At 43.1% G+C, this 103216-nt stretch overlaps 3 protein-coding genes across 4 annotated transcripts; 1 reads left to right on the top strand and 2 right to left on the bottom strand.

Moving 5' to 3' along the window:
* Positions 1–492: 492 nt before the first annotated feature.
* LOC124018177 (small conductance calcium-activated potassium channel protein 3-like) lies at positions 493–14626 on the bottom strand (the record flags this gene model as incomplete). Its single annotated transcript, XM_046333441.1, has 6 exons — positions 14405–14626; positions 13127–13972; positions 12525–12620; positions 11940–12221; positions 11068–11189; positions 493–634 (listed from the first exon to the last, which is right to left on the bottom strand). Coding segments are annotated over exons 2-6 (1488 nt in total), but the record flags the coding sequence as incomplete, so codon positions are not given.
* Positions 14627–19095: 4469 nt separating this feature from the next.
* Positions 19096–36703, top strand: LOC124018176 (neuronal acetylcholine receptor subunit alpha-7-like). Of its 2 annotated transcripts, none has more exons than XM_046333439.1 (10): positions 19096–19450; positions 21682–21821; positions 22035–22100; positions 22749–22858; positions 22974–23053; positions 27513–27680; positions 27808–28002; positions 29725–29811; positions 30155–30264; positions 34258–36703. In XM_046333439.1, exons 1-10 carry the CDS (start codon positions 19291–19293, stop codon positions 34963–34965), a joined length of 1824 nt encoding a protein of 607 aa, XP_046189395.1. In that variant the 5' UTR covers positions 19096–19290; the 3' UTR covers positions 34966–36703. The 2 variants fall into 2 exon arrangements, with proteins under 2 accessions (XP_046189395.1, XP_046189396.1); XM_046333440.1 differs by having other exon boundaries at positions 19097–19450; positions 22035–22079; positions 34258–36702.
* A 10465-nt stretch (positions 36704–47168) lies between these two features.
* On the bottom strand, positions 47169–84917 carry LOC124018175 (sorting nexin-27-like). Its single transcript, XM_046333437.1, has 13 exons — positions 84531–84917; positions 76546–76777; positions 71090–71282; positions 70438–70502; positions 70246–70350; positions 59260–59338; positions 58788–58951; positions 56343–56432; positions 52206–52355; positions 51909–52037; positions 50621–50680; positions 49536–49584; positions 47169–48935 (listed from the first exon to the last, which is right to left on the bottom strand). Exons 1-13 carry the CDS (start codon positions 84839–84841, stop codon positions 48868–48870), a joined length of 1695 nt encoding a protein of 564 aa, XP_046189393.1. The 5' UTR covers positions 84842–84917; the 3' UTR covers positions 47169–48867.
* Positions 84918–103216: the final 18299 nt, after the last annotated feature.

Raw genomic sequence — 103216 nt, 5'->3', positions numbered from 1 at the left:
TATGATAATGCCCTTTTAGTGTAGGAGCTATTTGAAAAGACCACCTGAAAATTTAGCCTGTTTTGGTGGGATGGAGTTTTGGCCTACCCAGTGACACCACCAGGAAATGAGTTAATAGACCAATAAGATTTCCAAACCAATAACAGCTATTTTTCAGTTTTCCCCTCCCAACTCAGACCACTGCCAGACAGTCCCTAGCTAAATTCTTGCTTGGGATATTGGTCTTGCTAAGAAGTCTTTTTTGTTAAATTTTCACTATTTTAATTGAGAACAATCACAGTAGGGTACTTAATTGTTAACCAGAAATTATTTGATATTGAGATAAAAATGGCTGCATTGTGTCTTTAAGGAAAAGACAGTATGCTAATGACCACAATTACAATGATTCCCACCACCTTCTCTTTTAAAGATTTCATCAAATTATTCCAAGGCACCGGCAACAAGCCAACTCAGCTGTGCGATTGCCTTTCCTATTTCGCCGAAGCTGCTTACCATGATCCCAGTGAGTAGACAGATGCTGCGGCCACAGTAGGTGTGGGGAACAACATCCCCATAACCAATGGACAAGAAGGTGACCGAGACCATCCACAGGGCCTCCATGTAGTTACTGCTCAGGTCCTTATAGTTGTGGTGTCTAGAGGACAAGGAAGGGTTGATGGTTCAGCTTTTCCTCTGTCTTGTCCACTCTTACCATATTAACATTTAACAAAAAACTAGTTTCTGTCTAGGAGTGTGATATTTGACTGTATTTTTGATATGACTGACTGAACTTATGATGGGCCCATCTGATATTAGTCACAGTACAGGTTGGTCCAAGTCATATACAGTGGGTCAAAAAAGTATTTAGTCAGCCACCAATTGTGCAAGTTCTCCCACTTAAAAAGATGAGGGAGGCCTGTAATTTTCATCATAGGTACACTACAACTATGACAGACAAAATGAAAAAAGAAAAAATCCAGAAAATCACATTGTAGGATTTTTAATGAATTTATTTGCAAATTATGGTGGAAAATAAGTATTTGGTCAATAACAAAAGTTTCTCAATACCTTGTTTTATACCTTTTGTTGGCAATGACAGAGGTCAAACGTTTTCTGTAAGTCTTCACACACTGTTGCTGGTATTTTGGCCCATTCCTCCATGCAGATCTCCTCTAGAGCAGTGATGTTTTGGGGCTGTTGCTGGGCAACACGGACTTTCAACTCCCTCCAAAGATTTTCTATGGGGTTGAGATCTGGAGACTGGCTAGGCCACTCCAGGACCTTGAAATGCTTCTTACGAAGCCACTCTTTCGTTGCCCGGGTGGTGTGTTTGGGATCATTGTCATGCTGAAAGACCCAGCCACGTTTCATCTTCAATGCCCTTGCTGATGGAAGGAGGTTTTCACTCAAAATCTCACGATACATGGCCCCATTCATTCTTTCCTTTACACGGATCAGTCGTCCTGGTCCCTTTGCAGAAAAACAGCCCCAAAGCATGATGTTTCCACACCCATGCTTCACAGTAGGTATGGTGTTCTTTGGATGCAACTCAGCATTCTTTGTCCTCCAAACACAACGAGTTGAGTTTTTACCAAAAAGTAATATTTTGGTTTTATCTGACCATATGACATTCTGCCAATCTTCTTCTGGATCATCCAAATGCTCTCTAGCAAACTTCAGACGGGCATGGACATGTACTGGCTTAAGCAGGGGGACACGTCTGGCACTTCAGGATATGAGTGTTACTGATGGTAGGCTTTGTTACTTTGGTCCCAGCTCTCTGCAGGTCATTTACTAGGTCCCGCCGTGTGGTTCTGGGATTTTTTCTAACCATTCTTGTGATCATTTTGACCCCACGGGGTGAGATCTTGCGTGGAGCCCCAGATCGAGGGAAATTATCAGTGGTCTTGTATGTCTTCCATTTCCTAATAATTGCTCCCACAGTTGATTTATTCAAACCAAGCTGCTTACCTATTGCAGATTCAGTCTTCCCAGCCTGGTGCAGGTCTACAATTTTGTTTCTGGTGTCCTTTGACAGCTCTTTGGTCTTGGCCATAGTGGAGTTTGGAGTGTGACTCTTTGAGGTTGTGGACAGGTGTCTTTTAATACTGATAACAAGTTCAAACAGGTGCCATTAATACAGGTAACGAGTGGAGGACAGAGGAGGCTCTTAAAGAATAAGTTACAGGTCTGTGAGAGCCAGAAATCTTGCTTGTTTGTAGGTGACCAAATATTTATTTTCCACCATAATTTGCAAATAAATTCATTAAAAATCCTACAATGTGATTTTCTGGATTTTTTTTCTCATTTTGTCTGTCATAGTTGAAGTGTACCTATGATGAAAATTACAGGCCTCTCATATTTTTAAGTTGGAGAACTTGCACAATTGGTGGCTGACTAAATACTTTTTTGCCCCACTGTAATCACTAAGGCCGGGATTAAATCGAAGGCACGTCCCAGCACTACAGACAACGTGTCTTTTAAAATGCCATTTCCCCAACGTTTGCAATGGTAAATGTTACGGACGTCGGCTGAAGTATTAATTACCTTTAAAAGGCGCATTATCTGTAGTGTAGTGGGCAACACGCCTTTGAATCAGTGTTAATTTTGGCCCTTTTTAAAAATGTAGTCTAGTTTTAGACAAGGATATATTTGTCAAAATTACTTAAGTCGCATTTTTGTCATTTAAATAATGATTTAGCCTAGTTAATCAAAATGAAAAAAACATTTTAGTCAATTAAATGCCCTTTAATTTTAGTCACATTTTAATACACACATAGGGTATTCAGAAAGTATTCAGACCCCTTGACTTTTTCCATATTTTGTTCAAATGGATTAAAAATATATTCTTAATCAATCTACACACAATACCCCATAATGACAAAGCAAAAACGGGTTTCTAGACTTTTTGTTACATTTATAAAATAAAAAAGATGACATTTTACATTTACATACAGTTTAAACTCAGTTTTTCACAATTCCTGACATTTAATCCTAGTAAAAATTCCCTGTCTTAGGTCAGTTAGGACCACCACTTTATTTGAAGAATGTGAAATGTCAGAATAATAAATATATTTGATTTATTTCATCACATTCCCAGTGGGTCAGAAGTTTATATACACTCAATTAGTATTTGGTAGCATTGCCTTGAAATTGTTTAACTTGGGTCAAACATTTTGGGTAGCCTTCCAAAAGCTTCCCACAATAAGTTGGATGAATATTGGCCCATTCCTCCTGACAGAGCTGTTGTAACTGAGTTAGGTTTGTAGGCCTCTTTGCTCGCACACACTTTTTCAGTTCTGCGCACACATTTTCTATAGGATTGAGGTCTGGGCTTTGTTATGGCCACCCCAATACCTTGACTTTGTTGTCCTTAAGCCATTTTGCCACAACTTTGGAAGTATGCTTGCGGTCAATGTCCATCTGGAAGACCCATTTGCGACCAAGCTGTAACTTCCTGACTGATGTCTTGAGATGTTGCTTCAATATATCCACATAATTGTCCTTCCTCATGTAGCCATCTATTTTGTGAAGTGCACCAGTCCCTCCTGCAGCAAAGCGCCCCCACAACATGATGCTGCCACCCCGTGATTGACGATTGGGATGGTGTTCTTCGGCTTGCAAGCCTCCCCCTTTTTCCTCCAAACATAACGATGGTCATTATGGCCAAACAGTTCTATTTTTGTTTCATCAGACCAGAGGACATTTCTCCAAAAATGTGCAGTTGCAAACTGTGGTCTGGCTTTTTTTATGGAGGTTTTGGAGCGGTGGTTTCTTCCTTGCCGAGCGGCCTTTCAGGTTATGTCGATATAGGACTCGTTTTACTGTAGATATAGATACTTTTGTACCTGTTTCCTCCAGCCTCTTCACAAAGTCCTTTGCTGTCGTTCTGGAATTTAATTGCACTTTTCGCACCAAAGTACATTAATTTCTGAACCAAACTTCTGGAGGTCTACAATTTTTTTCTGAGGTCTTGGCTGATTTCTTTTGACTTCCCCATGATGTCAAGCAAAGAGGCACTGAGTTTGAAGGTACGCCTTGAAATACATCCACAGGTACACCTCCAATTGACTCAAATTATGTCAATTAAACTATCAGAAGCTTCTAAAGCCATGACATCATTTTCTGGAATTTTCCAAGCTGTTTAAAGGCACAGTCAACTTAGGTTATGTAAACTTCTGACACACTGGAATTGTGATACCGTGAATTATAAGTGAAATAATCTGTCTGCAAACAATTGTTGGAAAAATTACTTGTGTCACGCACAAAGTAGATGTCCTAACCGTCTTGCCAAAACTATAGTTTGCTAACAAGATATTTGTGGCGTGGTTGAAAAACGAGTTTTAATGACTCCAACCTAAGTGTATGTAAACTTCCGACTTCAACTGTATGTAATTCAGACCCTTTACTCAGTACTTTGTTGAATTAACTTTGGCAGAAATGACAGCCTCGAGTCTTCTTGGATATGACGCTACAAGCTCTGTGCACCTGTATTTGAGGTGCTTCTATTGTTCTCTGCAGATCCTCTCAAGCTCTGTCCGGTTGGAAGGTGCATAGCTGCACAGCTATTTTCAGGTCTCTCCAGAGATGTTAGATCGGGTTCAAGTCTAGGCTCTGGCTGGGCCACTCAAGGACATTGTCTTGGCTGTGTGCTTAGTGTCGTTGTCCTGTTGGAAGGGGAACCTTCGCCCCAGTCTGAGGTCCTGAGCACTCTGGAGCAGGATTTCATCAAGGATCACTGTACTTTGCTCTGTTCATCTTTCCCTTCGATCCTGACTAGTCTCCCAATCCCTGCCACTGAAAGACATCCCCACAGCATGATGCTGCCACCACCATGCTTCACCGTAGGGATAGTATTGGGCAGGTGATGAGCCGTGACTGGTTGCCTCCAGATGTGACTCTTATTCCATTTTCTCTACATCTAAAGGCACAACCTAGAATCGAGCCAATGTCTTAAGTAGTTGAACATGTTATTATTCCAACCTCGTGAAAGTGACAAACTAACATGTTTTCATTTTTTGTCAAAAACAACTTTATATATACTTTTATAACCTTTGATTTGATGGCCTTTGTGAAATATATTTTCCATAACCACAAATATTGTATTTTCAGCCATTTGAAGTTGGTGTACAAAACCAAAATAAATATTGCACATAGAACAGATCTACTGCTTCTTAGACTTGCTACAATGAGCATGACAGATCTATAACTTACATTTCTATATGAATTTGTTCGGGTTGCCCAAAAAGTTACATATTGCAGCTTTAACTCAAAAAAGGAAGAAAAAAAAGAAAGTTCTTTACCCAGTCAGATATAGTGTAGTGCAAGAGGAATTTAGTCAATAAATAGTTTGCTATCCCTTTCTTTTCTTTCTGTGCCAGCAAATTTATTTATTTATTGGAAATTTATCAGGATGAAATCTCTTGAGATGCACCATCTCGTTTTCAAGAATGTCCAAATCAAAAAACAAACAAACAATAGTTAGTAAGGATGGATCGAAATTTAAGGAATGGTAGCTGGAGGGTCATGCTTTTTCAATTTTGGTCAAGGGGAGGGTTTAGTATTTAATCTAGTCCAGGGGAGGGTCATATCATTTCTTATTCATGAAAATTAGACATTTCTCAGTGTTTTAGAGTGAGTTGCTTATTAGGCTATACCGTGCATTTGGACAGTATTCAGACCCCTTGACTTTTACCAAATTTTGTTACGTTACAGCCTTATTCTAAAATTAATTTGTTTTATTCCCCCACATCAATCTACACACAATATCCCATAATAACAAAGCAAAAACAGGTTTTTAGAAATGGATGGTGGATGGATTATCTTTGGGAAAAGAGAAATGCTTCACAAACAGGGATGTAAAAACAGTTGACTATGGAACATTTCCAGGGTCTTTTATTTCAGCTCATGAAACATGGGACCAACACGTTACATGTTACATTTTTATTTTGGTTCAGTATATACAGTTGTGGCTGAAAGTTTTGAGATGACAAAATATTAATTTCCACAAAGTTTGCTGCTTCAGTGTCTAGATATTTTTGTCAGATGTTACTATGGAATACTGAAGTACAGTGGGGCAAAAAGATATTTAGTCAGCCACCAATTGTGCAAGTTCTCCTACTTAAAAAGATGAGAGAGGTCTGTAATTTTCATCATAGGTACACTTCAACTATGACAGACAAAATGAGAAGAAAAAATCCAGAAAATCACATTGTAGGATTTTTAGTTTATTTATTTGCAAATTATGGTGGAAAATAAGTATTTGGTCACCTACAAACAAGCAAGATTTCTGGCTCTCACAGACCTGTAACTTCTTCTTTAAGAGGCTCCTCTGTCCTCCACCCGTTACCTGTATTTAATGGCACCCGTTTGAACTTGTTATCAGTATAAAAGACACCTGTCCACAACCTCAATCAGTCACACTAAAACTCCACTATGGCCAAGACCAAAGAGCTGTCAAAGGACACCAGAAACAAAATTGTAGACCTGTACCAGGCTGGGAAGACTGAATCTGCAATAGGTAAGCAGCTTGGTTTGAATAAATCAACTGTGGGAGCAATTATTGGAAATGGAAGACATACAAGATCACTGATAATCTCCCTCGATCTGGGGCTCCACGCAAGATCTCACCCCGTGGGGTCAAAATGTTCACAAGAACGGTGAGCAAAAATCCCAGAACCACACGGGGGGACCTAGTGAATGACCTGCAGAGAGCTGGGACCAGAGTAACAAAGCCTACCATCAGTAACACACTACGCAGCCAGGGACTCAAACCCTGCAGTGCCAGACATGTCCCCCTGCTTAAGCCAGCACATGTCCAGGCCCGTCTGAAGTTTGCTAGAGAGCATTTGGATGATCCAGAAGAAGATTGGCAGAATGTCATATGGTCAGATGAAACCAAAATATAACTTTTTGGTAAAAACTAAACTTGTTGTGTTTGGAGGACAAAGAATACTGAGTTGCATCCAAAGAACACCATACCTACTGTGAAGCATGGGGGCGGAAACATCATGCTTTGGAGCTGTTTTTCTGCACTGGGACCAGGACGACTGATCCGTGTAAAGGAAAGAATGAATGGGGCCATGTATCGTGAGATTTTAAGTGAAAACCTCCTTCCATCAGCAAGGGCATTGTAGATGAAATGTGGCTGGGTCTATCAGCATGACAATAATCCCAAACACACCGCCCGGGCAACGAAGGAGTGGCTTCGTAAGAAGCATTTCAAGGTCCTGGAGTGGCCTAGCCAGTCTCCAGATCTCAACCCCATATAAAATCTTTGGAGGGAGTTGAAAGTCTGTGTTGCCCAGTAACAGCCCAAAAACATCACTGCTCTAGAGGAGATCAGCATGGAGGAATGGGCCAAAATACCAGCAACAGTGTGTGAAAACCTTGTGAAGACTTACAGAAAACGTTTGACCTCTGTCATTGCCAAACAAAGGGTATATAACAAAGTATTGAGATAAACTTTTGTTATTAACCAAATACTTATTTTCCACCATAATTCGCAAATAAATTCATTAAAAATCCTACAATGTGATTATCTGGATTTTTTTTCTAATTTTGTCTGTCATAGTTGAAGTGTACCTATGATGAAAATTACAGGCCTCTCTCATCTTTTCAGGTGGGAGAACTTGCACAATTGTTGGCTGACTAAATACTTTTTTGCCCCACTGTATTAAAAAAAATATGAAATATCACATTTACATGAGTTTTCAGACCGTTTACTCAGTACTTTGTTGAAGCACATTTGGCAGCAATTTAGCCTCGAGTCTTCTTGGGTATGATGATACAAGCTTGGCACACCTGTATTTGGGGAGTTTTCCCCATTCTTTTCTGCAGATCTTCTCAAACTTTTCAGCTTGGATGGGGAGCATCGCAGCGCAGCTATTTTCAGGTCTCTCCAGAGATGTTAGATCTAGTTCAATTCTGGGCTCTGGCTGGGCCACTCAGGGACATTCAGAGACTTATTCCCGAAGCCATAACTGCATTGTCTTGGCTGTGTGCTTAGTGTCATAGTCCTGTTGGAATGTGAACCTTCACCCAGGTCTGAATTCCTGAGCGCTCTGGAGCAGGTTTTTAGCAAGAAGCTCTCTGCTTCGTTCATCATTCTCTCGATCCTGACTAGTCTCCCAGTCTCTGAAAAACATCCCCACACGATGATGCTGCCACCACCATGCTTCACCGTAGGGATGGTGCCAGGTTTCCTCCAGACGTGACGCTAGGCATTCAGGCTAGACTTCAATCTTGGTTTCATCAGACCAGAGAATCTTGTTTCTCATGGTTTGAGAGTCCTTTAGGTGCCTTTTGGCAAACTCCAAGAGGGCTGTCATATACCTTTTACTGAGGAGTGGCTTCCGTCTGGCCACTCTACCATAAAGGCCTGATTGGTGGAGTGCTGCAAAGATGGTTGTCCTTCTGGAAGGTTCTCCCATCTTCACAGAGGAACTCTGGATCTCTGTCAGAATGACCATTCGGTTCTTGGTCACCTCCCTGACCAAGGCCCTTCTCCCCCCGATTGCTCAGTTTGGCCCAAGCGGCCAGCTCTAGGAAGAGTGTTAGTGGTTCCAAACTTCATACATTTAAGAATGATGGAGACCACTGTGTTCCTGGGGACCTTCAATGCTGCAGAAATGTTTTGATACCCTTCTCCAGATCTGTGCTTCTGTGTCAGAGCTCTACGGACAATTCCTTCGACGTCATTGCTTGGTTGTTGTTCTGACATGCACTGTCAACTGTGGAACCTTAAATAGACAGGTGTGTGCCTTTTCAAATGATTTCCAATCAATTGAATTTACCACAGGTGGACTCCAATCAAGTTGTAGAAACATCTCAAAGATGGGGCTGCAGGGTAGCCTAGTGGTTAGAGCGTTGGACCTAGTAACTGGAAGGTTGCATGTTCAAAACTCCCGAGCTGACAAGGTAGAAATCTGTCGTTCTGCCCCTGAACATGCAGTTAACCCACTGTTCCTAGGTCGTCATTGAAAATAAGAATTTGTTCTTAACTGACTTGCCTAGTTAAATAAAGGTTAAAAAAAGATCCATGGAAACAGGATGCAGCTGGGCTCAATTTTGAGTCTCAAAGCAAAGGGTTCGAATAGTAAAAAATAAAATTGTGTTTTTTGTGATACATTGGCAAACATTTCTAAAAACCTGTCTTCACTTGGTAATTATGGGATATTATTTGTAGATTGATAAGGACCATTTTTTATTTGATCCATTTTTAGAATAAAGCTTTAACGTAACCATATTTGGCACTATCAAGTAGACCTACAGGTTATTTGTGTGGTCTCAATCAAATGATCAACGAAGTGCATGCTCGGAGAAACACAGAGCAGTTATATTTCTTAGATAGCTGCTGGGATTGTGTAATTTACAACTAGGCTGGCTGCATTACACACTGCAATGGATATTCAAACCCTGCTCTTGCTGATCAAAAACTGTTTTGTGTGCTGCATAACCAATGGCTGTGCTGTGTAGGTATAAGGTGGCAGGTCAGGAGGAGTCAAAGGCTTCTTCAGAAAATAATTAATCGCATGCGTATAAGCCTGTGTTCTGTTCAGTTTCAGAAAGAGAGTGCGAAGATGTAACGAAAGGATAACGCAAACTTCTAGCAACCCTGTGGGTTGCAAGTTTGAATCTCTTCACGAACAACTATAGCATTTTTAGCTAATTAGCTACTTTTCAGATACTTTCAAATACTTAACATGTAAGCTAATCCTTCACCTAACCCTTTTAGTTAGCCCTTCCCCTAAAACTTTAACCTAACTCCTAAATGTAACCCTAACCCCTGAACCCAGCTAACATTAGCCAACTAATGTTAGCCACCTAGCTAGAATTTGTAACATATCATAGTTTTGGAAATGTGTCACATATTGTGCATAAACAAATTCATAACATATTGTACATTTTTCAAATTGGTAACATATAACATGTATTGTAATTCATAACATATCATACGAAATGGATAATGTACATCCACAAATGAATACATAGAATACGAAACGTTACATCTCATACTAAATGGAGTGTCTCGGACTTACGTACAGAATAATACGAAATGCTCTGAGACTAGGTTGGTTAGTGAAGCAAACGCTCTGCGGAGCCGGAGCAGAGCCTGTTTGCCCACGCTCATCAATTGATTTAGGCTGTGTTTGAAGGTCGCGTCCTTCCCACTGCTGAACAGAACTGTGCTGCCAATATTAATTGTGCTTATCACTGAAAAGCTGTCAATCTCCCAAAAATATTGTCTAGTCCATTTAGTAATCAGATTTTAGTCACAGGGATGATTTTGTAAACTGAAAATATATATTTATTTGTTTAGTTATATTTTTTTCTGGGTCTATTTAGTCAGTTATAGTCTCATTAATTGCCACTGAAAAATAGGTTTTTGAATAATATTTTAGTCACTGTTTTTATTGATGAAATTAACACCACTGAATGAATCCCGGGAAAAGTCTATTGCATATTTCACTCCTCCTCAATCTCCTCCTTTCCCTTCTTACAGGCTGACTACATCGCTAGCGTTGCAAAATAAATGTAGAAATCTATGTTATTCAATTATTGCACCCACACTGCCCGCGTGCGTGCCAACGAGTGTCTGCACTGACGCAGATCGAGCTGCAAGTCCTGCCTCTCCCATCCCCTCATTGGTTTATAGAAGCAGGTACCCACGTGCCATCTCCTCATTGGTTATACCCACGTGGGTGACTGAAAGATGAACGAGGTCAGTGGCGAAAAAGCCTGGAAGGAGGAGAGAGAACTAGAAAGGATTCGGTTGACTGTTTTATGTGTGAATTAATTGTCGGAGTAGAGGACCTTATGCATTTCAGGTAAAATAACAACTCAATGTTTATACCCCAGGACAAATTAGCTAGCAAGTGCAAGCTAGCTAGCTAAATTGCCATACATGTTTAATGCTTTTTCAACCGGTCCCCAAATTAATATAATCGGTTCAGAGTTTGTTTTGATATTTTAGTGTCGTGATCATGTTTGGTGTGGTGGGACAAAATACACTTATGCACGTTGGCGCACGTTGGCGCACGTTGGCGCACACGCGCAGCCGGTTCAGGTTCCGTGTTAGTCACTCACCTCTCACAGACATGAAGGCCCCATGCAGCGATGAGCCACAGAGAGACGCTGAAGATCATCAACACAGTGCCAGGGTAGATGGTCATCAGCGCTTTGACCACAAAACGGCTGTTGAAGTGGATCTGGATACAAGTAATAATAATATTCATATCCACAGTAAGAATGGAGAGGTTTGCAAAGCCAAGCGGGAAGTTGAAGGTCATCAGTTTGATCAGTGTTAAAAAAAGCAATAACAAGGGAAGGAATTACAGTGGGAGGATTTGGTAGAGACTCAGGAGAGTGGGAGAGGGAGGCGGGTTGCGGGACAAAGCAGAATGTAGTGTCCCTGTCATAGTAGTGTCCCCAACAAACTCGAGTTGTACAAAAAAAAGTAAAATCATTAAAAAAGCATTGTGGACATACTGCATTACACGGTTGTGTAAACATTTTTGTGCCTACAAAATCTCGACATCAGTAGTAAGTATCTTCTCATTCAAGTGGAATTTGGGATATGGCTTGAAAACGTACAGTATCTCAATCCAAGGATGGATGGTGTAGCTTTACTTCTAATTATCACATATCGAAGAGATTTAAATATTTCTGGTTGTAATTAAATTGCCTTTTTTGTTAGCATGCTCAGCTAGCCAATGCTAAAGCAGACCATTGGATTACATGAAAATGCAACACCTAGCAATGGGGTGAGTAGCTGCTGAAGGGTTGTGGAATCCAATGGGCAGCTTTGGCATCATATCGTGGTACTTACCACTGAACTTCAAGTCAAATCCATTTTGACTAATGTACAAACTGAGTGTGTACAAGTCCATTAAAGCAAGTAACTAAGATTTGAGGGAGAGGTTGCACCACTTGCATGGTGACCAATGTTGACCTCTGACCTTGTTGAGGGCGCCAATGCTGCGCGAGGCCGTGTCTGTGTAAAGTCGGCTGTGCAGCATCAAGGCACGACCCAGGAGGTAGAGTCGCAGGAACATGGGCAGAGCCAGCACAATCTCGAGCTCCGTCTCTGACAGCGTGGGGGACATGGCTTGCCATGACAATGGGAGACCCACCGGGAACGGATGCACCACTGCTACAAACAGCTCCAGGGCGATCAGAGTCACTCGTTCCATTGTCATGGCGATTCGCCAGTCCTCTGCTCCGTTATCGTGGATGTAGAGCTTTCAATGATGAGAGTATGGGTACAAAACCATATCCGAGTTAGAGCATAGACGTAGTACAGTGTCACTGAGAGTGTAGTCAAAGTGTAATAAATTATATAACGAGAGGTACCAGACAAGGTTGCCCTCTGTCACCATCTTCTTTCCAGGTTACCAATAGAACCTCTACTATACTATAGTCTGGCATATAACCAAAATATTGTAGAGTAGAATGACTTAAAATAATCAAAGCCAAGGGATCATAGCTTGTTTAAAATAGAGAGATATGAGCAGTATATTAAGTAGTCAGAAAGGTGAAATTACCTGCACCTCACAGATGTGGTAGGCAATGATCAGGCCCAGCAGGATAAGAGAGGACAGGCTGATAATAGACTTCATAGCCACAGAGTATATGGAGCTCTGTAGGGGAACACATCACTGACTCACTCATCTTAACATACAGTACCCTTCAATTGGGCAAATATGCCTTCTTTTAACATACAGCTGGGATTCAATCATAGTGCATTGTAGCGTGCTTGACATTTAAAAGGTCATTTCAGATTGATACAATCTTCGCGAACATGGGAACATTAAAAGGCATGTTGTCCACAGCGCTCTACAGTACAACGTGCCTCAGACTGCATCTTGGCTACAGTAACCTTCATTCAAATATGCCATCTTCAGCAACAAACACTGAAGACCTTCAAATACATTTAACTCATTATTTCTCATTAATTACCCAGGTGTCCCCCGTATTTCGAAATGTGATCTGTGCCTGGTTGAACATGCCTGGCTTAGTTAACCTACAGAAAAGACCCAAAACTGCAAACCCCTCCCATCTGGCACTCCAGGCACTCAATCAAATGCTCAAAGTATACAGAAAGAAAATGAAACATTGGAACCCAGATCTGTACCCCAAGTCTGACCTTACTGTAGACGCTCCAGGAGAGCTCTGTCTCGGTGACCATGACCACCACTCCAAACATCCCCACAGCGAGCGCACAGTCATTCAGCCTCTGCCTCCTCTCAAACAGTGCCCTTCGCCGGACCAGCCTATGACCGATGCTCTGGTTCTTCTTGTGAGGGCAGCCATGGGGACCATCCTTGGGCTCTGCACCACTGCTCTCCTCACCTCCACGATAGGTGCCCTTGACCTCAGATTTGGTGTGATTCTTGTCAGAGCTGGATGTTTGATTGGAGTCCTTTGGCTGGTAGTCGTTTTTGGTTGTAATGATAATCTCGGGTAGACTCTGGCGGACTTGCATCTCCATTGATGTGGGCTCTAGCCTTTGACCTCCTTCACTGGGTGGCCCACTTTCTGTCTCCCTTAAGTCCATACAAGACATGCGGACTCTGTTGTAGGGTGACTGAGGGGATTTCATGTCCTGCTGGCACCTCTGTGGGCTTGCCTTTTTGGCTTTACTACACCAAATCCGTTCCTTGTGCCCAGAATTCTGTTCATTTCCCGCTGGCTTCTCGCCTCTCTTTTCCTTGCGCACCTCCTTCCCCCTAACCTTTTCCTTATCGTCTCCCCTTCGGGGTGAGGAGTGGGGTGAGGGTGAGACATATTGGCAGCCATTGTAATATTGGAGGGTGGGTGGTGACTGGGTTCCATCGAGCCACACTGAGTGATCTTCCCCTCTTTGACATGAGTGGTTCCTTCTGCACTGGTTGCCAAAAACAGGAGGGAGAGGGACCACTTTTGATTGAAGGAGGGGATGTTGATCCTCCTCATCCTGTATTGTTAAGTTCATAGAGGGAGAGGGCTCCATCTAGGGATTGATACATATTGAAATATTTTATGGGGTTTGGAAAGAGACAAAAGTGAGTTAATGCAGCCAGTCGGAGTGAAAACAGTAAAAATGTATAAGAGGGAAGCATATAAAAACACAAACTCTATTGTAAAAGAAATCTGAGGCAGAGTTGATATGCCTGTGGAATGCTAAGAGATTCACAGAAGACATTCATACCATTCACATGTAAACATGAACACAAATCTTCCTCTGTGATAATGGTTGACTATATATTGACATTTCTCTGTGGGGTTTCCATTGAAGATAATATGATAAGACAATGGAAACCTGTTGGAAAAACTTATCTAGAAACACTAGAATTATCGAAGTTATTGCAGCACCTGGTAATCTTACTGATCAATATTCTTGCCAAATTACTATTAAAACCTAGTTGTTTCCGCTCAGTCTTACCTTCCCACGTATTTCAGTTACTTCCAAATAAGTTTTCAATTCCACCGTTGTTGGATAAGAATGCCCCTGTTCTTTTTAAATTCCTTAAATTGTCCTTTAGTCAATATCCTCAAAGTCAACCCAAAGGAATTGAAGCATCAGTTAAATATATCCTGGATATTACCTCAGAATAATTAGGTGACAAAACTACAAAAATATATTCAGTTTCTCTAGTCTCTCAGAAATAACTTTCTATCAATCCAGCTCCCCTCCCACAGACACAAGTAAAGGTTATGAACTATAATCCATATAGCAGCATATGAACCATATGTCCATGGATATCAATTGTATTATGACTCCTTTATTTAATTATTTTCCACTTAAGTTATGTCTATCATGACATATTAATTTAAACTAGGCTTATGACTGACTAAGATCCACAGTTTCAGTTGTCCCCCGGTTGCAGGGCAAAGTATTTGTCATCTGACAGAATAATTCATAACGTTTGACAGTTCTTTCCCCTGTTTCTTCTTGTGTGTGTATGTGTTGAATAAGGGAAGAATAGTTGACATTTAGTTTTATTGAGTGATAAGAATTACTATTTTATTGGGTTTTATTTTTATTATGGTTTTGGGAGCTCGCTAAGCTGGCAATTTGGATCATTTCCCATTTAATCTAAGAGAGTGCGTGATGGTCCTGTGTATGAATGCAGGGGAGGAGATTATAGAAATATGACAGATTAATCAAATTGGTTTGAGAGTCAGAGATCTGATACTTTCGGGCTAAATGAAATATGTCACCCTTTAGCCTGACAATGTGGAGAGGGAAATGGTTTTGGAATTAAAGTCATAACAATGACATTCACCAACATTTAATTCCATCTATTAATACTTGACAGATGGGGCTCCAGTTAACAGAGGAAGTCAAGGAGGGTTGGAGAGAGGAGGATAAAGACAGGTATTGTAAAATCAAAATACAACACATACTCAAATCGAGACAGTAGCCTACTAGAAGTATGCAATGAGACAGGTGAAAGGCATTCGTCAAAAATAATCTATCAGGAAAAGGCTACTTTGAAAATGCCGCAGATACAGTTGAAGTCAGAAGTTTACATACACCTTAGCCAAATACATTTAAACTCAGTTTTTTTTCACAATTCCTGACATTTAATCCAAGTAAAAATCCCCTGTATTACGTCAGTTAGGATCACCACTTTATTTGAAGAATGTGAAATGTCAGAATAATAGTAGAGAGAATGATTCACTTCAGCTTTTATTTCTTTCATCACATTCCCAGTGGGTCAGAAGTTTACATACACTCAATTAGTATTTGGTAGAATTGCCTTTAAATTGTTTCACTTGGGTCAAACATTTTGGGTAGCCTTCCACGGAGCTTGTGTAGCTGAATCAGGTTTGTAGGCCTTCCTGCTCGCACACGCTTTTTCAGTTCTGCCCACACATTTTCTATACGATTGAGGTCAGGGCTTTGTTATGGCCACTCCAATACCTTGACTTTGTTGTCCTTAAGCCATTTTGCCACAACTTTGAAAGTATGCTTGGGGTCATTGTCCATTTGGAAGACCCATTTGCGACCAAGCTTTAACTTCCTGACTGATGTGTTGAGATGTTGCTTCAATATATCCACATAATTGTCCTCCCTCATGATGCCATATATTTTGTGAAGTGCACCAGTCGCTCCGGCAGCAAAGCACCACCACAGCATGATGCTGCCACCCCTGTGCTTCACGGTTGGGATGGTGTTCTTCGGCTTGCAAGCCTCCCCCTTTTTTCTCCAAACATAACGATGGTCATTATGGCCAAACAGTTCTATTTTTGTTTCATCAGACCAGAGGACATTTCTCCAAAAAGTACGATCTTTGTCCCTATGTGCAAACTGGAGTCTGGCTTTTTTATTGGTGGTTTTGGAGCGGTGGCTTCTTCCTTGCTGAGTGACCTTTCAGGTTATGTCGATATGTCGATATAGGACTCGATTTACTGTGGATATAGATACTTTTGTACCTGTTTCCTCCAGGATCTTCACAAGGTCCTTTGCTGTCGTTTTGGGACTGATTTTGCACTTTTCCGCACCAAAGTACGTTCATCTCCAGGAGACAGAACACATCTCCTTCCTTAGACGTATGACGGCTGCGTGGTCCCATGGTGTTTATACTTGCGTACTATTGTTTGTACAGATGAACGTGGTACCTTCAGGCGTTTGGATATAGCTCCCAAGGATGAACCAGACTTGTGGAGGTTTACAGTTTATTTCTGAGGTGAACTGATTTATTTTTATTTTCCATGATATCAAGCAAAGAGGCACTGAGTTTGAAGGTAGGCCTTGAAATACATCCACAGGTTCACCTCCAATTGATTCAAATGATGTCAATTAGCCTATCAGAAGCTTCTAAAGCCATGACATAATTTTCTGGAATTTTCCAAGCTGTTTAAAGGCACAGTCACCTTAGTGTATGCAAACTTCTGATCCACTGGAATTGTGAAACAGTGAATTAATCTGTCTGTAAAAAATTGTTGGAAAAATGACTTGTGTCATGCACAAAGTAGATGTCCTAACAGACTTGTCAAAACTATAGTTTGTTAAAAAGACATTTGTGGAGTGGTTGAAAAACAAGTTTTAATGACTCCAACCTAAGTGTATGTAAACTTCCGACTACACCTGTATGATTATATACTTGTTATTGATAATACCCTATTAAGTGGGAGTCGTCAGCGTAGTATAATGCCCTAATCCAATCAAGAGAGTAATTAAAAACACACAGCACAATGACTAATTGTGTGCGTCCCCAAACGGCACCCTATTCCCTGTATTGTGCACTATTTTGACCAGAGCCCTATGGGCCCCGGTGAAACGTAGTGCACTACATTGGGGAATTGGGGTGCAATTTGAGACGTAGTCATGGTTCCATTGTGAGAGGCCGGGTAACACTCAGTAATCAATGGGATTAACTATTATTCCCTAGTGAAATCATCGCCAGCAGCATCCACGTAATCTTCATAATGAAAATTATTTTATTTATTCAGCTTCCATATCAATTGTTTTTTTTCATGAGCAATTGTTTTACAAAAGCCACTACTCATTGTTTTCATATTCTTTATCATTCTCTTGATCTTCTCCTCCTCCTCATTACCCTCCTGCTCTCCTCTACCCTCACCTCATTAAAGGTTGGTCAGAAATATTTATCTTTACCCTGAATGTAGTTCTTGTACAAACCACCAGATGTCACCCACACCCTAGTGGCTGACACGCATATTTTTATGAGGCATCATGGTTTTGATGTTGGCACAATACAATAGTAATAGTAATAGGACAGGCACCATATTTGACACCATATTTGAATCAGACTTTAATTAATTCTGTACACATTCTAATGATCGAGGTATGTAGATTCAACATGAATCTTCTTACATAGCCTTTTACAGTTGTGCACCATACAGGTAACTGCTAAAATAAAGGAAATATTTGACAACATCAGGGATACAAGGTATATTGAAAGCAGGTGCTTCCACACAGGTGTGGTTCCTAAGTTAATTAAGCAATTTAAATGTAAACATCCCAAAAATGCCCTGTTGCCCATTATTTTTGGATGCCATGGCTAGAAGAAGAGATCTCAGTAACTTTGAAAGAGGGGTCTCAAAAGAGCATAGGGGGTTTAAAGGGTGTGTGTGTGTCTGTGTGTATGTCTCAGTCATCAGATCTCAACCCAATTGAAACACTTACGGGAGATTCTGGAGGGGTGCCTGAGACAGCGTTTTCCACCACCAAAACACCAAATTATGGTTTTATTTTGTGGAAGAATAGTGTCGTATGGTTTAAGACACTTGTAGAATCTATGCCAAGGTGCATTGAAGCTGTTCTGGTGGCTCGTCATGGCCCAACGCCCTATTATGTTGGTGTTTCCTTTATTTTGGCAGTTACCTGTATATCCTTGTTGTTTCATGCTTGGTGCAGTTTTCTTTACTTAACCGATACCGATGCTTTCCTCACCCCATTCTACGGGCCATTCATCATTGTGTGCACCTATGCGTGAATATGTGACTCTAGGGCACAGGAGAGGCCTGACAACTCCCCATAAGCCATGGATAGCGAAAGGCAGCAGAAGTAATAGGATATTCTATTCTACAGTCCCTATCTTTCTTTCCCCCTCGGTTTCTCTCCTTCCCTGCATCAGCACTACATGAGGACGAGTGAGGAGTGGAGTCCAACTATGCACATTACTGGGCCCCCATGTAGAGCCCAGCACTTTCTCAATTATACAAGTCCATCCCTTCTGCTGATTCAACTCCCCCTGTCCCCCTCATTGACAGAGCTACTTCCACACCACACCACACACAACCCAGCCCAATCACTCACCTATCTATCACCTCGCTCACTCACACAGGCTAGTTCTCCTCTCCATCAGTTTTCTGCTCCAGTAGACTGTGTATATCACTGTGCAGCACAGACAAATCTGGAGATTTGACCCAAGAGGAATGTTTGTACACACACGCGGAACTAATGGAATAGATACAAATATTATGTAATGTTATCAATTAAGATGTTGACACAAATCAATCAGGTCGGACTATTTTTCTCAAAAAGGTCAGTTGAGGCTCCCCCTCTCTTTTTCCACTCTTCCACATCCCTTATTTCCTCTCACGGTTTCCTTCTAGACTCCACCTCCCAGGGAAGCAGAGGGACACAGTAAGGGAGGGAGGATAAGGAGAGAGAGCAACAGAGAAAGAGATAGGGGGGGGCTGGCTTGTGTAGAATCAGTTGTTTCTTTCCTCCACTCATTCACTGCATTTTTCCAGACGGCGTGTGCAAAACTTTGGGCTCCGTACCTCACTGCCTGCCACCCATATCTCCGTCTTTCTCCGATTCAATTATGCATTCCTTCTGATGCTTTGTGGATGCAAATCAGGGATATTCCAGCCTCTGAATCCAACCCTCCTGTCCGTGCCTCTTCTCCTCTTATCCCTGTCTCAGCTGCACTCTTCTCCGATTCCTATCCATTAGAAATGTGGTGCTCTGTGGTTCTGGTTGTCTGTGGATTCTCTGCTTTGGTCCAGGGTAGGTCTGCCTCTCTATCTACTCTCTCTGACCACATTGAAAGATTAGAGTTACAAAGCCAGAGGGAAAGACTATGAAAATATCACTGTAAAGGAGGAGAGGACGAATGAGAAGTGTCGGTGTATTTGTGTGCGAGTTTGTTGTGTTCGGTCAGTGTTTGTGCTCTTGTTTTATGTTTGTCAGCGTGTATATGCCTACCTGTGTGCATAGTTAATACAGTAGTCTACATCTGTTATTCAGAGCCTGATGTGACGTGGTGCTCAATGTAAAATACATGTTTATCGCGGGGACAGACATAAAAAGAAAGAGAACCGGTTTATAAATTGAGAGAGATGGGGATAAATGCTTTACGAGGGAAGGATTTTATGCTGCAATCGTAAATGTAAAAATCTTGATCCCTCACTCTCTCCCCTCTATTTTCTCCAAATCCACTGTTGACAGAAAGTGCAGTATTTATAGGATTGAACCAGATGGGGACAGACAACTGTCAGTGGTGTTCACGGCAATTGAATGGTGTCATTTCAATTGAACACCATTCTAGATCCGGTTCGATCTTGCTCCCTTGTTATGCTGTTATGGACATGTTTCTGTATCAGAGAGAGGTAGATGTGCTGTAAGCAGAGGAAGAGATAGGTTACTAAAGGAAATGAAAGGTATTACTACAGTCTATCAGAGGCTGCTTACCCTGGAATTAGATAAAGAGACAGTGAACTTTCCTCTCAGTGCAAAATTGTAAATCATTTCCAGACCGCAACCTTTTGTCGAGATTCTTGATTACTTTCCCAGTGATACCAGATTCTCCTTTGGCTATTGACACACAGTGGTAAAAGGATAATAGCGTCAGCTAGAAGTACACAGACCACTGAAAGCGCTCTTAACGTCCGTTTGTACACCAAATGGATCTGAAATGACACACAACAGCAACACACATATCGGGAGAACATAACAGCTACGGTTATGGGCCTATGAGGTTAAAAGCTAACAGCAAATACAGCTGCCAAAACCATACACAACAGCTACAAGCTGACAAAAGATGCTAAGTCGACCTCAAAAAAAATTTAATACCCACAGACTTGAGTTAGAAGCATACACAGCAGTAATACATCATACCGCACGTTCTAATGCAGTGCAAGATGTTGGTCCTACAGTATTTGAATGCACAGGAGGCTGCTGAGGGGAGGACGGCTCATAATAATGGCTGGAATGGAGTCAATGGAATCAAACGGATGGAAACCATGTTTGATGTGTTCAATACCATTCCATGAATTCCATTCCCACCATTACGTTCAGCTCGTCCTCCTAATTTGAGTAATAAAACAGAAACGCATCGAAGATATAATCGTCAGTAAAATTCTACATTTCTAAATGAGTCACGCAAACACTTTCTTGAAACAAATCCTTAGCCTGCCTTATTTAATGATTCACACTACATACATTTTTAGTGCTTCAGGGGTTTTTACACAAAACTGCTTTATTCTTCATTAATTAGGTGTGCTTGCTGAAAGCAAAGCACAACTTTAGAAACGGTTCATCCTTATTATTATTCTCCTTCCGCTCCCATAAAAGCTACCAATACCAAAACAACTTTACAACGTGCAGGCTGACTGTCCGCAGTGTGCTTGAAAGAAACTTGTTGATACTACCGATACTTTTCACACCACAACAACATTTGCATGAATCCCAATGCATTTCAATGGCCATGCATTTCAATGGCCACAACGTAAAAGTTTGCATCGTTCATACTTTAAAATGTGCTGACCAGTCTGGAATGGTGTGCTTGTCAACAGCTTTTTGATACCATTTACACTTTTTGAACTATAACTGTTTCAAATGTGCATAAAAGCTCAATAAGCTTGAATGGGAAGTATTTGGATACGCAACCGTTAAAGCTACCAACACCAAAACTACTTTATAGCATGCAGACTGGTCCTGGTACTGTTGCTCGAAAAAAACATTTCGATACTAATGAGACTTTCCCCACTACAACCATATTTGCATAAATCTAAATGCATTTCAGGAGCCATAGACTTGAATGGGAAAAATTCCAGTTCCAGACAGTATTCTTCAACCGTTTAAGCTAGAAATGCCATTCAAACTTTAAAACGTGCAGACCAGTCTGGAATAGGTTACTTGTATACAGCTTTTTGATACCTTCTATTTCTGTCACCTCTCTTCTGAAATCCCCTGCTCTCCTTTTCCTTCCATCTCCCTCTCTCCCGTTCTTCTCTCAGTGTCGGTGCAGGGCCCTCACCAGAGGACCCTGTTGAAGAACCTACTGAAGGACTACAATCGTATGGAGAGGCCGGTGGGCAACGATTCCCACTCCCTCACCGTCTTCTTCTCTATCAGTCTGATGCAGATCATGGATGTGGTAGGGATCAATGTTCAGATTACATTTACGTTATTTTTATCGGTCTGCGCCTTCGTCAATACCTGTGCCCACCTGCCTGTCTGTAAAAGTAAATCATCCACTGCACCTATTTATTTTTTTATTTTTTATACACAATTCTTTGAGTTAAGTCTCTCAATATACACTAGGTCCTCAGAATAAGAATTTACTTAAAAAAAGGTTCATATCTTACAGGATGAGAAGAATCAGGTCGTCACCACTAACATCTGGCTTCGGATGGTAAGCACGGCGCAGCTTCAAGTAAGAGTATACAGCTGTCGAAGTGAGAGTAAATGTATCTCAGGGGACCTTCTGTTATACACTGAGTGAACAAAACATTAAGGACACCTGCTCTTGACATGACACAGACTGACCAGGTGAATCCAGGTGAAATAAGGTGATCCCTTATTGATGTCACTTGTTAAATCAACTTCAATCAGTGTAGATGAAGGTGAGGAGAGGATTTTAAAGATTTGAGACATGGATTGTGTATGTGTGCCATTCAGACGGTGATTGGGCAAGACACAAGATTTAAGTGCCTTGGAACGTGGTATGGTAGTAAGTGCCAGGCATACCGGTTTGTATCAAGAACTGCAACGCTGCTGGGTTTTTCATGATCAACAGTTTCCCATGAATATCAAGTGGTCCACCACCCAAAGGACGTCCAGCCAACTTGACACAATTGTGGGAAGCAATGGAGTTAACATGGGTCAGCAGCCCTGTGGAATGCTTTCGACACCTTGTAGAGTCCATGCCCCAATGAATTGAGGTTGTTCTGAGGGCAAAAGTAGGGGGTGCAACTCAATATTAGGAAGGTGTCCTTAATGTTTTGTACACCCAGTGTATATTCTGTTTCACGTTGAAATCAATTGCCTTGTCCAATATATCCAGTTTGAGTCTGTCTTCCAGAGCTGGTTTGATCATTATCTTCAGTGGAACCAATCTGAATACCCTGGAGTGAAAAACCTTCGGTTCACAACTGACCAGGTGTGGACGCCAGACATCCTCCTCTATAACAGGTAATACACCTATAGCCACATCACGTCGTCATGCATCACATTTACATGCATGCGTTTTCTGCTTTAAACACTACAGTTTAGAGTTCGAACCACCCTTTCCTTTCTCCTTTCTCAGTGCAGACGATGACTTTGACTCTACCTTTAAGACCAATGTGCTGGTTAACTCCAGTGGCTTCGCAGAGTATCTCCCTCCAGGTGAGTCTCTTTTTCTCTTTCCCACTCTGTTTATATATATATATATATATATATATATATACAGTTGAAGTCGGAAGTTTACATACACTTAGGTTGGAGTCATTAAAACTCGTTTTTCAACCACTCCACAAATTTCTTGTTAACAAACTATAGTTTTGGTAAATTGGTTAGGACATCTACTTTGTGCATGACACAAGTAATTTTACCAACCATTGTTTACAGACAGATTCTTTCACTTCTAATTCACTGTATCACAAATTCAGTGGGTCAGAAGTTTACATACACTAAGTTGACTGTGCCTTTAAAAAGCTTGGAAAATTCCAGAAAATTATGTCATGGCTTTAAAAGGTTCTGATTGGCTAATTGACATAATTTGAGTCAATTGGAGGTGTACCTGTGGATGTATTTCAAGGCCTACCTTCAAACTCAGTGCCTCTTTGCTTGAGATCATGGGGAAATCAAAATAAATCACCCAAGACCTCAGAAAGAAAATTGTAGACCTCCACAAGTCTGGTTCATCCTTGGGAGCAATTTCCAAATGCCTAAAGGTACCACATTCATCTGTACAAACAATAGTACGCAAGTATAAACACCATGGGATCATGCAGCCGTCATACCGCTCAGGAAGGACACGCATTCTGTCTCCTAAAGATGAACGTACTTTGGTGCAAAAAGTGCAAATCAATCCCAGAAGAACAGCAAAGGATCTTGTGAAGATGCTGGAGGAAACAGGTGCAAAAGTATCTATATCCACAGTAAAACGAGTCCTATATCGGCATAACCTGAAAGGCCGCTCAGCAAGGAAGAAGTCACTGCTCCAAAACCGCCATAAAGAAACCACTGCACATGGGGACAAAGATGGTACTTTTTGGAGAAATGTCCTCTGGTCTGATGAAACAAAAATAGAACTGTTTGGCCATAATGACCATCGTTGTGTTTGGAGAAAAATGATTCAGCCCCCTTAAGTTAATACTTTGTAGCGCCACCTTTTGCTGCGATTGCAGCTGTAAGTCGCTTGAGGTATGTCTCTATCAGTTTTGCACATCGGGAGACTGAAATTTTTTCCCATTCCTCCTTGCAAAACAGCTCGAGCTCAGTGAGGTTGGATGGAGAGCATTTGTGAACAGCAGTTTTCAGTTCTTTCCACAGATTCTCGATTGGATTCAGGTCTGGACTTTGACTTGGCCATTCTAACACCTGGATATGTTTATTTTTGAACTATTCCATTGTAGATTTTGCTTTATGTTTTGGATCATTGTCTTGTTGGAAGACAAATCTCTGTCCCAGTCTCAGGTCTTTTGTAGACTCCATCAGGTTTTCTTCCAGAATGGTCCTGTATTTGGCTCCATCCATCTTCCCATCAATTTTAACCATCTTCCCTGTCCCTGCTGAAGAAAAGCAGGCCCAAACCATGATGCTGCCACCACCATGTTTGACAGTGGGGATGGTGTGTTCAGGGTGATGCGCTGTGTTGCTTTTACGCCAAACATAATGTTTTGCATTGTTGCCAAAAAGTTCAAATTTGGTTTCATCTAACCAGAGCACCTTCTTCCACATGTTTGGTGTGTCTCCCAGGTGGCTTGTGGCAAACTTTAAACGACACTTTTTATGGATATCTTTAAGAAATGTCTTTCTTCTTGCCACTCTTCCATAAAGGCCAGCTTTGTGCAATATACGACTGATTGTTGTCCTATGGACAGAGTCTCCCACCTCAGCTGTAGATCTCTGCAGTTCATCCAGAGTGATCATGGGCCTCTTGGCTGCATCTCTGATCAGTCTTCTCCTTGTTTGAGCTGAAAGTTTAGAGGGACGGCCAGGTCTTGGTAGATTTGCAGTGGTCTGATACTACCTCCATTTCAATATTATCGCTTGCACAGCGCTCCTTGGGATGTTTAAAGCTTGGGTAATCTTTTTGTATCCAAATCCGGCTTTAAACTTCTTCACAACAGTATCTTGGACCTGCCTGGTGTGTTCCTTGTTCTTCATGATGCTCTCTGCGCTTTTAACGGACCTCAGACTATCACAGTGCAGGTGCATTTATACGGAGACTTGATTACACACAGGTGGATTGTATTTATCATCATTAGTCATTTAGGTCAACATTGGATCATTCAGAGATCCTCACTGAACTTCTGGAGAGAGTTTGCTGCACTGAAAGTAAAGGGGCTGAATAATTTTGCACGCCCAATTTTTCAGTTTTTGATTTGTTAAAAAAGTTTGAAATATCCAATAAATGTCGTTCCACTTCATGATTGTGTCCCACTTGTTGTTGATTCTTCACAAAAAATACAGTTTTATATCTTTATGTTTGAAGACTGAAATGTGGCAAAAGGTCGCAAAGTTCAAGGGGGCCGAATACTTTCGCAAGGCACTGTATATTGGTACGCACCCAGAGAGTGCTAACTAACAACTAGGTTACCTGGGGCGACAGGTAGCCTAATGGTTAGAGCATTGGGCCAGTAACCCAAAGGTTGCTGGATATAATTGCCGAGCTGACAAGGTAAAAATCTGTCATTCTGCCCCTGAACAAGACAGTTAACCCACTGTTCCCCGGTAGGCCGTCATTGTCATTAAGAATTTGTTCTTAACTGACTTGCCTAGTTAAATTACATTTATTAAAAACATAGAAAGACTAAATACTGATCTCTACCCTGGAGATGACATTTTGTGTGATTCCCCCTCCAAAATAAATATTGTATTAGACATTTTATGTTTGTGATGACTACATTTTATAATCAATACTGGATTTAATTTAGTATTGGTTTGATCGTCAACTTCTGGTTGCATTTTCAGAAAATCAGCAAACCCTTTCAAATTGCTTTTCTAACCACCTGGTTGTCCCTTATTTGCATGTCTTGTGTCTCATAATTAATGTTTTTGAGTGCTGTTTGGCTACTATGGCATTGTGGTTTTGTGCTCTACTGGAAAACTCAATAGGGTTGATTTGTCATTTCAGTAATTGCTTCGCTTAAGTTTGCCAGCAATCTAAACTGTGTAGTACTTGGTGTGTCATCTCTGTGTTTCCCCCTGTGTGCATCAATAATGTAGTACTTTGTGTGTGTTTCTGTATAATGAAAATGTTGACTGCAGAGTAAAGATCAGTGTCACTCTCTATATCGCACTATATCTCCGTTCTCCTGAAGTGTACTCATTGGGAGAATATCGCATCCTCTCTCTCCTCACCTAATTTTCAAAACCCATTGGATGAGAAAGCCAGAGGTCCCGCCCATCTGACCTTCTCCTCCAATGGGTTTTGAGAAGGAGGCGAGGAGAGAGGACCCGAGGAGTGTGCAATTGAGATTCTCCCCCTCACTACTTCCCAAAAATCTTAAAGTATTAGATTGGTGGAGAAAGTCTAGCAAGCCAGGACCGTTTCCTAAAGTTGATTCAGCTGCGGGATCGGGGCAACACCAGTACAGAGCTTGCTCAGGAATGTTAGCAGGGAGGTGTGAGTGCATCTGCACGCACAGTGAGGTAAAGTCTTTTGGAGGATGGCCTGGTGTCAAGAAGGGCAGCAAAGAAGCCACTTCTCTCCAGGAAAAACATCAGGGACAGACTTTTCTCTGATGAATCCCCTTTCCGATTGTTTGGGGCATCCGGAAAAAAGCTTGTTCGGAGAAGACAAGGTGAGCGCTACCATCAGTCCTGTGTCATGCCAACAGTAAAGCATCCTGAGACCATTCATGTGTGGGGTTGCTTCTCAGCCAAGGGAGTGGGCTCAATCACAATTTTGCCTAAGAACACAGCCATGAATAAAGAATGGTACCAACACATCCTCGGAGAGCAACTTCTCCCACCCATCCAGGAACAGTTTGGGGACTTTTCCAGCATAATGGGGCACCTTGCCATAAGGCAAAAGTGATAACTAAGTGGCCGGGGAACAAAACATTGATATTTTGGGTCCATGGCCAGGAAACTCCCCAGACCTTAATCCCATTGAGAACTTGTGGTCAACCCTCAAGAGGCGGGTGGACAAACAAAAACCCACATATTCTGACAAACTCCAAGCATTGATTATCCAAGAATGGGCTGCCATCAGTCAGGATGTGGCCCAGAAGTTAATTGACAGCATGCCAGGGTGGATTGCAGAGGTCTTGAAGAAGAAGGGTCAACACTGCAAATATTATCTCTTTGCATCAACTTCATTTAATTGTCAATAAAAGCCTTTGACATAATGAAATGCTTGTAATTATACTTCAGTATTCCATAGTAATATCTGACAAAAATATCTAAAGACACTGAAGCAGCAAACTTTGTGGAAATTAATATTTGTGTCATTCTCAAAACTTTTGGCCACGACTGTATATGCAAAGTACATATTTTCTTAGAGTATATGTGGACAAAAAGTCAAATGTCTCTCATTCTCTCTTCAAATCGCCCTGTGCACAGGAAATTGTCTATATTTCTTATACTTCACTCTTTGCCTCCCTTTTAATCAATCTCTTTCCACGTCTGTTAGGGATTTTCATGAGCACATGTAACGTGGACGTACGTTGGTTCCCCTTCGACATCCAAAAGTGTGAGATGAAGTTTGGCTCGTGGACATACGATGGCTGGCTGATGGACCTACAAATGAATGAGGCCGACATCTCCGGGTACATGTCCAACGGGGAGTGGGACCTAGTGGGTCAGTGGGGTTGGAATTGCCCTCCTAAATTTCTGTTATCAATTTCTCAACTTCATTGTCAACTCAACTTCAACTTTTATTTAAAAAAAATATTTCTCTCCTTTACTCTTTTTTTTCCTCTCTCAAGGAGTGCCAGGTACTCGTAGCGAGGTGTTCTATGACTGTTGTAAGGAGCCCTACCCTGACGTGACGTTCGTTGTGACCATCCGCCGGCGCACTCTCTACTACGCTCTAAACTTGCTCATCCCCTGTGTGCTGCTATCCTCCATGACCCTGCTCATCTTCCTACTGCCTGCCGACTCTGGAGAGAAGATCTCTCTGGGTGAGCAGATAGGAGAACATGATCCAAGAGTGATAGAATAGACTAAGCTTATTTTTCTAGAAGGAACACAGAGGAGAGGATGGTGGACAGCAGCATGGAGAGGAGGAAATGCATTAGAGAGTATAGGGCGGAATAAGAAAAGGACGTGGGAGAAGTAGGGAGAGTAGATTGATTCTAGAAAAAAACTAAAAAAGTGGAGGAAAACAAAGAAGACCTACAAGAACATTGGGGATGTGAAACGTTTTAACCTAATTTGAGGATGCATTACGCTGCATTGTATTACACACCACAGCCAATTAACATATTGATGTAATTAAGCCCAGGAATTGATTAGTGAGTGAGAGCATACACACAGCCTTCTAGTAATTCAGCTTGACACCATGCTTGATGAACAGGTTTTAAGGAATTAAGTGCCAAGATACAACATAGCCTGGTATCAGCCAGACTGTACAACACAAGCTATGTACCGAATACCTATCGTAGTGTGGAGAGGCTGTTTTCTTAACTCTAAATCGAGTCTCATGATAAGGGTAGAAATGCTCCCAGTTTTGTGCCTTGGCACCGATTGGTTATTACCCCCCCAAAAATGACCCGAGGGGCTTTGAAAACTCTTGCTATTTGGATTTGAAAACGAGCAGTTGTAAAGCAAGGGGTCAGCGCTCACAGCCTATTTGTGTGTGGGGGTGTTACAGCGAGAGAGATGTAGGAGTGGAACAAACCAGTGTAAAAGCACAGCAACCTTCATTATTGAGGCTCTATCTGCATCCCAAATGGCATCTCATTCCCTTTATAGTCTACTACTTTTGACCAGGGCTCTGGTCAAAAGAAGTGCACTGTATGGGGAATAGGGTGGCATTTGAAACGCATTGATTGTGCCAACAACATCAAAGGAGCCTCCCCAGCCGCTCACGTAAGGAGGACTTGGGAGTTTGGTATCAACTAGGCTAGCCAAGATAAGCATATTGCTTAAATGAAAGCCAATGTCCATTTCTTACTGTGACATTCCTAAAAGTGATTTTCTTATTTCTTCTCAACCCTTGAAGGGACATTTGTTTTTTATCTATAGAGCGAACAGGACTGACTCACTTGACAGATGTTTGTTTTATCGGCTTGCTTCTGGACGGTACCAGTTATGCCAAGAAAGCACTTGTAAAATGTGGGTTTAAAAAAAAAGAGTGGGACAGAGGTAATGGGAGGAGATGAAGATTAAATCTGATGAATGAAGATGGAGAAGGGAGGGAGTTGGGGGGGGGACAGAGACAGCTGGGGTAGATAGATTGCTAATATAGGGTAAGCATATGTGTGGGCTAGAAGTAAGGCTTTACTAAGGACAATTGAAGAAGAGGAATGTAGTAAAGTAATTTCACTTTGGGTACATTACTCTGTCACACTTTGCAATTTGCATCAGATCGAACCAAATCAAATCATAGTCAATTGAAATGAATAACCATTGGCTTGATTGGTAGAGACCATAAAGTATTTGTCAAACGAGATGCCTATAAGAAAGTTTATCTTTACAAATGTGGATTTCTGTAGGCTTGTCCGGGATCAAAACTGATTGAGGCACTGATGTTAATGAATGTGTGAGAAGTGTGGGGAAGTAGTGTGTGTTATAGTTGTACTGAATATTTCAAAACCCAAGAGCCTAGTCAGTTATGGAGATGGTGCTCAGCATCCACTCACTGTTTTATACATTTTTAATATCTTCCTCTCTCTTTTCAGGTATCACTGTGCTGCTCTCTCTCACTGTCTTCATGTTGCTGGTGGCAGAGATCATGCCAGCCACTTCAGATTCCATCCCTCTCATAGGTGTGTGTGTTCTTATATGCGTGTTAGAGTCTAGAATCTGTGTGTATGTGCACTTGAAATAATTGTCCCAAATGTTTGTCAGGCCCTGGTGATCTAACCATCTGGTTGTCCTTAAATGTAATTGGCTAAATAAATCTGAAAGATTCGCTGCTGGAAATTATGTACGGTGAGCTCCCTGTAGCCAGACAGATGGCTACTAAAACACAAATGCAGTCCACTGAAGCCCAAGAAAAATGCCAAGTCATGATCAGCAAGAACCACTGTTAGCATTGTTATTACAAATGGCTTCCTCTCTCCTCTCTTCCTCTCTCTCCTCTTTCCTCCTTTTTTGCCCACCTTTCAGGACAGTACTTTGCCAGTACTATGATCATTGTTGGGATGTCAGTCATAGCTACAACGGTGGTGCTGCAGTATCATCACCACGACCCAAACGGAGGACAGATGCCCAAATGGGTAAGGCCAGAGCTCATGCAGTCTACTCCAGCCAAAGACAGTTACATTTTAGTAATTTAGCAGACGCTCTTATCCAGAAAAACTTACAGGAGCAATTAGGGTTAAGTGCCTTGTTTAAGGGCAAAGACAGATTTTTTTTTTACCTAGTCGGCTCGGGGATTCAAACCAGAGACCTTTTGATTACTGGCCCAACGCTCTTAACCGCTAGCCTACCACCAGTCATTACTAACTATTTAGCATTTCCCATTGGAAAACACGTCACGCTTCGCTCTATGCGCTCACCCACCAATCCCTCCGTGGCTGGTCTCCTGGTATATCACAATGCTACAGTTTTTCCCATTACGGCTAATGCTAACAAGCCAACTATTTTTGTTTGCCACCCTCCTTTGGTATAGCCATTTCCTCTTTGCTGCAACTAGCAAAACACTTACGGTTCGTTCTTGAATTGCAGTGGCATTTTGGGCATGGCATTTTGGAATCATTTTTCTAGATTTGTATTTTATTTCAAATGTATTTGGGTACATCTTCCCATTGTAAATCAACTAATGTGGTAGCTTAATGACTTTAAATAATTTGTACCACTATAATAACACTACCACCAGTAGGAGTAGTAACAACGATGATGTAACACTATTGACAAATTTGAGGTAATTGAGGATTTTCTTAAATGGAGGCCACAGATGCTCAAATCCAAGGTCATTAACCCTTAAATGTTGTTACCAAAGTAATATGATTAATAATTTTGCTCACAATATTTCTTCATTTAAATTGAGTAACACCAATGACGCTTTGTATTTAGACACACCAAATGATCAATGGAGTCCTCAAATGTAAGACATTAAAGGGAGGGAATGCTTAAGGTCCATTTATATCTTTGTAATGAGCGTTTTACAAGCAGGTAACATTGACATAACATTTTTAAACTTCACGTTTATTTACTTTCTAGCATTCTAAATAATCGATAGATCTCTCTAAATCTCAAAAACACGTCACTACAACTATACTCATCACTGTGGGACAATTTGCTTTAAACAATTTGCTTCAAACAATGTATAAACATACCTTTTTATGCAGTATAAAGAACTTGCATTGTGGTTTATCATTGATAAACAGTTCAATTAAAAAACAGAATGATGTGATGTGCAACCTTTTGTCATTTTAAAGTGTTTTTTTTTTTAAATGGTCGCAAAGGCGAAAGGCGCAAATGCCACCGCAAATCAAAAATGCCTGATGCAATACCTGCCGCCATTCTACCTTCTACCCCTTAATTTCTACCCTCTTTATCTGCCCATCACTCCAACTGTAGTAGACTATTCTTTCAATGCCTCTTACTATAGTTCTCCATCTTTTCATCCTCCAATCTCTAATTTTCACATCCCTCTGTATTTGTCTTTATAAACTACTTATGCTAACAAATCACTATACATCTCACTCCTTTGCAGTCTGTCCAAGTTCAGATCAACAGTACCATACCTTTCGGTTGGACCCAATGATACATTGGGTCTGTAGGCTTGTGTCTGACGTAGTTTCTAGCCTTATCTCAGTCTCTCACTTTGTGCAATACCTTGAAGCTTTTCCAAATGCATCTCTCAGCTTCCCCTGTTTGGCAGATACGGCATTTACAGATTTATTGATGTCATCAACTCAGAGAATGGGTTTTAGTGAAGGAGAATGGATGGGTTGAAGATGCTTTATAGATTGGTGCAATCTGCAAGGTCTACCCACTGATAAATGGCCCACTTTGGGTAGTCAGCTGGCCAATTAGCAACATAAATGATGGGGGTTCAGAGAAGGGCATCGAACGGCAATGTTAATAATTGCACAACAACAACAGACACTATAGAGGCCCACAGTGGGGGTGTCATAATACCCATAAAACCTAGCGGTCAAATGGGGAAATGGTTCCAATCATTTTCCCACCATTAATTTTTCCAATTGGGGATTATAGAAACACTTACCCTGGCATTTTGATAATCATGTAAATCTCTCTCTGAGTTGACTTTTATCAATATATTCACGGCTCTTTTTACTCTCAGATTCGAAAATGCTATTTAGCGTCAAAGTACAGTGCATTCGGAAAGTATTCAGACCACTTCACTTTTTCCACATTTTGTTACATTACAGCCTTATTCTAAAATGGTCTAAAATAAAAATGTTTCCTCATCAATCTACACACAATACACCACAATGACAAAGTGAAAACCGGACTCTCAGACCATGAGAAACAAGAATCTCTGGTCTGATGAAACCAAAAGGGAAGTCTTTTGCCTGAATGCTAATCTTCACGTCTGGAGGAAACCTGGCACCATCCCTATGATGAAGCATGGTGGTGGCAGACTCATTCTGTACGAATGTTTTTCCGTAGCAGGGACTGGGAGACTAGTCAGGTTTGAGGGAAAGATGAATCGCAATGTACAGAGAGATCCTTGATGAAAACCTGCTCCAGAGCGCTCAGGACCTCAGATTGGGTAAAGGTTCACATTCCAATAGGACAACTAGCCTAAGCACACAGCTAAGACAATGCAAGTGGCTCCAGGACAAGTCTCTGAATGTCCTTGAGTGGCCCAGCCACAGTCCGGACTTGAACCTGATCAAACATCTCTGGAGAGACCTGAAAAAAGCTGTGCAACGACGCTCCCCATCCAACCTGACCGAGCTTGAGAGGATCTGCAGAGAAGAATAGGAGAAATTCCCGACATACAGGTGTGCCAAGCTTGGAGCGTCATACCTAAGAAGACTTTGGCTGTTATCGCTGCCAAAGGTGCTTCAACAAAGTATTGAGTAAAGGGTCTGAATACATATATTTACCATTTTTTATTGTCTAAAATCCTGTTTATACCTTGTCAATATGGGGTATTGTGTGTATACTGATTCAATTGTGTTTTTTCTCATCAATTTTAGAATAACGCTGTAACGTAACATACTATGGAAAAAGTGAAGGGGTCTGAATACTTCCCGAATGCACTGTAGACATCATGCAATACTACAAATTCTAACAAGCTCCTGCACATCATCTCAATCTGACACCTTTGCTAACATGTAGTGTGTCAATTTAAAACTTGCACAAGACAATTCACAGAATTGTCCATTTAAAGAAATGTAGCCAATTTAATCATGATTACATTTAGATAGTTAAACCAAGATAGCAGCGCAGACCAGAAGCAGTGGACTTGTGTGTGTTTGTGTCCTCAAAAGTTGCAGTGGGCAGATGATCTGCTTGTAACTCATTCAGAACGAAGATCGGCATTTCATCTTTTTTTCCTAGCCTCTCTCCACTCGTGGAAGTATTATATGCACATTGATAGCTTGCTAGGAAACGTCTTCACCAACTGATTTAACGTGCGAGGAGAAATTGCTAGTGAAACGATCAAGCGATGAAGAGCAAGTGAATGGAGAGAATTACATGCCAAAGTATTACTTTGAAGTTCTGTGATTGGTTCACCCAAGTGAGCGTCGTCCCAAAGCTGGGACTTGTTTTTGTCTAGATATAAAAGGGATAAAAGACACCTAAGGGGGAGACAAATGCCGGTGTCTAACTTTAATTCCATGGTTAGAATTTAAATGAAGCTTTATATAAAGGTTTCCTGCCTTAGGTGATTTCCTCATTCTTGTGCTCATGAAAGTAGCGTTGAATACAAAAGGTCAAGTTGAACATACCCGCATCTGCACACACCACCCACTGTGTCAAGCTTTTACCAGCTGAAAGGTTTTCCCCTAGTGTATTGTCAAGTGCACTACCCCTTTTAGGTGTAGGTGTATTCCTCACTAGATGTGTTTACCTCCCTTGCAATGCATCTACACTGAGTGTACAAAACATTAAGAACACCTTCCTAATATTGAGTTGAAGTGGATTTAACAAGTGACATCAATACCGGATCATAGCTTTCACCTGGTCAGTCTGTCATGGAAAGAGCAGGTGTTCTCAATGTTTTGTACACTCAGTGTATATTATAACATCCTTCTCTGATTGATTTTCCTTTCTCTTCCTTTTAGGTTAATGTGGTCCTACTGCAGTGGGTAGCATGGTTCCTACGTATGAAGCGCCCAGGGGAGAGTGATGACCCAGAGCGACCACCCTGCGCCCCCCACCTACGGCGCTGCTCCTCAAGCTCCCAGAGCGGTAGCATCCTTAACCCTCCAGACCCCACACTCCACCAACTCCACCCCCAGAACCTGGTCCCTCTCCAGGCTGGCCCCCAGCACTTAGGTCATTCCCATCTTCACGCCCAGTCCAGCGCCAACAACAATGGAAACCTGCTCTACATTGGCTTCCAGAATCTGGACGACCCCCCACTGCTCCCAGATCACATCACTCCTCGAGTAGCAGGCAGTCCCCCTCCCCATCTGCCCCCTCCATTCTGCAGCCCTCCGCCACCCCCCAGCCCCAACGCGGACACTGTGGGCTGCCCTAGCACCATTTCCAGTGGCGGAGTCTTCGGAATGGGGGGTGGAGGACAGTACTCAGCAGGGCGTATAGGCGACCCCCAGCTCCAGGCTATTCTGGAGGAAGTGCGTTACATGGCGGACCGCTTCCGTGAGCAGGATGAGACAGAGAGCGTGGCCGACCAGTGGAAGTTTGCGGCAGCAGTCATCGACCGGCTCTGCCTGGTGGCCTTCAGTGTGTTCAACATCATCTGCACCATCGCCATCCTCATGTCCGCTCCCAACTTTGTGGAGGCCGCCTCCAAGGACTTCTTCTGAGGAAGAAGAGGATGGGGCAGAGGAGGAGATATTAAGAGTGAGAGGAGAAGTAGGGGAGAAAGAGCAGGATGTGGAATGATTTGGGGCTCAGTCTAAGAGGGCTATTGTCGGGGACAACAGACCCTCGTGTCAAGATGAGGGGGGTTCTTTGGAGAGGTCGACAGTACATCTCAAGATGGTCTATTGAAGTCTATCAAGGACCTCTGATGAAATTTAACAGGATGGGGAGGGATGAGTTTATGGGGGAAGAATAAAAAAATGCATGGTTCAAGGACTGTAGAGGGTGAAGTCAATTGTATTGAACTATAAGGCTTTCTCAAATACCTATAAGAAGTGAAGGTGAGCAGGATGGGCAATAAGAAAAGTGGAATGATGGATAATTCAACCAGAGATTGAACCTACAGAGAGTGACAGAGAGGAACATACAGATATATAGGGCTGTTTGATTTACTGGCAGCGAGAAGATAACCCTTCACTCTCAAGTCCCAGAAAAGGCAAAGAAAGACGGCATCATTTACTGAAAGGGGGGACCGGGAAGGAGGGGGAGAGACTGACTTTTACAAGGAGAGACAACAAGGAATGAGTGTGTGAACAGACAGAGGTATTCTATGGTGACAGCGAAGGAGGGAAGATCCAACAAACTAAACTGGGCAGTGTTAATGTGAACACTTAGATCTCCAGGATAAAACAGAAGAACACATCAGATGAGAATAAAAATAATCTCATCTTTCATTCTGTCTCATTTGTTTCATGGGCATCAAATTGCAAGGTCTTAAATAACATGGGGTATTTTTCGATCGATTGAAGCACTAAATGAAGTCCCACTTCCTTCTCCAGGCCTGATCTGTCAGTGGGTTGCCAGTGTCTACCAATCTCCTTCAGTGTGCAGCGCTGCTTGTGATTGGGCAACTGCATTAGTGCGTAATCGTCAGTGTAATTGTCAGTAATTGTGTTACAGTGGAGGGTTGATCCAATAATGACCCATCAAAAAGTCACTTAATAGAATTTGGCAGGTCCTAATAGAGAAGGCTCATCTTATTGGCTCCAAAGTGAAAGCTTAAAAGGAAAATATCACTCAAAAACTTTAAAGTGGTCTTTTGGTATTATCTTTAATTAGTCTACTGTTGACATATGCAAAACATTTTGAGACTGTCAGCAGTCAAGTTTTGAAGATATAGGATTTTCAAGAAGCAATGTCACATCATCATGATGTGGCAAGTGACACTTTGCTTCTTGAAAGTCCAATATGTTGGAAAGTCGACTGCTGACATGCAAAAACATTAATTGCTGTATTAACAGTAGAAAACAATACCATAATAGTTTGAGTATTGTTCCTATAATATACTGTATGTGAGGAACGTGAAGGAAAGAGTGAGCCTCAAACCTCAAGATGAACACAAAAATGACTTGATTTAAATTACACAATTGTCATTTTTATATTACACAATATGGTTGATCATTTATAAGAGTTAAACATTTTCAATATTTTAATTATTTCCAAATTCAACTTATAGCTACTAAAATATATTTCCTACAGTTATTTTTAAGACCACAGAGAGCTCCTGGAAGATCTCACATCTCTCGCTCCATCTCTTTCTCTCTATAAAAACTGACAGATCTCCTCCCTTCAGGGAAAATGTCAAGTTGGGAGTAGACGGACTTGACTTTCTCTGGCACAAACACAAGTATAGAAATATTTCTCATCCCCAAATAAAATAACTTTGTCATTTTTTTTTTTACTATCCTTGCCTTCCTTTCCTCAATGGACACCGGTGCTGTAATACATAAGAGAAAAATTACAGAGCGGCAGAGAAAGTGCTGACACGCAGCGGACAGGGTTTTAATTGATCACGTCCAGGAAGAGAGGGAAGGGAAGGAGAGTTAACAGAGGAGAGAGACCATGCTCTGTAATTCTGAATTTATGAGAGAGGACCAGAGGGATAGCCGCTCGACAAAGCATAACACAGTCACACAATACACTAGCGTTTCACAACCCTGGTCCTCGAGTTCCACCCCCCCAACAGTACAATTGTTTATTGTAACCCAGGGCAAACACACCTGATTCAACTTGTCAACTAATCATCAAGCCCTCAATGAGTTGAATGAGGTGTGTTTTCAAGGGCAACAACGAAACTGTGTACTGTTGGGGGTACTCAAGGACCAGGGTTGGGAAACACTGCAATACACCACAATGCAAAATATGTGGTATATTACAGTGCGGGTCACCTAAGCGTTATTTTGGGGTCGCCTAATGCCAAACAGTGTAAACTTATAAACGACTAAAACCAGATATAAAGTATGTAAAGAACATATATGTATATATTTTTTATAATATAAACTTTGAGAACTAATAAATCACCCAAATAAAAGCTAGAGAGTCAGGGAGAATTGAACATTTCAAAACCAATTAATTTAGCAGTATTCATTTTGTTATTGTTTGAGCAAAAGAACAGCATTATCCATGTCAAAAATACATTTCGTTGCAGGAAATTATACTGAACAAAAATATAAACACAACATGCAACAAAATGTCAATGATTTTACTGAGTTACAGTTATTTTAAGGACATCAGTCAATTTAAATAAATACATTAGGTCCCGAATCTATGGATTTCACATGACTGGGCAACGGTGCAGCCATGGGTGGGAGGGCATAGGCCCACCCAATCAGAATGAGTTTTTCCCCACAAAGGGGCTTTAATACAGACATAAATACTCCTCTGTCCAGCTGGCTGGTCTCAGATTATCCCACAGGTGAAAGAAGCTGGATGTGGAGGTCCTGGGCGGGCATGGTTACACGTGGTCTGCGGTTGTGAGGCCGTTCTGCCAAATTCTCAAAAACGATGTTGGAGGTGGCTTATGATAGAGAAATTCAAATTAAATTCTCTGGCAACAGCTCTGCTGAATATATCCTGCTGTCAGCATGCCAATTCCACGCTCCCTCAAAACTTGAAGAATCTGTGGCATGGTGTGTGACAAAACTGCACATTTTAGTGGCCTTTTATTTCCCCAGCACAAGGTGCACCTGTTCAATCAGCTTCTTGATATTCCACACCTGGATGGATTATCTTTGGGAAAAGAGAAATGCTCACAAACAGAGATGTAAAAACAGTTGACTATGGAACATTTCCGGAGTCTTTTATTTCAGCTCATGAAACATGGTACCAACACGTTACATGTTACATTTTTGTTCAGTATATACAGTTGTGGCCGAAAGTTTTGAGAATGACAAATATTAATTTCCAAAGTTTGCTGCTTCAGTGTCTAGATATTTTTGTCAGATGTTACTATGGAATACTGAAGTACAGTGGGGCAAAAAAGTATTTAGTCAGCCACCAATTGTGCAAGTTCTCCCACTTAAAAAGATGAGGCCTGTAATTGTCATCATAGGTACACTTCAACTATGACAGACAAAATGAGAAAAAAAATCCAGATAATCACATTGTAGGAATTTTAGTTTATTTATTTGCAAATTATGGTGGAAAATAAGTATTTGGTCACCTACAAACAAGCAAGATTTCTGGCTCTCACAGTAACTTCTTTAAGAGGCTCCTCTGTCCTCCACTCGTTACCTGTATTAATGGCACCTGTTTGAACTTGTTATCAGTATAAAAGACACCTGTCCACAACCTCAATCAGTCACACTAAAACTCCACTATGGCCAAGACCAAAGAGCTGTCAAAGGACACCAGAAACAAAATTGTAGACCTACACCAGGCTGGGAAGACTGAATCTGCAATAGGTAAGCAGCTTGGTTTGAATAAATCAACTGTGGGAGCAATTATTAGGAAATGGAAGACATACAAGACCACTGATAATCTCCCTCGATCTGGGGCTCCACACAAGATCTCACCCCATGGGGTCAAAATGATCACAAGAATGGTGAGCAAAAATCCCAGAACCACACAGGGGGACCTAGTGAATGACCTGCAGAGAGCTGGGACCAAAGTAACAAAGCCTACCATCAGCAAGGGTATTGAAGATGAAACGTGGCTGGGTCTTTCAGCATGACAATGATCCCAAACACACCGCCCGGGCAACGAAGGAGTGACTTCGTAAGAAGCATTTCAAGGTCCTGTAGTGGCCTAGCCAGTCTCCAGATCTCAACCCCATATAAAATCTTTGGAGGGAGTTGAAAGTCTGTGTTGCCCAGCAACAGCCCCAAAACATCACTGCTCTAGAGGAGATCTGCATGGAGGAATGGGCCGAAATACCAGCAACAGTGTGTGAAAACCTTGTGAAGACTTACAGAAAACGTTTGACCTCTGTCATTGCCAACAAAGGGTATATAACAAAGTATTGAGATAAACTTGTTATTGACCAAATACTTATTTTCCACCATAATTTGCAAATAAATTCATTAAAAATCCTACAATGTGATTTTCTTTTTTTGCTTTTCTCATTTTGTCTGTCATGGTTGACGTTTACCTATGATGAAAATTACAGGCCTCTCATATTTTTAAGTGAGAGAACTTGCACAATTGGTGGCTGACTAAATACTTTTTTTGCCCCATTGTATAATTATAAGCATTTCATAAGTGTCAAAGGCTTTTATTGACAATTACATGAAGTTGATGCAAAGAGTCAATATTTGCAGTGTTTTACCCTTCTTTTTCAAGACCTCGGCAATCTGCTGTCAATTAACTTCTGGGCCACCTCCTGACTGATGGCAGCCCATTCTTGCATAATCAATGCTTGGAGTTTGTCAGAATTTGTGGGTTTTTGTTTGTCCACCCGTCTCTTGAGGATTGACCACAAGTTCTCAATGGGATTAAGGTCCGGGGAGTTTCCTGGCCATGGAGCCAAAATATTGATGTTTTGTACCGAGCCACTTAGTTATCACTTCTGCCTTATGGCAAGAGGTGCTCCAAGCTGGAAAAGGCATTGTTCCTGGATGGTTGGGAGAAGTTGCTCTCAGAGGATGTGTTGGTACCATCCATTATTCATGGCTGTGTTCTTAGGCAAAATTGTGAGTGAGCCCACTCCCCTGGCTGAGAAGCAACCCCACACATGAATCTCAGGATGCTTTACTGTTGACATGACACAGGACTGATGGTAGCGCTCACCTTGTCTTCTCCGGACAAGCTTTTTTCCGGGATGCCCCAAACAATCAGAAAGGGGATTAAAATCAGAGAAAATTACTTGACACCAGGCCATCCTCCAAAAGTCTATGCCTCACTGTGCGTGCAGATGCACTCACACCTGCCTGCTGCCATTCCTGAGCAAACTCTGTACTGGTGGTGCCCCGATCCTGAAACAACTTTAGGAGACGGTCCTGGCGCTAGCTGGACTTTCTTGGGTGCCCTGAAGCCTTCCTCACAACAATTGAACCGCTCTCCTTAAAGTTCTTGATGATCCGATAAATGGTTGATTTAGGTGCAATCTTACTGGCAGCAATATCCTTGCCGGTGAAGCCCTTTTTTGCAGTTCACTATTATTCTACAATGTAGAAAATTAGTTAAGACATCAAAACTATGACATAACACATATAGAATCATGTAGTAACCAACAAAGCATTAAACAAATCAAAATATATTTTATATTAGAGATTCTTCAAATAGACAACCGTTGCCTTGACAGCTTTGCACACTCTTGGCATTATCTCAAACAGCTTCATGAGGTTGTCACCTGGAATGCATTTCAATTAACAGGCGTGCCTTGTTAAAAGTTCATTTGTGGAATTTCTTACATTAATGAGTTTGAGGCAATCAGTTGTGTAGTGACAAGGGGGGTATACAGAAGATGGTCTTATAGCAAATAGGGCTAAGTCCATATTATGGCAAGAACAGCTCAAATAAGCAAAAAGAAACGACAGTCCGTGAATTTAAGACATGAAGGTCAGGCAATACGGAACATTTCAATAACTTTGAAAGTTTCTTCAAGTGCAGTCTCAAAAACCATCAAGCGCTATGATGAAACTGGCTCTCATGTGGACTGCCACAGGAAAGGAAGACCCAGAGTTACCTCTGCTGCAGAGAATAAGTTAGAGTTACCAGCCTCAGAAATTGCAGCCCAAATAAATGCTTCTTAGAATTCAAGTAACAGACACATCAACATAAACTGATCAGAGGAGACTGTGAATCAGGCCTTCATGGTCGATTGCTGCAAAGAAACCACTACTGAAGGACACCAATAATAAGAAGAGACTTGCTTGGGCCAGGAAACAGGAGTAATGGACATTAGACCGGACTAAATCTGTCCTTTGGTGGTGACTCCAAATTTGAGATTTTTTGTTACTACCGCCTTGCCTTTGTGAGACGCAGTGTGGGTGAACGGATGATCTGCATGTGTGGTTCCCACCGTAATGCATGGAGGTGGTGGTGTTATGGTGTTGGGGTGCTTTGCTGGTGACATGTCTGTGATTTATTTAGAATTCAAGGCACACTTAACCAGCATGGCTACCACAACATTCTGCAGCGATACGCCATCCCATCTGATTTGGGCTTAGTGGGACTATCATTTGTTCTTCAACAGGACAATGACCCAACACACCTCCCGGCTGTGTAAGGGCTATATTACCAAGAAGGAGAATGAGGGAGTGCTGCATCAGATGACCTGCCCTCCACAATTCCCCGACCTCAACCAAATTGAGATGGTTTGGGATGAGTCAGACTGCAGAGTAAAGGAAAAGCAGCCAACAAGTGCTCAGCATATGTGGGAACACTTTCAAGATAGTTGGAAATGCATTCCAGCTGGTTGAGAGAATACCAAGAGTGTGCAAAGCAAAGGGTGGCTATTTCAAGAATCTCAAATCTCAAATATATTTTTATTTGTTTAACACTTTTTTGGTTACTACATGATTCCATGTGTTATTTCATAGTTTTGATGTCGTCACTATTATTCTACAATGTAGAACATAGTGAAAATAAAGAAAAACCCTTGAATGAGTAGGTGTCCTGAAACTTCTGAACGGTAGTGTGTGTGTACATCTCCCTCTCTCTCAGGGTGTGTCTTCAGTGTGTCAGACAGATGGAGGGGCTATACTTATAGCAGCTGTTCTTGTACTGTAGGCCTGTCCGACTGGGTAATTCTCTCTTTTCGATCCTCTCACTTTCCCTCTTTCAGAGGCTCTTGGGTTGGCAATGTGCAGTGTTGGCACTCTCAGCTCTCAGATTTACTGGGTTCACTCAGATGGAAAAAGAAGAGAGCAGATAAGGAGAGTGTGTGTCCCCTGTGCTGTTGCTTGTGTGTGTAGAGCAATGCATGTGTGCATGCTTTGAATCAATCAGTTGTCGCTCATTCTCTCTCTCTCAGTTAATGAGCAATTGCGTAGCCAATGCACTCTCCACACCGAGAGACATATCTCCAGGCGGCCAATTGAAGAGTACCCGGCTGGAAACATTACCCCTCAGACTGTTTGAGTATGTGTGAATGGGCACTGCAATTTTTCATTAAAATATACATTACTGCAGAGCAAAAGGCAGAATGAAAACCTACAGCTCGATTTGAGACAAACACATGCCTGCGGCAGACATACACCTGTTAATACTGAACACACTACAAACATACCATTTACATAACACAAAAACATCCATTACACACATCAAATAAATACACAAGGCTTGTAGGTCCACATCCTTATTTTAAAAAATACAGCCTCTCAAAACCCCCCACCCCTACAGTTTGCTCTGTTGTTTCCCTTGGACCATATTACCGATGTGCGGATGATCAATACCTTTTAATTACCGTTCGGCCGGGAGCGCTGGTCGATAGAGCTGATGTGAAGCAGAGTGAGACAGGAAGAAAAGAGAGAGTGAGAGGCAGAGACCTGCTCCGGACCGTAATTGATGCCCGTACCCGCCTGGTCCCACCTGGGGACTGCCTTGATTAAAGATACGTCCCAAATGGTACCCTACATCCTATTTGGGCCCATATTGCTCTGGTCAAATGCAGTGCACCAGAGAACAGAGTGCCATTCAGGACATAGACTAAGCTTTCCAAGCCACATTCACTCACCATGCTGACTGTCATTCAGCTGTCCCAAACCTCTGCGGTCACAAGATTAAGTGGTCAGCTGGTTGTGGGCGTTTAGTGGGCCAATGAGGGTATTCTAGTCTGGCCGTAAATCAAGGTTGGACAGTTTGAGGTGGACCGAAACATGGGTCAGTTGACTTTTATACTGGGTCTTTATTGATTAAGTCCGGAACATCATTCTTTAAGTAGAAATGGACTTGGAGATATAGAGAGAGTCACCTGGAACAGCTAGGTTGGTCAGGGTTCAAAGTGCACGTGGGTTGAATTGAAATGTAGCTCAGACTTCCACGATCAATGGGGGAAAAAATAGAATTAATTAACATTAATTCATGAACAATGTTGAACTCAGACTAAAGACAAAAGTATCCTTATCACTAGTGCGATTAACTGACATTTTCATTATTAAATAATTAATAATAAGTAATTGATGTCTGTTCTATTATTTCAAATCAAATTATATAGCTTTTATTAATTGTTTTATTCTGTGTTACAGCATTCAACCCACATGATGCAATTTATTTTATTTATTTATTTATTTTTTTTACAATTGTTTATACCAACCTCAAAAAGCATTAATTGCTCAGCACTATTAATCACTGCTAACCTAAAAATGTACTATCAGGTAAACGGTAGCTATGTAATTCCCTATATAGTGAGCTACTTTTAACGAGGGCCCATTTAGGCTCTGGTCAAAAGTAGTGCAAAATGGCTGTTTAGACACGCAACCCAATTCTGATCTTTTGCCTAATTATTGTCAAAAGATCAGAATTTACCAGTCTGTGTAAACACAGCCCTTGTAGGGAACAGTTTGCCATTTGGGACTCAGCCGGGGACTTTATTGGGGCCCATTACCACTGGGGTGCCAGGTTTGACATACAGCTGCAGCCTCTCGAAGATTAGAGCAGTAAAGCAGTGCAGCTCTAATCAATTGGCCCCTGAGCCCTATATAAATTTACCTGGACAAACCAAATTCCTCTACCATAAATGAGAAATCTAAATAAGCCATTTGTTAAGGTTAAGGGGGAGCGAGCGATTAAGGATCACATGAGCAATTCTGGATAATTTGTGTAACTGTTTTGTTTTTTTAGTAACTAACTCCATTTCATCTGTGCTTGTGCTAGGCCTAACAAGCTGCCTTAAGTAATAGTGCCATCACAGATGGTAATGTATGACTGACTGACAGCACAATGACGGTATAATAAAGACCTTTGCAGGGAGTACCCATCGAAACTTTTACGTTTTGTCAGTGTTCCCTACTACAGGTTTTTTAGGGCACTATTCTGACAGGTTTTATAAATCTGACTTTTTGAAAGAGCGATCAACAGTCAGAAAAGTTTCTCATCACCCCAGCAGCAGGGATAGACTGGGACCAGAAATCGTCCTGGGCATTTCTAACACACCAGCCCATTTTTTCTCTTTTGAGGCCCCCACACTGACCCCCAAAACTAGCCAAATAATTACAATTTTGCCCAAAACAAACAAATAAAATAAATATATAAGGCCTACTGGGCTAAAGATGGACCAGCCCATCTGGCATTTTCCAGAATTGCCCTTTGGCCAGTCCATCCCTGCCCAGGAGGTTAATGAAGACTTCACAGAAGCAGAACCAAGACATCAGTGATATCCCTGTGGAGAATAACCGTCCATGCATTGATAAGAACCACCTGAGTACTTTATCAAAATGACAGGAGGTAAGGAGTTGTTCCAACAACAAATTGAGCTAATTACCAACTTCACATTCAGCATGCAAGGGTGTGTGACCAAAAACAATTATAGTCTTTGCCCTAGGGGTGAAAAGAAAAGTACAGTAGAAACATAGAACACCATTTTTCTTCAATATATAATTTTATTTAAAATAACATTACAATGTTTCTCTACATGACATTTCCAAACCTGTAATATTTTTTCCATTTTTATATTGGTTATTAAACCTTCATATATTTTATATTTTTAAAAACTTTCCATTTTGTGTTTCAGTATCAGTTGTTTATTCGTGTTTTTAGTTTTGATAAGTAAATCCAACACTGCTTAACTTCCAAAACTTGACTCAATGTATATTTTAGTTAGGTCTTGCTTCCCCAAATACCCTACAGTAGTACTAGGACACCACACTGGTTTCCCACAGCTTTAATAATTTGCTGAAATAAATTAAAGTTCTCAATTTTGAGAGAAGAGAGGAAGAGAGAGATAATTTTTATCCTAAGGACATTTTTAGGAATAATATACAAGTTATGCTGAAGACAAAATATAAACATGTCTAGGTTTTTAATGTTACCTACTGTACTTGCCATGGAACAAAAGCCCTGCTCATCTGAAACGTAAAAGAACAGAAATCCATGTTTTACCTACACAAAGAAGGCTAACAGTCAGAAAACAGCACTTACATCTCCATGTTAGTTAGTCGTTTAGAATGCCTAGCTCAAGTGTTAAGAAGCGGGTGCCATCATTTAATGCCGAGGTGCATTCAACAGGGCAAAACATTTTGGAACATTCAGATATAAAACAGTATGTAGAACAAACGCCCCTTTCGACAAGTAGAATAAGGAGTTTGGCTATAGAACGTGGCCCCGTTTTTTTCTCCTCACTCTTATGGTAATGTAATGGTGGCTGAATCTACAACAACAGTGTCAAGCTGCTATCAGAGGACACTGACCTTTTAAATAATACCGCAAACAAAAAGGTACGGGTGAAAGACCTTTTGAAATACATTCGATCGGGGAGACATGATCACTCTCATACAACTGACATTATAGAAATACAAATGACATTATAGAGATGCAGCAAAGTAAGCACAGGTGACTAGCGTTATTATAGCTCGAAACAAATGAGTCACAAAGACAACATCTTAGCATCCCCGGCATCTCACTGGCTCCTACTCCCTGTAACCATGACGATGGACCACAGACAATCCACTCCACATACAAGTGTGTGCACCTGTGTATGCGAATTGGTATGCATGTGCCCCTGTATTTCCAGGGTATGAGAGCCAACAGACAGCACCTGCTACAGCCTAGGGATGTAGACCGAAGTCTGTCAAAGGCTTTTTTCTCTCTCACAAGATACCATCGCGACGACATCAAACATTAAAGAACATTAACATGAATATGTTATAAGGGTGATTGAGTCAGTTTTGTTATGCTGTCTGGTGCGAGACTGGGCATGCTCACACAGCGTAGTGCTGCTAAGGCAACCACATCTCGTCTGATGGCAGACCAACCTGGAGTGGAAGAACGGAACACTGGCACGCAGAACGGATGCGCGCACGCACACACACACCTGCTCATCGTCCCTCTCCCCCCTCTCAAAATCACACACACGTTCTGGTAGAGCATCTGCTATCTTTGTCATCCATCTATAAGTTGGCTATTACCCTGGCTGTCAAAACAAATAGGCAGCACCTCAATTGCACATCTTTAGCATTTCTTTCAGGATGCAGCTGTGGTGTTTATAACAGAAATGCTAGTGTATCGGTTGTCATTGGTTATTTTCCTTTTTGGAAGGCAAGCAGTGCAGAACCATTCAATTAAGAATGGTCAAATGTTACACCTGACAAACTTCAGTACTATCCTTTATTTCAACATAGTTTCTGCTACAGAGAGGGAGGAGCGAGAGGGGTTGAGGCATGGAAGAGGTGTGAGCTAACCTTATACAGCTTGAAAAGGCTGCAAGGCAGCACTCACTAGGGGAGGGGAAATGCCTCCCATCCATCCATCTGCACAGCTGTCACCCTGCACAACCCGCTCTGTGGTGCATCCCAAGTGGCACTGTATTGCCTATGTAGTGCACTACTTTTGACCGGGGCCATCAAAAGAGGTGCACTATTATCAGGAATATGGTGCCATTTGGGACACCGCCCTGGTCTTTATCTGCTGCCTCAAAACCTAAACCCCCACATAATATCACACCCTAATCAAGCCTACCGCCTTAACAATACTGAGAGTAACACTGGGGTGTCTTCATTACAGAGACCATTTCCAAACCAAAACAAAGATATCTATATATTCTCTCTCTCTCTCTCTCTCTCTCTCTCTCTCTCTCTCTCTCTCTCTCTCTCTCTCTCTCTCTCTCTCTCTCTCTCTCTCTCTCTCTCTCTCTCTCTCTCTCTCTCTCTCTCTCTCTCTCTCTCTCTCTCTCTCTCTCTCTCTCTCTCTCTCTCTCTCTCTCTCTCTCTCTCTCTCTCTCTCTCTCTCTCTCTCTCTCTCTCTCTCTCTCTCTCTCTCTCTCTCTCTCTCTCTCTCTCTCTCTCTCTCTCTCTCTCTCTCTCTCTCTCTCTCTCTCTCTCTCTCTCTCTCTCTCTCGTAGGTCCCTCTCAGTTTCATTCCGTGTAAGACAGGTTTTGCAACAGAATTGGCGTAACGAATATGCCCCATGCTCACACCCCCTTAATACTGTGACCGTTTGGATAGACAAGGTGCAATGAGGGGCAGAGAGACAACATGCATCATAACTGTGGCCATGGTCCCACTTATACGCAGACACACACGTACACTGGTGCACACACACACGGGTAATGGTCAAACTGTAGAGCAGTACTTAGTGGTTGATTTACAGAGCCCAGCGGAGCAATCTCTGTCATGTCTGCTCAATACTGTCTCAGTAGTACATAGTACTTTAGTAGTACTCTACCGCTCTCTGCTGGCGGCAATATGCACTGCACCCAACACACTACTTCCATCCCGGTCTGTTTGTTGATCAATATTCAGAGTGGGGGAAATATTAGCTGGTTTCTAGTTTCTCTGAACGTTTAGTTCACAAGGTCAAACCCCGACTTCCTTCAATAGATGGCAACACCGCTTTGATGAAAAACACAATTTTACCTCAGAACTTGGAATTTCTGCTGAATCACCACAAACATTTTAAGGTGATAAAATGTTCAGTCTTTTGGTGAACTGCCAACAGACATCATTCTAGACTAGTGTGTTAGCTAGGTTAGAAAATGTGAAAAATAGAGCAAGAATGAGAAGCCAAGAAGGAAGCTTTCCACACAGTTAGAATAAGGAATTAGTTGAGCTCTTATATTAATATATCACTTTAGCAGATTTTTCTCAAACATAGCTGTATTGTTTTAATGAACAAAACACAATAACCCCTTGCATCTCCAGTCAGTTACTTTAGTTTCCTATGCTTTTGAAAAGCATAAGCTGGTGCCCAAAAAGTTAGAAGATGTGCTGACTAACAGCGAGTAAACTATAGGCTATAAAATTAGAGTTGCACACACGTATAGATAAGCTGACAGTAATTTGTTAGGTTAACCACACAACTAATTACTGGAAGCTTATGTTGTGCAACAATTGTTTTTATAGCCTACAGCTTTTGACAGATAAACAAAAGGTTTCTTACCCCCCCTTATCCAGAAAACCTAATCCATCTAATAATGTCCAGCATCAGGGAAAACCATTGCCAGTGACAATGGTGTCCCGCCCACCCTCCATTTCGTTTCCCAGCATGTCAGCTTGTAGTTCAGTAGACCAGAGGCACATTGAAAGCATTTGCCCAGACCAAACGTGTGGCAGAGCTGGCCGTCACAATCACGTCGCAGACGTCGGCTGGCTTCCTCACTGGCGTTTCATCGGTTGATCGCACGCAGACTGGTGTGAACCTTGACCAATCGAACTGTACTGTTCTGTTTCTTCAACCAGTGGGGTGGCAGAACTCAGCTAGTGTCCCGCCCCATGTCGGAGGGGTGATGCATGGAGGAAAAAGTATATGCTATTCTATGAACATCTAGTAATGACATTAATGTTTTTTTTCCTTCATTGCTCGTCGTCTATCTGAGAATTCCTGGGTTTGTGTGATTTTAAAATCAGTTTCCAGTTGTCATTTGGGGAGTGGATCACCTAAGTTCTTAGTTTTTTTGTTTCTTTTGCAGATGTCAACCTCGGTTGCGGCTGTGATGGCGTGAGTGGACCGATTCTGGTTCTGGGAGTATTTAGGATGTGGCGATCTCGCCCCCTAGATGGCGCCATCCCTTCTGTGTCTCCAGAGCAGGGAGATATTCTAGAATAGAGAGAAGGTTCAAGACACCAAACTCAACCACCCTCCCTTCCTGACAGTGAAGCTGCAGATGTAACAAACAGAGCAGACAGAGTGTCCAGTGTCCACGCTACAATTCTGCTTTTGCTGGTGACTTGCTGCCCTTTACCTTTCCTGTTCATTTCCTATTCACATTCCTTTGCTGTTCACTTGTCTTTACTGGTCACTTTGCATTTGCCATTCATATTACTTTGCTGTTCATTTGCCTTTGCTGTATGACAGTCTCCCACAGGGTAAATACCTGTCAGTTTGGGTTTATTCATCTTTGTGCCTGGGAAGGAAGTGACCTTGATATGGACCACATGGCGGCTGTTCTTTTACGCTCACAAGCATACACCTGTATATGTGCCCCTGTACACCTCGCCTCAGGAGATCAACTTTGCTCTGTTCTCACTCATTCTTACCTACTGGGAATATTGGACGGGGGGGGGGTGCTTTAAGCTTTCATGTCACTGAGTATAGTGGACTGTTAAAACTCGTGAAATAAGTAGCCTCTTATCAGCAGCATTGTGACCGGTTCATGTGGTTTATGTTGGACAACAAGGCTTTCCAGAGCACACTTACCGTTGTTACTGCAGTTCTGGTTGTCTTTGTCAGAGGCCTCCTCTTCAACCTAACATGTGGAGAGGGAAAGGAGAAATATATATATAATATATATATAAAAATCCATAGTCTAAAACTCTTACAATGGTGAGGGCGGTAGGTAGCCTAGCAGTTAGAGCGTTGGGCCAGTAACTATGGTTGCTGGTTTGAATACCTGAGTCCGCCTTGAATACCACACCGCCTTGTGCAAGGCACTTACCCCTAATTTTCTCCAGGGGCGCCATACTACTATGGCTGACCCTGTAAAACAACGCATTTCAATTCACCTATCTGGTGTGACAATAAAACATGTATTTTTTTATTTAAACAACATTGTAAGACAATGGAATTGTACTGCCATTGTAATCTTTGGGTGGGTCGCTTAAGTCAAAACAGTAAAAAAAATAACCATAAAAAATATATATAAAGTATGTAGAAAAGATAATGGACCAATATTATTTTTTTCATACTACAATCTTTAAGAGCTAATAATCACCAACAAAAAAGCTAGACAGTCAGGGAGAAAAATAATAATTTTTTAAAATAAAAAAATGAATTGAGCAGTATTAACTTTGTTGTTATGTTATACGGTCATGCTCAGTCTATAGGTACATTTGCATAATTTAGTGGAATTCAATTGCTTATCGCCAGCGTGAGAGCACCTCAAAAAGTTGGTAGTGAAACATGCTTTTATTATTTATATATTTTTTATTTAACTAGGCAAGTCAGTTAAGAACAAATTCTTATTTACAATGACAGCCTAGGAACAGTGGGTTTACTGCCTCGTTCAGGGGCAGAACAACAGATTTTTACCTTGTCAGCTCGGAGATTCGATCCAGAAACCTTTCGTTTACTGGCCCAACGCTCTAACCACTAGGCTACCTGCTGCCCGATCCGATAAAGTTTCAGTTGGTCACATAAATTTTACTGTTTGGATAAAATGTAACCATTTGTTGACCGGTTAATAGGGGCCCTTGTCAAATGTCGTGCACTATAAAGAGAATAAGGTGCCATTTGGGATACAGACAAGTAGTTGTGTATTGGAGAAGGAAGGGTGTGACTCCTACCCGTTTCCTCCACTTGAGCTCACAGAAGACCCTCTCGAAGCACTCGTGCATGTAGTTGAACTAGGGAGAGACGACAAACACACTTTGTTAGAATGAACTCTTCTACATGCACTTAACAAAAATATAAAAACACAAGTTACACCATGCCCAAACCGTGCGTCCACGTGCGCCAATTGATTTTGTTCCCCCACAACAAACGCGATCTCGACACACAGGTTGAAATATCAAAACAAACTCTGGACCATTTATAATAATTTGTGGACAGGTCGAAAAGCATTAAAAATGTTTCTAGTCATCTCTCCTCCCAGGCTTTTTCTTCTTTGGACTTTATATGACGATTGGCAACTAACTCTCATAATAAAGGTGTATTACCACGACCAACCACCCTCAGTTCATCTTTCAATCACCTACCAATGAGGAGATGGCAAGTGGGTAATATGCTTGTATAAACCAATGAGGAGATGGGAGAGGCAGGACTTGCACTGTGTTCAGCGTCACAAATAGAACTGACTTTAGGGCTATTTTAGTGCTTGGCAATGCAGACTCTCATTGGCACGCACGAGCAGTGTAGGTGCAATGATTGAATAACATGTAGTTTTTTTTATGCTCGCGCACCTTGACGCAAGCGGTGTGTTCAGCATGTTACAGTTCATAAAAGGAATTTAAATTTAAATAAATAAATGAGGCCCTTATCTATGGATTTCACATTACTGGGAATACAGATATGGATCTGTTGGTCACAGATATCTTCAAAACAATGTTGGGGCGTGGATCAGACAACCAGTCAGTGTCTGGCGCGACATCTCCTTTGCATAGAGGTGATCAGGCTGTTGATTGGAATGTTGTCCCACTCCTCTTCAATGGCTGTGCAAAGTTGCTCGATATTGGCGGGAACTTGAAAACGCTGTCGTACAGGTCGATCCAGAGCATCCCAAACATGCTCAATGGGTGATATGTCTGGCGTGTTTTAAGGCCAAGGAAGACCTGGGACATTGAGCTTCCAGGAAGTGAAAATTTAATTATCTCACAACAGCTCTGGTGAACATTCCTTCAGTAAGCATGCCAACTGCATTCTCGCTCAAAACTTGAGACAAATTTGGCATTATCCCCAGCAAAAGGTGCACCTGTGTAATGAGCATGCTGTTTAATCAGCTTCTTGATATGCCACTCCTGTCAGGTGGATGGATTATCTTGGCAAAGGAGAAATGCTCATTGATGGCTGAATATATTAAAGCAGTGATTTATGGGAGATGTCCTAGTGTATTTTGTCTGTGTATTGTAAACTCACATATGGTGTGAAGATCTTGACCCAGCGAGGTTTCTTCTCTCCCCTGGCGTACTCAAAGCAGAACGCCATGCCCTCCTCGTCAGTGTCCCAGCGCTGCATCTCCACCCACTCAAACGCTATCACCTGGTTCTGATGGGGCGGGAGAGAGAATGGTAAGTACATACACAGAGTATGAGCCAGAGTATACACAGACATACACTCTAATATTTTTCCTTTTGTTCTGTGTGGTGAGAGAAGCACAGCACACACAATAAAAGTCAGTGTATACACACACACACTCCAATCTCACTCACTCACCTCAAGCGTGCCGTCCTCTGTGCAGGCGTGCAGTTTGAAGTGGTGCATGCTGATGGCCGTGATGACGTGGCCCTTCCTCCGGGAGTCACAGGCGCAGTGGGGGAACATGACCTCGTTGTAGCCCTCACAGGAGCGCAGCAGACTCAGGTACTGACAGACAAGATAGACTGCCATCAACCACACAGGTAGGCACCAAACAGGCATGTACACATTCAATATACAGATTCAATTATTTATTTATCCCTTATGTTACCAGGTAAATTGACTGAGAATAGCCCTCTGTGCCAGACATCTACTACTAAGGAGATGTGAAGTCAATGATCAGTGAGCCTGAGCCCTTCAGCTTAAGAGCATTCTGCTACAAAGTGAGAATTTCTTTGTCTTTAATTGTTCAAACAATTCATGAGATTCAAACATTTAATCTTGTAACTCTAAATTTAAATCACATCTGTTGATGTTTTAATATTAGAAATGTGTCTACGCAATGTGGAGATTACGGTCTTTAAAATATACTGCACAGAAACATCTGACTTTTTCTTAAACTTGTCGAATAATACAGTTATGCATACATTTTTTTTAAACGTAGAATTACTCGGCCTCCGACCGCAAGGCTCTACAGAGGGTAGTGAGTACGGCCCAGTACATCACTGGAGCCAAGTTTCCTGCCATCCAGGACCTCTATACCAGGCGGTGTCAGAGGAAGGCCCTAAAAATTGTCAAAGACTCCAGCCACTCTCGTCAGACTGTTCCCTCTGCTACCGCATGGCAAGCGGTACCGGAGCTCCAAGTCTAAGTCCAAAAGGCTTCTTAACAGCTTCCACCCCAAGCCATAAGACTCCTGAACATCTAATCAAATGACTACCCAGGCTACTTACACCCCCCCCCCCAAACCTCTCTTTTACACTGCTGCTACTCTCTGTTTATTATCTATGCATAGTCACTTCAACTCTACCTACATGTACATATTAATTAACCTGTGCCTCCGCACATTGACTCTGTACCGGTACCCCCTGTATAAAGCCTCGCTACTGTTATTTTACTGCTGCTCTTAAATTATTTGTTATTTTTAACTTATCTATTATTTACTTAACATTTCTTTTTCTTAAAAACAGCATTTTTGGTTAAGGGCTTGTAAGTAAGAATTTCACTGTAAGGTCGCGCATGTGACAAATACATTTGATCTGCCTAAAAAAAAATGACACCATCACAAAAATAGTAATGCGGTGCGACCAGTGTTTTTAGTCTTAAAAAACAATTAAATTATGTTATTGTTTAAACAATGCAGAGTCAGGTGAGTCTATAAGAGAAAAAAATGCATTTCTGTAAAATGTTAAATGGTTTTCATTTTTTTAACAGAAGTTGTAGAACAGGGCTGCCCAACCCTCTTCCTGGAGATCTACCGTCCTGTGGGTTTTCAGTCCAACCTTAATTTAACACATCGGATTCTAATAATTAGCTGCTCAACAAGACCTTAACTAGCTGAACCAGATATGCTATATTAGCGTTGGACTGAAAACCTACAGGACAGTAGAGCTCCAGAAATAGGGTTGGGCAGCCCTGTTGTAGACAGTCATTCAAAATGAGGGGTCATCCAGCGGCAAGGTAGCCTAGTGGTTAGAGCGTTGGACTAGTAACCGAAAGGTTGCAAGTTCAAATCCCCGAGCTGACAAGGTACAAATCTGTCATTCTGTCCCTGAACAGGCAGTTGAAAGTAAGAATTTGTTCTTAACTGACTTGCCTGGTAAAATCAAAAATAAGTGGATTCTTTTCAATTATACTGTTGATTTTCTGGATTTTTTTTCTAATTTTGTCTGTCATAGTTGAAGTGTATCTATGATGAAAATTACAGGCCTCTGTCATATTTTTAAGTTGGAGAACTTGCACAATTGGTGGCTGACTAAATACTTTTTTGTCCCACTGTATATTGGGAGTAGTGCCTTTCCTCAGCCACTGTGTGTTATATGTGCAAAAGCACTCTCACAACTCAATGAAACCTCCCTTACACAGACATTTAGAAACAAAACATGGCAATTTGAAAAATAAGCCACAGGAGCGAGAATTAAGACTTTCAAGTAGTAAGACATGTATAAAAGCAACAGATACCATTAACAAGAATGGGCTAGAAGTGCCTTATATGGTGAGCTACCGAGTGGCTAGGACAGGCAAGCCCCATACTATTGCTGAGGGCTTACTTATTCCTGGTGCCACAGATATGGCTCGGACAATGCTGGGGGAAAAGGACAAAAACAACTATACAGACAATGCCTTAAACAACACTGTTGCACGACGCATCAGTGATATGGCAGGAGATGTTTTGAAATGACTGCTTCACGTATAAGCCAGTGAATTCTATGCGTTAAAGCTGAATGAGTCAATAGACGTGGCGGGCCTGGCACAGCTCCTGGTATATGTTTGTTACGTTTATGGGGGGTCAATTAAGGAACAAGTCCTTTTCTGCAAACCAGAAGAGGATATTTTTTAAGTACTGGACAGCTTTTGTGACATCAAATCGACTTTGGAGGTCAAGATGTGTTGGTATTGGTACTGATGGCGTAAAAGCCATGACAGGGAGACATAGTGGAGTGGCAACGTGCATGCAAGCAGTTGCTCCCGATGCCACTTGGGTACACTGCAGCATCCACCGAGAGGCTCTTGCTGCCAAGGGAATGCCTGACAGCTTGAAAGATGTTTTGGACACTATAGTGAAAATAGTTAACTTTGTTAAAGCAAAGCTCCTGAACTCTTTTACAACATAGAGAAGGGCGCTGGTTATCAAGGGGCAAAGTATTGACCCATTTTTCTTTTAATTAGCTGAAAGAGAGATTAGCTTAAAGTTCTCTTTACTGACCATCATTTTCACATGTCTGACCGCTTGCATGAGGACGAGTTTCTCACGTGACTGGCCTATCTGGGTGATGTTTTTTCTTGCCTGAATGATCTGAATCTAGGATTACAGGGACTCTCCGCAACTATATTCAATGTGTGGGACAAAATTGAGGCTATGATTAAGAAGTTGGAGCTCTTCTCTGTCTGAATTAACAAGGACAACACACAGATCTTTCCATCATTGTATGATTTTTTGTGTGCAAATGAACTCAAGCTTATGGACAATGTCAAATGTGATATAGCGAAGCACCGGAATGAGTTGGGTGCGCAATTACGCAAATACTTTCCCGAAACGGATGACACAAACAACTGGATTCGTTATCCCTTTCATGTCCTGCTTCCAGTCCACTTACCAATATCTAAACAAGAGAGCCCCATCGAATTTGCAACAAGAGGTTCTGTGAAAAATGAATTCAAATCAGAAGCCACTGACAGATTTCTGGATTGTGCTGCGCTCAGAATATCCTGCCTTGGCAAATCGCGCTGTTAAGACACTGATGCCCTTTGCAACCACAAACCTATGTGAGAGTGGATTCTCAGCCTTCACTAGCATAAAAACTAAATACAGGCACAGACTGTGTGTGGAAAATGATTTAAGACAGACTCTCTCCAATACAACATTGCAGAGTTATGTGCATCCTTTCAAGCACACCCTTCTCATTAACCTGTGGTGAGTTATTCACATTTTTTGATGAACAAATACGTTTTTATATGTAAGATGTCTAAATAAAGAGCAAAATTATTGATTATTAATTATTTTTTGTGCCCTGGTCCGATAAGAGGTCTGACACTTCCCACGAGTTGGGTTGGGACAAAAACTCACATTTAATAAACATACGAATGAGTGTATCATACAGTGTGTGGCAGGCTTACAATGATGGCAAAAAAAAACATTTGAGAGTGCGCTGACCCTGGTGCTAGAGGGGGTATGCAGCTGGAGGTTGAATGTTTGAAGGGGTACGGGACTATAAAAAGTCTGCGAAACACTGTTATACATCATTGACCCACAAATTATCATACTGTACGTTGAGGCACATATATTATTATAACTCATAATGTGTATGTCATTTTGAGCAGACGCTTTAATTGAAAGTGACTTAGTCATGCATGCATACATTTTACGTACGTGTGGTACCAGGAATCAAATCCACTATCCTGGCGTTGCAAGTGCCATGCTCTACCGACTGAGCTACAGAGGACCACTTGCAATGGGAAGATAATAGAAACGAGAAGCTAGAAAAAAGGACTAACCATGGCCATCTTGCGCTGCTCTGCCAGTTTCGTCAGCTGGTAAGAATTGTCTTCTGTTTTGATGAATCCCTTCTTCACGTCATCCAATGCCTTAGCAGAGAGAGAAAGAGCGAGAAAGGGGCTTTGTTAGAGACCACATGTCATCTAATCTAGCACTGACCTCAGAGCAGTGGCACTGGGAAGCAGTAGTGGCGGTAATATCATTGACACTGACCACGGATCAGTATTATACAGTAGTCTAACACTGACTCAGGACCAGTAATACAGCAAATGAGGATAGATTTAGATATGAATGCCTTTCACCAGCCACGTTAAGGGTAGTAAACTTGAAGGGCTCTACAGTGCGAGTATTACATTCACATAACAAATAAAGTCAAAAGTCAAGTATGAGCACTTGTGCGAGTTGATGCAGTAGATGTTTAAAAAGTAATTATGCCGTTTTGTTTCATACTGTAGCTGCTAATCGCACAAAGAAATACAAATCCTATATTCCACCTCCAGCAGCAACACTACCTGGCTGGGTACCTGTGCACAGTGAAGTGCTGATCGATTCCTTTTTGGAGGCGCTGCACACAGGAATTCAAGTTGGTCTAATTTACTGGAAAGTCTACAAAGCGAGATTATCTTGGCTATTTACAAGCTCGGTTGTATTTCAATATTAGTTTGAGTCTGTTGCTTCAGCTTAGTCAGATCGCAAATCTCAGACACACACTCAACAACTTCGTTGGCCCCGTTATCACGGGAACCTCCCGCCCTTAAAGGGGCAGCTGAATATTTTCATCTCAACTGACAGTTTGGTTAAAAGTATTTTGGCTGGTAAAAAAAATCTGAGTGGCTGGTAGATTTTTTTCCCCCCTCCATCTACCTGCAACAGTTTTTTAAAAACAACATACATTTTATGCCCTGAATACAGTAACCCAGATAATAAAAATAATAAAACAGTACCAGTCGAAAGTTTGGACATACCTATTCATTCAAGGGTTTCTTTAATTTTACTATTTTCTACATTGTATAATAGAATAATAGTGAAGACATCAAAACTATAGAATAACATATGGAATCATGTAGTAACCAAAAAAAAGTGTTAAACAAATCAAAATATAGTTTTAAATTATTCAAAGTAGCCACCCTTTGCCTTGATGACAGCTTTGCACACTCTTGGCATTCTCTTAACCAGCTTCACCTGGGATGCTTTTCAGTCTTGAAGGGGTTCCCACATATTCTGAGCATTTGTTTGCTGCTTTTTCTTCACTCTGCGGTCCAACTGATCCCAAATCATCTCAAATTGTGGAGGCCAGGTCATCCGATGCAGCACTCCATCGCTCTCCTTCTCAGTCAAATAGCCCATACACAGGCTGGAGGTGTGTTGAGTCATTGTCCTGTTGAAAAACAAATGATAGTCCCACTAAACCCAAACCAGATGGGATGGCGTATTGCTGCAGAATGCTGTGGTAGACATGCTGGTCAAGTGTGCCTTGACATGCGGAGATCATCCGTTCACGTACTCTGCGTCTCACAAAGACACGGCGGTTGGAACCAAAAATTCCACCGGTCTAATGTCCATTGCTCGTGTTTCTTGACCCAAGCAAGTCTATTCTTCTAATTGGTGTCCTTTAACAGTGTTTTTTTTGCAGCAATTCGACCATGAAGGCCTGATTCACACAGCCTCCCTCATCAGTTTATGTTGAGATGTCTGTTACTTGAACTCTATGAAGCATTTATTTGGTAACTCTAATGAACTTATCCTCTGCAGCAGAGGGAACTCTGGGTCTTCGTTTCCTGTGGTGGTCCTCATGAGAGCCAGTTTCATCATAGCGCTTGATGGTTTTTGCGGCTGCACTTGAAGAAACTTCCAAAGTTCTTGAAATTCTCTGCATTGACTAACCTTCATGTCTTAAAGTAATGGACTGTCATTTCTCTTTGCTTATTTGAGCTGTTCTTGCCAAAATATGGACTTTGTCTTTTACCAAATAGGGCCATCTTATACCAACCCTACCTTGTCACAACACAACTGATTGGCTCAAACGCATTGAGGAAAGAAATTCCACTAATTAACTTTTAACAAGGCACACCTGTTAAATGAAATGCATTCCAGGTGACTATCTCATGAAGCTGGTTGAGAGAATGCCAAATGTGTGCAAAGCTGTCAAAGGCAAAGGGTGGCTACTCTGAAGAATATTATTTGTTCAAAAACACTTTTTTGATTACTACATGATTCCATGTGTTATTTCATAATTTTCTACAATGTAAAAAATATAGTACAAATAAAGAATAACCCTTGAATGAGTAGGTGTCCAAACTTTTGACTGGGAGGGGTGTGTGTGTGAGGTGCACACACACACACACACACACACACACACACACACACACACACACACACACACACACACACACACACACACACACACACACACACACACAAAATAATCAAGAGGGAGCTCTTACCTGGTGGAAGCAGTAGTGGACAGCCAGCGGGTTGTCCCTGAGAAGTTCCTCCTCCTGAGAAGTGAAAAGCCACTTGCGGAGGGCCAGACAGGTGCCCGGCACAGCTGACGTGTAGTTCTGCACGTACAGCTTGTGGGGAAACTCGTTGGGGGCCAGTTTTCGCACTAGGGAAAGATGGAGAGGTGGAAAGGGAAAGCCTATTTATTTCCATACCCTTAAAACAATATAGTAGTCTACAAACTGACTGGAGGGTGCATCTCAATAGACTAGAGAGGTTGGGCTTCCTAGTATCCCGTCGTTTCAGATTGGTGCAGTTAAATGGAAAGAGACAGGGAGAGAGAGGAAGCCACTTTAGACTACTGAGATGCAACTGTACTGATCAGAAGAGTAAAGGTGAAAGGTAAAGGGGTCAGTACATGGAGTAGCTGTGGACTCCAAAAAAATGAATGAATAAACAGATGAATGGTCTTACCAAAGGAGTGGTTGATGACTTCAAAGAGGGCAAAGTAGCTGGCCATGATGCTGTCCATACCAACCTTCATCACTAAAGCCTGGGGAATAGAGAGGGAAAGTACATTGGCGGCCTATCAATTATTGATATTTAAGCACCATTCAGTCGCATAAGAGCCATGTATTGAAATTGATCTAGTGTTGCACACTCTGGTCCTGGGAGTGCAAACCTTTGTCCCCAGCCCAGCATTAACCCACCTGATGATTCAACTAACCAGGGTCTTGATGATTTGATGAATATCTCCATGATTAATCAATCCTGTTTAGTGTACTTTTACATACTTCTTTTTACATGATTTTGTTTTTTATCCTGCTGATTTCATGGTGTAAGTAAAGTGACTTTTGGGCATCTTGAAAAGCTCTTAAAATGTATTATTATTATTGATTGGTTAAAATCAGGGGTGTATTCAGTGGTGTACTGAATGTTTCAGATATAAATATAATTAATAGAGCGGACATTTCCCGTATTCTCGTATCTGACACAGAAATTGTACAAATGACATGATTGCTATCTGAAAGTTCTGTAATGTTACATACTCCTGAACAGGGCCCATATTTACATAGTGTCTCAGTAGGAGTGCTGATCTAGGATCAGTTTTACATCATCATTAATAAGATGAGGGGAATGATCCTAGATCAGCACACCTACTTTAAGATGCAGGTATTGCAGCGCTGGGCTGTAACAAAAGCCAGCACACACGGTTGCCCTCTAGGCAGTGCTCTTAAACAACCAAAAGAAATCATTAGAATCACTGGTGTTAGGAGCACAACATAAAATAAAGGAGCACCAGAAAAAATATATTTTTAATTGATTGACAAATACACTGCTCAAAAAAATAAAGGGAACACTAAAATAACATCCTAGATCTGAATGAATGAAATATTCTTATTAAATACTTTTTTCTTTACATAGTTGAATGTGCTGACAACAAAATTACACAAAAATTATCAATGGAAATCAAATGTATCAACCCATGGATGTCTGGATTTGGAGTCACACTCAAAATTAAATTGGAAAACCACACTACAGGCTGATCCAACTTTGATGTAATGTCCTTAAAACAAGACAAAATGAGGCTCAGTAGTGTGTGTGGCCTCCATGTGCCTGTATGACCTCCCTACAAAACCTGGGCATGCTCCTTGTGAGGTGGCGGATGGTCTCCTGAGGGATCTCCTTCCAGACCTGGACTAAAGCATCCGCCAACTCCTGGACAGTCTGTGGTGCAACATGGCATTGGTGGATGGAGCGAGACATGATGTCCCAGCTGTGCTCAATTGGATTCAGGTCTGGGGAACGGGCGGGCCAGTCCATAGCATCAATTCCTTCCTCTTGCAGGAACTGCTGACACACTCCAGCCACACAAGGTCTAGCATTGTCTTGCATTAGGAGGAACCCAGGGCCAACTACACTAGCATATGGTCTCACAAGGGGTCTGAGGATCTCATCTCGGTACCTAATGGCAGTCATGCTACCTCTGGCGAGCACATAGAGGGCTGTGCGGCCCCCCAAAGAAATGCCACCCCACGCCATGACTGACCCACCGCCAAACCGGTCATGCTGGAGGATGTTGCAGGCAGCAGAACGTTCTCCACGGTGTCTCCAGACTCTGTCATGTCTGTCACATGTGCTCAGTGTGAACCTGCTTTCATCTGTGAAGAGCACAGGGCGCCAGTGGCGAATTTGCTAATCTTGGTGTTCTCTGGCAAATGCCAAATGTCCTGCACGGTGTAGGGCTGTAAGCACAACCCCCACCTGTGGACGTCGGGCCCTCATACCACCCTCATGGAGTCTGTTTCTGACCATTTGAGCAGACACATACACATTTGTGGCCTGCTGGAGGTCATTTTGCAGGGCTCTGGCAGTGCTCCTCCTGCTCCTCCTTGCACAAAGGCGGAGGTAGCGGTCCTGCTGCTGGGTTGTTGCACTCCTACGGCCTCCTCCACGTCTCCTGATGTACTGGCCTGTCTCCTGGTAGCGCCTCCATGCTCTGGACACTACGCTGACAGTCACAGCAAACCTTCTTGCCACAGCTCGTATTGATGTGCCATCCTGGATGAGCTGCACTACCTGAGCCACTTGTGTGGGTTGTTGACTTCGTCTCATGCTACCACTAGAGTGAAAGCACTGCCAGCATTCAAAAGTGACCAAAACATCAACCAGGAAGCATAGGAACTGAGAAGTGGTCTGTGGTTATCACCTGCAGAACCACTCCTTTATTGGGGGTGTCTTGCTAATTGCCTATAATTTCCACCTGTTGTCTATTCCATTTGCACAACAGCATGTGAAATTTATTGTCAATCAGTGTTGCTTCCTAAGTGGACAGTTTGATTTCACAGAAGTGTGATTGACTTGGAGTTACATTGTGTTGTTTAAGTGTTCCCTTTATTTTTTTGAGCAGTGTATATTGGAACTATATAAATTCTAGCTACTTTTGAAACACATACACCCCAGAAACTAATATGTAACCCTGTAAAGATTTGTTTATTACAAAGCTAAAATCTTGATACAAAAAACTACATTGGTGGAATTAGGTCTCTACATTGTGTAAAATCTCTATTTACCTACTGAGATGCATTACATTGAAAATTGTCTCTTTAAAAAGGGTGTATATGAACAGTTTGTAAAGTATTGTAGCATATTAAAAGGTCTTTCTATAAAGAAAATGGGGCCAATGTGTGACATTGTGATCAAAATGTCAAAATGGTTTGAAAAAATAAGGATTTTCATGCAGTTCGACATTTGTACATGCAATTCCAATGTGCAAATTTGCCCACCTATTCAACATACAGTGCATTCGGAAAGTATTCAGACCTCTCGACTTTGTCCAAATTTTGTTACATTACAGCCTTATTTTAAAATTGAGTCCCCCCCTCAATACGACTCTTCTGTCGTGGGTCACCTTCGTCGTTGCGCACTGTCAAAGTCTGTTTCTATCTTTTCCAGCTGTGTAACATTTCACGTAAACCCTGTTTGTTGTCTGCATCAAAGTACCTTGTACCTAGCATCGAGCATGGTGCGAACACAGTAAAGCGGCTCAGAGAGAATGCCACCAAACTGCTTGTTCACAGCCTCTAGTAGAGTACTTTTACAAGTTTTAACCCGTCTGCAGTTCTGTTGAGCAGGCGTTTCAATGCCATGACAGAGGGTATCACGTCTGCTGCAGACGCAGTTGATGAGCTTATTTCTCCAGTCAGTTGTTCGAATGGAGCTAGGAGTGTGTTTATGTTTCCAAGTTTCAAACATGTTCTCAAATGGCTTTAAAATGCCAGCAGCGGTATGAGAACCGGCACATTCTTGACCAATGCAATAAGGCTTTCCTCTGGATGTGCGTTTCAACAATACTGTAACTCCGGTAGGGCAACATCTGAAAAATAGCGCCTACTTGGTAGTGTGTACCGGGGCTCGAGGTATTCGACCAGTCGGCAAAAGCCAATATCATCCACGACAGAGAACAGTTGATTGTCAAGGGCAATGAATCCCATTATCTTCTTGTTGAAATTGTCTTACTCTTTCAAATGACTGCTCAACTTGAACTTGTTGGAAGTGTACACTTGATCTTTTTCTACTTTTGCTCTAAGTAGTCGCTGAAAGTCTGGGGGTGATGCACTTTCAAATGAGTAATTACATTTATGGTATTGAAAGATACCACTTTCTCCCCTCGGGAAATAATAGCACAGCAATTTTACATATGACCTTCTTGTTATCTTCCTTTGAAACTTCAAAATAGATCCACACAGCAGGCATTGTGGGCTAGGTTAGGAATGCTGTGTTGCACGTGTAGCGCAGTATGTGTGGCATCATTACTTCAACTACCTACGTTATATAGGTAAGCACATCAGCTTTGACATTGGTTTTGCATATCAGGCAGATATTGGCATTTTTAGCTAATATGCTTAGCGATACATTGTGCATCCCTAGTAGTTCCACTACACCTAGTAGTTATACAATACAATTTTTTTTAAGTGACAGCTACAGTTCAGACCCCTTGACTCAACTTTTTTTTTAACGTTATAGCCTTATTCTCATCAGCAATACCTCATAACGACAAACTGAAAGCAGTTTTTTTTTTATACAGAAATGCCTGTAAGTATTCAGACCCTTTGTTATGAGACTTGAAATTGAGCTCAGGTGCATCCTATTTCAATTGATCATCCTTGAGATGTTTCTACAACTTGGTGTCCACCTGTGGTAAATTCAAATGTAAGGTCCCACATTTGACAGTGCAAGTCAGAGCAAAAACCAAGCCATGAGGTCGAAACAATTGTCTGTTGAGTACCGAGACAGGATTGTTTTCGAGGCACAAATCTGGGGAAGGGTACCAAAAAAAATGGATGCAGCATTGAATGTCCCCAAGAACACAGTGGTCTCCATCAATCTTAAATGGAAGAAGTTTGTAAACACTAAGACTCTTCCTAGAGTTGGCTCCCTGGCCAAACGGGGGAGAAGAGCCTTGGCCAGGGAGGTGACCATGAACCCGTTGGTCACTCAGAGAGCTCTAGAGTTCCCCTTTGAAGATGGGAGAACCTTCCAAAAGGACAACCATCTCTGCAGCACTCCACCAATCAGGCGTTTATGGAAGCCACTCCTCAGTAAAAAAGGCATGACAGCCCGCTTGGAGTTTGCCAAAAGGCACCTATAGACTCTCAGACCATGAGAAACAATATTCTCTGATTTGATGATACTAAGATTGAACTCTTTGGCCTGAATGCCAAACGTCACATCTGGAAGAAACCTGGCACCATCCCAACTGTGAAGCATTGTGGTGGCAGCATCATCATGCTGTGGGGATGTTTTTCAGTGGCAAAAAGGACTGGGAGACTAGTCAGCATAGAGGGAAAGATGAAAGGAACAAAGTAGAGAGATCATTGATGAAAACCTGCACCAGAGCACTCAGGACCTCAAACTGGGGTGAATGTTCACCTTCCAACAGTACAATGACCCTAAGCACACAGCCAAGACGATGCAAGAGTGGCTTCGGGACAAGTCTCTGAATATCCTTGAGTGGCTCAGCCAGAGCCCGAACTTGAACCCAACCAAACATCTCTGGAGAGACCGGAAAATAGCTGTGCAGCAATGCTCCCCATTCAACCGGACAGAGCTTGAGAGGATCTGCAGAGAAGAATGGGTGAAACTCCCTAAATACAGGTGTGCCAAGCTTGTAGCGTCATACCAAAGTACACTCGAGGGCGTAATCGCTGACAAAGGTGCTTCAACAAAGTACTAAGTAAATGGTCTGAATACTTATGTAACTGTGATATTTCAGTAACAATTTTAATACATTTGCAAAAATAAAAAAATTAACTTTTTGCTTTGTCATTATGGGTTATTGTGTGAAGATTGGTGAGAGAATTTTTTTATCAATCAAATTTGATCAAAATTGGATCAATTTTAGAATAAGGCTGTAACGTAACAAAATGTGGAAAAAAGGGTCTGAACACTTCCTGAATGCACTGTGGATGCAAGATTCTTACAGGGTTCAACTTCAATGTCTAATTTACTGATTAACACCTTCCTAGTATTGAGTTTGACCCCCTTTTGCCCTCAGAACAGCCTCAATTCGTCAGGGCATGGACTCTACAAGGTGTCAAAATTGTTCCACAGGAATGCTAACCCATGTTGACTCCAATGCTTCCCACAATTTTGTCAAGTTGGCTGGTGGACAATTCTTGATACAGACAGAGAAAATGTTGAGCGTGAAAAACCCAGCAGCGTTGCAGTTCTTGACACACTCAAACTGGTGCGCCTGGTACCTACTACCATAAGGCAAAGGCACTTCAATCACAGAATGGCACACACACACACAATCCATGTCTCAATTTTATCAAGGATTAAAAACCCTTCCCCTTCATCTACACAGATTGAAGTGGATATCAACAAGGGATCCTAGTTTCACCTGGATTTACCTAGTCAGTCTGTCATGGAAAGAGCAATGTTTTGTCCACCCGGTGTAAGTCAAAACTAGGCCACTCAGGAAAATTCAATGTCGTCTTGGTAAGCATCTCCAGTGTATATTGAGCCTTGTGTTTTAGGTTATTGTCCTGTTGAAAGTGAATTCATCTCCCAGGGTCTGGTGGAAAGCATACTGTTCCAGGTTTTCCTCTAAGATTTTGCCTGTGATTAGCTTCATTCCTTAATATTTTTTACCCTGAAATTCTCCCTAGTTCTTAACAATTACAAGCACACCCATAACATGATGCAGCCACCACTATTCTTGAAAATATAGAGTGCGCTACTCAGTAATGTGTTGTAGTGGATTTGCCCCAAACATAACACTTTATATATAAAAGTGAATTGCTTTGTCACATTTTTCACAGTAAGTATTACTTTAGTGCCTTGTTGCAAACTATATGCATGTTTTTTAATATTCTGTACAGGCTTCCTTCTTTTCACTCTGTCAATTAGGTTAGTATTGCGGAGTAACTACAATGTTCTTGATCCTTCCTCAATTTTCTCCTATTACAAACATTAAACTCTAACTATTTTAAAGTCACCATTGGCCTCACGGTGAAATCCCTGAGCAGTTTCCTTCCTCTCTGGCAACTGAGTTAGGAAGGACGCCTGTATCTTTGTAGTGAAGGTGTATTGATACGCCATCCAAAGATAAAATAACTTCACCATGCGCAAAGGAATATTCAATGTCTGCTTTTTTTACCCATCTACCAACAAGTGCCCATCTTTGCAAGGCATTGGAAAACATCCCTGGTCTTTGTGGTTGAATCTGTGTTTGAAATTCAATGATCAACTGAGGGACCTTACAGTACGTGTGGGGTACAGAGACGAGCTAGTCATTAAAAAAAGAATAAACACTTTTTGCACACAGAGTGAGTCCATGCAACTTGTGACTTGTTAATCAAAAGTTTACTCCTGAACTTATTTATTTCTCTCTTCGTCCGCCCACGTGTTCTCGCACACCCCGAGAGCTTCTGGTCAGCGGGGTGGTGGCATCGGGATCCTTATCTCTCCCAAGTGGTCATTCTCTCTTTCTCCCCTTACCCATCTGTCTATCGCCTCCTTTGAATTTCATGCTGTCACAGTTACCAGCCCTTTCAAGCTTAACATCCTTATCATTTATCGCCCTCCAGGTTCCCTCGGAGAGTTCATCAATGAGCTTGATGCCTTGATAAGCTCCTTTCCTGAGGACGGCTCACCTCTCATAGTTCTGGGCCACTTTAACCTCCCCACGTCTACCTTTGACGCATTCCTCTCTGCCTCCTTTCCACTCCTCTCCTCTTTTGACCTCACCCTCTCACCTTCCCCCCCTACTCACAAGGCAGGCAATATGCTCGACCTCATCTTTACTAGATGCTGTTCTTCCACTAACCTCATTGCAACTCCCCTCCAAGTCTCCGACCACTACCTTGTATCCTTTTCCCTCTCGCTCTCATCCAACACTTCCCACACTGCCCCTACTCGGATGGTATCGCGCCGTCCCAACCTTCGCTCTCTCTCCCCCGCTACTCTCTCCTTTTCCATCCTATCATCTCTTCCCTCTGCTCAAACCTTCTCCAACCCATCTCCTGATTCTGCCTCCTCAACCCTCCTCTCCTCCCTTTCTGCATCCTTTGACTCTCTATGTCCCCTATCTTCCAGGCCGGCTCGGTCCTCCCCTCCCGCTCCGTGGCTTGACGACTCATTGCGAGCTCACAGAACAGGGCTCCGGGCAGCCGAGCGGAAATGGAGGAAAACTCGCCTCCCTGCGGACCTGGCATCCTTTCACTCCCTCCTCTCTACATTTTCCTCCTCTGTCTCTGCTGCTAAAGCCACTTTCTACCACTCTAAACTCCAAGCATCTGCCTCTAACCCTAGGAAGCTCTTTGCCACCTTCTCCTCCCTCCTGAATCCCCCCCTCCTCCCTCTCTGCAGATGACTTTCAACCATTTTGAAAAGAAGGTCGACGACATCCGATCCTCGTTTGCTAAGTCAAACGACACCGCTGGTTCTGCTCACACTGCCCTACCCTGTGCTCTGACCTCTTTCTCCCCTCTCTCTCCAGATGAAATCTCGCGTCTTGTGACGGCCGGCCGCCCAACAACCTGCCCGCTCGACCCTATCCCCTCCTCTCTTCTCCAGACCATTTCCGGAGACCTTCTCCCTTACCTCACCTCGCTCATCAACTTATCCCTGACCGCTGGCTACGTCCCTTCAGTCTTCAAGAGAGCGAGAGTTGCACCCCTTCTGAAAAAACCTACACTCGATCCCTCCGATGTTAACAACTACAGACCAGTATCCCTTCTTTCTTTTCTCTCCAAAACTCTTGAACGTGCCGTCCTTGGTCAGCTCTCCCGCTATCCCTCTCAGAATGACCTTCTTGATCCAAATCAGTCAGGTTTCAAGACTAGTCATTCAACTGAGACTGCTCTTCTCTGTATCACGGAGGCGCTCCGCACCGCTAAAGCTAACTCTCTCTCCTCTGCTCTCATCCTTCTAGACCTATCGGCTGCCTTCGATACTGTGAACCATCAGATCCTCCTCTCCACCCTCTCCGAGTTGGGCATCTCCGGCGCGGCCCACGCTTGATTGCGTCCTACCTGACAGGTCGCTCCTACCAGGTGGCGTGGCGAGAATCTGTCTCCTCACCACGCGCTCTCACCACTGGTGTCCCCAGGGCTCTGTTCTAGGCCCTCTCCTATTCTCGCTATACACCAAGTCACTTGGCTCTGTCATAACCTCACATGGTCTCTCCTATCATTGCTATGCAGACGACACACAATTAATCTTCTCCTTTCCCCCTTCTGATGACCAGGTGGTGAATCGCATCTCTGCATGTCTGGCAGACATATCAGTGTGGATGACGGATCACCACCTCAAGCTGAACTTCGGCAAGACGGAGCTGCTCTTCCTCTCGGGGAAGGACTGCCCGTTCCATGATCTCGCCATCACGGTTGACAACTCCATTGTGTCCTCCTCCCAGAGCGCTAAGAACCTTGGCGTGATCCTGGACAACACCCTGTCGTTCTCAACTAACATCAAGGCGGTGGCCCGTTCCTGTAGGTTCATGCTCTACAACATCCGCAGAGTACGACCCTGCCTCACACAGGAAGCGGCGCAGGTCCTAATCCAGGCACTTGTCATCTCCCGTCTGGATTATTGCAACTCGCTGTTGGCTAGGCTCCCTGCCTGTGCCATTAAACCCCTACAACTCATCCAGAACGCCGCAGCCCGTCTAGTGTTCAACCTTCCCAAGTTCTCTCACGTCACCCCGCTCCTCCGCTCTCTCCACTGGCTTCCAGTTGAAGCTCGCATCCGCTACAAGACCATGGTGCTTGCCTACAGAGCTGTGAGGGGAACGGCACCTCAGTACCTCCAGGCTCTGATCAGGCCCTACACCCAAATAAGGGCACTGCGTTCATCCACCTCTGGCCTGCTCGCCTCCCTACCACTGAGGAAGTACAGTTCCCGCTCAGCCCAGTCAAAACTGTTCGCTGCTCTGGCTCCCCAATGGTGGAACAAAATCCCTCACGACGCCAGGACAGCGGAGTCAATCACCACCTTCCGGAGACACCTGAAACCCCACATCTTTAAGGAATACTTAGGATAGGATAAAGTAATCCTTCTCACCCCCCCCCCCATTAAAATATTTAGATGCACTATTGTAAAGTGGCTGTTCCACTGGATGTCATAAGGTGAATGCACCAATTTGTAAGTCGCTCTGGATAAGAGCGTCTGCTAAATGACTTAAATGTAATGTAAATGTAAATTTAGGCTTGCCATAACAAAAGGGGTTGAATACTTATGGACAAAACATTTTGAAAAACATAATTCCACTTATGGGGTAATGTGTGTAGGCTAGTGATACAAAATGTCAAATCAATCCATCTTAAATTCAGGCTGTAACAACAAAATGTGGAAAAAGTCAAGGGGTGCAAATACATTCTGAAGGCACTATAGCTATTCATTACAATAGCTAGCGAAACTAGTTAGTGCTTTGTTAACTTTATTAGCAGTATGTTTTGAGAGGTGGAAAATGCCAGCGCCATAGCACCGGTGTCCAGTGGTACCATCGGGGGCTGCCAACTCCTCTCCCTCTCGACCTTGTTCGTGCTTTGTACTGTCCCTCTAATAATGGCTTGAATAAAATGCTAGTCCGAGCAGTTTCCTAGGCAGAGACCAATTTCTAAGGGGCACTCGGTATCAACGGTACAGCGAAGCCTAATCATTACAACAATTATCTGGGTGATTATTTTTTTTTTGGCACACAGTTGCTCCCAAAATAAAATTTCAGGTCGCACAGCACAATATTTAGGAGCATATGCAACCAAAATGGTTACACATGCTGACCATACCGCTTGCGTCGCAAAATAAATGTACACATACATGTTATTCAGTCATTGCAACCGCACTGCTTGCGAGCGTCTGCGTGACCAGGCGCTAAAATAGAAATAGGTCCTATTTGTGACACTCAACGTGCTGCAAGCCCGGCCTCTCCCATCTTCTCATTGGTTTTTGAGAGCATATACCCATGTGCCATCCCCTCATTGGTGTTTAGGAGCATATACCCACGTGGGTGATTGAAAGATGAACTGACATCCACACTCCACCAGTTGGTTGTAGTAACGCCCCGTAAAGTTGGTTGTCAACCGCCAAAGAAGTAAAAAAGAAGCCTGAGGAAGGAGGAGAGATGACGAGAAAGGAATTCGGTTTGCCGTTTTATCTGTTGTCGGAGTAGAGGACGTTTCAGGTAAAATAACAACCCAATGTTTATATCCCAGGACAAATTAGCTAGTAACAGCAAGCTAGCTAGCTACATTGCCATAAATGTTTAATGCTTTTCGACATGTCCCCAAATTAATATAATTGGTTCAGAGTTTATTTTGATACTTCAACTTGGGTGTCCTGATCACGTCTGGTGTCGAGATACAAAAATCAACATGCGTGCGCGCGCGCCCGGTTTGGTCAGCATATATTTGACTACAAGTGAGGAACTTCTCTATAAAAACAGTTCTATACCTGGTAGACTTGGTCAGTTGTGCTGTTCTTGCGCACCCTGACAGAGATGATGGTCTTGTCTGGCAGGGCTATCCGCAGCTCCACGTCTGAAATGCCATTGTAATTCTGACAGAGAAAGGAAAGGTGAGTATCAGTGTGTGTGTGTTTTAAGATGCTCTCCTGGAGCTACGGAAATGGTCTGCACAAACGTACCTCATCTGATTCAGAAAGGAATTCCTGCATGATGTCACTCTCACCAATCACCCGTACTGAACAAACTACAGAAGGAGAAAATAAGAGAAACAGAGAGAGCAAAAGGTTGTCTTACCATATTGCATTCACGTGCACACTTGAAGTTGGACACAATGTGCACTGCAGTTATATTACCGGTACATACACGTTCCAGGGCATTCCACAAGTATTGCAATGATTTGCCATCTGTCTGCAGGAGATTGAGCTATCTTGGATTTCGACACACTGCATTACAGCATACGTGGTTTCTCACTTCTCCAAAAGTCAGATTTCTGTGCTACTTGTTCCTCTAATTAACTCACACAGGCATTCGAAAAATAAAGCACGTGCTGTTTTTCATCTCTCCTCAACTGATCTCCAGCACTGACATATGGAAGAGGTGTAATACCACAGAATGAAATAGAACGTAATAATAGTAATATATACACATCTCTATGTGTAATATGATACCTGTGGTGTTGGCGCTATAGGCACTATCTGCATGTCCGTTACACGTCATTGAAGGGAATTAAGTTACAATCCTTAAGTTTTTTCCTTTTCTTTAGCTCTCCTCAATTCTCTACAGGTACACTCTACCTCTTTCTCTACCTTTGCTTCCTTCTCTCTCTCTCACCTCTCTCCAGGTACTCCTCCAGGCCCCTGCGGCGTGTGTCCAGCTGCTGCTCAGACAGGGAGAAGGGCCACTTCCCTGGGATCTTGGGGAAGGTGTAACTGGCAAACTCCCTCTTCAGGTTCTGGTTCAGGATAGCAAACTCCCGGTAGCGCTTGGAGCACAGCTGCCTGCCCGACATGTACACGTTGTACACCTGTAGGGAACAGACCGACGTGAGCGGTAAGGTGGCATATGACAGAACACAGGGGAAATTATGCACAGTATTCACTTGTAAAAGATGAGACATGTACACAGGGCTCTAAAGTGTGACCATTTTGGTTGCATATGCTTCTAAATATTTTGTTGTGTGACCTGGACTTAAATTTGGGAACACCAATGTGCCTAGAAAAACATTTGTAGTTTTATATTTTTTTTAGGTGGTAGATCAGCTTTAATATTGCAGACAGATCGTAGCTTTCATCAATGTAATTGTCTGCATCATTTCCAATCCCCACAACAGACACACACACAAAAGTTGCACACCACCAACTACCTCATCCCCATATTTGTTTTTCCTGCTCTTTTGTGCAAGTAGAAATACTGGTGTACATCTGCACATATCACTCCAGTGTAAATTGCTAAATTGTAATTACTTTGCCACTATTGGCCTATTTATTGCCTTATACCAGGGATTTTCTTTATTTTGACTATTTTCTACATTGTAGAATAATAGTGAAGACATCAAAAACTATGAAATAATATAGAATCATGCAGTAACGAAAAAGTGTGAAACAAATCAAAATATATTTCATTTTTGGGATTCATCAAAGTAGCCTTGATGACAGCTTTGCACTCTTGGCATTTTCTCAACCAGCTTCATGAGGTAGTCACCTGGAATGCATTTGAATTAACAGGTGTGCCTATACCTTAGAGAAGTTAAAAAGTACATTTGTGGAATTTCTTTCCTTAATGGGTTTGAGCCAATCAGTTGCATTGTGACAAGGTAGGGTTGGTAAACAGAAGATAGCCTATTTGGTAAAAGAACAAGTCCATATTATGGCAAGAACAGCTCAAATAAACAAAGAGAAACGACAGTCCATTACTTTAAGACATGAAGGTCAGTCAATCTGGAAAATGTCTCAAGTGCAGTCACAAAAACCAAGCGCTGATGAAGAAACTGGCTCTCATGAGGACAGCCACAGGAAAGGAAGACCCAGAGTTACCTCTGCTGCAGAGAAGTTCATTAGAGTTAACAGCCTCAGAAATTGCAGCCCAAATAAATGCTTCAGAGTTAAAGTAAGAGACACATCAACGTCAACTGGGCAGAGGAGACTGCGTCAAATCAGGCCTTCATGGTCAAATTGCTGAAAAGAAACCATTACTAAAAGACACCTATAAGAAGAGACTTGCTTGGTCCAACAAACACGAGCAATGGACATTAGACCGATGGAAATCTGTCCTTTGGTCCAAATTCATTATGTGGGACCGAGAAACTCGTCAGCATTGAGGGAAAGATGAACGGAGCAAAGTACAGAGAGAGATATTTGATGAAAACTTGCTCCAGAGAGCTCACAACCTCAGACTAGGGCGAAGGTTCACCTTCCAACAGGACAATGCCCTAAGCACACAGCCAAGACAACGCAGGAGAGGCTTCAGGGACAAGTCTCTGAATGTCCTTGAGTGGTCCAGCCAGAGCCAAGCTCCCCACCCAACCTGACAGAGCTTGAGAGGATCTGCAGAGAAGAATGGGAGAAACTCCCCAAATACAGGTGTGCCAAGCTTGTAGCGTCATACCCAAGAAGACTCGAGGCTGCAATCACTGTCAAAGGTGCTTCAACAAAGTACTGAGTAAATGTGATATTAAAATATTTTTATTAAATTAGCAACAATTTCTAAAGAACTGTTTATGCTTTGTCATGATTGGGTAGTTTTTAGATTGATGAGGGGGAAAAAAATATTTTAATCCATTTTAGAATAAGGCTGTAAGGTAACAAAATGTGGAAAAAGTCAAGGGTCCTGAATACTTTCCAAATGCACTGTGTGTAATAATAATATAATATATGCCATTTCCAAATGCACTGTGGTATGTACAGTGCATGAGCTACAGGACCAACACAGTATTCAAACCCCTTGATATTTCACACATTTTGTTACGTTACTGCCTTTGAAATTGTTGCATGTAGCATTTATATTTTTCTTTAGTATAAAAAAAGATGCATTTTTGTGGTGAAAATTAGCTTCCCCAAACTTGAAACTCACCTTTGGAAAGTGAATGAATGTGCTTAATTTTAAGAATTGAGCAATAAATACTGCAGCATAAGAAAGCTGGGATACTCTTAAATAGTGGCCAGTCAAAACTCTTTTCACATGCAATTACACAAATCGTGTACTTAAGGAAAATGACTTTAAAGTGCTACTTAGTTTTTTGGGTGGCATCTGTACTTCACATTCAGCAACTTTTAATACTACTTTTTACTCCATACATTTTCCCTGACAGCTCGTTACATTTCGAATGCTTCGCAATTATCAAGCTCACACTTATCAAGAGAACCTACCTGGTCATCCTTACTGCCTGATCTGGTGGACTCACTAAACAGAAATGCTTTGTTTGCAAATGGTGTTGGAGTGTGCCTCTGGCTATCCGGAAAAAAAAAAAATCTACAAATAAATAAAAAGCCAACTGTGCCATCTGGTTTGCTTAATATAAGGAATATGAAATAATATTTACTTTTGATAAATATGTATATTTGAGCAATTACATGTACTTTTACTCAAGTAGTATTTTACTGGGTGACTTTCACTTAAGTCCTTTTCTAAGGTGTCTTTACTTTCCACCATTGTATAATGACTGGGCTTATAAGAACATGTTTCACTCAGTTGTGATACACACCGTATCAAAACATAAGACTATGGGCTAGGCTACATAAGCGACTGGCAGTTAGAAAGTTTGGTAGAATACTAATGACCATCAGCAGCATCAGAGCGCAGTTTTGGAGAAACCCAGTTATGTGACTAAATGGTCACGTGGAATTTGACTCGTGACTGCTGGTGTGGCGGTAATACTGTCACCGTAACAGCCTTAGTCCACAGGAACCTGCAGTCATGAAGAGAGCATGGCAGCGCCTCTCCCCCCCAAAAAAACATTTTTTTTGGCATGGGCCCTTGGATCCTCAAATTTCTACAGCTGCACCATCGAGAGCATTTTGACTGGCTGCATCCCTGCTTGGTTTGACAAATGCACCGCCGTTGATTGCAAAGCGCTACAGAGGGCGGTGCGACAGCTACTACCCCCAAGCCATAAAACTGCTAAATAGTTAGTCCCGGTAACCATGAATTATCTTGCACTGACCCTATGCACACTCACCTTCAGAAAGTATTCACACCACTTCACTTTTTCCACATTTTGTTGGGTTACAGCCTGAATTTAAAATGGATTTAATCTAAATAATGTGTCACTGGCCTACACACAATACCCCATAATGTCAAAGTGGAATTATGTTTTTAGACATTTTTTACAAATGAATAAAAAATGAAATGTCTTGAGTCAATAAGTATTCAACCCCTTTGGTATGGCAAGCCTAAATCAGTTCAGGAGTAAGAATTTGTTTCATTATTTTTGGGGGACTCATTCCATGTTCAATAATAGTGGTTAGGGAGGTTTTCCAATGCCTCGCAAGGGCATCTATTGGTAGATTGAGCATGGTGAAGTTATCAATACACCAGTTACTACAAAGATACAGGCGTCCTTCCTAACTCAGTTACCAGAAGCGGCTCAAGAATTGGTGACTTTAAAACAATGGCTGTGATAGGAGAAAATGGAGGATGGATCAACAACATTGTAGTCATATCACAATAGTAGCCTAAATGACAGCATAAATCAATTACAGCCTGTACAATAAAAATGATCCAAAACATGCATCCTGTTTGCAATAAGGCCCTGAAGTAAAACTGCAAAGAAATTAACTTTATGTCCTGAATACAAAGCATTATGTTTGGGGCAAAACGAACATCACTGAATACCACTCTTCATATTTCTAAGCATGGTGGTGGCTGCATCATGTTATGGGTATGCTTGTCATTAGCAAGGACTAGGGATTTTGGGGGGGATAAAAAGAAACAATAGAACTAAGCACAGGCAAAATCCTAGAGGAAAACCTGATTCAGTCTGTTTTCCAACAGACACAGAGATAAAATTAACCTTTCAGTAGGACAATAACCTAAAAACACAAGGCCAAATATACACTGGAGTTGCTTACCAAGACAGTAGTGCATTTTCCTGAGTGGCCTAGTTAGTTTTGACTTAAATTGGATTGAAAATATATCGCAAGACTTGAAAACGGCAGTCTAACAATGATCAACAACCAACTTGACAGAGCTTGAATAATTTTTTAAGGATATTGTGCAAATATTGTACAATCTCTTAGAGACTTACCCAGAAAGACTCACGGCTGTATTCGTTGCCAAACGTGATTCTAACATGTATTGACTCAGGGGTGTGAATTAGATATTTCTATATTTAATTTTAAATAAATTAGCAAACATTTCTAAAAACATGTTTTAGCTTTGGCATTATAGGGTATTGTGTGTAGATGGGTGAGAAAATACATCTATTTAAAAAATAAATAATTCATGCTGTAACACAACAAAATGTGGAATAAGTTAAGGGGTATGAATTGACACCCACACACATTCAGCACACACACACCATTTGCTGCTGCTAATCTGTTCTTTATTTTACACTTATCTATCCTGATGCCTAGTAACTTTACCCTGCCTTCATGTACACATCTACCTCAAATACCTTATACCACGGCACATTGATCTGGTGCTGGTACTCCCTGTAAACAAAACAAAGAACACCTGCTCTTTCCATGACAGACTGACCAAGTGAATCCAGATGAAAGCTATTGATCATTTGTTAAATCAGGGTAGATAAAGGGGAGGAGAGGTTAAAATATGGATATTTAAGCCTTGAGACAACAGATACACAATCCATGTATATTTGCCATTCAGACGGTGAAGGGGAAAGACCAAAAATGTCTGTCTTTGAACGGGGTATGGTAGGTGACAGGCGCACTGGTTTGTGTCAAGAACTGCATCGCTGCTGGGTATCACCATTAACAGTTTCCCATGTGTGTCAAGAATGATCCACCACCTAAAGGACATCTAGCCAACTTGACAATTGTGGGAAGCATTGCTTTCAACACCTTGTAGAGTCCATTCGCCCGACAAATTGAAGAGGTTCTGGCGGCAAAAGGGGGGGGGATACAACTTAATATTAGGAAGGTGTTCCTAATGTTTGGCATACTCAGTGTAGGTCACATTGTATATGTGATTACTGACAAAGGCCTACACATTTTGGCATGGCCGAACTCTGCACTGCAAAAGACACATTGGGCTTTTAGAAAAGTTCAGTCATTCTCTAGTAAACAAGGCCAGCCAGAAACCTCACCATAAACTATGTATTTTTTACTCACCACAAACCTCTCGGCGTGCTGCTCCACGTGCTTGAATGTGGGGATGGAGATGGGCACGGCCTGCTTGTCGCTGTAGTCATAGCTGAGCTGGGCGGCGCTCTCATCCCCGGCCTCAAGACAGTCTGCCTCCTGGGGCGGCACAGACAGCACAGAAAGCACCAGTTCCCTCTCCCCGGCCCGGATCAGATCCACCACCTGCTTGTGGGTGGCCCCCTCCACGCTCACACCATTACTGTGGGACGCAGAGTGAGAGATGGTGGGACGGGATCAGTCGGTGCTCATGTTATGCCCGTTAAGGGTGGTAGTGTTTGGTTAGACCTATCCTCCAACACCTTCTCTGAAATTATTCACGTTTGCCTTATTCTGTCTAGCTCTGTAACCTGCCAAACTTTTACCCCTGATCTCTTTCCAATGTTGGCTGAGCAGTGAGTCTCTCGCTATCGATTCCCTATCGCTACAAAAATATATATATATATAAATAAAATAGTTTTAAAAAATCTAATAAAAAAACAATATATATAGTACCAGTCAAAAGTTTGGACACCTACTCATTAAATGTTCTTTCTTTTTAATATTTTCTAAATTGTAAAATAATAGTGAAGACATCAAAACTATGAAATAACACATATGGAGTCATGTAGTAACTAAAAAGAAAACAAGTGTTAAATCAAAATATATTTTATATGAGAAACTTCAAAGTAGCCACCCTTTTCCTTGATGACAGCTTTGCATACTCTTGCATTCTCTCAACCAGCTTCACCTGGAATACTTTTTGAACAGTCTTGAAGGAGTTCTCACACATGATGAGCACTTGTTGGCTGCATTACCTTCCCTCCGCGGTCCAACTGATCCAAAACCATCTCAAGTTGATGTTACCTATGTTACCAACCAATTCTGATTATTCCCCAACACACCTCCCAGTTAGTTTAAGGGCTATTTGACCAAGGAGAGTGATGGCATGCTGCATCAGATCTGGCCTCCACAATCCCCGACCCCAACCAAATGGAGATGGTTTGGGATGAGTTGGAACGCAGAGTGAAGGAAAAGCAGCCAACAAGTGCTCAACATATGTGGGAACTCTTTCAAGACTGTTGGAGAAGCATTCCAGGTGAAGCTGGTTGAAAGAATGCCAAGAGTGTGCAAAGCTGTCATCAAGGCAAAGGGTGGCTACTTTGAACAATCCTGAATATAACATATATTTGGATTTGTTTAACACAATTTAATAGTTTGCCTTCACTATTATTCTACAATGTATGAAAATGAAATAAAAACCCTTGAATGAGTAGCTGTCCAAACTTTTAACTTGTACTGTATATAGACACAGTGCATTCGGAAAGTATTCAGACCCCTTCACTTTTTCCACATTTTGTTACGTTACAGCCTTATTCTAAAATTGATCAAATGCATGTTTTTCCTGATCAATCTACACACAATACTCCATAATGACAAAGCAAAACATTTAAATTATTTGCACATTTATTAAAAATAAAAACAGAAATACCTTATTTTATATAAGTATGCTTAAAACTTGAGCTCAGGTACATCCTGTTCCCATTGTTCATCCTTGAGATGTTTCTACAACTTGATTGGAGTCCACCTGTAGTAAATTCAATTGATTGGACATGATTTGGAAAGGCACATGCCTATATCAGATCCCACATTTGGCAGCGCATGTCAGGGCAAAACCAAGCCACGAGGTCGAAGGAATTGTCTGTAGAGCTCCGAGACAGGATTGTGTCGAGGCACAGATCTGGGGAAGGGAACATGCTGTAGGGATATTTTTCTGCGGCAGGGACTGGGAGACTAGTAAGATTGAGGGAAAGATGAACAGAGTAAATGTACAGAGAAATCCACGATCAAAACCTAATCCAGAGTGCTCAGAACCTCAGACTGGGGCGAAGATTCACCATCCAACAGGACAACGACTCGAAGCACACAGCCACGACAATGCAGGAGTGGCTTCGGGACAAGTCTCAATGTCCTTGAGTGGCCCAGCCAGAGCCTGGACTTGAACCCGATCAAACATCTCTGGAGAGACCTGAAAATAGCTGTGTAGCGACGCTCCACATCCAACCGGACAGAGTTTGAGAGGATCTGCAGAGAATGGAGAAACTCCAAATACAGGTGTGCTAAGCTTGTAGTGTCAAACCCAAGAAGACCCGTGGCTGTAAACGCTGCCCAAGGGGCTTCAACAAAGTACTGAGTAAAAGGTCTGAATACTTATGTAAATGTGTAATTTATTTTTAATAAATAAATACATCTCTGCAAACCTGTTTATGCTGTCGTTATGGGGTAGTGTGTAGATTGACGAGTGGATAATAAAAAATAAAAAATCTATTTTAGAATAAGGCTGTAACGTAACAAAATGTGGAAAAAGTCAAGGGGTCTGAATACTTTACAAATGCACTGGGTTTTATTGTCACACACCGGATAGGTGCAGTGAAAATATTTTGTTTTACAGGGTCAGCAATAGTAGTACAGCGCCGTTGGAGCAAATTAGGGTTAAGTGCCTTGCTCAAGGGCACAGACAGATTTTTCACCACATCGCCTTGAGTATTCTAACCAGCGACCTTCCGGTTACTGGACTAGCGCGCTAACCGGCTACCTGACTCCTTACAAGTTTACCTTGTGGTGACAAGCCTCCCTCCTTAACTCACGATGCTGAGGCCAGATGGCAGCAGCATCAGGTGTCTTGGCTAATCTGCCTCTGAGTACCAAGGTGGTTGAGGGAGGGCAGGGGAGCGCCTGCCTGCCACACACTTTTTCCATCATTACTTATTCATTTTAGTAACCTTTGAAACTCCTGGCCTATAAGATCAGGACTATTTTATGTGTAAGAGAACATTAACCCTTTAACACCTCCTCGAGATTAAAGTTTTTACTACAAGATATCATTGTGACAGTTTCATGTTTGTTCTTCAAATTGTGTATTTTATTAAGACAAATTAAATATCCCACATTATCTCGAAAAATGTAAGATTTTGTTTTAAGTTTTCGCTTTTCACAGGTTTTTGCTCTTAAAAAAAATCACACAACAACACTTAAACCTGAGAAATGATGACTTTTAAGTGTAGTTACCCTTTAATTGAAGTGCACACCTAGCAAGAGGCTGTTTAGCTGCGTTTTTATAGTGCACATATGATAGTGTTTGCAAAACAAATACCCACTGGATTGATACACACCCCCCCCTTCCCCCACACACACACACACACACCCTCTTCAGAAAGTTGCAGGAAATACAATTAATACATTTTCAATACATTTAGTGGATGCACTACTAAAGTCAAGACTTCTGTTTTAATGCCTGGATTCGATGAGGGCCCTAATTATCATACTTGGATCAGAATGATTGTTACGAATTCCCTGCCGGTCCTTATTCCCAAGGACCATAGCCTGAGAGTCTAGGGAGTACCCTAAACCTGCTTCTCAAACTCTCTAACCTGGGTGACGTGTGTCCTGATAGTAACCTTCCTAGCAACCTAAGGGGGCGGAAATCTGCCCATCCCTTGACTCTGCAGGTCATTCAGGGCACTTTCCATACTGCCTACCTGCAGTCTAATGGAGTATGGCTCTGGGGTATACAGTGGACTAATACCATGTGGATTATACCCCTTCTATGGAGCCTACAGGAGTGAAGTACAGGAAGAACATATGGTTTGTATGGAGCAGAATAGATCTTTGCATCTTCGAATAGCAGACCAGATCCCGGGCATCCTCCGGTCAGGGGAGCCCTCTCCAACCCCAGCAACATTACCGACTACGACTGTGACTTTAGTATTCTGCCTCTTTGGCGGCACGGCGAACTCTGGGGGAACCCTCTCCCTGGCTCGGCCAGCATCGCCAAGCGGTAGGTCAACCTATTGCTGACCGGACCCGATTCCTCACCGCCTGTCCCTGAACTATGGAATCCTGCAGAAGCACCGGGCCTGTCTGCTGCTACCTCCGATGACAGTTCCAGCCCTGACCCGGGCCCATGGGGAGACCCAGCCACCAGTTACTGACAGAACAGCTTCACCTGACCCAGCCATTGCCCTGGTCCCATTCAGTATGTCCAGGATGCACCTGCCCAGCATGCAACACCCGATCCAGATTCAGTCCTGCTGCCTCTGGACTCAACCCCAGATGTGACGGTGGGGGACACACCAGACCTCACACCCCCCTCCCCAGTGTCCTGTCCCAGGGGCACTACCTATTCCTGCTTCTGGTGTCCGAGCTGATCCACCATCTGCCCTGGGCTCACCAGCACTGCCGCCTGATCTGGCCTCAAGTTTACCGTTGGGGCCTGCTCTGGGTCCTCCTCTGGTTCCTGCACTGGGGGACTTTCCTGCCTCAGTTGAGGAACCGCCGCTGATCCTTGCCTACCTCTGATGGGGGGCCCAGACCTATCTTGGGACCAATAGGCTCTAGACTGACATTCGAGCATGGAATTACTTATTTTGTATGTTGCTCATATTTAGGGGTGGCTGTTACAAATTCCCTGCCGGTGACTTATCAGCACCTCGCAACCCTGAGCTGCACACTCCCATTCCCCACGACCGGAGCCTGAGAATTTAGGGAGTACCATAAACGTGCCTCTCAAACTCTCTGATGTGTGTGACCTGTGCCTTGAAAGGTTGCTAGGGAGGTTACTAGGGGCCGGACAGCTGCCCATCCTCTTGACTCTGCAGGTCACACAATACTTCAAGCAGTCAGAGAGCAGCAAGCTCATCTCTGTCCTGCACAACAACAGTTGGACTCATTCATATCTGGACTTGTGGGATGGTGTGTGTGCCAAAAGTGAGTTGTGTGACATTTGTATATTGTTCTTCATAGTTACTACTATTGCATGTTGCCCCTCTGCGTTAACTGTGTAATACTCTGCAGGTAGCATATGCAATCTATACAGTCCTTTGCATCTGTGCCCTGGTGTATTCATTACCTCCGTTTCTGTCCATTACAGAACCACTACCATCCCCATGTTCATCTTTATCAGTTTGTTTAAATAAAGTTTGCATATGTGTGAACTCTTGGGCTGCTTTATTCCCATTCTAACCGGGGCAGTGTCTGTGGGTCACAAATCACTAAAATAAGTAGAGTGGGGTACCTCTAAATTATACACTCCTCGAACCATTATTCCTGCAATGATGATTCACCATCGTCATCAATTATTTTCATAATTTATCTGCAGATAATCGCCAAAAAGCCTAAGTCTACCTGTAGCCTGTGCAAATTTGGGAGCCAAATGAAAGCCTATCCCACCGATGCCAATTCAGGAGCTTACACTGAGTGACGATAGTCACCCACTTCAGCGTCACTGTCTGGCAAGCCCAGACATCCTAGGAAAGGAAACTTAAGAAATCCTTTGGTATACTAGTCCCGATACGATACCATAGACATAACCACGTTATATGATTCATGAATGGCAAAAGGATATAGGAGATCGACTTTGTTCAGTTAGTTCACCTTTTATAAACTAGTCAACACTTGCTGTTCAGTGGTCAGTCCACACACAATAAATAGCATAGTATGCTCCATGACGCTGCGTAGCTAAGTTGTGGATTTTGACTCATCGTTACCAATTACATTGCATGGGACATACAAATTCACAAGCATCATGCTCTCTCCCCTCCGCGTAAAGAAATTCAACTGCATCTAGAGATCTGTATATAAATTATACGCTCAAGTCTCCACCCTAACAATGGGAGTCGTTGTCCCAAAGGCGGGAAGGCAGGAGACAAGCTTAGGTCTAAAATATGCACATAGAAATGCTTCACCTCTTCCTCTCTGCTGTGTTTCCCTGTCATCACTCGCGTTGTGACTGAAAGGCACCTATCCTATCAATAGATCGCTATAAGATGTATATCGTTCATTCTAGCAGGAGAGGGCTCGACAGACTAACGAATTAAACCTTTTAAATAAAAAGTACCCCATTTAATATGAAGTGGAAAACGTAGCTGGCTGAAAACGAGTCTGTATTGGGAACTTTCCTCAAGGGGGACAAAGAGGGGACCGGGGGGGAAAGAAAAGGGATATAGGGAGATGTAGGCAAACCCCTCTCCACATCACAGCTTTGATGTAGCCTTGATCCTTCTATCAATCAGAAAAACAGTTCTCTGTAGCATCTGCCAAATTAATCTCATGAATACCATTTATCGAAACGTAAAAGGTAGGTGAACTGAATTGGAATAAAGTTTTTTTTAATTTTTATTTTTTTAAAGGGACAGTACCAAGAGAGTTGGCCAACTTCTGGCTACTTCATGAGAATTTTTCACTCATTGACAAGGGTGGATCTAAATGAATTGAAATTGCAAAATAAAACATTGCATAACTTTTAGGTTTCCCTCAATCAATAAATAAGTAGGGATTGACAACAGCCTAAAGTCATCTAGGAAAACAGCAAATGTGCATGCGTAAACAAACAAACTAACCTTCAAGCCTGAACCACTAACGTGAGCTAGAGGTGTAGGCACTAGGTGAATAACTTGACTACACACACCAGGTTTATTTCCAATTGCTGGGGAAGCAGTAGTGGCTGATTAATGTGACACATGAGCACTACTTATCATACGACACAGGCAAAGTGGCTAGTTGATGGATAAAAACATACCGTTAGGAAGACAAAGGTTTACGTCCCAATATCACCCTATCCCTTATATAGTGCACTCTTTTTGACCAGGGCCCATAGTGCACTACATAGGAAATAGGGTGCCATTTGGAAGTAGAAATACCCTTTTGATGCCTCAGCAAGTTGTCAATCATGTTCCTCATTCTTTCTCGTTTGTCATTGACCGAGAAAAGCTTGGTATCGTTTCCATTTTCTTGTTCCTCAAGAGTAAGACAAAGGAAGACCATTTCCTTTGCAACTTTTTTAGGAAGGTATGAAAAGTTAATTCCCTCCTCTGATGTTATGATTAAAATGATATTTTCCTAATTGGAGGTGATGGCCTTGCCCCAAAATGTTTTCAAAACGAGGGTCCGGGTTTTCCTGTATCAACTCCACCCAGGCACACTGACTTGCACACAAATACACTCAGAAATAGGGCAAACAAACACTTCAAAGCATGATTGACTGCCTACATAACCAGGCTAATTCCCCCTATGGTAGACTGTCAGACTGAGTAAAACCCCCATTTCACACACAGTTGAGTTGAACTGTCGGACTACAGATGGTTGAGTGACAGTAACTGACCTACTCACTGTCATTATCCTGTCAGTCATGAGGACGCAAGACAGAGAGAGCCCTATCTTTTTAATCTCCCATTTCAAAAAATGATTAAAAAGTTACCAAGAAACCAATGACAACTCTGACATTCAACACTCATGAGCAGTGTTAAAAATCACTCACTGACTGCGCAAACGTACTCTACCAAATTAGCTAGCAAAGATCATATTGTTTGTGGTGGTGGTGCGATGATTTGAAAACTCGCAAATTTGTGCAATGATTATCGGTCTGGATTTGTTTATTAAAATGCTTGCTAGCTAATTAGCATGGGTGCTAGCTAGCTAATGTGTACTAGATAGCTACAGATAACGTTTCAGCCAATTACTGCAGTGAGGTTAACTAGCTAGCTAGCTAACGTTAGCCACTTTGCTAAATACCTAGTTATTGCAACGTTCAAAACATCTTGGAACTCTCCGACTTCCATGTGTTCAAACCAACCGGGAAATGGGAAGAATTCGATTTGAAAGGTCATACAACTCAAAATTGCAACTCGGGAACTAGGGCCTCTTTCTAGAGCTCCGAATTCCCGATCTGAAGACCACTGACGTCATGATTTGAACTCAATTCTTTCCGAGTTCTCAGTTGTTTTGAACGCGCGCATGATGCGGTTTCCCGAGTTGGATGACCGTTCAAATAGATTTTTCCCAGTCGGAGCTCCTTTTTTCCGAGTTTCCCAGTCGGAGATTTGAGTTCGCAGTTGTTTTGAACGCGGCATCAGTCCTCCCCAGAGGTAGCTAGCTAGCCAGCTAACGGCCTCTATTATGGGTAAAGAAATCTGACTTACACCTCCAGAATCCTGTCACCCTTTGATATGCCAGCTCGGTCCGCTGCCCCTCCAGGCAAAACAGCACTGACATGCTGAAGAGGTGCATACAATTCCCCATTGATGCTTCGCAGTTGTCCTCCTTCGCTAACTTGTCCACGAACGTTGAATCCATATCCTGATTCCGACTTTACAATTCTAACCATTCGTGGACCTGACGTCACTTGGGTAGCATTTTGGACTCCGGTACCGACTACCGAACCTGCAGCGGGTCCATTACGGGAAGCCGAAGGGAGAGCCGACTTAATTTCATCGCCTTCAACATCCGCCATCTTCTACTCAATGCCTCCGGTCGGTGTTTAGCGGTTTCAAAACAACAAGTAGAAATACGCTCAGCCTAGCTCCTCGAGACCGACTCAGAGGGAGTTCTATTAACCTGAATCACCGTGCACCGGTCTTTGGCCCGTGACCTGAACGGGCAGAAAACGGTGAAGAAGGAGCGCTCTTCTCAAATTCATCAGTAATGCGCTGCTCAGTCATGTTGTAAACAGGACAGCAATGGTGCATCTTCCAGAAACATACATTTGTTTTCCACCAAATATATGTTTGCATTTTCTAAGTAGTTTTGATTGGTAAGGCAGATCAAGTGTTTTTATCTAAAGCAATCACTTTTGCATTGGCAAAACACAGAATCCTACTCATTACCAACAATTACGAAACAGCCTACTGGGAGGAGGTGAGGGCCCTGGCAGAGTGGTGCCAGGAAATTAACCTCTCCTTCAACGTCAACAAAACAAAGGAGCTGATCGTGAACTTCAGGAGACGGAGGGAGCAAGCCCCCATCCACACCAATGGGCCCGCAGTGGAGAAGGTGAAAAGCTTCAAGTTTCTTTGCGTACACATCACTAACAATCCCAAATGGTCCACCTACACAGACAGTGTGGTGTAGACGGCACAAGAGCATATCTTTAAACTCAGGAGGCTGGCCCCTAAGACCCTCACAAACTTTTACAGATGCAAAATTGAGAGCATCCTGTTGGGCTGTATCACCGCCTGGTACGGCAACTGCCCAATTTATCACCGGGGGCACACTGCCTGCCTTCCAAGACACCTACAGCGCCTGATGACACAGGAAAGCCAAAAAGATCATTAAGGACCACCGACTGTTAAATAGCCATCACTAGCTGGCCTCCACCCAGTACCCTGCCCTGAACTTAGTCATTGCCACTAGCCGTCTACCACCTGGTTACTCAACCCTGCACCGTAGAGGCTGCTGCCCTTATGTACAGTTGAAGTTGGAAGTCGGAAGTTTACATACACTTAGGTTGGAGTCATTAAAACTCATTTTTCAACCACTCCACAAATTTCTTGTTAACAAACTATAGTTTTGGCAAGTCAGTTAGGAGATCTACTTTGTGCATGTGTAACAGTATAACTTTAGACCGTCACCTCACCCATACCCGGGCGCGAACCAGGGACCCTCTGCACACATCAACAACAGTCACCCTCGAAGCATTGTTACCCATCGCTCCACAAAAGCCGCGACCCTTGCAGAGCAAGGGGAACCACTACTTCAAGGTCTCAGAGCAAGTGACGTCACCGATTGAAGCGCTATTTAGCGCGCACCACCGCTAACTAGCTGCCGTTTCACATCCGTTACACATGACACAAGTAATTTTTCCAACAATTGTTTACAGACAGATTATTATTTAACTTATAATTCACTGTATCACAATTACAGTGGGTCAGAAGTTTACATACACTAAGTTGACTGTGCTTTTAAACAGCTTGTAAAATTGCAGAAAATGTCATGGCTTTAGAAGCTTCTGATAGGCTAATTGACATAATTTGAGTCAATTGGAGGTGTACCTGTGGATGTATTTCAAGGACTACCTTCAAACTCAGCGCCTCTTTGCTTGACATTATGGGAAAATCAAAAGAAATAAGCCAAGACCTCAGAAAAAAATGTGTAGACCTCAACAAGTCTGGTTCATCCTTGGGAGCAATTTCCATACGCCTGAATGCACCACATTCATCTGTACAAACAATAGTACGCAAGTATAAACACCATGGGACCACGCAGCCGTCTTACCACTCAGGAAGGAGACGCGTTCTGTCTCCTAGAGATTAATGTACTTTGGTGTGCGAAAAGTGCAAATCAATCCCAGAACAACAGCAAAGTACCTTGTGAAGTAGCTGGAGGAATCAACTACAAAAGTATCTATATCCACAGTAAAAACGAGTCCTATATCAACACAACCTGAAAGGCCGCTCAGCAAGGAAGAAGCCACTGCTCCAAAACCGTCGTAAAAAAAGCCATACTACAGTTTGCAACTGCACGTGGGGAAAAATATTGTACTTTTTGGAGAAATGTCCTTTAGTCTGATGAAACAAAAATAGAACTGTTTGTCCATAATGACCATCGTTATGTTTGGAGGAAAAAAGGGAGGCTTGCAAGCTGAAGAACACCATCTCAACGGTGAAGCACGGGGGTGGCAGCATCATGTTGTGGGGGTTCTTTGCTGCAGGAGGGACTGGTGCACTTCACGAAATAGATGACATCATGAGGTGGGGAAATTATGTGGATATATTGAAGCAACATCTCAAGACAATCAGTCAGGAAGTTAAAGCTTGGTTGCAAATGGGTCTTCCAAATAGACAATGACCCCAAGCATACTTCCAAAGTTGTGGCAAAATGGCTTAAGGACAACAAAGTCAAGGTATTGGAGTGGCCATCACAAAGCCCAGACCTCAAACCTATAGAAAATGTGTGGGCAAACTGAAAAAGGCGTGTGCAAGCAAGGAGGCCTACATACCTGACTCAGTTACACCAGCTCTGTCAGGAGGAATGGGCCAAAATACCCCCAACTTATTGTGGGAAGCTTGTGGAAGGCTACCCAAAACTTTTGACTCAAGTTACACAATTTAAAGGCAATGCTACCAAATACAAATTGAGCGTATGTAAACTTTTGATCCACTGGGAATGTGATGAAAGAAATAAAAGCTGAAATAAATCATTCTCTTATATTATTCTGACATTTCACATTCTTAAAATAAAGTGGTGATCCTAACTGACCTAATCCATCCATAAACTGGGTTTAAATGTATTTGGCTAAGGTGTATGTAAACTTCCGACTTCAACTGTATATACTGTAGACATGGAATCACTGGTCATTTTAATAATACTTGTCATTTTAATCATTTTTACATACTGTTTTATTAATTATATACTTGTCAATGCCATCCTATTAAACTATTGCTGTTTCAATACTATTATATCCTACAGATATACTAAATATTCTGTTCACCTACTGTCCATAATGTCTATATATCCCATCACACACACACATTTAAATATGTGTATGCGACCAATACAATTGAATTTGATTACACCACATGCTTAATCTAGCCTACTTTTGTTTTGAGCAGACTTTGCTACCGTGTGCTTTGAATGGGGCACCTGGCTCATGCCTGGGAGGCAGCCAGGTTACAAAACAAATGCAATCACTTTTCTCTCTGAGTAAGCTCCTTCACCGCGATATCCCGGGCCAGATAATCAAATCCCCTCAGCCCCGCCCCTTGATCACATCACGAGACCCGCTTTTCACTTTCTCCACTCAGGCAACGCGGGATCTGAGAACTGTCAGTGTATGCAGATGCTTTCTGTTTATTGTATTCCGGTTTAACCTACACAAGCATACGTTTATCACACCCACATGAGGCTGCTGAGGGGAGGACCACTCCTAACAATGGCTGGAATGGAGTTCATAGAATGGTATCAAACACATGGAAACCATGTGTTTGATGACTTTGATATCATTCCATTACAGTCCTTTCCAGCCATTGACCCTGTCCTCCCCAATTAAGGTGCCACCAACCTCCTGTGTCACCACCGTATTATGTAAATGGCGCATAAGCCTGCTGATGTAGGTCTACAGTACATATAATAGGTGCAGTCTGGAGTAGCCCTCCAGTCAAAATGTCTAGTTTACATTTTGCGAGAATCTTGAAAATAGAAAGTTACGGGAGGCCACAATCAAAGGCTAAAGTGTACCCTCATGAGGTTATGCTCGTTGAATGCTCTTCCTACACGTAAGTAGGCCATTAGCTGCTTCAAGTTGGGGACTACCTCACACAATGAGTTTTTATTATGCATTTTTGTACTGAGGTCTTTATCTATTGAAACCAAGAGAGCTACTAACAGTACGGCTTTTAAGTGAAAAAAAAATATTTGTGTGACTTACATTTGTCTTGTATATACCTTGTAAGCATTTGTGTCTGTCATGTGAATGTTGCTTTTTATATGTTTACTTTATGTTTACAGTTTATTAGGTACACCACCCTGTTCACAAAAATGGTTAACTTCTACAGAGTGAGTCACATGGCCGTGGCTTGCCTTATAAAGCAGGCAGACAGGCATCGAGCAATTCAGTTACTGTTTGATTGAACTTTAGAATGGCCAAAACAAATGATCTAAGCAACTTTGATGGTGGTATGATAGTAGGTGCCAGGGGCGCCGGTTCCAGCGTCTCAGAAACGGCTGGCCTCCTGGGCTTTTCACACACGGCAGTGTCAAAGGTTTACTAAGAATGGTGAGACAAACAAAAAACATCCAGTCATCAGCAGTCCTGTGGTGGAGAAAACAGCTTTTCGAAGGAGAATTGCAAGAATCGTGCAAGCTAACAGGCGGGCCACAAACAGGCAAATAACGCACAACTTGTCGGTCCTTGTCACGTATGGGCTATTGCAGCAGACAACCACACTGGGCTCCACTCCTTCAGATAAAAACAGGAAGAAGTGGCTCCAGTGGGCACGAGGTCACCAACACTGGACAATTGAGGAGTGGATAAACATCGCCTAGCCTGACAAATCCCGTTTCCTGTTACATCAATGGTTGTAAAGATGGGGAGAGGTCTCTCCGTAATCAAGAGATGCTCTGCTTTTTTGACACCACACTCCCCAATGCAAGTTCTGCAGGCTCTAATTGGATTTTATCTTGATTATTGTCCAGTCATATGGCCAATTGCTGCAAAGAAAGACCTGGTTAAACTGCAGCTGGCCCAGAACAGAGCGGCACGTCTTGCTCTTCATCGTAATCAGAGGGCTAATATTAATACTATGCATGCCAGTCTCTCTTGGCTGAGAGTTGAGGAAAGACTGACACCATCACTTCTTGTTTTTATAAAAAACGTAAATGCGTTGGAAATTCCAAATTGTTTGCATAGTCAACTTACACTTAAATGATAATGCCTGAGAATCCGGTGTTTGGAGGATATATTGGTATGGGTGTTGTTAGGCTCTGGACGTAGCCGGGGGCTGGCAAACCGTGCCAGTATATCCTCCAAACACTGGCTATGAGGGCATTATCACTTTTATACAACGGGTTACCAACATATTCAAATAATGATAGACATATTTTCATTAAAAACTTTATTTTGACTAATTTATTCATATTATTACATCCTTCCACAAGATATAGTCATGACAAAAATCTGGGGTTGCTATCCAAACCGGCTGGTCATTCTGCTTTTTGTTCTATATCTATGGACGCAACCCAGTCGCTTGTTGTAAATGTTCCATTGCCATCCTGGCTGGCAACGTCCTTATCCCTTGCTTGCTAGCTAGCCAACTACGGCTAACTTACAGTCACGTCAAACAGTGCTGCCAGAATAACAACAGTGTAGCTGCATTTTAATTTGTTTAAGCTGTTTTATAGTAACAATTAGCTAATGAGGCATAGAAAATGGGTTCTCTCGTCAGGACAGAGGAGCTAGCCGACAGCACAGCTAACACAATCACTTCAAACTGAAGCTAGAAAGACTGCAAACTAACGCTTCATTTAATTTCACCTTTTTAAAATGTAAATTTCTTTGTATCTATCCATAAAAATGAAGCCAGCTGATTGTCGTGACTTTTCTTTCATTAATCTGATGATTGTTATTTATCTAATCAACTAAATGTGTTTAATTGTTACCCAATTAAATCAATCGTGTAAAAATGACCTAATTAGGGATTTGGGGCGAATTAAACTCTAAAGGTCTTAACTATTACATCCATAAACAGTCAACTCATTAATCATAACACAGGGTAAACATACACACTTACTAGATTAGAAACAGATCCCTAGAGGATTGACACAATAGAGATGGAGAGGGAGGGAGGGAGAGAGAGCGAGAGAAAGAGACACTTATCGTTGGTACATTTTAGAAACTACTCTCACAGTAATCACATACTTTGCACACAAACTGCCGCCCGTTTGGATTAAGAAATCATAAAACTTGGTTCTCCAAGTATTGCTGTCGGCAACAGGCCTTCTTAGAAAGGGTGTTGGGCCTTTCCGTGGCACGCTTGCAAAGCTCTGAATGTCCAAAAGGGTCCCCACTCGTCTTCTACTGTTGTTCTCTGCCGTCGTTCTGTATCCGGTAACTTGTCGTGTAGTCCTGAACAGAACTATGTAGTTTATTCGACTTTCCATTCGCTCCTGAAGCTGCCTCTTTGAAGAAGGGGTTGATGGTTCCCATTGGAGTGATGATAGCTGGTTCTACTGGTCCCACTTAAATTAGTTTTCTAGATACTTTACTTAGGACAGCTAATCAGCCGCACCAGTGATTGTCTGGGAGGTGACTATTGTCTCTACCTCGTGTTGATATTTCAGAGTTCAAACCACTTTGGATGTGAGCTGCAGCTACATGCCTCTCTGGTCTGATATGTTAATTCTTAAACCACCGTTTTATACAGTTCATTCAAAAGGGGCATTTCGTGAGGCTGACTACTCACTTGTACAAAGTTATTGAAACAATTTCCTCTTATAGTTTCTAAGATCACATCCCTCTCTTAACAAAAACACACTCATCATTGTTCATATTTCATACATAATGTAGAGGATGGAGACTTCGCACATATAGTGTGTATACTTTTCAAGTTACGGTATTTCCTTTATAACATTTTTAATGACATAACAAAATAACAACCGAAATGGCATTATAATTCTTTAGATCGCCTCTGACCATTCCCCACATTTATTTTTTATTTATTTATAGGGGACAATGCACATTAATCAACATCAATATTACATTAATGCAACATCCATGTAAATGTGCCGGGGTTAGCCAAAAGCTAATTTGCACCCATAGTCCCAGGGCAGCTAAGGACAATTGAACAGCCAAAATACAAATACTCACCAAAATAATACAAAATACAATACATTACATCCAGGAATAAATCATTCTAATGACAACAACACCATCATCAACTGTTGTCTTACATATGAGGAACCACAGACAACTCATGTGTACAGGTTTGGATAGATTTGAGCCATTTTTCAATTCAAATTTAAAAGTACAATAATCAATGCAGCTTCTCAAGTCCATGGGCATTACATTCCAGTATATTGTAGCTCTAACAGAGAAGGCCGAATGACCGATTTTACTGTGTCGAAAAGGGACAACGCGATCCCCTCTAGTTACTGCCCTTGTTATCCTGGAGGTGCTTTCCTTGAGCATTATATATTTATTATTATTATTTAACTTTATTTAACCAGGGAGGGCTCATTGAGATTTAAAATCTCTTTTTCAAGAGCGTCCTGGCCAAGATAGGCAGCACCAAGTCATTACAAAAATGACAGAAAAACAACATGAAAAACTGCAAGTAATTTAGTAAAAACCATAGAATTCACTAGAATATAACAAAATCAAAAACAGCAAATTAAAAACATTGACAGGTCAGGGAATCAATCTCAAAATCATTCATCAGTGATTTTAAAATACCAATCGGAAGTTCTTCCAGTTTAAAAGTATTTTGTAAGGCGTTCCAAGACGATGGTGCAGAGTACATAAAAACCCTTTTTACCAAATTCAGTTCGGACATTTGGAACAGTTAGCAGGATAAAGTCCAGCGAACAAAGAGAGTACCCACCACATTTCTGAACAATAAAAATGCCCAAATAAAAAGGTAGTAAACCCAAAATGGCATATATGCCGACATAGGGGTGGAGGGGCAAGACCATTCAGGATCTTAAAGACAAGGCTTGCATCTACATACTGCTTAAAGCTATCCAGACTAAAAAATGATGTTTGTAAATGATATGACAATGGTGGTAACTGTTTGTTTCGTTATCAAAAATCTTAAGTGTTCATTTGCAGAGTGATTCAATTGGTTTCAGAATAGTAGCTCCTGCTTGTGACCAGCATGTGAGGCAATATCTCAAATGTGATAAGATCATAGTATGAATATATAGTTTGGCGGCCTCCAGAGGAAGGAAAGGTCTTATAAACCTAATGTTGGATAATCCAAACTTAACCATGTTAATCACCTTCATCACATGTTTCTTAAATGTCAAGTTGGAGTCCAAAATGACACCAAGATACCTGAAGTTAGACACAACTTTCAGATTCTCCCCATTAACAAGAACAGCTCATTGGGAATAATCAATACATTTCTTAGAGAAGTGCATACAAACAGTCTTGTCGATATTTAAATGCAGGCAAGAATTAGTCATCCATTTAGAAAAATGTACCATAGCTTCTGTTAACATGTTCACAACCAACTGTCTATTGTTTGAGTGTACATACAGAACTGTATCGTCTGCATTACTTCTGCAAGTTAACTTGTGGGCAAGCAAATGGGAGATCATTTATATAAATGGTAATCAGAAGGGGGGGGGTAATATTGACCCTTGTGGGACCCCGATGTTATAGTAAAGAGAGTCTGACTGAGAGTCCCCCAAATGAACTCTTTGACTTATGTTTGTCAGATAGGAATACATCCAACTAATGACTTCAGTGGGCACATTAATTAAGGGTGGATAGTTTTGTCATGTTTTGTCATTTATTATCTTGTCTTGTCCCTGTGCTTCCCATTCTATTCGTTTCCCTCTGCTGGTCTTATTAGGTTCTTTCCCTCTTTCTATCCCTTTCTCTCCCCCTCCCTCTCTCACTCTCTCGCTCTCTCTTCTCTCTATCGTTCCGTTCCTGCTCCCAGCTGTTCCTATTCCCCTAATCAATCATTTAGTCTTCCCACACCTGTTCCCGATCCTTTCCCCTGATTAGAGTCCCTATTTCTTCCTTTGTGTTCCGTTCCTGTCCTGTCGGTTCCTTGTCTAGAATTCACCGTGCTGTGTTTGTGTATCGCCCTGTCGTGTCGTGTTTTCCTCAGATGCTGCGTGGTGAGCAGGTGTCTGAGTCTGTCTGGTTCAAGTGCCTTCCCGAGGCAACCTGCTGTTCACCTGCTGTTCAAGATCGAGTCTCCAGTTTGTCCTCGTCATTTCGAGTGAAAGTTGTGTTTTTTGTTTGTATTTACTTTACTGGATTAAAGACTCTGTTTTCGCCAAGTCGCTTTTGGGTCCTCTTTCACCTGCATGACAGAAGGAACCGACCAAGGAATGGACCCAGCGACTTCAGACGCTCGTTACACTGCCGTCGAGATCCAAGGAGCCATGCTCGGCAGACACGAGCAGGAATTGTCTGCTGCTCGCCATGCCGTGGAGAACCTGGCCGCTCAGGTTTCCGACCTCTCTGGACAGTTCCAGAGTCTACGTCTCGTGCCACCTGTTACTTCCTGGCCTGCCGAGCCTCCAGAACCTAGGGTTAATAACCCACCTTGCTACTCCGGGCAGCCCACTGAGTGCCGCTCCTTTCTCACGCAGTGTGAGATTGTGTTCTCTCTCCAACCCAACACATACTCTAGAGAGAGCTCGGGTTGCTTACGTCATTTCACTCCTTACTGGCCGGGCTCGAGAATGGGGCACAGCTATCTGGGAGGCAAGGGCTGATTGCTCTAACAAGTTCCAGAACTTTAAAGAGGAGATGATTCGGGTTTTTGACCGTTCAGTTTTTGGTAGGGAGGCTTCTAGGGCCCTGGCTTCCTTATGCCAAGGTGAACGGTCCATAACGGATTATTCTATTGAGTTTCGCACTCTTGCTGCCTCTAGTGAGTGGAACGAGCCGGCGCTGCTCGCTCTTTTTCTGGAGGGACTCCACGCAGTGGTTAAGGATGAGATTCTCTCCCGGGAGGTTCCTTCAGATGTGGACTCTTTGATTGCTCTCGCCATCCGCATAGAATGACGGGTAGATCTTCGTCACCGGGCTCGTGGAAGAGAGCTCGCATCAACGGTGTTTCCCTGCTCCGCATCGCAACCATCTCCCTCCTCTGGCTCAGAGTCTGAGCCCATGCAGCTGGGAGGGATTCGCATCTCGACTAAGGAGAGGGAACGGAGGATCACCAACCGCCTGTGCCTCTATTGCGGAGTTGCTGGACATTTTGTTAATTCATGTCCAGTAAAAGCCAGAGCTCATCTGTAAGCGGAGGGCTACAGGTGAGCGCTACTACTCAAGTCTCTCCATCAAGATCCTGTACTACTTTGTCGGTCCATCTACGCTGGACCGGTTCGGGTGCTACATGTAGTGCCTTGATAGACTCTGGGGCTGAGGGTTGTTTCATGGACGAAGCATGGGTTCGGAAACATGACATTCCTTTCAGAGAGTTAGAGAAGCCTACGCCCATGTTCGCCTTAGATGGTAGTCATCTTCCCAGTATCAGATTTGAGACACTACCTTTAACCCTCACAGTATCTGGTAACCACAGTGAGACTATTTCTTTTTTGATTTTTCGTTCACCGTTTACACCTGTTGTTTTGGGTCATCCCTGGCTAGTATGTCATAATCCTTCTATTAATTGGTCTAGTAATTCTATCCTATCCTGGAACGTTTCTTGTCATGTGAAGTGTTTAATGTCTGCCATCCCTCCCGTTTCTTCTGTCCCTACTTCTCAGGAGGAACCTGGCGATTTGACAGGAGTGCCGGAGGAATATCATGATCTGCGCACGGTCTTCAGTCGGTCCCGAGCCAACTCCCTTCCTCCTCACCGGTCGTATGATTGTAGTATTGATCTCCTTCCGGGGACCACTCCTCCTCGGGGTAGACTATACTCTCTGTCGGCTCCCGAACGTAAGGCTCTCGAGGATTATTTGTCTGTGTCTCTTGACGCCGGTACCATAGTGCCTTCTTCCTCTCCGGCCGGGGCGGGGTTCTTTTTTGTTAAGAAGAAGGACGGTACTCTGCGCCCCTGCGTGGATTATCGAGGGCTGAATGACATAACGGTTAAGAATCGTTATCCGCTTCCCTTATGTCATCAGCCTTCGAGATTCTGCAGGGAGCCAGGTGCTTTACTAAGTTGGACCTTCGTAACGCTTACCATCTCGTGCGCATCAGAGAGGGGGACGAGTGGAAAACGGCGTTTAACACTCCGTTAGGGCATTTTGAGTACCGGGTTCTGCCGTTTGGTCTCGCCAATGCGCCAGCTGTTTTTCAGGCATTAGTTAATGATGTTCTGAGAGACATGCTGAACATCTTTGTTTTTGTCTATCTTGACGATATCCTGATTTTTTCTCCGTCACTCGAGATTCATGTTCAGCACGTTCGACGTGTTCTACAGCGCCTTTTAGAGAATTGTCTCTACGTAAAGTCTGAGAAGTGCTCTTTTCATGTCTCCTCCGTTACTTTTCTCGGTTCCGTTATTTCCGCTGAAGGCATTCAGATGGATTCCGCTAAGGTCCAAGCTGTCAGTGATTGGCCCGTTCCAAGGTCACGTGTCGAGTTGCAGCGCTTTTAGGTTTCGCTAATTTCTATCGGCGTTTCATTCGTAATTTCGGTCAAGTTGCTGCCCCTCTCACAGCTCTTACTTCTGTCAAGACGTGTTTTAAGTGGTCCGGTTCCGCCCAGGGAGCTTTTGATCTTCTAAAAGAACGTTTTACGTCCGCTCCTATCCTCGTTACTCCTGACGTCACTAGACAATTCATTGTCGAGGTTGACGCTTCAGAGGTAGGCGTGGGAGCCATTCTATCCCAGCGCTTCCAGTCTGACGATAAGGTTCATCCTTGCGCTTATTTTTCTCATCGCCTGTCGCCATCTGAGCGCAACTATGATGTGGGTAACCGTGAACTGCTCGCCATCCGCTTAGCCCTAGGCGAATGGCGACAGTGGTTGGAGGGGGCGACCGTTCCTTTTGTCGTTTGGACAGACCATAAGAACCTTGAGTACATCCGTTCTGCCAAACGACTTAATGCCCGTCAAGCTCGTTGGGCGTTGTTTTTCGCTCGTTTCGAGTTTGTGATTTCTTACCGTCCGGGTAGCAAGAACACCAAGCCTGATGCCTTATCCCGTCTGTTTAGTTCTTCTGTGGCTTCTACTGATCCCGAGGGGATTCTTCTTTATGGGCGTGTTGTCGGGTTAACAGTCTGGGGAATTGAAAGACAGGTTAAGCAAGCACTCACGCACACTGCGTCCGCCGCGCTTGTCCTAGTAACCTCCTTTTCGTTCCTGTTTCCACTCGTCTGGCTGTTCTTCAGTGGGCTCACTCTGCCAAGTTAGCTGGTCATCCCGGTGTTCGAGGCACTCTTGCGTCTATTCGCCAGCGCTTTTGGTGGCCGACTCAGGAGCGTGACACGCGCCGTTTCGTGGCTGCTTGTTCGGACTGCGCGCAGACTAAGTCGGGTAACTCTCCTCCTGCCGGTCGTCTCAGACCGCTCCCCATTCCTTCTCGACCATGGTCTCACATCGCCCTAGACTTCATTACCGGTCTGCCTTTGTCTGCGGGGAAGACTGTGATTCTGACGGTTGTCGATAGGTTCTCTAAGGCGGCACATTTCATTCCCCTCGCTAAACTTCCTTCCGCTAAGGAGACGGCACAAATCATTATTGAGAATATATTCAGAATTCATGGCCTCCCGTTAGACGCCGTTTCAGACAGAGGCCCGCAATTCACGTCACAGTTTTGGAGGGAGTTCTGTCGTTTGATTGGTGCGTCCGTCAGTCTCTCTTCCGGGTTTCATCCCCAGTCTAACGGTCAAGCAGAGAGGGCCAATCAGACGATTGGTCGCATACTACGCAGCCTTTCTTTCAGAAACCCTGCGTCTTGGGCAGAACAGCTCCCCTGGGCAGAATACGCTCACAATTCGCTTCCTTCGTCTGCTACCGGGTTATCTCCGTTTCAGAGTAGTCTGGGTTACCAGCCTCCTCTGTTCTCATCCCAGCTTGCCGAGTCCAGCGTTCCCTCCGCTCAAGCGTTTGTCCAACGTTGTGAGCGCACCTGGAGGAGGGTGAGGTCTGCACTTTGCCGTTACAGGGCACAGACTGTGAGAGCCGCCAATAAACGCAGGATTAAGAGTCCAAGGTATTGTTGCGGCCAGAGAGTGTGGCTTTCCACTCGCAACCTTCCTCTTACGACAGCTTCTCGTAAGTTGACTCCGCGGTTCATTGGTCCGTTCCGTGTCTCCCAGGTCGTCAATCCTGTCGCTGTGCGACTGCTTCTTCCGCGACATCTTCGTCGCGTCCATCCTGTCTTCCATGTCTCCTGTGTTAAGCCCTTTCTTCGCACCCCCGTTCGTCTTCCCTCCCCCTCCCGTCCTTGTCGAGAGCGCACCTATTTACAAGGTACATAAGATCATGGACATGCGTTCTCGGGACGGGGTCACCAATACTTAGTGGATTGGGAGGGTTACGGTCCTGAGGAGAGGAGTTGGGTTCCGTCTCGGGACGTGCTGGACCGTTCACTCATTGATGATTTCCTCCGTTGCCGCCAGGATTCCTCCTCGAGTGCGCCAGGAGGCGCTCGGTGAGTGGGGGGGTACTGTCATGTTTTGTCATTTATTATCTTGTCTTGTCCCTGTGCTTCCCATTCTATTCGTTTCCCTCTGCTGGTCTTATTAGGTTCTTTCCCTCTTTCTATCCCTTTCTCTCCCCCTCCCTCTCTCACTCTCTCGCTCTCTCTTCTCTCTATCGTTCCGTTCCTGCTCCCAGCTGTTCCTATTCCCCTAATCAATCATTTAGTCTTCCCACACCTGTTCCCGATCCTTTCCCCTGATTAGAGTCCCTATTTCTTCCTTTGTGTTCCGTTCCTGTCCTGTCGGTTCCTTGTCTAGAATTCACCGTGCTGTGTTTGTGTATCGCCCTGTCGTGTCGTGTTTTCCTCAGATGCTGCGTGGTGAGCAGGTGTCTGAGTCTGTCTGGTTCAAGTGCCTTCCCGAGGCAACCTGCTGTTCACCTGCTGTTCAAGATCGAGTCTCCAGTTTGTCCTCGTCATTTCGAGTGAAAGTTGTGTTTTTTGTTTGTATTTACTTTACTGGATTAAAGACTCTGTTTTCGCCAAGTCGCTTTTGGGTCCTCTTTCACCTGCATGACAAGTTTACATAGAAGGACCTCATGGTTCACAGTGGAAGACAGGATGGACGCGACGAAGATGTCGCGGAAGAAGCAGTCGCACAGCGACAGGATTGACGACCTGGGAGACACGGAACGGACCAATGAACCGCGGAGTCAACTTACGAGAAGCTGTCGTAAGAGGAAGGTTGCGAGTGGAAAGCCACACTCTCTGGCCGCAACAATACCTTGGACTCTTAATCCTGCGTTTATTGGCGGCTCTCACCGTCTGTGCCCTGTAACGGCAAAGTGCAGACCTCACCCTCCTTCCAGGTGCGCTCACAACGTTGGACAAACGCTTGAGCGGAGGGAACGCTGGACTCGGCAAGTTGGGATGAGAACAGAGGAGGCTGGTAACCCAGACTACTCTGAAACGGAGATAACCCGGTAGCAGACGAAGGAAGCGAATTGTGAGCGTATTCTGCCCAGGGGAGCTGTTCTGCCCAAGACGCAGGGTTTCTGAAAGAAAGGCTGCGTAGTATGCGACCAATCGTCTGATTGGCCCTCTCTGCTTGACCGTTAGACTGGGGATGAAACCCGGAAGAGAGACTGACGGACGCACCAATCAAACGACAGAACTCCCTCCAAAACTGTGACGTGAATTGCGGGCCTCTGTCTGAAACGGCGTCTAACGGGAGGCCATGAATTCTGAATACATTCTCAATAATGATTTGTGCCGTCTCCTTAGCGGAAGGAAGTTTAGCGAGGGGAATGAAATGTGCCGCCTTAGAGAACCTATCGACAACCGTCAGAATCACAGTCTTCCCCGCAGACAAAGGCAGACCGGTAATGAAGTCTAAGGCAATGTGAGACCATGGTCGAGAAGGAATGGGGAGCGGTCTGAGACGACCGGCAGGAGGAGAGTTACCCGACTTAGTCTGCGCGCAGTCCGAACAAGCAGCCACGAAACGGCGCGTGTCACGCTCCTGAGTCGGCCACCAAAAGCGCTGGCGAATAGACGCAAGAGTGCCTCGAACACCGGGATGACCAGCTAACTTGGCAGAGTGAGCCCACTGAAGAACAGCCAGACGAGTGGAAACAGGAACGAAAAGGAGGTTACTAGGACAAGCGCGCGGCGACGCAGTGTGCGTGAGTGCTTGCTTAACCTGTCTTTCAATTCCCCAGACTGTTAACCCGACAACACGCCCATAAGGAAGAATCCCCTCGGGATCAGTAGAAGCCACAGAAGAACTAAACAGACGGGATAAGGCATCAGGCTTGGTGTTCTTGCTACCCGGACGGTAAGAAATCACAAACTCGAAACGAGCGAAAAACAACGCCCAACGAGCTTGACGGGCATTAAGTCGTTTGGCAGAACGGATGTACTCAAGGTTCTTATGGTCTGTCCAAACGACAAAAGGAACGGTCGCCCCTCCAACCACTGTCGCCATTCGCCTAGGGCTAAGCGGATGGCGAGCAGTTCACGGTTACCCACATCATAGTTGCGCTCAGATGGCGACAGGCGATGAGAAAAATAAGCGCAAGGATGAACCTTATCGTCAGACTGGAAGCGCTGGGATAGAATGGCTCCCACGCCTACCTCTGAAGCGCCAACCTCGACAATGAATTGTCTAGTGACGTCAGGAGTAACGAGGATAGGAGCGGACGTAAAACGTTCTTTTAGAAGATCAAAAGCTCCCTGGGCGGAACCGGACCACTTAAAACACGTCTTGACAGAAGTAAGAGCTGTGAGAGGGGCAGCAACTTGACCGAAATTACGAATGAAACGCCGATAGAAATTAGCGAAACCTAAAAAGCGCTGCAACTCGACACGTGACCTTGGAACGGGCCAATCACTGACAGCTTGGACCTTAGCGGAATCCATCTGAATGCCTTCAGCGGAAATAACGGAACCGAGAAAAGTAACGGAGGAGACATGAAAAGAGCACTTCTCAGCCTTTACGTAGAGACAATTCTCTAAAAGGCGCTGTAGAACACGTCGAACGTGCTGAACATGAATCTCGAGTGACGGAGAAAAATCAGGATATCGTCAAGATAGACAAAAACAAAAATGTTCAGCATGTCTCTCAGAACATCATTAACTAATGCCTGAAAAACAGCTGGCGCATTGGCGAGACCGAACGGCAGAACCCGGTACTCAAAATGCCCTAACGGAGTGTTAAACGCCGTTTTCCACTCGTCCCCCTCTCTGATGCGCACGAGATGGTAAGCGTTACGAAGGTCCAACTTAGTAAAGCACCTGGCTCCCTGCAGAATCTCGAAGGCTGATGACATAAGGGGAAGCGGATAACGATTCTTAACCGTTATGTCATTCAGCCCTCGATAATCCACGCAGGGGCGCAGAGTACCGTCCTTCTTCTTAACAAAAAGAACCCCGCCCCGGCCGGAGAGGAAGAAGGCACTATGGTACCGGCGTCAAGAGACACAGACAAATAATCCTCGAGAGCCTTACGTTCGGGAGCCGACAGAGAGTATAGTCTACCTCGAGGAGGAGTGGTCCCCGGAAGGAGATCAATACTACAATCATACGACCGGTGAGGAGGAAGGGAGTTGGCTCGGGACCGACTGAAGACCGTGCGCAGATCATGATATTCCTCCGGCACTCCTGTCAAATCGCCAGGTTCCTCCTGAGAAGTAGGGACAGAAGAAACGGGAGGGATGGCAGACATTAAACACTTCACATGACAAGAAACGTTCCAGGATAGGATAGAATTACTAGACCAATTAATAGAAGGATTATGACATACTAGCCAGGGATGACCCAAAACAACAGGTGTAAACGGTGAACGGAAAATCAAAAAAGAAATAGTCTCACTGTGGTTACCAGATACTGTGAGGGTTAAAGGTAGTGTCTCAAATCTGATACTGGGAAGATGACTACCATCTAAGGCGAACATGGGCGTAGGCTTATCTAACTCTCTGAAAGGAATGTCATGTTTCCGAACCCATGCTTCGTCCATGAAACAACCCTCAGCCCCAGAGTCTATCAAGGCACTACATGTAGCACCCGAACCGGTCCAGCGTAGGTGGACCGACAAAGTAGTACAGGACTTTGATGGAGAGACTTGAGTAGTTGCGCTCACCTGTAGCCCTCCGCTTACAGATGAGCTCTGGCTTTTACTGGACATGAATTAACAAAATGTCCAGCAACTCCACAATAGAGGCACAGGCGGTTGGTGATCCTCCGTTCCCTCTCCTTATTCGAGATGCGAATCCCTCCCAGCTGCATGGGCTCAGTCTCAAAGCCAGAGGAGGGAGATGGTTGCGATGCGGAGCAGGGAAACACCGTTGATGCGAGCTCTCTTCCACGAGCCCGGTGACGAAGATCTACCCGTCGTTCTATGCGGATGGCGAGAGCAATCAAAGAGTCCACATCTGAAGGAACCTCCCGGGAGAGAATCTCATCCTTAACCACAGCGTGGAGTCCCTCCAGAAAACGAGCGAGCAGCGCCGGCTCGTTCCACTCACTAGAGGCAGCAAGAGTGCGAAACTCAATGGAATAATCCGTTATGGACCGTTCACCTTGGCATAAGGAAGCCAGGGCCCTAGAAGCCTCCCCACCAAAAACTGAACGGTCAAAAACCCGAATCATCTCCTCTTTAAAGTTCTGGAAATCGTTAGAGCAAACAGCCCTTGCCTCCCAGATAGCTGTGCCCCATTCTCGAGCCCGGCCAGTAAGGAGTGAAATGACGTAAGCAACCCGAGCTCTCTCTCTAGAGTATGTGTTGGGTTGGAGAGAGAACACAATCTCACACTGCGTGAGAAAGGAGCGGCACTCAGTGGGCTGCCCGGAGTAGCAAGGTGGGTTATTAACCCTAGGTTCTGGAGGCTCGGCAGGCCAGGAAGTAACAGGTGGCACGAGACGTAGACTCTGGAACTGTCCAGAGAGGTCGGAAACCTGAGCAGCCAGGTTTTCCACGGCCTGGCGAGCAGCAGACAATTCCTGCTCGTGTCTGCCGAGCATGGCTCCTTGGATCTCGACGGCAGTGTAACGAGCGTCTGAAGTCGCTGGGTCCATTCCTTGGTCGGTTCCTTCTGTCATGCAGGTGAAAGAGGACCCAAACGCGACTTAACAGAAACAGAGTTTATTAATGTCCAAAACGGAATAACAGAAATCCTCTAGATTTGTAGAGGGAAAACAACTGGAGAAGCGGCCACAGACTGCAGGTCGCTTCGGGTAGGCGCAGGCCGTAGTCGACTGAGACACCTGCTCACACGCAGCGTCTGAAGAAGGCACAAAACACGACAGGACAGGGTGATACACAATCACGGCAAAAACACGACAGGACAGGGCGAAACGCAATCACAGCATGGTGAATACAATACAAGGAACCGACGGAACAGGAACGGATCACAAAGGAATAAATAGGGACTCTAATCAGGGGAAAGGATCGGGAACAGGTGTGGGAAGACTAAATGATGATTAGGGGAATAGGAACAGCTGGGAGCAGGAACGGAACGACAGAGAGAAGAGAGAGCGAGAGAGTGAGAGAGGGAGGGGGAGAGAGAGGGATAGAACCAAACAAGACCAGCAGAGGGAAACGAATAGCATGG

The sequence above is a fragment of the Oncorhynchus gorbuscha genome, unplaced genomic scaffold (assembly GCF_021184085.1).
Source record: "Oncorhynchus gorbuscha isolate QuinsamMale2020 ecotype Even-year unplaced genomic scaffold, OgorEven_v1.0 Un_scaffold_42:::fragment_2:::debris, whole genome shotgun sequence".
Taxonomy (NCBI): Eukaryota; Metazoa; Chordata; class Actinopteri; order Salmoniformes; family Salmonidae; genus Oncorhynchus; species Oncorhynchus gorbuscha.
Note: the sequence above shows the minus strand (reverse complement) of the source record. Positions and strands in the feature narration are given on the sequence as shown.

Coding starts and splice junctions, on each gene's coding strand:
- LOC124018175 (XM_046333437.1), bottom strand. CDS start 84,841: ATGGCGGATGTTGAAGGCGATGAAATTAAGTCGGCTCTCCCTTCGGCT. Junction 70,351..70,437: donor TCCTTTCTGAATCAGATGAG/GTACGTTTGTGC, acceptor TTTCTCTGTCAG/AATTACAATGGCATTTCAGA. Junction 49,585..50,620: donor AGCTCAAGTGGAGGAAACGG/GTAGGAGTCACA, acceptor TCCACATGTTAG/GTTGAAGAGGAGGCCTCTGA.
- LOC124018176 (XM_046333439.1), top strand. CDS start 19,291: ATGCAAATCAGGGATATTCCAGCCTCTGAATCCAACCCTCCTGTCCGT. Junction 19,451..21,681: donor ATTCTCTGCTTTGGTCCAGG/GTAGGTCTGCCT, acceptor TTCTTCTCTCAG/TGTCGGTGCAGGGCCCTCAC. Junction 22,859..22,973: donor GACATCCTCCTCTATAACAG/GTAATACACCTA, acceptor CTCCTTTCTCAG/TGCAGACGATGACTTTGACT.